We start from the raw sequence: 144,179 nt of genomic DNA, 5'->3' as shown, positions 1-144,179 counted from the left end.
ACAGTGCTTCTCCTGCCACACTTCAGGCCTCCTGGCCTGTGTGGGCACTTCGCAAGCCCTGAGCAGGGATGGTAGAAACCCAGGCTCAGAGGGCTGTACCTCCCTTTATTATCTGCACAGCAGAAGGGGTCTGCGGAAATCTGGGTCAACGTCCTTTCATCTCTAACTGGAAGGTGGGGATGTCCCCAGCCCCGACCTCAAAGGGGTTTAGGAGGATTAAATGAGTTAATACACAGAAAGCATTCTGAACAATGCTTGGCATGTAGTAAGTTTTCTTAATATGTGAGCTGTTAATATTGTAGTTGTTCATAGTATCTAACAGACAAAGTTGGAGTAGAACCCAGAATCAGCACTTCAGTGTCTATCTGAGCGTGATGTCTGGGATGGCAAAGAGCAGAAAGGGAGGAAAGTGTTGGTTTGGGGCCAGGTCAAGTCCAAAATGCAAAGCTGCTGGGTCAGAATCCCTGGCTCCCAGAGAAGACAACAGTTCTCACACCAAGGACAATGGTACTTTGAAGGTGAGCTGGGCCACTTCCCAGGCCTATACTCTGTGACAAGGACCCTGCACCCTAGTGGGTTCAAACCTTGGGCCTGATTCCTTCGTTATCAGTTTGCTCAGCTCAGGCCCAGAAAAAAAGCTATTCTCAAATATAAGTCAGATTCAGGAGGAACTGGTTCCAGCATCCATGACCCTACAGATGTGCAAACATTGTGCCCCTTCTCATCTTCTGACTCAGTTCTCAGGGCCAGCCCACTAGTCCCAGTGCCAACTGCCCTCTTGAGAATGGATGTGAGTTGAATTGTATTCTCCAAAAAGATATGTTGGAGTCCTCACCCCTAGTCCCTGTGAATGTGACCTTACTTAGAAATAGGGTCTTTGCAGATGCAATCAGTTAAAATGAAGTCATACTGGATTAAGGTGGGCCCTAATCCAGTGACTGTGTCCTTATAAGAAAAGGGAAATTGAAGCTCAGTTATGGAGGGAATGCTGTGTGATGGCAGAGGCAGAAGTTGGAGTTGATGTCTCTACAAACCAAGGAACACCGAGGATTGCCAGCAACTACCAGAAGCTAGGAAGAAGCAGGGGAGGATTTTTCTCTAGAGCACTGAGAGAAAGCATGGCCCTGCGGGTACCTTCATTTCCAAAGTCTTGCTCCAGAACTGTGAGAGAATAAATGTCTGTTGTCTTAAGCCACCAAGTTTGTGGAAATTGGTGGCAGCAGCCCTAGGAAGATAATACAATGTGGCCCCACTGCCTTTGCCTACCTCTGAGCAGGTCATGTTCCCTTTGCCCTCTGAGTACCTCTTTCTTTTTTTTTAATTTAATTTAATTTTATTATGTTATGTTAGTCCCCATACAGTACATCATTAGTTTTTGATGTAGTGTTCCATGATTCATTGTTTGTGTATAACACCCAGTGCTCCATGCAGTACATGCCCCCCTTAATACCCATCACTGGGCTAACCCATCCCCCCAACCCCCTCCCCTCTAAAGCCTTCAGTTTGTTTCTCGGCGTCCATAGTCTCTCATGGTTCGTCTCCGCCTCCGATTTCCCCCCCTTCACTTCTTCCTTCCTTCTCCTAATGTCCTCTATGCTATTCCTTATGTTCCACAAACAAGTGAAACCATATGATAATTGACTTTCTCTGCTTGACTTATTTCTCTTAGCATAATCTCCTCCAGTCCCATCCATGTTGATGTAAAAGTTGGGTATTCATCCTTTCTGATGGCTGAGTAATATTCCATTGTCTATATGGACCACATCTTCTTTATCCATTCGTCTGTTGAAGGGCATCTCGGCTCTTTCCACAGTTTGGCTATTGTGGACATTGCTGCTATGAACATTGGGGTGCATATGGCTCTTCTTTTCACTACATCTGTGTCTTTGGGGTAAATAACCACTAGTGCAATTTCTGGGTCATAGGGTAGCTCTATTTTTAATTTTTTGAGGAACCTCCACACTGTTTTCCAAAGTGGCCATACCAACTTGCATTCCCACCAACAGTGTAAGAGGGTTCCCCTTTCTCCACAACCTCTCCAACATTTATTGTTTCTTGCCTTGTCAATTTTTGCCATTCTAACTGGTGTAAGTTGGTATCTCAGTGTGGTTTTGATTTGAATTTCCCTGCTGGCTAATGATGATGAACATTTTTTCATGTGTCTGTTAGCCATTTGTATGTCTTCTTTGGAGAAGTGTCTGTTCATGTCTTCTGCCCATTTTTTGACTTGATTATTTGTTTTTTGGGTGTTGAGTTTGAGAAATTCTTTACAGATCTTAGAAATCAGCGCTTTGTCTGTCGTGTCATTTGCCAATATCTTCTCCCATTCTGTGGGTTGCCTCTTTGTTTTGTTGACTGTTTCCTTTGCTGTGCAGAAGGTTTTTATCTTGATGAAGTCTCAAAAGTTCATTTTCCCTTTTGTTTCACTTGGCTTTGGAGATGTATCTTGAAAGAAGCTGCTGTGGCTGATGTCAAAGAGATTACTGCCTGTGTTATCCTCTAGGATTTTGATGGATTCCTGTCTCACATTGAGGTCTTTCCTCCATTTTGAGTTTATCTTTGTGTATGGTGTTAGAGAATGGTCGAGTTTCATTCTTCTGTATATAGCTGTTTCTAACTTGTAGTCTTTGGAGAACAGACTGGGGAGGCATCAGTCCTTTCTTACAGAATATCATCTGGGCCCCTTAGGCAAAGTGACCCACCAGTCCCCAGGGCTCTGCATACCACAAGAAGCAGCCGACAGCAGTCCTGCAGAGAATAGAATTAAGTAGAAATATAATTTTGGATTCACCTTCTCTGGGTGGGGCCATCTGACAGCCCCTGCATGCATAACATGCCCTAAAGATCAGCATAAAGGTAACAGTTTACCTCTGCCTGGCCTGAGCACCAGGTAACTGGTTTGGGCAGCTTCATTTGGAAGAGAAAAAAATAAATAAATCTCCAGTGAGTCTCTCCAATTTATTCCCAACTTAAGGATTAAAGAACTGAGGCTCAGAAAGGTAAACCAATGTGTAACAGTAGAAAATAAATTTTAATGCATGTGTATCTGGTTCTAAACATGTCCCCTTTCTATAATCATAATAAATGTCCTGTTCAAAATATGCCAAATAGAAAGAGGTAGGGAGTAGAATCAAAAGATCAGGGTCGCTTAAATGTTCTTCACAAGTTTTATTGTTTCCATGTGCATATCCAAGGAAGGGTATGACCTGCGTGGAACAATGGCAGGGATTTTTTTTTTAAGATTTTATTTATTTATTTGAGAGAGAAAGCGAGAGAGAGCATGAGCATGGGGGAGGGGCAAAGGGAGAGGGACAAGCAGACTCCCCACTGGGCAGGGAGCCTGAAGTGGGACTCCATCCCAGGACCCTGAGATCATTACCTGAGCAGAAGGCAGCCACTGAGCTGACTGAGCCCCCCAGGTATCCCTGGAACAATGGCAGGGATTAACCAAAGCTGACACTCAGAAAACACCAGAGCAAGGAAGAGACAGATCTGAGGGATCTGAGGAAGGAAAGGAGAGGAAGAAAAAAGAATAGTTTTAAAGGAAAGAAGGGAAAAGGAATCGGATAGAACAAAATCTCTCACAAACTCAGAGGCTCCGACTGTGAGTTAAGGCCCCAGTTGAGAACAGTTGGAAAAAGCCAGTCCAAACTGGAAAACCCCCAGCAATGTATGGGACTGAGCCAAACCCCAATGCCATGCCTTACATTTCTGGCTGTCTGACACACATTGATTTAATAACAGACTTCCGGAAGGGGTGGGGAACTGGGGAACCAACCCTTCATTAGCTGTGCACATAGATGTTGTGGTTTCTCAGAGGCAATAATTAACAAGCCTTCCTCTTCTGAGTTCTGAGCCCACTGACAATAGATACCAGTGTTATTTAGGAAATAAAATATCAACTTCATCATGGATAAAACTGGATTGGAGAATTACAGCTTGGATCTCCTGCCAAGAGGAGGTTTTGGATGTTTTCCAAGTCTAGACCACCACCCTATCTTGGGTGGAGTTTGCAAAGCAGTAGGCCTGCAGGGGAACATTTAGCTGCAACAGAAAAAGGCACCCCTTCGGTGAGAGCAGCCTCCTGGGTGCATGGCCTGGCACACACAGTGAGGGCTGCAATCTCAGCCCCCACTGGTTCTCATGGCCAGGTGCTTTTATTAGTACACTAACCACTCAATTCCTTGCTGTTCTGCCAAGTAAGCACTCACTCCTCAGTCTGCACACTGGAGAAACTCAGCCTGGCTCCAACCTCCCGATCCTAACAGAGCACCAGGGAAACCATGGACCTCTAAACCTGCCCCCAGAAAAGACCCTGGGTCCAGGTGTCCTGACAATCTTGGAGATGAAGCAAACAAAGGAAACATTATGCTACTTAAGCAGGCCAAGCAGCCTGAGAAAGTGAAGACAAGCAGGCCACACCGGTCTATAATGGGCCATCACAGTCAAGGGACATCAACTCATGCAGAAGTTTAAGAAGTTTTGACTGAGACGCACAATAAGAGATATGCTTTAGTTGGTGGGAATGCAAACTGGTGCAACCACTGTGGAAAACAGTATGGGGGTTCCTCAAAAAATTAAAAACAGAACTACTGTATGATCCAGTAATTCTACTACTGGCTAGTTATCCAAATATGAAAACACTAATTCAAAGAGATATATGCACCCCCCCGCTTTTTTTAAAGAAAGGCAGACTGCCACCTGCAGCACCTTATTTGGATATGTGTGGAGTCTTAGAAGCTTGACTACCCTAAGTTGTTTTACAGATGGACCTTGAGAGCTTGTTTGGAGGTTCTAGCAGGGGAGCGCAGCTACTCCTATACCCTTGCCTGAAGAATAATCCTCCTTCCTGGGGAGGGTCATCTTCTTCAACTGACTAAGTGTGCAGCTTTGGGAGGGATGCACAAGGAGCAGTGAAGGGAGAGGGGACACTAGTGACGATGGGGTGACAGATGTTGCAGCCAGATCCCCCTCACATCCTATGCACCCCTATGTTTATTGCAGCATTATTTACAATAGCCAAATTATGGAAGCAGCCCAAGCATCCAACAACTGATGAATGGATAAAGAAGATGTGGTGTACATATATAACAGAATATTACTCAGCCATAAAAAAGAATGAAATCTTGCCATTTGCAACAATATGGAGAGAACTAGAAAGTATAATGCTAAGAGAGTAAGTCAGAGAGAGACCAATATCATATGATTTCACTCATGTGGAATTTAAGAAACAAAACAAATGAGCAAAGGAAAATAAAAACAACAACAAAATAGAGATACAGAGAAAGAAACAGACTCTTCACTATAGAGAACAGACTGATGGTCACCAGATGGGAGGTGGGTGGGGGGATGGGGATATAGGTGCTGGGGATTAAGGAGGGCACTTGTTGTCATGAACACTGGCTGATGTATGGAATTGCTGAATCACTAAATTGTCCACCTGAAACTAATATTACACTGTATGTTAACTAACTGGAGTTATAATACAATAAATTAATAAATAAATGCAGAGAGATATGTTTTATATTGTGATCCATCACACGTGCACACACATCCCAAACTGAACTAAATCTTTCAGTAACCATATTTACAACATTCTCCATATTTATGTGATGTAAATCTCAGCCTTCATTGATTTCAACCTTTAATCAGTCACAACTCCAGTTTGAAAAGTTCTGGCCTAGTGGAAGTCAAACTCCTACCCCATCAATCAAATAAATGATTCTTCCTTCCTTACGGAGGATTCCGTGACAGGGGTGGAGGGAAAAGCATGCACCACCTTCCTGATACTTCATACTTCATCACCTTCCTGCACATTCTAGGGGCCCCAGAAACATGGGGAGGAAAAGACAATCGGAGCCTGCCCTGAGTGGTAGATGACAATCTCAGAAATACCAAAATGGTTCAAGTGCTTCTTTTAATTAAAGAAACATGTTTTGTTTTGTTTTGTTTTGTTTTGTTTTTAACTGTGACTGGAATCAAAAGTATTTTTGTTTGTTTGTTTTTTCTACAAATATGCCTCCTGGATGGTTTCACAGTGTGACCAAATCAATGCATTATCTGGTGATTCAACTGGAACAAACCAAAACAACAAAAACATCCTTCAAGCTGAACGAATATTTTGTTCCCTTCAAGCCTCAATGGATCCTGAGACTTAAGGCTTCTGAAGTGTTGATCCCAGAAGCAGGAGGGCCCTGGACTTCAAGCCATTCTGTGCCCCTAACTTGTAGCCTGTATCCCCGTTGTTCTCAGTTACTCTCAGTTCCCATATGATCCCCAAACACTTCATGCCTCCAAGCCTCTGCTCACACAGCTCCTTCTGCTTAGACTGCCCTTCCTTCTACCCCTTGCCTCCCTACTCATCTCTCAACTTCATGGTCACTTCACTCATTAATTCACTCACTTTTTCAACAAACTTTAGTTGAAGATTCACCATATGCTAGGACCCATCCTGGTTTCTTGGGGAATCTAAGGTAAACAACAGCTGGTATTACTGGACACAATGCATGGCATTATTCAAGTGCACTAGGCACTTATAAAATAACGTGGTGAGGGTGATCATCTGAGCAAGCATACAGGGTATCATTAGAGCACAGAGCAGGGTCCCGTAACTCAATATAATTGGCCACGTAAAGCTCCCTGGAGGAGCTAATGCTTGACCCACCTGAAGACGTGGAGAGAGAGGGGATTCTAGGGGTCAGCAATAATGGAATTAAATATCATTATTCCCAATTTACAGATGAAGAAACAAAGGCACAGAATGGTTAAATCCATTTCCCAAGGTGCAAAGTTATCAACTAACAGAGCTGATATTTGATCTTACTGCACACTGACTCCAAGGTAGGCCTCTGAATCAATAACTTGAATCATCTTTCATTTGCCATAGGAATTCAGACAAGAAGGCAGCACCATGGACAAATAGGAGAAAGAAACTCAGTGGGATAGGCATGGCTCTTAGATCCACGGTGAAGCCAAGTACTAAAGCCCAGAGAGGATAACAGAGGGGGTGGGGCTTGGGACAGGGGATAGGGACAAAGCCGCACGCACAGCACCTGTAACAGAGCACTAAGTCCTTGGACAATATATTTATACTTTGTAAGCCTCCGTTTCTGTGTCTGTACGATGGAGCTAGCATTGTGTCAACCTGAGGGGCTGTGATGAAGATTATATTAAGTGTATAAAGCACCAAGCATAGTTCCTGGGACACAGCATGTGCTGATTCACATTACTTCTGCTTTCCCTTTGCAGCCCTTAGGTTTTCCCTCCCGTGCTGAGAATACTTGCCTAGGTCCATCCACTTCCTATGCCACAGAGCGAGCAGAAGCCTGAAACCCAACCCCATCCTGGTACAGGTGAGTCGCTGGCACAACCTTGCCAGGGAGTGGCTGGGAGCAGAGTCCCAGGGCACTGAGCAGAGCTTGTTAGAGTGGAAACGGGGAGAACAGGGTCTGTCTTCAAGAGCTATCCAAGGAAGCATGGAACCACCCACCCCCTGCAGGAAGGAACTGCTAATTGAGTTATTAATAATACTTAGCATTCTCCCCATGCTATTCCAAGCTAATTAATTCTGCTCCAAATCCTGGAAAACAAATGACTGGGTGTGTTAGAGACAAGCTTCTGTGTCTGAGATAGAAGGGTGGAGAAGCTTTGTCCTCTGTAATGACTGGGGGAAGGGAAAAACTGTTGCACCACTTCCTAGGGTCAAGTCATTCAAAATTCACAGAGGGCTTTCAGTCCTCTTGGGGACTTACCCTCCACCCCAAAGACATTCTTCAAACAGGAATAACCACCCAAGGGTACAAAGATACAAGGCTCGCCCTGCCCTAGGACACTGCCCAGAAGTGGCAGGTGTTGTTAAGCTGGTACCATGGTCTGGAGGTAAAAGTTTATCCTTCTACTTCCCCAGAACCCAGGGTAGAGCTCATGAACCAGAAGACAGGATGTGTAGTTAGCTGCCTAACTCTGCTGCCCTTTAACTCAGTGGGGACTCACTTTACAGACCAGAATCTGGGGGTACCAAGAGTATGACCCGGTTCCCTCCCCTCACAGAAGTGCACAGTCAAGCATGAGACACAGAAGTAGCAGGTAAGCAGAGAGAAAGCTACACTAATAAAAGAATGACTCCGATAAAGGGAGCACCAAGAACCTGGAGCAGTCTGAGAGGAGCAGAGTGGGGTCCTGGAGGAGAGCATGTTTGAGCTGTTTGGGAGGTTGATTAAGAGACAACAAAACAAAGAAATGGAGAGGTTGGTCAAGTGAGGACTAGCTGTGCCAGTACTTAGCGTCAACAGGAAGCAAAGCACATTTGGGAATGTGAACATAGTCCCATGCGCTGTGGGGGTGGGGGGACTGAAATTGACTTTGTCATCACAGAGCGAAGAGAGGCTAGTGGGAAAACACACAGATGTAGAGGCATGCAGAATACATGAGGAGGGGCTCCGGTGAAGAAGAAGGGATTGAAGGAAGTTGACACTACCTTTGCCTTTCGGGGAAGGATCAAATCGGCGACAGATGAACAGGGGAGGGTCCTGCCTTGAGGCCAGAGGAAGCATTTCTCAGGCATGAACTTCTGCCAGAAGCTCCTACCCCCACCAGATTCTGATTCAGTAGGTCTGGTTGGGGCCCAAGAACCTACACTTCTAGCAAACACCCTAGTTTACACAGATGTGGTTCATCCACAGGTCTTCCTTGGGAGGTGTGGTAGAGAGGTCTTGGTGCCCAGGCCGGCTTCATGGGTACTCTGACTCTGGTCTGTGCTATTTGCAAGGAATCCCAGAAGGGGCAGCATCCCCTGTGAGATGGGTATGGTGCTGCAGGGGAAACTTCCATACCTTCTTCCAGTGTTCCCCCTTTTCAAATCCAGAAAAGCTCCTGAAAGATAACTTTCTAGATTCCATCCCTTGTAGCAAGGTCCTTAAGAGAAGGGATGCATCTTATTTGAAGGTACATCCCAGCTGAGATTTCACGTGCTTGTTTAATAAACGGAACTGATCAGGGTGCCTGGGTGGCTCAGTCGTTAAGTGTCTGCCTTCAGTTCAGGTCATGATCCCAGGGTCCTGGGGTTGAGCCCCACATCGGGCTCCCTGCTCGGCAGGAAGCCTGCTTCTCCCTCTCCCACTCCCCCTGCTTGTGTTCCTGCTCTCGCTATCTCTCTCTGTCAAATAAATAAATAAAATCTTTAAAAAAAATAAAAATAAATGGAACTGATCTTCATTCCTTTTCTGAGAAGTGTCCAAATGTTAGCAGCCATCATGGTTATTTGAATGGATATGACCTGCATAGGTGACTCCCTATCCTAATTTCTCTCTTAAAAATGGGAATGTGGTCTCTAGTTATTCTATTTTTTTTAAATTTTTTTAAAGATTTTTATTTATTTACTTGACAGAGAGAGAGACAGCGAGAGAGGGAACACAAGCAGGAGGAGTGGGAGAGGGAGAAGCAGGCTTCCCACTGAGCAAGGAGCCCAATGTGGGGCTCGATCCCAGGACCCTGGGATCATGACCTGAGCCAAAGGCAGACGCTCAACGACTGAGCCACTCAGGCGCTCCTCTAGTTATTCTTGTACCACAGTTGGCACAGGGACCAATGATTTCATGTGCTTGTGGGGTTACATTGCCTGTGCAGTCACTGGAAAGTGCAACGGACATAAGAAAACTCAGATGTGTGAGTTTGCTAGTTACTAGCTATAGAACTCTGGGAAAGTGAACTATTATCTCCATGTTGCAATTCCTTCTTTAATAATGGGAAGGAATTAAATAACATATTCATTGGTTCATTCACTCAATAAATAATAATCAAGCACATACACAAAGACGACTATGCATTATCCTAGCTGCAGGGAGTCAATGGTCAATAGGACACACTCCACCCTCACCCCCACCCCCACCCCGTCTTGATGACATGATGCTGGATAAGATCACCCCCTCTCCATACAATCACCCATACCCAAAGCATCTTGGAATTGTCCTCCTTCTATATCTTCCTACGAATCACTCTGTCTAGATAATTCTATTCCCTAAATAACCCTATAATCAATTCCCCCTTTTTCCATCCCCATTATTGTACAGATATTCCAACCATCGCGTAAGTGGTCCCTGCCTTTCATAAGATCCAGTAAGGCTCTTCCTTTTCCATGGCCCCCACCCATGCTTTCTCAAATGTAAATCTTGATTCTGTTACTACTCTGTTTATTTGCCCTCCTTGACTCCCTGAAGTCACTGGGTAATAGTGATAATCGTTCTAAAGGGCCTTGCACACTGTAACTCAGTAACTCCCAGCAACCATGCAAAGTAGTTTCCAGCCTGTCCCCATTTGTGCCAGTTATTTGTCTGTTCGGTGTCAGCTCCATTCCTGTCCTCTCGGGTTCTCCTTGATATTGCAGGGGGTGTGGAAGCCTGCAAATGACAGTTCCCAGGCTCCCTGGTCAGCTGCCCTCTGGCTGGGCTCTGCCAGTGGGAGGCACTGGGGAGAGACTGGAAAGCTAGAGGAAGGGAGAAGCTTGTCTGTGCCTTGTTTTCTTTGCTCCCCACTCGTGCTTGCCCACAGTGGTAGTGGTCCTGGTGGGCGAGCAGCTTTTGGTCTGCACAGCTGCGGGGCCTGCCCGATGGCGGTGGCCGCAATGGCCCGCCTAGCAGATGCAGAGCACACAGGCTGGGCTCCCCCTGCAAAGTCCGGTAAGCACCTCCTCACCCCTTCGCATTCTTTCCTCCCATTTATTCGTCCATCTCTTCCCAAAGACTCTAACTAATGACCTGCATTGACTCCCTCCCTCACTGCTGGACATACCTGCAGTGCGTTCTGTTTTCTTGACTGCATATTGATGGATACACCACTTAACGCATGAGAAACTGAGGCACAGAGGGGTCGAGTAACTTGTCTCAAGTTCAACAGCTAGGGGATACCAGAAAGCACAGATAAAGCGGAAAAAAACAAAAAAACAAAAAAAACAAAACAGATACTACATGAAGTCAAAGTTCCTTAAACATGTCATTCAAAGCGCTTCATAACTGTTTTCCTGTCTGCACCCACGCCTCACAGTCTAGTTGGAGGGTGACACCTGGTAGGGGATTGTGTTCTGATCTTGTTTTTGTTGCTGAATAAATGAATGAATGAATGCCAAATGTACCAGACTTGTGTAAAACCCCAGCAGGATCTGTGACTATAGCAGATGTCTCATGGATCAGTGAAGAAGCACATAAACAAATGAGTGAACTCTAAGCACACGAGTCGACCTAAGAAGCCATCCGCTACCTCTGTATCCCTTCCAGTCTCAGTATCAAAGTGTGCCACATCCAAGACACTGAACACTCGCATTCCTTACACAGAGCCAGAGTACAATAAATACACATTTGTTAAATGAACGGATGAATCGGGCGGAGCAAGATGGCGGAGCAGTAGGAGACCTGGATTTCGTCTCCTCTCAGGAATTCAGCTGGATAGGGCTCAAACCATTCTGAACACCTACAAACCCAACAGGAGATCGAAGAAAGGAATAGCAACAACTCTCTCATCAGAAAAGCGACCACTTTCTGGAAGGTAGGACGTGCGGAGAAGTGAATCCGAGGCGATATTCGGGAGGATAGACGGCGGGGGAGGGGCCTCCGTCGGCCGCTTCTGGCAAGTGATAGAACCACGGAGCACAGAATCGGAACTTTTAAAAGTCTGCTCCGCTGAGGGACGTCACTCTGGTGGCTAAGCGGGGGGTGGAACCCTCCGGGACAGTGTGGTCTCAGGACCCTCGGGGTCACAGAAAGACCAGGGGTGCCTGAGGGTGGCAGAGCTCCCAGGTAACGGAGCAGGGAAGCCGGCTGCAGAGGCGGAGCCCAGGCGCGGGCTCTCAGCTCGGGGTGGCCATAAACCGTGATCCGCGGCCCAGTCGGGCCCCTGCTCCTCCAGCAGGGACCCCACAAGCGGCAGATCCGGGGAGACTCACCTTCCTCCCCTGGGAGGAGCCTCGCGGGAGCGCACTGCGGGGATCTGCTGGGTTTGGAGACTCCACCCGGGGTCGGGTGGCAAAGATAGAAACGCGCGGTCACAAGCCGGGTGAGCACGGAGTGCGGCCGGAGACCGGGGAGACGGGAGTGACTGACGGCTTTTCTCTGGGGGCTCACTGAGGAGCGGGCCCCCAAGTTCTCGGCTCCTCCAGGGCAGAGATTGGGAGGCCGCCATTTTCACTCTCCGCCTCCAAAGCTGTACGGAAAGCTCGCAGGGAACAAAAGCCCCGGAGAGCAAACCCGAGCAGATGACTTAGCCGGGAGGGGGCAAGGGCGGGGCACTTCCGCCTCCGGCAGAGACATTTGGAAACCACGGCAACAGGCCCCTCCCCGGAAGATCAGTGAGAACAGCCGGCCAAGACCAAGTTCACCAATCAATGAGAACGGCAGAACTCCAGCGCCAGGGGACTACTGCACATAGAATTCATGGCTTTTTTACCATGATTCTTTAGTCTTTCAAAGTTAATTTTTTTAACTGTCTTTTTTTCTTTTTTTTTTAATTTTTCTTTTTCCCTTTTTCAACCAACATCTTATCAATCCCTTTTTTTAAAAAAACATTTTTATTTTTCATTTTTAGAGTCATATTCTATCCCTTCATAGTAGTTACCCGTATTTTTGGCATATATATATAAGTTTTTCTCTCTTTAAAATTTTGAGATAGTTTCTTCTAACAGATTAAAATATACCCTAAATCTCTAGTATATGGTTTTATCTACTCCCCTGCCTGATCACATTCTCTCCCTTTTTTTTTCTTTTTTCTTTTTTTAAATCCTCTTCTTTCTTTTTTCAAACAACTTATCAATTCCTTTTATAAAATTTTTTGTAATTTCCATCTTTACAGTCATATTCCATCCCTTCATCATATCAACCCTTATTTTTGTACATATATGTTTTTCTTTCTTTAAAATTTTGGGAGGCACTATCTTCTAAAAGACCAAAATACACCCCAAATCTAGTGTGTGGCACTGATCTATATACCAGCCTGATCATATTTGATCACATTCTGGTTTTTTTTGTTGTTGTTGTTTTGTTTTGTTTGTTTTTGTTTGTTTTTATCTTTATCTTTTTCTTTTTCTTTTTTTTCTTTTTCTTTTTTCTCTCTTTCCATTTCTTTTTCCACTGCTTCAGGTCTTTTCTGATTTGTTTAGAGTATATTTTCTGGGGACGTTGTTACTCTGCTAGCATTTTGTTCTCTCATTAATCTATTATTCTCTGCACAAAATGACAAGATGGAAAAAATCACCTCAACAAAAAGAACAAGAGGTAGTACCGACTGCCAGGGACCTACTCAATACGGACATTAGTACGATGTCAGATCTAGAGTTCAGAATCATCACTTTAAAGATACTAGCTGGGCTTGAAAAAATATGGAAGTTATTAGAGAAACCCTTTCTGGAGAAGTAAAAGAACTAAAATCTAACCAGGTAGAAATCAAAAAGGTTATTAATGAGGTGCAATCAAGAATGGGGACGATAACTGCTAGGATAAATAAGACAGAAGAGAGAATCAATAATATAGAAGACCAAATGATGGAAAATAAAGAAGCTGAGAAAAAGAGAGATAAACAACTACTGGATCACAAGGGCAGAATTCGAGAGATAAGCAATACCATAAGACGAAACAACATTAGAATAATTGGGATCCCAGAAGAAGAAGAAAGAGAGAGAGGGGCAGAAGGTATAATGGAGTAAATTATAGCAGAGAACTTCCCTAATTTGGGGAAGGAAACAGGCATCAAAATCCAGGAGGCACAGAGAACCCCTCTCAAAATCAATAAAAATAGGTCAACACCCCAACATCTAATACTAAAACTTACGAGTCTCATAGACAAAGAGAAAATCCTGAAAGCAGCTCGGGAGAAGAGATATTAACCTACAATGGTAGAAACATTAGATTGGCAACAGACCTATCCACAGAGACCTGACAGGCCAGAAAGAACTGGCAGGAAATATTCAGAGCACTAAATGAGAAAAATATGCAGCCAAGAATCCTATATCCAGCTAGGCTGTCATTGAAAATTGAAGGAGAGATTAAAAGCTTCCAGGACAAACAAAAACTAAAGGAATTTGCAAACACAAAACCAGCCCTACAGGAAATCTTGAAAGGGGTCCTCTAAGCAAAGAGAGAGCCTAAAAGCAACATAGACCAGAAAGGAACACAGACAATATATGGTAACAGTCACCTTACAGGCAATACAATGGCACTAAATTCCTATCTTTCAATAGTTACCCTGAATGTAAATGGGCTAAATGCCCCAATCAAAAGACACAGGCTATCAGACTGGATTAAAAAACAAGACCCATCGATATACTGTCTGCAAGAGACTCATTTTAGACCAAAGACACCCCCAGATTGAAAGTGAGGGGGTGGGGCACCTGGGTGGCTCAGTTGGTTAAGCGACTGCCTTCGGCTCAGGTCATGATCCTGGAGTCCCTGGATCGAGTCCCACATCGGGCTCCCTGCTCAGCGGGGAGTCTGCTTCTCCCTCTGACCCTCTCCCCTCTCATGTGCTCTCTCTCTCTCATTCTCTCTCTCTCAAATAAATAAATAAAATCTTAAAAAAAAAAAAAGAAAGTGAGGGGGTGGATAACCATTTACCATGCTAATGGACACCAAAAGAAAGCTGGGGTGGCAATCCTTATATCAGACAAATTAGATTTTAAACCAAAGACTGTAATAAGAGATGAGGAAGGACAATATATCCTACTTAAAGGGTCTATCCAACAAGAAGATCTGACAATTGTAAATATCTATGCCCCTAACATGGGAGCAGCCAATTATATAAGCCAATTAATAACAAAAGCAAAGAAACACATCGACAACAATACAATAATAGTGGGGGACTTTAACACCCCCCTCACTGAAATGGACAGATCGTCTAAGCAAAATATCAACAAGGAAATAAAGACTTTAAATGACACACTGGACCAAATGGACTTCACAGACATATTCAGAACATTCCATCCCAAAGCAACAGAATACACATTCTTCTCAAGTGCCCATGGAACATTCTCCAGAATAGATCACATCCTAGGTCATAAATCAGGTCTCAACCGGTACCAAAAGATTGGGATCATTCCCTGCCTATTTTCAGACCACAATGCTTTGAAACTAGAACTCAATCACAAGAGGAAAGTCGGAAAGAACTCAAATACATGGAGGCTAAAGAGCATCCTACTAAAGAATGAATGGGTCAACCAGGAAATTAAAGAAGAATTTAAAAAATACATGGAAACCAATGAAAATGAAAACACAACTACTCAAAATCTTTGGGATGCAGCAAAGGCAGTCCTAAGAGGAAAGTATATAGCAATACAAGCCTTTCTCAAGAAACAAGAAAGGTCTCAAGTACACAACCTAACCCTCCACCTAAAGGAGCTGGAGAAAGAACAGCAAATAAAGCCTAAACGCAGTAGGAGAAGAGAAATAATAAAGATCAGAGCAGAAATCAATGAAATAGAAACCAAAAGAACATTAGAACAGATCAACAAAACTAGGAGCTGGTTCGTTGAAAGAATTAACAAGATTTAAAAACCCCTGGCCAGACTTATCAAAAAGAAAAGAGAAAGGACCCAAATAAATAAAATCATGAATGAGAGAGGAGAGATCACAACCAACACCAAAGAAATACAAACAATTATAAGAACATATTATGAGCAACTCTATGCCAGCAAATTAGATAACCTGGAAGAAATGGATACATTCCTAGAGATGTATAAACTACCAAAACTGAACCAGGAAGAAATAGAAAACCTGAACAGACCTATAACCACTAAGGAAATTGAAGCAGTCATCAAAAATCTCCCAAAAAACAAAAGCCCAGGGCCAGATGGCTTCCCAGGGGAATTCTACCAAACATTTCAAGAAGAATTAATACCTATTCTTCTGAAACTGTTCCAAAAAATAGAAATGGAAGGAAAACTTCCAAACTCATTTTATGAGGCCAACATTACCTTGATCCCAAAACCAGACAAAGACCCCATCAAAAAGGAGAATTACAGACCAATATCCTTGATGAACATGGATGCAAAAATTCTCACCAAAATACTAGCCAATAGGATCCAACAGTACATTAAAAGGATTATTCACCATGACCAAGTGGGATTTATCCCTGGGCTGCAAGGTTGGTTCAACATCCGCAAATCAATCAATGTGATACAACACATTAACAAAAGAAAGAACAAGAGTCATATGATCCTCTCAATAGATGCAGAAAAAGCTTTTGACAAAGTACAGCATCCTTTCTTGATCAAAAGTCTTCAGAGTATAGGCATAGAGGGTACATACCTCAATATCTTAAAAGCCATCTATGAAAAACCTACAGCGAATATCATTCTCAATGGGGAAAAACTGAGAGCTTTCCCCCTAAGGTCAGGAACAGGGCAGGGATGTCCACTATCACCACTGATATTCAACATAGTATTGGAAGTCCTAGCCACAGCAAGCAGACAACAAAAAGAAATCAAAGGCATCCAAATGGGCAAAGAAGAAGTCAAACTCTCACTCTTTGCAGATGATATGATACTTTATGTGGAAAACCCCAAAGACTCCACCCCAAAACTGCTAGAACTCATACAGGAATTCAGTAAAGTGGCAGGATATAAAATCAATGCACAGAAATCAGTGGCATTCCTATACACCAACAAGACAGAAGAAAGAGAAATTAAGGAGTCGATCCCATTTACAATTGCACCCAAAACCATAAGATACCTAGGAATAAATCTAACCAAAGAGACAAAGAATCTGTACTCAGAAAACTATAAAATACTCATGAAAGAAATTGAGGAAGACACAAAGAAATGGAAAAACGTTCCATGCTCATGGATTGGAAGAACAAATATTGTGAAGATGCCAATGCTACCTAGAGCAATTTACACATTCAATGCAATCCCCATCAAAATACCATCCACTTTTTTCAAAGAAATGGAACAAATCATCCTAAAATTTGTATGGAACCAGAAAAGACCCCGCATAGCCAGAGGAATGTTGAAAATGAAAAGCAAAGCTGGCAGCATCACAATTCTGGACTTCCAGCTCTATTACAAAGCTGTCATCATCAAGACAGTATGGTACTGGCACAAAAACAGACACATCGATCAATGGAACAGAATAGAGAGCCCAGAAATGGACCCTCAACTCTATGGCCAACTCATCTTTGACAAAGCAGGAAAGAATGTCCAATGGAAAAAAGACAGTCTCTTCAACAAATGGTGCTGGGAAAATTGGACAGCCACATGCAGAAGAATGAAACTGGACCATTTCCTTACACCACACACAAAAATAGACTCCAAATGGTTGAAAGACCTCAATGTGAGACAGGAGTCCATCAAAATCCTAAAGGAGAACACAGGCAGCAACCTCTTTGACCTCAGCCGAAGCAACTTCTTCCTAGAAATATCGCCAAAGGCAAGGGAAGCAAGGGCAAAAATGAACTATTGGGACTTCATCAAGATAAAAAGCTTTTGCAAAGCAAAGGAAACAGTCAACAAAACCAAAAGACAACTGACAGAATGGGAGAAGATATTTGCAAATGACATATCAGATAAAGGGCTAGTATCCAAAATCTATAAAGAACTCATCAAACTCAACACCCAAAGAACAAAGAATGCAATCAAGAAATGGGCAGAAGACATGAACAGACATTTTTCCAAAGAAGACATCCAAATGGCCAACAGACACATGAAAAAGTGCTCAATATTGCTCGGCATCAGGGAAATCCAAATCAAAGCCTCAATGAGATACCACCTCACACCAGTCAGAATGGCTAAAATTAACAAGTCAGGAAATGACAGGTGTTGGCGGGGATGCAGAGAAAGGGGAACCCTCCTCCACTGTTGGTGGGAATGCAAGCTGGTGCAGCCACTCTGGAAAACAGTATGGAGGTTCCTCAAAAAGTTGAAAATAGAGCGACCATATGATCCAGCAATTGCACTACTGGGTATTTACCCCAATGATACAAAAATAGGAATCTGAAAAGTACATGCACCCCGATGTTTATAGCAGCAATGTCCACAATAGCCAAACTGTGGAAAGAGCCAAGATGTCCATCGACAGATGAATGGATAAAGAAGATGTTGTATATATATACAATGGAATATTATGCAGCCATCAAAAGGAATGAGATCTTGCCATTTGCAATGACGTGGATGGAACTGGAGGGTATTATGTTGAGTTAAATAAGTCAAACAGAGAAAGACATGTATCATATGATCTCACTGATATGAGGAATTCTTAATCGCAGGAAACAAACTGAGGGTTGCTGGAGTGGGGGTGGGTGGGAGGGATGGGGTGACTGGGTGATAGACACTGGGGAGGGTATGTGCTCTGGTAAGCGCTGTGAATTGTGCAAGACTGTTGAATCTCAGATCTGTACCTCTGAAACAAATAATGCAATGTATGTTAAGAAAAAAAAAAGAAGAAGAAGAAGAATGTAATGGGAGGGGAAGAATGAAGCAGGGGAAATTGGAGGGGTAGACGAAGCATGAGAGACGATGGACTCTGAAAAACAAACTGAGGGTTCTAGAGGGGAGGGGGGTGGGAGGATGGGTTAGCGTGGTGGTGGGTATTGAGGAGGGCACATTCTGCATGGAGCACTGGGTGTTATGCACAAACAATGAATCATGGAACACTACATCTAAAACTAATGATGTAATGTATGGGGTTTAACATAAGAATTAAAAAAAAAAAAAGAAAAGAAATATTGAATCAGATACCAGAAGAAATGGTTAAAAAAAAAAAAATGAATGGATGAATCAAGCAAGCAACAATGTGATCAATCAAAGCCATGGCTCAGTGCTGTTTAGAATTCTAGTTTATCAAAATATAAAATTTTCCAGGAGCATGGCACAAAAAGAAGCATTACATTTTCCTAAAAACAATGTAGCAGCCCACAAATAATTAGATGTTAATGTTTCTAACTTGAAAAAAATAGAAGAAGCCACAGTTAATCTGAGGGGACATCCTGTATGAAAAAGGAAAAACAGTGAGTCATGGATTCTAACTTCCTATTTATAATCTGGGTCCACAAATGATCTGTTGCTAAAGGAGAAGAAAGCCATTAATCTCCCAACACAGGGAACAATTTTATATTTTGAATAAAAACAAAATAAACAGCATTAAGGAGGGAAATAAATCAGATATGCAGTAATTAGTTCGAAAGAGCCGGATTTTCCTGCCTAACACTCTCTTTGGAACTTAAGCCTCATCCATCAAAGCGAAAGTGTATCCGATGACACTGAGATTTTCCATTCCCTTTTCAGACAAAATTAGTCAGTTGATCTGAATAGTAAATTGACAGGACCCAGCAGGGGGCAGGAGGGGGGAGTGATGGGGCCATTGCAGAGGTGGGATCCGATACTTAATAACATTTGGTGAAGCCCAGACTCCTGTGCTTTTAACCTCCTACCCTTTTTTATTCATTAAGTTATTAGTTTTCTATCTGTGAAATCTTAAAAGACCGAGGATTTTTAAAAATAGAATCTAAAAGGCACCTTATTCATTTTCTAACCCAGTGTCCTTATTTTACAGATGTAGAAAGCTCAGCCCAGTGACAGTAACTGACTTGCTTAAGTTTGCACAACAAAATCAGCTGAAACTCCAGAACCCACATCCTCCCAGCCCTTTCTCACAAAGCTCAATAAAGACAAAAGCTCCAAAAATCATAAAGGGGCTCCTGACTTCAGGTGAGATCTTTGATTTTTTGCACCACTTTCTGGATGGGAGCCCCCTTTCTGCTAAATTATGGAGAGGGTCTACTTCCCTTTCAGATTCTGCTTTCTGTAAGCTCCCTCAGCCATTTTTCTGTCCAATCAAAAACCTTTCTCCTCTATCTCCTCTATCATTTGTCGATACCTTATTCTGGATTCTAATTATTATATCCCCTCTCCCTATTATTTTTGAATGTCCTCCTAGAAGAAATTTTTCAGCAGCAGTTTGGTAAGTAATTCATTTGAGGCACAAGCATAATAAGTCTGTCCAGATATATTTACAAATCCTTGCATAGGAGTTTTTAAAATATTGTGAATAGAGTTCTGTGTATAGCATGTCCTTTTCCTCTCCCACAATCCCAGCTATTTGGTTTGGGTCTATATATCTAAATATTAATGATCATATCAGTGGAAAGAGCAGTGAGATGTAGAAAGATTAAGGATCTCATCAAAGCATTGATTGCTAATAATAATAATACTGGATAATATTAACTATATACATAATTTCTAATAATATTAATTATCAGAATAATTCAAAAGTTGGCTATAAGCTATATGCTTATCAATAATGAATAATTAAATTATCGCTCATTCATATAACAAAAATCTATTTAACCACTGAAAATGATTCAGAGAAGAACATGTATTAACATAGAAAGGTATTTGCAGTGCCTGGGTGGCTTAGCTGGTTGGGCGTCTGCCTTCAGTTCAGGTCATGATCCCAGGGTCCTGGGATCGAGCCCTACATCGGGCTCCCTGCTCATCAGGGAGCCTGCTTTTTCCCTCTCCCACTCCCCCTGCTTGTGCTCTCTTTCTGTCAAATAAATAAATAAGTAAAATCTTTAAAAAAAATAGGTGTTCAAAGTGGATTGTTAATGTGGGGAATGTGAAGATTTATCAAATGACACTTATATGATCCTATTTTTTACCAAAAACAAATGAGCAGATTTTTAATGAAAAAAGTATGTAATGATGTTTCCAACTTTTTGTTTGTTTGTTTAAAGATTTCATTTATTTATTTGACAGAGAGAGACACAGCGAGAGAGGGAACAGAAGCCAGGGGAGTGGGAGAGGGAGAAACAGGCCTCCCGCGGAGCAGGGAGCCTGATGTGGGGCTGGATCCCAGGACTCTGGGATCGTGACCTGAGCTGAAGTCAGACGCTTAACGACTGAGACACCCAGGCGCCCCTGTTTCCAACTTTTGTATTGCATTTTATAACAGCACATAGATTCCTTTTGTTATTTTAAAATACAAAGTAAAACGACTCGGGCCATTGCCCTGCACAATTTGAGAAACAAGGTAAGAAATGATGCCTAAGTGTTCTCACTCAGGGAATATGTAAATACTGGGGCAAAGAGGAGGGTTCTGGGTGGTCCCATCCTCCTTCCCAGGACCACGCTTTATTTTGCGTATTGGTTTTGTTTGTTTTCATATATGACGTTCTCTTTGAACAAAACCTCCCAAGGGCAGATACGTGTGTTCTGCTCAGTTTCCTTTAGTAATGATCGGATTAAGTCCTTATCTATGGGTATTTTCTTGGTGTGGACAAAAGTAGGAACATAAACAGTCACTGAAAGGCTTTGATGTATCAGGTGTTGTCCTAGGACTTTTCACAGAAGCTATCCTGTTTGTCTTCACAGCTCTGAGAAGCAAGTATGATTTCCTCTAATTTTGAAATGCAGGAGTAGAAGCTCAGATTTCAGTGACCTGGTGAGCAGGTCACCAGCAGACCATGGTGATACCGAGAAAGGAACCCAGAGCCAGGAGAAACAAGTCCTGACTTCTGGCCAACTCACAGCATGTGGTATACCAATGTGGCTGGTGTTGGGGGTTGAACTGTGTCCCCTCCCCAAATTCATATGTTGAAATCCTAACCTCTCTCAGTACCTCAGAATGTAACTTGATATGGAGATAGGGTGTTTACAGAGGTAATCAGGATAAAACAAGGTCATTCTGGTGGGCTTAATCCAATATGACTGTGGTCCTTATTCTAAGAAGGGGAAATTTGAACACAGACATGACCAGAGGGAAGACCATGTGACCAGGTGAAGATACAGGGAGAATGCCATGTGAACATGAAGGATGACCAAGCCAAGGAGAGAGGTCTGGAACAGAGCCTTCCCTCACAGCCCTCAGAAGGAACCAACCCTGCCAAGACCTTGACTTTGGACTTCAGCCTCCAGAAGATGAGGTAATAAATTTCTGTTGTTTAAGCCACTCGGTCTGTGATACTTTGTTACAGTAGCCCTAGTAAACCAATACAGCCGTGACCCTGTGAACACAAGAAATGTCAGTTTTGATGGGAGAAGGGGTACCCCTAAGAACACAGGGAAGTTTGAGGCTACTATATAGCTTTGAGGAATGGAATAGAGACGCAGAAGGCTTTGAGAAATGGAATAGGGAAGAGGGGGAAAATGCCCGGTAGGAAAGAGGCCCCACAAAGTCCTGCTGCCTTTCTACCCATGTGGCTTATGCCAGCCGTATTACCAGGAATAAATCCACAAGGTAAATTATTCAGAATCGTGTTTATTGGGGCCAGAAATGCATTGTTTAATTTTTTTGCAGCAGATGTACCTTTTTAATTTGGTTTTATTTTAGGCTAAAATTACAATATTAAATTTTAATATTCGAACATTAGCATGACTTTGCATTCCCTGCATATCTACCGTCTCTGTCCTCCAGCATACACAGAATAGCAATAGGCAAGGGCCGGATGCAGCAATCTGGAAAGAGGACCAGGCCATGGCTGCTGGTCCAGTCCCTGCACCGGAGTAGTTGTGTGGCCTTGAACACATGGCTTCATGCCTCTGAGGCTCAGTTACCTCTGCTGTCAATGGTGGAGATGACCTGGGTGTTCTTAAGGTTCCTTCTGCTCAAAGTGTCAGCAGGTATGCATTTCTCTAGGGACTACGGAGAGCCAAATAAAGATCAACAACAGAGGGCAGTGCAGGAGTGGAATGTTAATCCCTACCTTTGCCATTGCCAGAGCAGGGCAGGGTCTCGGGGAGCCATGGAAGGTTGAGCATCTCCAAGTGTTGGTAGGTGTGTTCACTGAGCAGGGTCTCTATAGATGTTTTGGAACCCAAACAAAAGTTCTTAGTGCCTGTTCCTTATCCTCTTTAGTAAATGATAAAACACAAAAGTTACATGTATGCTAAAAATAAAAGATTTTCTGACTGCAAAATCTTGGATGATTTATGCAAGCTTCCGTGATTGTACAGGCGCGTGTATGTGTGTGTGTGTGTGTGTGCGTGCACATGCGTGCAGCTACCTCACTTAGGAGGTGCTTCAGTTTTCTTGGTATCCCGAGCAGGTTCTTCGTCTTTTTAGGGCGGTAATTAAGCTTTGAAAAGCAGGTGCTTCAGTAACCTTTCCTATTCTCCATGTGAGGGGCTGCTTCTTAATTTCTACTATTGGTGAGAGTATGACTTGGCATCACTTTACTTAGTACTTGGATCTTCTCTACAGTCCCACAGGCTGGGAATCTCTCTGCTGTGACTGATATCCTCACCCTAGAGAAATTCTTTGCCAAAACTTGGAATGAAATTGGGTAGAGAAATTGGTCTCTTCTGGCCCCCTTCTTGATCAGCCCCATCAGTCAAATCCAGTAGACTGCAAAAATGCTGGAAGTTCTTCACTGAAGAGTTAGGTAATGCCAGAAAATTATTATGACATAGTAAGAGCAAATAACGACTTCTCTGCTCACTTAGAAGTTTCCTAGAAAATGCTTCTATTCTTAGGCCTTAGAGGAGGGATGCTCTGCCATATAACATAACCTAATCAAGGGACTGACCTCCTTTGCCATATTCTGTAGTTCAAAGCTAGCCACCGGTCCTGCCCACACTGCAGAGGAGGAGATTATACAAGGGGCACCTCATCGGGAGCTAGCTCAGGGTGTGTGTATACCACACTATGATGCTTAGCATAATTTTGAACCCCTTCCCGGCCCTGTTCTTCTGCTTCCTCCCTCCAAAGGTGGATGCCTAAACTGGTGGAGTAGAGAAGAGATCATGAGCACTGCCTGGCTTTTCTCCTCTGAGTTCAATAAATATTTTATACGACATCACTGAGCCGGGAATTTATTAAGTACAGTGAATAACTACATGAACCATAAAAATGATCACCACATACATTTCCTGTGTTCCATGAACCTTACTAAATATTTCAGTTATTTTGTTAAATCCAGGTTTTGATTACGAATCCCGTTTTGTAGAACTGAAAGTAAGGATTCAGAACTTGAGCAAGATCTGTCTGACTCGAGAGCATCCATTCTTGGTACATAATAATAGACCAGAAAGAGTCATGGAATGCTTAATAGGTTTCAGGCAATGTTCTGTGGGCTCTACATATGTGAATTAACTCACTTAATCTCATTCATGAGGTAGGTGCCGCCATTAACTCCATTTTACATATGAAGAAACTGAGGGTCAGAGAAGTTAGTTAACTTGCTTTAGATCATGTGGCTGGCAGGTGGCAGAACTGAGATTAACCAGAAAGGATGGTCCCAGAAGTTGTGGTCTTAATCTCTGTGCTTTCCTGGCTGCCACTGCCTTGAAGGAGAAAGAGTGGATCTTAGTATATCTACCCTCCCAAGGGCTAGCCAAATAGGTAACTCATAGTGTCCCTGCTTCTCTACAGAAAGAGCACATAAAAAAATAAAAAGATGAAAAAAATGAATGAAAGTAAAAGATTCTTCATCAAGAATTATCTTTCATTTTAGAAGCCACATACTTCATTTGAATTTGCTGGTCAAAAATAGACTTAGAGTCTTCTGAAATATTTTTATGAGAGCAATGTTTTATTTTTTTTAAGATTTTATTTATTTGTGTATTTGTCAGAGAGAGAGGAAGAGCACAAGCAGAGGGAGGGGCAGGCAGAGGGAGAAGCAGGCTCCCCGCTGAGCAAGGAGCCCGATGTGGGACTCGATCCCAGGACCCTGGAATCTTGACCTGAGCCAAAGGCAGACACTTCACTGACTGAACCACCCAGGAGCCCTGAGAGCAATGTTTTAGACATTTAGGCCAAACAGAGAAGTACAATGACTAGAATTCTAAGCTATGAGTTCAAATATGGAGCTAAACTGAGTGAATATTTGATGATATTAAGTAATTATTGTTGTATTCATTTCCTAGCACTGCTGTAGCAAATTACTACAAACTTAGGGGCTTACCACATCACAGAGGTATCATCTTAGAGTTCTGGAATCTGAAATGGGTCTCATTGGGCTAATGAAAGATATCGGCAGGGCTTTGTTCTTTCTAGAGGCTCTAGGGGAGAAACTGCTTCCCTACCTTTTCCAGCTTCTATAGGTCACCCCTGTTCCTTGGCTCGTGGCCCCCTGCCTCCATGCCCAAGGCCATGGCACTAGCTGTGTCCTTCCTGTGTAGCTGTCTCTATGGTTGCCCCTCCCTGCTCCCCTCTTCCCTTTAAGAACTTTAAGGACTCTTGTGGTTTCACTGGGTCCACCTGGATAATCCAGGATAATCGCCCTGTTTTAAGGTCAGCCACTTAGCAACCATAAATCCATATGCAACCTTAATTCTCCTCTGCCATGTCACCTATTTACAGGTCCGGGAATCAGAACATGGACATCTCTGGGGAGCTATTATTCTGCCTGCCACAACTCTTGGTTTTCTCTGGGTTTGTTTTTCTGCAGGGGGCAGTGATCATTGTATTGTGGTTATTATTTTTTTAACCCTTATCTTTCAGGGATCAGGTGCCTAACTGACGGATGAAAGGATAAGATGTTTGACATCTCCTTCAAAATAATAGCAGAGAAAAAGAAGAGGGAGATCGAGATAAAGTTGGCCATAAGCTGAGAATTGTTGACTGTGCAATTCTGCCTACATGCGAATACATTTAATATTTTTGCATAATAGTGACTGAAAATAGAGACTAGGGGACCAAGAGACCATAGCATAAACTGAGTCATTCTGTGTGCCAACTGCTAGGCAAAACGTCTCATTTGACTCTCACAACAGTCCTGTGAAGAAAACATTCACAGCCGCCTGACACCTAAAAACCTGCTACTCTGATAGATTAGATGACTCACCCTAATATCCACGTTCTGAATCCAGGTTTTCTTTGATTTCAAAGCCTGTGTACTGAATCATTTTTTTAAGTTAAATCCTCAAATACAGGTTAAGTGGCCACTTAAGGCACTGGTAAGGTGACAATATTTTAGGAGATGTGATGCTTGGTCTCAAGGAGATCAAGGCCTAGAAAATATCTGCTGAATTGTAATTCTGGTCCTGGCTCTGACCACTTACAAATGATGAGAGGCGAATTATCTCAGTTCTGCAGACCTCCATCAGGCCTCCATGATGAGATCATGGAATCCATTTTGCAAATTGTAGAGGAGAGTAAGGAAGATCAAATTTAAGTTAAAGCTATTATGAACAGGGGCACCTGGGTGGCTCAGTTGGTTAAGTGACTCTTGGTTTCTGCTCGGGTCACAGGGTCCTGGGATTGAGCCTTGTCTTGGGCTCCACACCCAGCACAGAGTCTACTAGAGATTCTTTCCTCCCCTCCTCCTCTGCCCCTCCTTCTGCTCTCTCTCTCAAATAAATAAATAAAATCTTAAAAAAAAAAAAAAGCCATTATGAGCAGTTAAGGGCTGTATAAGTAAGGACAAAATGCAACAACAATGGTGATGATACTGTAGTTGAAGATGAAAAGGCCCATGGCCCACACACAAAGAAGGAGAGTTTTCATGTACTGTCAAGTTCTCCCAAGCCTTATGGTTTTTTCTTCACGAAAGCGACAAATTCACACATATGAGTGAGGCTGACCCTAAGAACACCCAGGACAGTAACATTTCAGAGTGACTGCAGAAAAGCTCAGTCATTGCACTGAAGTCTCCTCCTACTTCAGGGACTGTACTCAGCATGCAGGGACAGCCATGTATGGGAAACAGAGATTACTTTTGCCGTGGTGACTGGGAAAGCATAACATTGTATATTAATGAGGAGACAAGAACAGATGGTGTCAGATGCACATTAACCTTCAAGGTGATGTCCTTCAGGATCCAGTCCCAGCTGGAATCTGCAGGTTTATCACCCATATCCCAGTCATATATACCTTTCATTCCAGCCTGACCTAAAATGAAGTTTCTGGGAAGGTCATGCCAATTTATTGCCTTATTCACAATTCTCATGTGAGCGCACCCTTCCTCCACCCTTTGCTTGGTTCTTACTCATTCTTTAAGATTCAAGTCAGGTCCTTCCTTAGGAAGACTTTGAATCCAATATCCCTGCTTTGACTTCCATGAAATTCTATGACTTCCCAACTATATTGTATTATCCATTTTAGCACTAGACCAAGAGGTACTGAAGGCAGCTGTTGACTTGCCTTGTCCTATCTCTAGTTTCTAGAGAAAGACAGAGAACATAGTGTTTTGTGATTATATGTTGAATGAAAGACAGTATGTCACAGAAAATAAATATTATTTAAAGTACCCCTCCTTTTAAGGGGGTGTTTCTTTGTAATTGAAGGTTTCTTTGCTGAGCACTGCATTTCTTGTGAGTGTGCTAACAAAGAAACAGCAGCCTGAAATCTATGTTGTTCATCATAGTCAAGAAAAGAGAGACTTGGAGAAGAACAAATATTGTTAAAATGTCCATACTACCCAAAGCAATCTACAGATTTAATGCAATTCCTATCAAAATACCAAGAGCATTTTTCACAGAACTAAGACAAACAATCCTAAAAATTGTATTGAGCCGCAAAAGACCTCAAAGAGCCAAAGCAATCTTGAAAAAGAAAAGCAAAACTGGAGGTATCACAATTCCAGATCTCAAGTTATATTACAATGAGGTAGTAATTAAAATAGTATGGTAGTGGCATAAAAAGAGACACATAGATCAATGAAGTAGAATAGAAAACCCAGAAGTAAAACCACAAGTATATGGTCAATTAATCTTTGACAAAGGAGGGATGCATATACAACAGGAAAAAGACAGTCTCTTCAACAAATGGTGTTAGAAAAACTGAACAGCCACATGCAAAAGAATGCAGCTGAACCACCTTTTTCCCACCATATACAAAAATAAACTCAAAATGGATTAAAGACCTAAATATGAGACCTGAAACCATAAAAATCCTTAAAGTGAGCACAGGCAGTGATCTCTCTGACATCAGCCATAGCAACATTTTTCTAGATGTTTCCTAAGGCAAGGGAAATAAAAGCAAAAATAGACTATTGGGACTAATTACATTGGACTAAAAAGTTTCTCCATAGTGAAGGAAACAGTCAACAAAGTTAAAAGGTAACCCTACTGAATGGGAGAAGATATTTGCAAATGATATATCCGATAAAGGGTTAGTATCCAAAATATATAAAGAACTGATACAACTCAATACCCAAAAAACCCCCAAATAATCCAATTATAGCATAGGCAGAAGATATGAACAGACAGTTGTCCAAAGAACATATACAGATGACCAACATACACACAAAAAGATGCTCAAAGTCACTCTTCATCGGGGAAACACAAATCAGAACTACAATGAGTTATCACCTCACACCTGTCAAAATGGTTAAAATAAAAAACACAAGAAACAAGTGTTGGTGAGGATGTGGAGAAAAAGGAACCCTCTTGCACTGTTGGTAGGAATGCAAATTGGTGCAGCCACTGTGGAAAACAGAATGGAGGTTCCTCAAAAAAATTAAAAATAGAACTACCCTACAATCCAGAAATCACACTACTGGGTTTACTCCAAAAAATATGAAAACACTAATTCAAAGGGATACATTCACCCCTATGTTTATAGCAGCATTATTTACAATAGCCAAAGTATGGGATCAGCCCATGTGTCTATCAATAGAGGAATGAATAAAGAAGATGTGGTATTTATATACAATGGAATATTATTCAGCCATAAAAAAGAATTAAATCTTTCCATTTGGAACAATATGGCTAGAGCTAGAGAGTGTAATGCTGAGCAAAATAAGTCAGTCAGAGAAAGACAAATACCATATGATCTCACTCATATGTGGAATTTAAGAAACAACACAAACAAACAAAAACAAAAAAGAAAGAGAGAGACAAACCAAGAACGAGACTCTTAACTATAGAGAACAAACTGATAGTTACCAGACAGGAGGTGGGTGAGGGAATGAGGGAAATGGGAAATGGGGATTAAGGAGTACATTTACCATGGTGAAAAAATAAAATAAAATGATTTAAAAAAAGGAAGAAGGAAAGAAGGGAAGGGTTCTTCCATATGGTCCCTAGAGGATCTCAGGCCATCCGTACACATCCACTGAACACAGTTTCATTGAGCACCTGCTCTGTGCCAGGCAGTAAAGATGCAACAGAGAGCAAAAGTGCTGTGGTCCCTGCTCTCAGAGAGGTTACAGTTATCTCATAAAGTGTCACCAAAGCAAAGCAATAGTGTTGTCCCTTCCATTTTTGTCCCCCTAACCTCCAAGAGATTGGATTTTGCCCTTTGTGGCTTTTTTTTTCCTTTGTAACTTTAATATTGTTGTGATATTCATTTCCTAATAAAATCGACCAATGGGGGGAAAAAAGAGAGAAAGAGAGACTTGGAGGAGCACAAGATCAGAAACAGTGGAAAAGCAGTCCGCTCTGGCTATATTAGTTTCTAGAAGGCCAATATCTCAAAATACCATTGACTCAATACAATGCAAGTTTATTTCTTACTCACACAAAGTTTAATTTTCATGGACATAAAGTTTCTCACTCATGGAAGCTCCCAAGAGATGATCATGATGGCTAGGGGTAGAGGTATAGATTAGAGTTAGAATTAATTCAGCCCCACACATAGGTTGATGGGGGTTCAATACCATCAACAGTCCCTGGACTTCAACAATGAACCAGCAGTGAGGGGGAAAGAGAGAGGATTGTCCGTGGGCAATTTTTATGGCCAGGTCATCAGGAAGTGGTATGCACGACTTCTACCCATAAGCCAATGGAAAAATCAGTCCCATGGTGACACCTTATTGCAAAGGACCCTGGGAAACGTACTCTAACTATGGGTCCAAGTACAAGAGAAAATCACCTTTGAAGAACACAGGGCAGTCTCTACTGCAAGGGCTGAGAGATGGAGAGTATCAAGAATGAGAAGAGTCCTGGCAAGACAGAAGGTAGAGAAAAGGCAGATGGGGTGTGGGGGGAGAAGGAAAAGGGAAGAAGAAAGAAGAGAAGAGAATGAGAGCCTGGACCACTCAGGAAATGAGAAAGTAGCTTCCATAATCCACATGTGGATTGTGCACTTGCTTTATCTTGCTAACTCCACCTGACCCCTCGATAAGGTGGTGTCATTTTCCCTATTACAGATAAGGAAGCTGCAATTACCAGAGCCATGTGGCTGGTTACCGGCAGAGTTAGGAATAAGAATCCAGACTGCAAATAATATAGACAGCAATAATGAAAGGTGATATTTGGTTAGCACATCCTCTATGTTAAGAATGTTAAGAACTTCACCTGAGTTATTGAATTTTAATCCCAAGGTGAACATATGAGAGAGGTACTAAATACCATTCCCATTTTGCAGATGAAGAAACTGGAGTAGAACCGACAAATCATTTATCCAAGTTTTCTCAGCTCTTATGCAAGAAGGCTGGTATTTGCACCCAGGTGCTCTGACTATGAGTTTGCCAGATTAGCTTCATCTTTCCCTGCTGACCAGCCCAAATCCAGCTCTGTCAATTACACCCATTGCTTCCTGACAGCACATTCGCCATGTACAAACCCCTTTGAATATTTATCTAGTCAGAACCCCCAGAGGAGAGAATATATTTTGGAGCCTTCTGTCTGAGAAGATTGCTTTATGATCCCTCCATCTGGATGATCAACCATCCCAGTTTGCCTGGAACTGTCCCAGTAATGGCTCTGAAAGTCTCCCGTGCCTGGAAACTCCTCAGTCATGGACAAACTAGGAATGTCTGTCACCCTATTTTCAACTCTGAAATCTGTGTATTTATAAAATTTATGCAAGATCCTCTGTCCTACCCTAAAAAGAAAAGGGTCAACTGGGTACACCCTCAGAATCTCAACTCTTCTCTTGATTGGAGCCAAGTCAACCACACTGTACTCTCTTTTTAACTCATCTCCTCTAGCTGGTTAAGGAAAACATGTGAAAAATGAGACACCATTGGCAGGAGTGAGGAGCCATAATACTCTCAGGGGATTGTTCAGTTTTATCATCTGCAAAGACTGTAATGGGGAGGCCATTCTTCATGTTTAGTAAGTCACCAAAGCAGTACATTTGAGACAAGGCACCATTAGAAATCAGCAAGTCTCTCTCTGGCCTGTGCCAAGAAAATTCCTACAAACCAAGAGAATTCCTGCAAACCAAGAGAATTTCTGAAGCCATGGACAGAAGCTGAGATGACAAGCACTCAGGGGGAGCTTGCACTTCTTTAGGGGCTGCTCATGTGGCAACACTGTTTGGGGTATAACCCTGAATTAGTGACTCAAACGTGGCACAGAAGTAAGTGAGCTTTGGCAACAGCTTCATCTGAACAGACAGCATATTAACAGGGCATCCAGAGAATAAAAGTTTGCCTGGGTGGGATTTGAGATTTGAGTAAAAATCAGCCATTACCAATTCCTTCACATTACTGCAATTTCATTTTTTTTATGTAAATTAAATTAGCCAACATATGGTACATTATTAGTTTCAGATGTAGTGTTCAATAAATGATCAGTTGCATATAACACCCAGTGCTCATGACATCATGTGCCCTCCTTAATGCCCATCACCCAGTTACCCTATCCCCCCACCCACCACCCCTCCAGCAACCCTCAGTTTGTTTCCTAGAGTTGAGAGTCTCTCATGGTTTGTCTCCCTCTCTGATGACTTCCCATTCAGTTTTCCCTCCCTTCCCCTATGATCCTCTGCACTGTTTCTTATATTCCACATATGAATGAAACCAAATGACAATTGTCTTTCTCTGATTGATTTATTTCGCTCAGCATAATACCCTCCAGTTCCATCCACATCAATGTAAATGGTAAGTATTCATCCTTTTTGATGGCTGAGTAATAGTCCATTGTATATACCACATATTCTTTTTTTTTTTTTTTTTAAGATTTTATTTATTTATTTGACAGAGAGAGACACAGCGGGAGAGGGAACACAAGCGGGGGGAGTGGGAGAGGGAGAAGCAGGCTTCCCGCGGAGCAGAGAGCCCGATATGGGACTCGATCCCAGGACCCTGGGACCATGACCTGAGCCGAAGGCAGTTGCTTAACAACTGAGCCACCCAGGCGCCCTATACCACATATTCTTTATCCATTCTTCTGTCAATGGACATCTCAGCTCCTTCCACAGTTTGGCTATTGTGGACATTGCTGCTATGAACTTTGGGGTGCAGGTGCCCCTTCGGATCACTACATTTGTATCTTTGGAGTAAATACCTAGTAGTACAATTGTTGGGTCATAGGGTAGCTCTATTTTTAACATCTTGAGGAACCTCCATACCATTTTTCAGAGTGGCTGTACCAGTTTGCATTCCCATCAACAGTGTAAGAGGGTTCCCCTTTCTCTACATCCCCGCCAACATCTGTTCTTTCTGGACTTGTTAATTTTAGCCATTCTGACTGGCATGAGGTGGTATCTCATTGTTTCATTTTAAGGCATCATTTCTTTAGCTTGTCACCCTTAACAAAGGGTGTCATCCTCTGTGTCTTGGTCTGCCTGGGCTGCTATAACAACATATGACAGACCAGGTAGCTTAAACAACAAACATTGATTTTTTACAGTTCTGGAGGCTGTGAAGTCCAAGATCAAGGTGCTGGTGGATTTGGTTCTTGGTGAGAGCTCTCTTCCTAGCTTGCAGATGACTCTTCTTTCAGTGTCCTCACATGTTGGAGGGTGAGTGAGCTCTGGCTCTCCTCCTCTTGTTAGAAGGATGCTAATCTCACCACAGGGGCCTCATCCTCATGACTTCATCTAAACCTAATTACTTCCCAAAGGCACCACCACCAAATACCATCATATTGAGGAGTAAGTCTTTAACATATGAATTTGGAGGGACACAAATACTTAGTCCATAACACCCTGTGTCAGGAGCTCCCCCACCTACAGGTTTGCCCCAGGCTCTGCAACTGATCATGGTTTTACACAAGGAAAATACACACACACACAATTTTGTTTTAACAAACTTTTAATTTTGGAATAATTTTAAATTTTTAGAACAATTGTAAAGATTGTACCCATATGCCCCTCACGTAGTGTCCACCATCATTAACATATGACATTATCATGATATATTATTAAAGCTAAGAAACCAACACTGGTCCATCATTTTTAATGAAACTCCAGCCTTTATTTGTATTTCACCAACTTTTCCATGAGTACCCTTTTTTTCTGTTCCAAGACCCAATCCGGGACTGTGCTTCGTTGCCATGTCGTTTTAGTCTCCACTGGTCTGTGACAGTATCACAGTCTTTCGTTGTTTCTGATGACCTTGACAGCTTTGAGGAAAGTGGATCAGATATTTTGTAGAATGTCCCTCAATTTGGGTTTACATGATGAAAAACAGTTTTTATTCCATAATGCATCAGCCAGGATTTTGATTCTGCTCTGGCCATATGACCTATAATATAAATCGGGCCCTGCCTCATTTTGGTGACGCAGCATCTATTTTACATGCAGAATTTGTGAACTGGGTATTATCCCTCTGTCCTCGGTCCCTCCAGCACTAAAGGATGTCTGATCCCGAGGAAAGAGCATAGGCATTAGAGCCATAAAAATTTGGATTCAAATTGACTTTGCATTTACAAACTTTAATCTTGGGCAAAGCACTTAACTTCTGTGAACCCCAGTTTATTCTTTAAAAAAAAAAAGAGAATGGGGCACCCGGGTAGCACAGTCAGTTGAGAGTCAGACTTGGTTTCGGCTCAGGTCATGATCTCAGGTTCTTGAGATCGAGCCCCACGATGAGCTCCATGCAGAATCTGCTTGAGCTTCTCTCTCCCTCTGCCCCTCACCCCCATGCTCTCTCTCTAATAAATAAATAAATCTTTCTAAAAATGAGAATAAAATGCTGAGTTCATGGTATTATTGTCAAGAATAAATGAGCTACCATGTAGCACTTGGAATATTACATAGAACATGTGGGTATTTAATTAACATCCATTTCCTCCCCCCTATATTTGTTCTTTTCAACCACCCAGAGCCTGCCTCTGAATATCATCTGTTGTCAAATGTTTGTAATAAGACTATATGGGAGGTGGACTCATCACAAGAAAAAAAAAAATGCATAACTGTGTATGGGGACAGATGGCAACTAGACTTACTATGGTGACTATTTCACATATACAAATATCAAATCATCATGTATGCCTGAAACTAATATAATATGTCAGTTATACCTCAATAAAAAAGAAAATGGAGGCTGGGGTAACTCCCCAGCTCACAATCCCCCCAGGAGTGTCATCATCTGTGTGATTCATTCTTTCCTTATAGTCATGGATCTGAGGTACTAGTGGTCATAGAAAGGACATGTGACCCAAGTCAGCCAATGGGAGGGCTCCCCTTAGAGAGAAGGACTTCTTCCAAAGAGCCTAGTAGTATTGGGTATGGGGTTGCTTCCACTCACCCATAGCAAAATGCGGACACCTAGAATAATCGATCTTGGAGAGAGGATTTGTTGCAAGAAGGTAGACTGGATGCTTGTGGGATGTGGAGATGCAGGGACTAGCCCCAAGCTGTACAGTCCCGGAGCATAGTGGAGTTCTCAGGTTATCTTCAAATATATTCTGCTGGCATTAGTTGCTAAGAGACTAGTGCCTAGCACTAGCCTGGAGAAGGAGGATGGGGCTCATCAAAGCAGCCCAGAATACATCAAAGCAAGTATGTGTGCATTTTACTGGGGCCATGGAAGGCAGACAGATTCACTTATCTGCTCAAGCAGACTGGGGTACCATGAGGTGCAGACACTGAGAGAAGTCACAAGAGGTTAGTCTAGTGCATTGCCAAGCCAGTGTCCCTGATGAAAGATGCCATGTGGATGAGCCAACATTTGGATCCTACCATTTGTAGGGCCTTCAACAGCTTAGATAATACCATGAAAAGCATCCACCACCAGGTCTCTCACCCTTCTCACTACCCTAACCTTGGAAAAACCATCAGCTATTAGGTGAGTTAGGTGAGAAGTGGAGTAAGGATTGCTGAAGAACAGATCAAAGGCCCTTGCCTTTACTGGTATCTGAGTATCTGGACATGCCTCAGCTGGGCAGAGGGAAAGAAGCTCTAAACTGGATATGAGATTAAATTTTGATTTAAATTGGACTGGACATTTTAATACTTGCAAGTGACTAAGAAGTTATAGACTGTCCCTGATATGCCATCAGGGGAAGGAAGAGGCAAATGAGTTTGAAGGTAATAGGGAAAAAAGTAAAGCCATTTCCTGATTGTATCGACAAGGTCCAACCTATTTCCAACAAAGCTATTGTGTTTATTTTGCAGAGTATTGGCAAAAAAATAACTGAAATAACCCAGCATACTACATCCTTGTGAATAGCAGTAGTATTATTAAAGATTTCAATGTATATGTTATGCGTGCAAGGTAATAACACACAAAGGAGTCATATTCCTATAGAGTTAACGCAGAAGAGTGTTTGCCCCCAGTGAGCTTTGGTTCGGGGGTCTGTTTTCAGGGGACCCTAGACTCCTGAGTGGCCAGGTTGGTAACCAGAAGGCTAAAAGCAAAATACAAAAGGTCCACATGGCCTTTCACCGTGACCACTAAACTGACATCTGGTCCAAATCCAACCACCAACTGGCTCCCTTGCAGAGCAGACCCACAGAATAGTCTTCAGATTCTTAGAGCAGCACAGAAAATACTTGGACTCTGGTTTCCAAACCCACTTTCCACAAATCCCACCTTCCCTGTTAGTTTCTTTTCTCTGGAAACAGTCTGCCCTGCTTTTTGATCATGGTTGCCCTTGCAGAACAATCACATTCTTTCCATTAGGACTAGAATACCTTGGTTTCTATGTTCTTTTAGGCTTCTTTTGTCCCCCCTTTAGTGAGTCACCAACTGTATCATTTAACTATTACATCCTTTAAAGATGGGCTCTGCACTGGGCCTGGAGCCTGCTTGAGATTCTCTCTCTCCCTCTCCCTCTGGCCCTCCCACCTCCTCTCTCTCTCCCTAAAAAAGAAGCAGAAGCAGAAGATTATTCACTCCCAGGTTTGCACATTCAGCAAATGTTAAGTGGGGGTGTGCTTGTGAGAGTGCATTTGTGTGAATATCCAAAAGCTATTGAAGCTTCTGTGTAATCATCATGTCCCTTCCTAGCTGTATCTGTGTGGCAGGGGATGAAGGGGGAGTATCCTTCTTTAACCACTTCATGGTTAGTATTGTGGAGACTACACAGATTCAGAAAGCCAGCTGGTATCAGAGTCTTTGAGACTACACAGCTTCACCTACCAGTACTCCTTCACTGTGCTCACTGCTTCTGTATGCAGGTCTTTCAATGACCTCTGGGTAAGGAGTGAGACTCTTATAAGCCAAGAAGAAAGGGAGGTTTTTTTTCCCTCCTCTGATTTTTGCCTAAAATATACTGTGTAAAGTTTACGGAATGTTTCAGCTAACCCTCCAGGTTAGTGGTTCTTAATGTTTTGGAGGACATGCATAGCCATGGGACTCTCCTGAAAGATTTGGAAATATTTCTCAGAAAAAGAAGGCCACAGAAGACATAGAGACAAAATTTGCAGAATTATCAGAAGGGTCATGAACACTCTCTAACTATAGACCTTTGCAGATCGGTGAACTCCGGGCTCCGACTCCTGTCCTCCTGGAAGTAAAGGAGTACCTCTTTGTCAGGTACCCTCTGAGGATCAGTAAGAACCAGAGGATCAATGAATCCAAGTGGTTTTTCTTCCAAGCAGTGCAGGAGGAGAGGAGACAAGGTCAGTTGGATGAATGCTACTGAAGGGTGCTGTATGGGAGGTCCCCGACCGAGTCCTCCTCCTGCACTTTCTTGCAGAAAGCAATGCTTACGAATGCTGCACATTTCAGGTAAATTTGCTTGAAATCCAATTTGGATTCATGACTGTGATTCGTGTTATATGGATCACCATAATGCTCATGGACCAAGTACCTTTCTCAGCTGATGAATTTTATGAAAACCTTTTTTTTTAATGTTTAGCTAACTCCTTGATGGGAAGCTGCTATATGCCTTGTATTTCATTTCATGGCCCCTGATTCCAGCATCCTCTCTCCTTCTCTACCACCCAGGTTGCAGAGGAGACTGGTGAGCACATGTTAGAAATACAGTGATCATAAGTTAGGGAGAGTCCCTGCTGGTGGCCTCCTTGTCAGGCCACAGGTGGTTGTCCATGAAGGAGCTGATACAGAGGACCAGGGGAGTCAGTCCTCCATTTTCTCTGTTAAATGCCATCTTAACCAGATTTTACCACTAAACATATAGCCTTTGGTGGAATGAGGGGAGGGAGGTATGGAAATGAGAGCAAAGGTATGGAACTCTCATGGTGAGAATCATGAAGGCAAAAAGAGTCTAACTTTTATAGACTGAGAAAAGTGGACTGGAAAAAGAAAAGGAAAAAAAAAAGATAAAGAAGAAAAATAAAACCACAACTAACATAGAGATGAACCACTTAAGCACCCATCTCATGGCCCAGTGTCACCCTGGCTTAGGAAGGCTCAGCAAGCCCCTGTTGCAAGAGCTTTTACCTCAGGGAGGGTGAGGAGGGGTGGCTTTTTTTTTTCATTTATTTTTATTCTTATGTTAATCCCCATACATTACATCATCAGTTTTAGATGTAGTGTTCCATGATTCATTGTTTGTGCATAACACCCAGTGCTCCTTGCAGAACATGCCCTCTTTAATACCCATCACCAGGCCAACCCATCCTCCCACCCCCCTCCCCTCTAGAACCCTCAGTTTGTTTTTCAGAGTCCATCATCTCTCATGGTTCGTCTCCCGCTCCAATTTCCCCCCCTTCATTCTTCCCCTCCTGCTACCTTCTTCTTCTTCTTTTTTTTTTTCTTAACATATATTGCATTATTTGTTTCAGAGGTACAGATCCGAGATTCAACAGTCTTGCACAATTCACAGCACTTACCAGAGCACATACCCTCCCCAGTGTCTATCACCCAGTCACCCCATCCCTCCCACCCCACCCCCCACTCCAGCAACCCTCAGTTTGTTTCCTGCGATTAAGAATTCCTCATATCAGTGAGGTCATATGATACATGTCTTTCTCTGTTTGACTTATTTCACTCAACATAATACCAGGAGGGGTGGCTTTTAAACTTCCCTTCATAACAGCTATAAGTGGGATGAGGAACCTGTAATACTTGTTGATTTAGTAACAGAGGTCACCTTGCTATCTGCACAGCTTTCTCTTCGGCTTTTTTCTCAAGTGGGAAGCTTAAGACCTATTTGTGGTTTAGATGGAACTGTCTAGAAACAAATTTGTTCGAATAATGAAGGTAGCAAAACGATAGAGGAACCCCAAGGGAAGCTGCTCCCTCATCATCATGGTGATCTTGCTAGATGCAAGAGTGGTGTTGAGGGTATGTGTGCACGTGTGTGTGTGTGTGTGTGTGTGTGTGTACAACTTCCCAGCAACCCTGCAAATGTAGGAATTTTGAGTTGTCTTTTCATACAGGAGCACACTAAGGCTCCCAAAGACTAGATGGTCTCCCCAAGGACTCTCACTTCACTCAAAAATCAACAGCACCCGAATTATGTTGCTGATGTTATTGGCTCCCAAACCCCTCAGGGTTCCATTATTTACTCTGTTTCCAGTTACTCACTTAGCAAATGGATTTGCAGATATTGGCAATGATGTTCTGGGTGCCGTGCTGGGTTGTAGTAGGTTGTAGGGATACCAAAATGAGGAGCCACCACCCTCAGGAAGCCCACAGTCTACGCAACTATTGTCTACTGAAATATTGGGGAATTTGCCTTAACCACTAAAACACCGGGCTGCTCTGGTTGAACTAAAGCAACATCACTCTCATCTTTCGCCCATTTCTTAAGGAGCTGTGCCAACCTCACTTACAACCTTTGCATTCCTTATCTCTTTTCCTCTGGGGCTGACCTCCAGGCTACAGGTGAAAGTCTGCATCTGCTCTCTGTGTCCCTTTCTGCCCGTTCCCTGGCTCTGTCTGCCCACCACATGCCCTGCTCCCCCGAAGGCCCTTCCCTTGGCCTGGTCCTGCCTGTTAGGGCCTGGACTCGATCAGTTTCTTAATGCTGTGACCAGTCCATTTTGGGAAAGGAAGGGAAGGCAAGGAAACCGGTCAGAAAGACTCCTCCTCCTCAGGGGGCTGAGGGAGAGCAGTCTGACTCTGAGGGAGTACCCCAGGAGAGGGTAGAATAAACTTATAGAGTGTAGGTGTGATAAGCAAGGACTTTGGAGTCTTATAAACTTTTTCTCACCAGTCTTTCTAGCTATGTGACTTGGAGGAAATAATTTATCATTCTCTGCCTTGGTTTGTGGGGAGTTAATAAACTCCTTACAGGGTGACTCAAAGTAGTGACCGAATTATCAGAGCAAAATAATTGTCATTATATAGCATTTGGCAATTAATTCGAGGAGTCTTAGATTGCCGTATGAACACTCAATGAGATGTGGTCCCCGTGGCCTTTGTGCTGGATGTGTTCCATTGACCCTCCCAGATCCACTCTCCATCCTTCTCTGTGCCCCAGGAGGCTGACCTGGATGAATCCATCAATGAGCCCCCTTGCCATTTGGTTTCTCATAGGCTTTGGCCAATTATAAAGGGTGGGGGGGCAGTGAGGTAGGGTGTTTATTCTCAGAGTCACACCTGGAACGGGCGACTTCCTTCCTCCTTGCGTCTTGCTTAAGTCAGGCAGCTTTCTCCATACTGGCCAGGCCCTCTCTGTTTCTGTTACATAACCACTGTCCCTCTTTCCCTTGGACCTGGGGGCTGATAAAGGAACCTTGTTCTTATCAGCCCTGGTACTGCTTCTTCCCTCAGGGTTTCCTTATACCCACATATGACCTCAGTATTCTCTTGATTAAACTCTCCTTGAATGTGACTAACCTGAAGCGATGTCTTCTCCCCGGACCCTGAGCGAAACCACCTCCTTCACATTGCCTGAGATGCTGCTTGCTCCAAAAGAGGGCCAGGGTCCAGTTTTGAAGTTCTTGTCTTCTGGCTTGAGTCTCTGTGGGTGGGTTGAGTGAGAAAGAAGTACTAGTTCAAATGAATTACCCTGGGGAGGACAGGTCATGGAGGAATAAAGGGGAAAGTTGCAAGGAGATTTGAGCCCCAGAGAGGAGCAAACCCTAAGGAAAGATCTGGTAATTGGAATTAGGAACCACCTATCTCAATTCTCTTACCTCCTGAAATCACCCTACGACAGCTTCCTCCCTGTCCAGCACCCCCAGCACCTCCCTCCCCAGGACTCCTGAGAGCAGATCTAGAACCACACTGGCTCTGCGGCAGGGAGGGGCTAAGAATGACTGATGAAGAGCAGAATAGATGTTCAACTTCAATAGTAGCCGAGAAAAGGAAATTAAACAACATTAATGGTTTTAAACAAACAAAGAATGCTTTCTAAACCAGGGCACATTCTTAGATTCACAATTTTAATGCAAAGACTTCTGGTTTCAGCTCAGAGATGTAGAGAACTGGAAAGAACATGGCTCTCACCATTACAACAACAACCAAAACCGCTGGACAAACTACAAGTTAACAGCTTTTTCTTACACCTGTCAGAGAACGCAGGCCACAGGGCTATCCTGGAATCTGGGAGAAGCAGGCACCTGCAAAGGAGGCACAGGATTCAAGCATTTGCTCATTTACTGACCTGGGGCAGATGCCAGGTAAGAAGATTCAGTTAAAATCGTGTGTGATTATATGTGTTATGTGAAAAATACATAGAGATATATACATAGATGTATATAAATTCACTCACACAAACATATGGTGGGTATGCAGTAATTTGAGTTAAGGGTAGTGTAAATTATGCCATACTTAGTTCATTTCATAGTGGGGGGTTAATCATTCTCTTTTAGTCCATTGTTACCTTTACTTTTCTTTTACATTTTATTTTTAAATATTTCAAACTTACATAAAATTACAGAGAGTAAGACATACATCCACAGAGCTTTCGCTCCCCAGATGTAACCAATGCTGATATATGCCCCCTCCTATGCTGGCCGCCCCTCCTCTGTTGAAATGAGGCTGACCCAGCTCCTTGGGCCCAGCAGACTTGCAGGAGCCCAGGACAATGTCCACCCCATCCTACCGCCCCTGCCCACCTCACCACACCTGCACAACTGAACCTCATATTGTCCCCCAGTTTAGCAATCCATCTCCTTCCTCTCCAAATGGGACTCAGTGTGGTGAGAAACATCAAAGTTCATTTTTGTTTCACTTGGAGCTGGTGAGTTTTTGTTTTTGTGTGTAAGAAAAAGGATCTGCTCTCAGCCTCAGCTTTGAAACAGAAATTGGTCTGTCCCCAGACTAAAATAGCATGCTTCCTGTCAAAGACCTTAAGGATAAAACCTCTGGTTTTTTGAAGTCCTGATATATACTAACTCATTTAATGTATTGTTCCATTTATCTTTCCAGCAACACTGAGAGGTATGTGGGTTGAGCCCTGCATTCCAGACAGGAAGCAGAACTGGAGAGGTCCAGGTTTACTCAGCCTTGTGTATCTGTCAGGCACCAAAACTGCACTTTCTTTTTAACGATGAAGGTACAGATCGCCTTTCATTTTACAACATCTAGATTGGTTACTCAAAGTCCTTTTCTGTATCCGCGGCTTCCTTCCCGAAAACTGAGGTTGGAAGGTAAATGACCTCCACATTAGTGAGGACAAGTGGGACTATCCAGTATTTCTTTATAGCAAGGCCTCTAATTCCTGGATATGATATTATTTTGAACTTAGAGTAAGGGTACAGCAGAACTTCACGGTCAGTTACATCGAAGCAGCCCCTGAGACAGTGATTTGGGTAAAGGTGGGTTCAATGACTGGGGAGGGCCTTTGAGAGAAGGCATGCAGGAAGCAGGATGGGAGGAGAGGAGGCTAAGCAAGGATGTGGTCTTGGCAGGATCTAGCTTCAGTGTGATCGCATAGGGAGCTCTGGAGCATGAAATACACCTGTTAGTCATTGCCACTTTGAGGCAGTGGGGTTGGCCTTTGTGGAAAGGTAAGAATTATCCTCACAGCAGCTGGGGAATTTGTGTGGGGACCAAGTAAAGGGAATCTGGAAAGGGAACCAACATGCCAGCTCCATTGTCCTCAAACATTTGAAAGATTGATGGATGAGGGCCACGGGTATCCATTTGCATTACAATAGAAAGAGGCAGAATAATTAAAAGGTTTGAATTGGAACTAAAGAAAACCTGCTACCTCTTAGATGATTGGACACACTGGATAAGGAGATTAAGTTTAGGGAGGTGGGAAAGCTGGTCTTTAATGGTTAATTTCCTCTACCATTTGCAAAACCATTCAATTGAAGTGAGAATGAGTTTGGTCCATGGCTGACTACCTTCAGAACCTTCTGCTATTCTTTCTGATGATGTCTTCATGGAAGGCCCATTGCCAGCCTTGAGATTGCTGATTTCAAGGCACTTCTAAGACAAAAATAAAAATTCCATTACTTTCTGCAAGAGATGACTGTCTGCTCCTTTTGAGCTGGGCCAGAGGGAGCATTCAGAATACATTGCTGGAAGTAAATGGAATTTTTCAGCTATTTAAATTGCAATTCACCCCTGAAAACTCCATTTTATCAAAACTCCTGGTTAATACTATTTTTCATGCTCAGGTATTCTCCCCAAATACACATGCAGGAGATGCAGGAGCCCTGGGGAGACTGTTGCAGAGACAAAGTTCCTTAAAGAGGCCTCAGGTACTAACATCTTCACAGCCAGGTAACAAACAAAACCCAGAAAGGACTGACCTTTAACTTGGCAGACAGGTGTGTGGTAGGACAGAAGGCACTCTACTGGAATCAGAGGATTTAATTTGCCTCTCATTACCTGTGTGCTCATGAGAAAATCATATAATCTCTCTGAGCCTTTTAGTTCATATCTCTGAAATGAGTTTTGGAACACCTTCCTCACCTATCTCAAAGAGCTATTGTGACAACTACATTAGGTTAATTTTTATGAAAGTGCTATACAAAAACCTATAATTAAGCCTATGGTAGGCAAAATTCTAAGACAGCCCCCAAGAATCCTACCCCCTGGTATATATACATTATATAATCTCTGCTCCCTAAGTGTAAGTATGTCCTGTGGATGTGATAGGGTAGTCACTCCCATGATTAGACTATGCAGCTTCAGTCTCTATCTTAACAGACTGTAGAGAGACTTTTCCTGCTGGCTTTGAAGAAAGTAAGTTTCCAGGTCATGGTTAGGACCTAGGGATGGCCTTGAGAAGATGAAGATGGATTGCCTGCCAGCATAAAAACAGGGATTTCAGTCCTACAACCAAAATTTAAATTCTACCAACAACCTAAATGAGGGTGAAAGAAGAGTCTGGCTCCAAAAGAGAACTCAGTCCAAGCCTTGTAAGACCCTGAACAGAAAATCCAGTTACTCTGTGCCAGGCCTTCTGACCTACAAAAACTATGACATAATAAATGGGTGTGGGTTTAACCTCTAAGTCTGTTACATAACTATAGAAAATGGATATACAATTGGTTGTTCTGAAATGGTTGATTGAGGACCTCTAAAACCCATTTCTCTATAAAAGCAATGAGAACACTAGTGAAAACTGTCAAAATTAACTGTCTCATAACTCTGAAAAATCACCAGTGGCTTGCAGCAATCCAAGCAGCATTTATTCAAGAAAAATGGCTGAATTCCGGCAAGGACAGTGAGCCTTGTGGCATTTTTAACTGGACTTATGCCCATCACCCTCTCCCTAGCTCTTCAGTATCACTGAAAGCCAACAGCCTCACAGCTACAGTAGCTGTGAAAAACAGCAGCTTAGCAGCTACCAAAGAAAGCAAAAGGGGTTTGGAACTTCCAGGAAGTCCCATTCCTAGAAATTGTCAGCATGTGATCTGTCTGGCAGTTCATGAAAAAAAACTCACTTTTAAGGATGTCTTTATTTCATCTAATCAGAGCTTGTTCTTTGTGAGAAGCCCCACCCACAGAGTATTTGTCAAATACAATCGGTGGCAATTGTTTAATATCACAGCTGCCCAGAGGTGTATTAACAGTTGGAGCTAACAAGTGGCAAACCAAAAATATTAAAAAGAAAAGCTGGGTAATGAGATATCCATAGGCATCTTTGAAAAGCTCCAGCATATTCCTGGGAATCTAGAAGCCCATGTGCATTTTCAGGACTATACGTATGCCCCAGAAAGCCCTGAGAATGTCCTACCCTCTCACCTCTGATTATGCTGAGTCTCTTCATGAGCAAGGAGTTAAGTACAAGTTGGAGTTGTAAACTGTCTGACAGAGCACTGAAACATAACTCTACACACACACACACACACACACACACACACACACGGAACCCTTAAAAAGGCTGGAAGATTATTAGTTCAAATAGCTTTATGGAAATCTCTTGTTCAGCCATTAGCTAACCACTAAGCTAAATAAATAGAACTTCAGTAGCCACACATGACAAAGAATACAGATTTTATAGAAATAGCCCAAGAAAGTAACTAAACTAGCAAATAGCAGCAATAATAAAAAAGCCTGGAGAAGAGAGAGAATCTTATTTTCAGAGTTGACACATCATACTATTTAAAATGTCCACTTTTAAGTAACAATAGCAAAAAAATACAAGACATGCTATGAGATAGGAAAGTGTGGCTCATACAAAGAAAAAAAAAAGTTTACAGAAACTGTCCCTGAGAAAGCCCAGACACTAGATTTGCTGGGTAAAGACTTAAATCACTTATCATAAATATATTCAATTCTACTTGGTCATGATGTATTATCCTATTTATAAATGCTTGGATTTGATTTGCTTATATTTTGTTAAGGATTTTTGCATTTATGTTCATAAGGTGTATTAGTCTAAAGGTTTTTGCTACTTGTGAGTCATTCCAAAATAAAAGAAACCCACATTTTTTCTTCTGAGTATCTACTCTGTCCCCAAGCTCTACTAACCAAGAAGCAATAGAGCATACACTTGCTTAATCACTATGTGACCTTGGACAAGTTGTGTGAACTCTCTGAGCCTCGATGTCCTCATCTATAAAATAAGAATGATATTAATACCTGCTTCCTTGGGTTGCTGTGGAGATTGAATGACAAAATATGCATTGTTATAGGTGGACTTGTTCTCTCCAAAAAAGATATGCTGGAGTCCTAACGCTCAGTATCTCAGGATGGGACTTTATTTGAAAATAGAATCATTGTAGATGTAATTAGTTAAGATGAGTTCCAACTAGAGTAAGGTGGGCCCTTCCTCTAATATGACCGGTGTCCTTATGAGAAGATAACTAAGTGGCAACAGAGACACAGGGGGAAAATGCCACGTCATGAAAGAAGTAGAGATTGGAGTTATACCACCACAAGCCAAGGAATGCCTGGGGCTACCAGAAGCTAGGAAGAGGCAAGGAAGAACAACCATGGGAGACTTTTAAGAGAGTTTAGCCCTGTGAAGATCTTGACTTTGGACCTACTAGCCTTCAAAACTGTGGAAGAAGAGATTTCTATTGTTTTATTTTTATTTTTATTTATTTCTTTGTATTTTTTTATTTTATTATGTTAGTCACCATACATTACATCATTAGTTTTTGATGTAGTGTTCCATGATTCATTGTTTGTGTATAACACCCAGTGCTCCATGCAATACATGCCCTCCTTAATACCCATCACCAGGCTAACCCATTCCCCCACCCCCCTCCCCTATTTTTTTAAGCCACCTAATATGTGGTATTTTGTTATGGCAGCTCTAGGAAACTAATGTACATATGAAGCTCTTAGAACAACACCTGGCATATGATAACTCCATAATTCATGTTATAATTAGTCTAGATGTTTTTCTTTCTTTGTGTTAATTTTAAAACAATTTGATAAGTTAAGTAATTAGTCTGCTTGGGCTATCATATCAAAATACCACAGACTGGGTGGTTTCAGCAACAGAAATTTATTTCTCACTGTTCTGGAAGGTAGAAGTCCAAGATCAGGGTGCCAGTATGGTCAGGTTCTGTTGAGGACCCTCCTCTTGGCTTCCAGACATCCACCTTCTTGCTGTGTGCTCACATGGTGGAAAGAGGAAGCAAGCTCTCTGGTGTCTCTTCTTTTATTTATTTATTTTTTAATTTTTATTTATTTGAGAGAGAGCAAACTAGAGAGAGTGAAAGAGCATGAGCTGGGGGGAGGGAAAGAAGGAGAAGCAGACCACCCCCCACAACCCTGGGCTCCAACCCAGGACCCTGAGATCATGACCTGAGCTGAAGGCAGGCACTGGACTGACTGAGCCACCCAGGTGTCCCTCTGGTGTCTCTTCTTATAAGGACACTAATCCCATCATGAGGGCTTTGCCCTCATGACCTCACCTAAACCTAATTACCTCTTGAAGGCCCACCCTCCAGATACCATTACATTGGGGGTTAGTTAGGTCTTCCACATATGAATTTTGGGGAACATAATTCAGTCCATAGCTGTAGGTATTATTACCTCTGCTTTATGGGTATGAAAATGGAGTCTCAGTGAAATTATAACACAAGAAAAATATAAAAGGATAATGGTATTAAAAGGAGAAGATTCTAGTCGACATGTAACTTCATCATGGGCATTTTCACACACAGCCATGTATGTTTCATAACAACAGTGGTGTTATAGGTCTTGGACTCAGAGAGCCTGAGTTCAATTCCACCTTCTGCCACTCATGAACTCTGGGACCTTGGGAAAGTTACTTAACTGCTCGGAGTCTCAATATCCTTACCTGCAGAAGGGACAATTCCTAATGTCATGGAGTATGTCTGAGCACTAAATGACAAATACATATAAAGAGTGTCCCAGAGTACCTGGCACAAAGCAGACATCAAATAAAAGTTCAAACTTCAAAGATAAATATACAGAGATGGTTGATGTAGCTGTGATTGTTAGAACGGATGTGAACAACTTCAACATCCAACAATAAGTTACATAAACGACGATTCATTCCCATAAAGAGATACTGTTCAGGCATAAAACAGCATAAGAGAGATTTATGTTGACTTACTGGGTTCTTTTCCTGTCCCTATCTGTTGTGTGATTTAGGCAAGTGATTTAACCCCTCTGGGCCTCAGTTTCCCCATCTAAACTATGAAAATAAAAGCAGTACCTAGTTCACAGAGGGTTACACGGCATACAGTCCAGACGAGATACTGAAAATCTTCTCAGGCACATAGCAAGCACATGATAAATATTAGCCATTATCACGTTATGATTCCATTTATATGGAAGGAAGGAAGGCTACTTGGTTAATATCTGGAAAAAGGTAAGAATCTGCTATTAAGGGCGCCTGGGTGGCTCAGTTGGTTAAGCGACTGCCTTTGGCTCAGGTCATGATCCTGGAGTCATAGGATCGAGTCCCGCATCGAGTCCCGCATCGGCTCCCTGCTCGGCAGGGAGTCTGCTTCTCCCTCTGACCCTCCTCCCTCTCATGCTCTCTGTCTCTCATTCTCTCTCTCTCAAATAAATAAATAAAATCTTTAAAAAAAAAAAAAGAATCTGCTATTAACTGTTATTTCTAGGGAGTAGGAGGGAGAAGGGCTTCACCTTTCCCTTTACCCTTTGGGTACCATTGGAAACAAACCAACTCCAAATTACTAGCTCTCCTCTTCCCTCTTCCTCACATAATGAAGAGTAGACCAAATGGTAGCTGAGCACTTTCTTCTCCTGGCAGCCAGGGCTGTTCCTCAGCCAGGACATATGAGTACAACAGCTCAAAGACTACCATTCTGGTGGGTATATAGCCTCCTTGCCCCCTCTGATCCAATAAGGAAGCATTAATTCCTTGCCTGCTGGGGGCCTCTGAGAGCCTCTGGAATGCTGTTTGACCATGACTCTGGTTTCTTTAGGTCCTTGTAGTCCAAGTTAGTAAATACCTTGACTCACTCTTTGTGCTAGGGACTGAGCTCAGGGCTGTGCACCCATTGTATCTGACTCTAAATAAGTCTTCAAGGTACTTATTCTCATTTCCCCAAAGATGAAACACAGATTACTTATATATAACTGGCCTGCCAGCACACAGCTCCTCAGAAAGTCTCTCTGGCTTCCATGGCCATGCTCCTTTCATTGTGTCTTTGCTTTCATTGGCTCACTTTCCCTCTCTAAAAATATTCCTATGTTCTGAGTCAACAAGTTATTTTCAAAAAGTCAGTTTTACCAGCTTTATAATTCTGGCTTGTCCCAACTGGTTCAGCAGTTTCAAGAGAATTATCAACTCTGTGAATAATTAACAAGCTGAGTTTGAGCTGTGGCCTAAAACTGACCACTGAACTTGATTATTTGCCATGAACAGAAAGACAAGGAAAACGTCCATAGATCGGCACTTTTGCTGTGCCTGGAGAGGTAGGGAAGCCAGAAGGGTCATTTTCACTCTGTTGCCCCTCTAGGAGATGAAGTCCCCTGTGCTTGGGGACTGGGACTCCACTCCTCGGGGACTGGGCAAGGTTTTGGAAATTAAATAGTCTCAGGTTTAAGTTATAATCAGTTGTGTGACATTGGACAAAGTTACTCCCTCCATACCTCAACTTCCTTCGTCATTTGTAAATGGGGGTTATAGTATTTACAGGCACTTAAGCTAATATTCTGCAGAGATATTAACATTTTTCAGCAGTCATCAACCCATTGACGTGCTGCACACAGAGCAGCAGCTGAGCGCTGGAGGCCCCAGCTCTGCAGGCATGTACCTGTTAGTCTGTGGGGATATAATGGGGCCTCCAGGGCAGTGGCCAGGTGACCAGGAAGGTGGGTGAGGGGTGGGTTTCGGGGAAGCAGCTATTTACTGACTGCTATGGAAATGTTTTAAGATTTTAATATCTGCTAAGGATTGTTCGAGTGGCTACAGGATGAATAGGGGTCCTTTGCAAGGCGAGTTTGCATTTCTAGGGGAATTTACTCTGTGCTTCGTACTCTGGCTAAACTTTTTTCTCTCACATGATTCCACATAATCTTCACAAAGACTCTGGAAGGTGCTACCTCAGGCCCATGCTTTCAATGAGGAAAATGCCTCTCTGAAGTTTACAATGGCGAGTAAGTGGTAGACTAGTGATCTGAATTCATGCTGACCCACAGCAGAGCCAGCCTCATGCCTGCAATGGGAGAGAGTAGGAAATCCTGGGCAATAGTGCAAAACTGAAGTTGAGAACATGGGGAGAATGATGAGTAAGAGAGCTGGGCTGGAGGACACTTCAAATGAGAAATAACAAATCTGCTAGACACGCAGAGTCCGTGGGCAAGAATGACATTAAAAACACATATCCCACCTGCACTTTGCAAATGGAATAGAATGTTGACAGAACATGAATCTGCATCAAGGGTAGACAGAGTTTCTTCTGCACTGTGCTTATTCAAGTAACTGAAATTTTGCCCAAATAATAAGTTCAAGTTAAAAAAAAAAATCACAGCCCTTGCACATGGGGCTTCATCTTCTCTCAGCTCTTGGTTATCTCTCAGTTGGTTTGTCCAGTTACTTGCCTTCATCGACTCAGTTTTCAGAGTACCAGGGGCCACTGAAGAAGATATAGGTGGGAATGTTCCACCTCGTCAACTTTCAGCAGCACTGAGGAAACCTGAAGAGAAGCTTCTGTGATTGTGTGACTTGAAGATGCTTGCAAATGAGAGCGAGTGTAACCACTGGAAGCACCCGCCATGTAGCAGGAAGAGCATTGGCCTGGGAGTCAGATAACTGCGGGTTGAATCTTGTTTGGTGCATTTCACAGCTCAGCCATCTTGGACGAATCACGACTTCATCTTAAAATGAGAATCACAGTAGCAACTTCCCAGCTTCTGCTGGAGATGAAATGAAATACCATTTGTAGGGTTCCAACCACAGAGTTTGGAATACAGTATGTGCTCAGTAAACATTTTATTTCCTTTTCTCAGAGGCTCAATTTCTACACCTATTCAAGGAGAATGGTAATAATATCTTAAGAAGAGGGCGCAGAGATTTAATCCAATACCTGTGAAATACACTTTGACAATGAGTAATGTTACCAACACGTTAAATTAGTGTTGTAGTTGTTGGAAGGAGTTGATGAACTCTTGTCCCTAATTACATCTCACAGTTGAATGTCTCATTCTATCTTTATTGCTTTCAAGTGTCTTCTGGTTCTTGATTCTGATTCTTCCAACAAGACTACTGAAGCATTATATATGCCTCCGAATACAATTCACATCTCCCCCTCATGCCTAGCCCGGGGCTGTGGAAGCTGCAAACACGTTGTGAACACGGGCATTTCCAAAGGAAAGGCTAAGGAGGTCACGGGCATTAAAATGAAAGGTTTGTGCAAAGTTAACTGTTAAGTGGTAAAACTATGAGGCTCTGGATATTTTCTTCCCTTACCAGTAAATCATCAATTTTAGGATTTTGACTGGTCAGAAAACATTAAAGTGCTGACAACTTTGGGGGGGCCATGATTCTGCATCACCTTGCTACATGGAATCCCAGTGCAGTTAGGAATTGTTTGGTAAAATTTAGCTTCGGATATCAACGTATATTCACATATATACACACACGTACATATATGTAGGCATTTAGTTTTGATACACAGTTCATTTCTTATTGTAGGTCAGTAGTCAGAGTGTCTGGAAATGCTGCTCTAAGCACCACTGGAAGCCACTAAAGGGTGTAAACCAGCATGTCACACTCTGATTAACATTTGTAAAAGAAGGATAATTTTGGATATCTTTCTACCGTTTGCTCAAGTTCACAGATTGGACTCTAGAATTCCCCAGACTGACCCAGTAACCAAGTGCTTTGGAGAGAATTAGAATGCTTGGAATAGAATAAAACTATAAACCACCGATTTGAGTTCTTGGAGATACCAACGAGACTAGCTCAGGTGGTAAAAAATAAAACTCCCATAGAAACTCAACCAACAATGTACTATTTTTCACCTGTAAGTAAACAAATATTTTCAAACAGCTTTACCATAATTGGCACAATCTTTTATACAGGGTCACACAGTCGTTCCTATCAAAATCTAAATTTTGCTGGGGTGCCTGGGTGGCTCAGTCTGTTAAGCGTCTGACTCTTGATTTTGGCTCAGGTCATGATCTCAGGGTTGTGAGACTGAGCTCCGCATGGGGCTCTGCACTGGGCGTGGACCCTGCTTAAGAGTCTCTCTCTCCCTCTCCCTCTGCCCTCTTTACCCCGCCCTCTCAAAAAAAATTAAAAATAAAAAAAAAACCCTCTAAATTTTGCATAATCTTTAATCCAGAAATTTCACTTGAATGATTATATTTCCTTCAGAAATACTCTCATACATGCCAAGAACAGGTATAACAAAAATGTGGTATCATTTATAATTAGGAAAAAATGGATATAGTTGAAATGGGCATCAATGGAAAAAAATGCATAAATATGCAGAAGCTTTTTACTACGAAATACTAAAGAGCTGTTTAAAAAGAATGTTCTAGACACTTTCTGTAATAATATGAAGAAGGTTTGGATTTATTAATGAGTAAAAAAAAGGAGTGTCACAGTAATATGGGTGGCATGATCTAATTTAAAAACACTGGGAAAAATACATGCAGCTGAGCATGTCTGAATGTTCATAGAAAAAAATCTAGAAGGAACACACAGCACACCTAATATTGATAACCCTTGGTTACAGGTGGAACAAGGTGAAAGAAGGCAATGGAAAATGTCCTTTCTTTTACTTTATACACATTGGTATTTGAACTTCTTTTAAGCACATATTATTTTTTAACTGTAAGAAAAAAGTAATAAAATTATATTAATAAAAAACATTCATAGGCTGAAAGGGCAGGCAGAGAGAGGCACTAACCAGGAGGTAATAAAACAGTTACAGCTTTAAGATGATAGGATGATATTGGGGCGCCTGGGTGGCTCAGTCGTTAGGCGTCTGCCTTCGGCTCGGGTCATGGTCCCGGGGTCCTGGGATCGAGCCCCGCATCGGGCTCCCTGCTTGGCGGGAAGCCTGCTTCTCCCTCTCCCACTCCCCCTGCTTGTGTTCCCTCTCTCCCTGTCTCTCTTTGGCAAATAAATAAATAAAATCTTAAAAAAAAAAAAAGATGATAGGATGATATCAATGCCTGAGCTTTATCTCCTAGGTTGTCAGGCTGGGGAGAAACTAAAGATTCAGATGAAATGATGCACTTGGCTTGTGTGTGTGTGTGTGTGTGTGATTGTGTGTGTATGCACATATATTTATGATTTTTCTCCAAACACCTGGAGCCAGAGAGTTTTAACCATTACAAAACCAAATGTTGCATCATCTCTGACCATCTTAAGTCTCTTTGGCTTAACCTGCTCCACTCTGCAATTCACCTGTGAGATTTTGGTGAGTCATGAACACAGGGCAAAAGTGGAAAAGAGAAAATGGCTAGTGATAGCAACCGATCCCTGAGCATAAAACTTCCTGCCAGGACTACTTCTGAGTGATTTGTGTATATCACCAACTCCAAAACCTCGCATGGTGGGTGACACATCATTCCCACTTTACAAATGAATACACTACGGCCTCCCGAGCCAGGCGAGGGCATCTGGCCAACTGGCACATGAAGGGAGGTGTGGGGCTGACAATCCAGGCCTCACTCCCATGCCAGGCAGTGCTTTCCACAGTGCCTCTTGGGTTCCTTCAAACACAGAGAAAGCAGCCTCAGTCCCAACTCTATTGCAGCTGCTTGGCTATGCCTGAAGTCAGCTGGATGATGGTGCTAAAGAGAACAGAACACTTTTAATGCAGTGAAATTATCCTTTCGGAGTTTTTGATAATGTGCCCTAGTTGGCTGAGATCTGTATCAGCACTACGAAGAAGAAAAAAAGGAATTACTAAGCAATTTATAGTAGTTGTTCTCAAGGCCCCCCTCCCCCCGCCAGCCACATCCAGAGACAGATGTGTGTTTTGCTTCCAAAATAAAGGGTTGATGAGTTGGAAGCAGGATTATGTTAGAGTCTTCCTCTGATCAGACCTCCTCCTATCTGCTTAACTTTGCCTGGGAAGGCTATTCTGGACCCTTCCCCATCCCCACCGTGGGGGGTTAGCTGCCAACACGTCCACACGTCCAGCCCTCACGGTGCTACAAAGTTCTCCATCAGCACAACTTCATCACAGGTCTTGCACTTACTGTGTGCCTGTCTGTCTTGCTCAGCAGAATGTGGGTGGGCCCTGGAGCACAGGGGCCACACGGTATTCCTCTTTCTAGCCCCAGGGGGTAGCCCTGAAGGGCATCAATACAAACTTAAAGAATGAATGAATTGCAATTCTAGCCAGACACATCATTCGGAATGGCAAAGAAAACAGAAGAGCCCTGTGCAGAGAAGTGCCTTTTAAGTTTTGATAAGAGCAGCTGAAAGTAGTCCAATTCCTCGCTTGGGAGTGAAAGAAATGAAGGAGATGTGTCTTGTGTACAACTCTTCTGTGACATTATAATGGTGGATACATTTTTCAGAAGGATAGAAGGCACAACACAAAGAGTGAAACCTAATGTAGCTATGGTTGACAATGATGTGTCAGGGTTGGTTCATCCAGTGTAACGACGTGCCACCGTGACAATGCACGCTGACCCTGGGGGAGGCTGTGGGGTTGGGAGAGGGGGTATGTGGGAACTCTGCTTTCCACTCGATTTTGCTGTGAACCTAAAACTGCTCTAAAAAATAAAGTCTATTACTCTTTTTTTTAAAGTACTAAAATAGATGTCAGCACAAAGAACTGCCACCGTTTGATGCTTTATGGCTTTATGAACAACCTTGCTCTTGCTGAAATATATAAAAAGAAATAGACCCCATTAGAATAAGGTAGGATAAATCATGCATATCCATTGAGATACAAGAGAATTCTCTCCATGGGCTTTGATGTATTGGCCAACAGTATAGTCAGGTGGCAAAGACAAATGAACCCTAGTATGCAAAAAAAAAAAAAAAAAAAAGAAAAAAGAAAAAGAAAGAAAGAATATCAGTGTTCAAAAAGCAAAATTAAACAATTAAAAACAGAACAATAACAAAAAACAACGAAATACTTTTTCCAGAGAAAATACCATTTCCAAAGGAGATACAGATTAATTTACTCTTATCATCACCTTTTTCCTCATCCATGGCCCAGATTTGGTTTCTAATATTAAAGATTATGACAAAATTTGCCGGTTCAAAAAAAATTTTTTGTGTAAAATCCTTACTTTTCATAATAAAAGCACTCCCTGAAAGTCAGTCATCTTACTATTACTTTTTTGCGTTTACATGTTAATTTTTCTACATATTAATTGTTTACATGAATGAGGTTTAGGGCTACGGGCAAGGAAGAAGTACTAATTAGTATTAATTGGTTATACTTAAGTATAGCAACTAGCAACTTCTAGAACCATCTCAAAGGATAAAGTTGCGCTTGGAATCTTGTCAGGGACTCCCGCTAGAGTCGGGTACTCCACACACAGAAATGTAGACCCAGGCTCCTAGTTGGTAAAGGGACTTGCTCAAGGTCATATATCATATTTGTAGTCACGCCATGTGCAGCGGGGCCAATATGGCGCTCACGGCACACCTAAGTGCTCCACGATGCACTTGGTTTACATTATCTCATGGAAGCCAACGAACAGCCCTATGGATTAGACAGTCCTAATAGCCCCAATTTTTATGTAAGTCAAGGAGGCTTAAAGAAGTTACTAACTTGCCCAACGTCACACAGCAAGTCAGGGGCTGGAGCGAGATCTGAAGTAGGACCCTGTGACCTGAACTCAGCCTGAAAGGGGAAAGGGAGTCACAAAAGCACAGACAGAAGAGGGTCAGTTGGAGTACGGATGATCACAATGCTCAGCCACGGAAGGGTGGAGGTAATTAGGAAATGGTCAACATTCACCCAGGGCTTGTTATTGTTACTCAGAGAGTTGCTTCCCCTCTTTCTGCCTCTTCTTGCCTTTAGGGTCACTGCCTTTGGAGTTGTTGCAACAAGAGTGAAAATCTACCCGCCTCTCAGATAATGCTGCATGACAAAAGCTGGAGCAGAATAAGGTTGTCTGTATTCTCCCTGGGTACGGAGAAGGGAAGGGCAGCCAAAGGGTAGGAGGGGCCAGATGATCTTTCAGTGGAGGGATCCTAGCCTGGGGCTTTGGAGACCAGCATTCCTAGTCCAGGCCAGAAGCTGTGGCTTATTAGCTATGTGACCAGGGACAAATGGTTTCATTTCTCTAAACCTATGTCCTCAACTATAAAATGAAGCTATCAGCAGCTGTCCAGAAAGGCCACTGTGATAATTAACACTGGATGGGGGGGGGCGGGGGCGGGCAAGGTGACCTTATCAGTGTTAATATTATCTAGCACTTCTAATCCCCCCTCGGCTCTCCAGCACCTAGTACCTTAAAAGTTCTTAGGCAATATTTGTTGAATAAAATATTATAAACAAGTTAAACGGTTCATCTACTAAAGATCAAAGCCCAAGAGACATTTCAAACCCACTAGCAGTGGCTAAACGACTGAAGTTTTAACTAGAGTTACCTCTTTATCTTACCAGTTTTTTGTAGTTAAGAAATACTCCATTAACTAAAGGGAAGACCTCTCTGTCCCAGACAGAAACTTCATTTTGAATAAGGTTTTTGAATACCTATAATATCCTAGATTTTCTCTAGTCAATCATAATAGCTATTGATCTGGGCTTTACGTACATTGTTTCATTTTGTGCTCACAACCATTTGAAGTAGATATTATTTTAGTCTGATTATAATATCATATACATACTATTTTTCAAGTACAACTGAAATTCAGAGAGTTGAGTGAATTTGACCTATGTCCATAAGTCACATCGTACAGAAGATAAAATAAAACTTCCAAGCAAGTATTTAACTTTTCCCAAGGTTACCAGCTTAAGAGTACGGAGCCCAGAGTAGAGAAGCTCAGGGAGTCCGACTGTCAAGACTTACCCACTCCTCAGTTCTTTGTGCCTGGCTCAGACCCTGTACTTAGTGGTTAGTTGGTTTAGCCTAACCACTGAGAATCCTCAGTTACGAGGTTAAAATGAATGCACTATCAAGGTCATCAAACCTTGGAAGTACATTGTTGTGCAAGTTTCCCCCCCAAAATGCAGCAAAGCTCATCTTTTGAGTCACTGATGGCCACCCCTGACAAGGCACCGAGGTCTGTATTCTAGCAGTGGCCTGTATTGGCCAAGTGAACGAAATAACGTCTTCTGTAATCATGACTCCAAGACCACGGCATGAAGGCCGTCACTTGGGCTGTTTTCCCTCTGCTTCCATCCAGCCTGATCTGTGCCACTTGCCTCAATCGTATCAGGCAAAGGCCTGAATTCACACTCTACTTCATAACCTGGCTGGCAATGGAGTTCTGGGAGAGGGAAGGACAGGGTCACTCACTTGCTCCCCCTGTTCTATCCATCCTAAAACCACTGCTGCCTCACCCTCTTCAAACCATAGAGATGACAGCACCTTGAGATGAAGTGACACTGAAGACAGAAACTAAAACTGAAGACAGAAAAGATCTAGTTTACCTTTGTATGTTAGGCACTGAGAATTTAGGAGCCTCCCAGTTAAGTACTTCGTGAATATTAGTTATATTAGTTAACATCCTTTTTGCCACCATCTGTACCTTCAGAATTTTGGTCTGAATTCTCTAATGGGAGTACTCCAATTAAACCTACACCCATCTGCTTTATTTGAAGACCTACCAACCATCAGCACTTTACAGGGCCACCTTTATTATAATCTGTCCTATACATAGGAGTAAAATTGATTTCCCCCGAGAAACAAACTCTGGGGCAGGGAGATTGCTGGTAATCTCTATGTTCCAGTACCTAGGCTGGAGTCCAGCATCCTCTGGCCCTTTCATTAATACCTACTAGTATCTTGTTGTGATTGCAAATGCACACCAATCGTTCTTGCATCTACTCTGCAGATAAAATGGCTGTATTTGTTCAATAAGCAGTTCCCCCAGTTAATTCAGTAAAAGGAAATAAAAGCCTTTCTGCACGTATTCCGGGTCTGTTCATTTTGGAAGTCTTTTTAAATGCTTCCAAACATGTCATTTTCCTACATTAAGCAAGCTCGGTCCACATAGCAGAAATTGGAAGAGCAGCCTACACCAAGATCAACCAAGAATAAAGGCACATTCTGTAGAAGGCTCCCCTCCCTTCACTTTCGTGTGCAAGGAGAACCATAAATTAAGGACTCCCACTCTAGGGATAAATGGCCTCCCTGCTGCTGAGCTCCCTATCACCTTCGGCATTCCCGGTTCTTCGTGTCCCTAAGAGCCCGTTGACAACGCCCGGGCTTTTGAACCTCACGCACGGGACTGGCGCAGTGGCTTCAGGTGCTAGCCAAAGGAGTGCTGGGGGCCTCCCACACACCAGTGCCAGATGCCACACCTGCTCTTCTACTGACTGCTGGCATCTGCATCCCTTATGATGCCAACAGTACCAAGTGGTCACATTTGTCCGTTTCCTATAATTCAATTACCCAGAGAGTGCACTCCCTTTGTCTGAAACTGCAATCACCCAAGATGCAACTGATTTTAATACCAAAACGCCCCAGTGTAGATTCCAATATGGGAGTGTGGTGATCAGCAATGTTTGCATTGATTCTGAAAATCAATGTGCACTGAAAATTTATGTTTATGAGACATTTTTCAGGAACACTGAGCGCCTAGGAGCAATGGGTGATTAATTCTCGCAGAGCAAATGCAGGGAGGGCTTTGTCACTAAATGAATTCATCAAAATGTTTACTGAGCAATGTAAAGATGAGACATACCAATATTCTCAGAAAAACTGCAGCTTGATTTTTTAAACCACATACAGCAGAAAGAGGTATACAAGTGGAAAAAATATAAATTCAATTAACACTAATAGATGGTTTAGTGGACACCCTTACAGCGTTTTCCAAAAGGACTTGATTTTATTTTAATAAGACAGTGGAGAGGAAGTGGTTCAAAAGATGTCATCAATCTTTTATTTAACTAAACACTGCCCTTCATTTTGAAGGAAATGATACAATTTCAAATCGGAACCTCCTTCTCAAGAAGTAGTATGAGAACATAACATTGATTTAACATACATTCTTCAACAAAAATACAGTTTACACAATTCACTAGGAAATAAAATATACACAGAATTTACTGTGTTAGTTAATGTAATTCTCCAGGGGTCACAAGAATTATAGCTAACAAAACATAGTGAAAATTTGAATAAACCAGTCAAGTCTGTAGTTACCATGATTTAAAAAAAAAATTTTTTTTTCACAAAAATGTAACTTTCCAAACAAAACCATTTGTTGACCATGATCGTAGATTTTATTCTAATGTATTTTTTAAAAAAATGGTTAGACAATCACATGATATCAAGAGTCTTTGACACAGTGGATTCCATTTTGTTAAGAAAAAAAATAGAAAACAAGTAGTCATTAATTTTCCTTCACTCTCCATAGCGTATGTCGTATAAAATTAAAGTTTTGCTTCCAAAAATATGTTTCCATGTGGTTGTCGTGTTGTCTAGTGGTGCTCCTAGGGCCAGAAGCACGGAAGACACGAGAAGTTGAACCACTGAAGTGTAATTTTTCATAAAAACTAAAAATTTCCTTAAAGGTCTGGTGTCAAGTCTTCTGCTATAGGCATTTTAGTGCTATAAAGTCATTTTAAATTACATGTGGAATAAAAGCTACAAAAACCACGAGTTCTTTTGATACAAAAAGTTGTGTAGCTGATGTTGTGGGCTCCTCTGACATACATAAGCAGTCTCAATAAAATATTTGCTCAAATAAGAAAATAGAATTTGTCTTCATTGCTTTTAGTATGTGATCCAGTCCGGGGTCCTGCTTATCCCTGCCACAGCTTCTGAAGAACGTTAGAATCAGTATTTCTTTCAAAGAACATACATAATTCACAGTACAAAACAGTTCTACAGTCTTATGCCCAAGGAGAAACAAAAATCATTAAATATATATATATTTTTAAAGTGCCAGATGTAGCCATAGCCTGGACATTGCGCACTCACTTATCTGCAACACTGCCGCCTTGAGGAAAGGCCTGCGTGGACAATGCCCCTTTCTTGGAGACTCCATTGGTTGGTTGGTGCTTCAGAGCCTCAGAGAGCCCTAAGAAAACTTCCAATGGAATCATTCTTCGTATTATGCACTTCACACCTCTGGTAGCCAGTAAAAATGCTCGCATGACATGGGAAAACAGTCTCTGGAGTGGATGGATTTCCTCTTCTAGTTCATTTTCAAAAAACCTCTTGTCTAGAGGCAGACTACTACTAGAGATGTGGATTTTCTTTTCTTTTCTTTTTTTTTTTTTAAAGATTTTATTTATTTATTTGAGAGAGAGAGACTGAGAGAGAGAGAGCATGAGAGGGGGGAGGGTCGGGAGGGTCAGAGGGAGAAGCAGGCTCCCTGCCGAGCAGGGAGCCCGATGTGGGACTCGATCCAGGGACTCCAGGATCATGACCTGAGCCAAAGGCAGTCGCTTAACCAACTGAGCCACCCAGGCGCCCAGATGTGGATTTTCTAAGAGTTCTTCCTTCAGGTGGAGACTTCCCACAGAAAGCAGTTCCTTTGTAACAACAGTCACTGGTGTACCTCCCTCTGTGGGACCAATGACATTCACTTTCTGAGGGCAAAGGAGGCCCACAGAGATAGGCGAGTGGAAAAGCTAGCTGGTTAGCCAGCCCAGAGCTGCTAGACAGTGCTGTTCTGTTCTGTTCTCCCCTCTTGCTGTCTGCACACTGGTCTTTCAACTACCGTGTTAAGCATAAAAACAAAAAAAACCCCGTATCTGTTAGATGTGTGAGGCTCTCCTAAGTATCTTTTACCTTGCTTGGCTTTTCCATGAACAAGAGAATATAAACACAAAGCTGAGAGATTATTACACATGAAAACTAGATCTACATTTCCCACAGGTGACGGACATCTCTCCAAAGTCCCAGACTATGGCTGAGTGTGGTTCCTCTGTAGCAAAGGGATTGAACCTGCTTGGTGATGCTTGTGAGAACAGGGAACACAGCAAGTGCCCCTAAAATTAAATTCATATTGAGGTGCTACGACAGTCTAGGCTTTGAAAAATTATGGCATCAACTTCCAAGTTTGAAAAAAGTATACAAGGAAATCCTTCAAGTCTTGTTGCATGAGTTAGAAACCCCCAGGGAGAAAACCCAAGGATTGGGTTTTATACAACGCTCAAATAGGATTCCATTCCAACTCTAAGAATTTGTTCAGAAAAGGACTTGTTCGGTGTCATCTAAAATGACACCCAAGAGAAAGGAAAACTTCATGCGACTTTGGGACGGCATTAGCAGTACCAATCTGCAGCAAAACAGCACTGTGAAATCGAGGGCACACATCATCCAAGTGCTCACATGAATACAGGAGATGGGCTGTAAAAATTTCTAGAAGCCCCACAGTACAGCAAACAGGATCAGCAGCAGAACCCAAGAGTACAGGCCAGCCTGCTGCCAACACATCTCACAACCACCAACCTGTGCCCTAGGACTGTCACCAGATTCAGTGCTGACTACACCAGGTGGCATTTAGTTTGTGATGGCTGTCACCCCTCTTAATTGCGAAACCGCACTGAAAGGGGGGAGGGAGAGTTCTCCAAGGAACAAAGAGAAGGCTGCGATATAACAAGACTTTGCCTCTTGATTAAATTGCATCAGGTGTGGCTAGCAAAACACCTTATCACCGAATAGACCTCAAGCCTAAGATTTTATCACCGGCAGAACAGAAGTGAGTGAGGGGGATGGGGCAGTGAGGAGGCAAAAAAAACCAAAAACAAAAACACCAAAGCCTTACAGTTTACAAAAGGTTACCTTCACTGTCCACGAAGGGGGTTAGGTGATGAGTGGGAAATTAACTAATTTCTGCGAGGGCAACCCCATTTGACTGCTTCTGTAGTGGACACTTTATGGGGTGGCACCGGCGAACCCCCTATGGGACCTGCAGATGAACACAGCCAGGCAGTTTTAATTAGATCAGAGACACAGAGGGCTTCCTTCCTTTGGTAAGAACACGGCTCCAAGTGCCTACAAAAGCAGGCTAGAAACAAAGACGGCAAGAGAGAATCATAATTGAATCCCTCTCCTAGCTGGCCTGTGACAATGATTTACTCGGAACCTGGGACGTGGTGGCTGGAGCAGGGGACTCTCCTGGAAGTCAGCTCCAGAAGATGAATTACTTGGCGGTGGGGGTGGGCAGGGGGCGGTAGCAAAGTCTTTGTTGTGCAGCCCAAGTTTACCCAACTATTTATTACACTTCCCGGGGGAGCTGCTTGGTTGTGGTCTGCTGTTCCCAGACCTGGGCCTGGTCTCTCCAGCCTTAAACCGCAGGAATCCCCCGAAGTAAATCACCCGGCTTCCCATATCCCACACTCCCACACGCCCCCCTCAGGGGTGGGGGTAGCAAATCTGCAGCTCTCCGTGCTGGCTGGGCGCCCCCACAAACCCTCTCAGACCTCAGTACAGGGCACCCCCCAGCCCAGGGGAGGAGGGGAAGCAGGAAGGACGCAATAGCAGGCACTGGTACTCCGAACTTTCCTCCACCCCCGAGTGCGTAAGAAGGGTCGATTTTGGACCCGGGTCCAGCAAGGATTGAGTATCAAGCAAGTCCACCATTTGGCCCACCTCGGAAAGGAAGACTGATCCAACGGGAGGGCAGGAAGTGCCCCCCGGCCACAGTGCTCCTACCTGCTCCCCCTTCCTCCTCCGTCCAAGATAACACGCTCAAGCCACAGCTGGCTGCGCTATTTCGCCAACGCTCCTTTTTCCCAAATGGCCCTGGAGCGCAGATGGGGCCCGGAAGGTGCTGGAGGAGGGAGGGAGTGAGAGGAGGGAGGGGGCGGCGGCGGCCGCTGCGGAAGCCTCCCTCTCCAGACTCCGCACTCGGGGGGCCCCTCAGTGCACCACCGCCTGGCGGGCCTCGTCCTCCCGGGCCGGCGCAGGGGCGCGCCCGGGAGGCGGCGTAGTCCGCGCCGAGTCGCTGTCGCCCTCGTCCGGCCCGGCGGGATGCAGGTGCGTGGCGAGCTCCTGCAGCACCGCCGCGCGCCCGATCTGGTCGTTGCGCCGCTTCTCCATGATCAGGTCCTCCAGGCTCTGGAACTCGAGCGTGTGGCTGCGCTGCGCCGAGAGCTGGATCTGCAGCCGGTAGGGCTGTTTGCCGATGCGCAGCTCGCCGCCAATCTTGAACTCGCGCTTGCCGTAGCGGCACCAGGCGGCGAAGCTCTCCGAGTTGCGCCAGCTCAGCTCGCGCTCCTTGGCGCCCACGTGTGCCAGCGCGTTGCGCACCACCGCGCCCGGGCTCAGCGGCTTGTAGCGGTACAGGTCGTTCACCACGCGGCCGCGCCGGCCCTGGCTCGCGTCCGTCAGGAAGCTGTTGCTCACCTCCAGCCGGTGCAAGTGCACCACCTGGAAGTTGCCCACGTATACAGCCCAGTGCGGGTACTGCGCCTGCGACACAAACTCCACCAGGTCGCCAGGCCTGCACTTGTTGAGCAGGTTCTCGGGCGTGTAGGTGCTCAGCGCCGCGGAGCCCGGCGCGAAGCTCTTCTGGTAGATGCACTCGTCGCGGTAGAACACCGAACACTCCACCTCGTGCAGCCTCGGGTCGTAGGGCTGCGGCGGCGGCAGCGGCGGCCCGTCCCCGCCGTCGGGCAAGCCGTCGCCGCCGCCACCATCCGGCCCCTGGGGCGGCGGCTGCGGCTCCACGTCCTCGTCGTCGTTGGAGAAGATGTAGGAGACCCCGATGCGGGGCCCGTCGTCCCGGTCCACGCCGGTCGGGTCGGCCGTGGGAACTTCCTTGTAACTTAGGTGGGTCAGTTTCTCCACCTGGTTACCCATCACGCTGCGGATACACGTTCACACAGCCGAGAGGGGAGAAAGCGAAACCACCACTAGGGTCATTGGCACGGGTCCCCGGACAGGGGCGGAGACCACCTGTTGGGAGCGGAAAGCAAGAAAGCCATGTAGGAACCCCTCCAAGAAAAGGACGATTTCTTAAGAGGAGGAAGAAGGCCTGGGGGCCGAGCACCTGGAGCCATTTTACGGGGAAGCTCCGATCTCCACCTCCAGGGTCACGGTCGCAGGAGGCCGGGCAACTCGAGCTCTACCCCGCCCCCAGCACTTCACCTCGCCCGGGCAAACGCCCATTGCATCAGCAGCTCTAACCGCTTCCGCCGGCGCCCTACCTGCCAAGCCCAGGCAGGAGGTAAAGAAGAGAAACTTTACTCCAACCCCCCTTTTCTTAACCCTCCCTTTACCCCAGGGCCCTAACTTAGCCCCTGAGACGGCTCCCAAGCCTCCAACCTCGGGGAAACCGGCGAGGATCCCGCAGCCCGGCCCGCGCAGGTGAGCCACCCTACGTGGCTCACCTGCGGCGCTTTCTCCCCACGTCTCGCCCGCCCCTCCCCCGCGCGCTCACCCGCCCTTACGTTCGGGTTACCTGCGAAAACTTACCCGCAGAGAGGTGGAGGCCTTGGGGAATTGGCCCCTCTGCCCCAGCCGCACCTTGAGACTTCTAAGGTGAGTTTGCAGGTGTGGGATCCGCAATCGCTCCTCTCCAGGCGCCGGTGGCAGCGAGGCTGGGCAGGGGGGAGCGACGCATGTCTTGCCCCCGCGGCTACGTAGCGCCCCAAGACTTGAAGGTGGGGAGCGATGCCTGTTTACACCGCACCCCTCCCTCCTGCTGGGGCTGCGGCTCCCCCTCAACCTGCTCTCGGGGGAGGTGGGGCGCGAGAAGGCGGAGAAGGAAGCAGCCTCGGTGCCCGGCGGCGGCAGCTCCCGCTCGGACCCGGCGAGCAACAAGCGCCGGAGCGGGAGGGACGGGATTGTAGATCCGGCTCCGGGCTCCCCCGGGCGGGAGCGCAGCCCCTAGCATTTAAAGAGACAGACGCTTGCTCCCGGAGCCCAGGTCTTTCCCACACGGCGCAGAGCCTCCGGGATCCCCGCCCCCGCCCCGCCCACCCGGGCCACGGGGCTCCGCCCAAGCCACGCCACCGCGTCGGAGCGGGTTTAAATCCAGCTGGTAAGTGATCAACCCGAGGGCTGGTGACACTGAACGCTGGTGTCTCTGTGGGCCACTGGGAATCCCGCTTGCCTTCTTAGAGCAAGGGCCTGATGTGGGGGTCTTCGCTGCTTGCTCACTTCGTATTTTTCCGAGCTGACGGCTTTAAAGAGAAATTGGAAGGCAAACGCCACCTGCCAGTGTAGAGATGAGAGAGGGAATAAGAGCTTTGGTGTTGGCGTTTCCCCTTCGCCTCTTCTTGCCCAGAGACCTGGAGAGAAAGGAATAGTCCTTAGGTAGTAAACAGACGTTTGCTTCTTCCTTTTCTTTCCTAGAATGTATTTCTTGCCAAAGGTCACAGAAAAGAATTTTTTTACTTGGACAGCTCGAGAAGCTTCTCAGTTTATTTCTAGAATGAATGCTGTGAAACTTCACGGTTGGGAAAGAAGTTCACAGAAAGGAAACAGTATAAAAGAGAACGAAGACTTAGTTCTGGCTTGCTTCCAAGCCCTGTGCTCTATTTTATTGCATGTCCCTGGAAGTTAGCACAAGGTAGATTTCGTAACCTCCGTTATTTCGAGAGTTACCAGGTCATGCGGTAGTTAGAGAAAGCATTTGCTCTCGTTGTTTTCCTTGGGGATAGGGGATGTAGGAATTGTCTAATTGTCCTTAAATGAAGAACAAATGAGCAGAGGCCCCTGGTGGATGTATTTCCTTCTTGCTGACTTACAGAAAGAAGTGACAGGAGAGGAGTACTATTGCCTATTAACCTCCACCACAAGAAGACACTTGCTCCCCCCATGTTGATTTTGCTTTTTGTTTTTTGTATTTGCGTGTGTGTTTTGTTTTTCCTTTTGTTTTGTTCCCTACCTAAGATGCAGGTTACCAAAGTGTTCTTTGTCTTTTAAAAAAATAATAGATTGGAGTGGGGGTGGAGTGCTGTTGATCGACAAGCTTAGGCATTCACTGGAACACCAGACTGATTCGTAGTGGAATCAAGAATGCAACTTAAGACCTCTTCTACCCTGTTTTCCATCACTGTTTCTTTCACCTAAATTTTTCCAGGTAACACCATTATTTATTCAGTATGCATACCAACCAGTGGAAACAGGAATATACTAACACTACTGGGATCCTTTTTAGTTTGAGAGAGAGAGAGAAAAAAAAAAAAATCAATCTACTTAGGTACTTTTGAGCCCGAACAATCAATATTGGCAGGGCTGTGATGGAAGTTAGTCCTTCAGCAAGTCCAACATCACAGTCTAAGTTAGGCCAGAAAGAGACTTCTGTGTGCCTGCTGTGCAGATTAAATTAAAATATTTTCCACACAGCCTCAGGCATGTGCTCTGAGGTGTTGCTGTTATGTGAACACTTTGTGTCATCACCATGTGAGCTCATGGAGGTACCCATTTTACAGGGATGAGTTAGGCTTACAGAGGCAATGGCAAGTCATCCCATGTCTGTTAGCCTGAGAAACCTCTGCCAGGGTCAGCAGCGGTAGGCCGCTTTGCCCCAGCTGGTACTGGGTAGGTTGGCTGGGGATGGGAGAATGCATAGAAGGACACAGAGGTAGGACAGTTTGCTTCCAGCACTCTGGGACAAAGATCTAATGAGTAGGAAACAACACCTAGTTGTCTAGGTGCCTGTCCCCTTGTCTTGAGGAGCTGTGTTCAGGTACATGGTGATCGTGGCTCAACAACATTTCTTGAGTTGAGCAAATAGAAAGTCTTAGAGGAAACAGGTTCTGAGTCATTTTTATATCCCAATGCTTGGTAGTTAGTAAGTGCTCAATAAGTGCTTGATGGAGGCTTTAGCAGAATTCTTGGCCATATTGATAGCCTGCCTCCTGTGTAGCTTCTTCCACTGATTGCTGATTAGGGCCCAACCTCCATCCCATCACCCGGGGCTCTTGGTCAGAGGTTATATAAGTGCTCTCAAACATTCTTTGCTCATCTCAAATAATTGTTTAATGAATTTAAAGTTAAATTAGCTGTCAACAATCTGGAGACTTGAGAAATCTCATGTTTAGATTTCCAACTTTATTTGAAAAAGCTAGCAATGTGAGCCCATCAGGCCCACATTCCATGACGGCAACAAAAAGCTAGAACTAAGCGATCGTTGCCTTGGAGATGAGATGTACTCTCCAGCTGGCCCCCATCCCATCCTGCCTACCTCAACTACCCTAGTTCCTTGGCTGGCCTGGGGAACCTCTGTGTTGGCCATCTCTGCCATTCAAGTTCTTTTTTTTTTTTTTTTTAAAGATTTTATTTATTTGACAGAGACACAGAGAGAGAGGGAACACAAGCAGGGGGAGTGGGAGAGGGAGAAGCAGGCTTCCTGTGGAGCAGGGAGCCCGATGCGGGGCTCGATCCCAGGACCCTGGGATCATGACCTGAGCCGAAGGCAGACGCCCAGTGACTGAGCCACCCAGGCGCCCCTCTGCCATTCAAGTTCTATACTACACATTGTATCACTTGATTATATATAATTCAGCACTTGATCCTATACCATCTGGTATTATTATTTAATTCCTGTATTTAAAATGTCTTTTCTAGAGAGCTTGATTCAAAACCTATTTCTTGAAGACGTACTAGGTACCTACTTGTCTCATACACCACACATTCATTCTACAAATTCAACAGGCAGCATGCTAGGTTTTATAGGTATTCATGTCCCCATGGGGCTCAGGGTAGTGGAAGAGACAGAGAATAAGTAGACTTCTTAGGACAGTATGACATGTCCCGAAGGAAGGGGAAGTAGAGGGTGCCTAGGGAAAGTTTCAAGGCATGTGGACACAAGTGAATTCCAAAATGTCTACCATCAGGAGTGTTGGACTCCTGAGGGTGACACAACTCTAGATCAATAATGACAACTACCAGTGAGCTCTTGATTCTATTATTCTGTTAAGTTTAGAGAGGCCAGGTGACTTTTCTCAGCTGACAAGTGGGACGATCTCACAGGTCCTTTGACTTGATCGACTTATTTGCCACTTGCCTCCTCCTATCAACATATAAATGCTGTAAGAGAAAGGACTTTGTCTACTGTGTTCTTGGCTTTAACTCTGGAGCCCAGTAAGAGCAGCAAAACTCAAGTATTTGCCAAATCTTAAAGACTGTGTTTGTCTCTACTTAAAAGGTGGGAAGCTTTGAGGTTTGAAGGTCCTCAAGCTGGCTGCCCTTGGAAAATGGACTGGAAGGGATGGGAGAGGAAGCAGGTCCGGTAGAAGGCCAGGCTGTGGGAAGGAAGGCATTCCGCACAAATGGAGCCTGGCGGACAGAGGAAGAAGCCCATGAAGGCCCCATCCCCAAGGGCAGCCACTCACTGGAGACGTGTTCACTGGATTGGAATTCTCAGCCACACTGTCGCTTCATCCCCCCAGCCCGGCTGTGACCCAAGTGTCACATCCCACACACCTCCTTGGAGGAGACACTCAATAAAAACAAGCTGTGTTGAATGCCAGTGAGTCACTCTCACAGTCTTCCTGTCCAGAGCAGTGGGGAATAATCGAGAACTGACATTTCTACCTGACAAGGCACTGGCCCTGACTCTGCAGGTGTAGTCGTTCGAGTGGCTCACTCCAAGAATGTACAAAACCAGAGCACGAGGGCAGAATTATCTGATTAGGCAATCTGGAACTCTGCCTGTTCCCCGGGGTTGGGCCCCAGGCTCCCGGTGGCAGCAGATAGCTGAGTGAATTTGCTGGAAAACAGGTTCCTCCACACCTCCCTATACTGGGAAACTCCCAGACTTACCTGCGCCTGTTCCCCGCTGCTGGGGGTTTTGTTGAAACCGTAGGAGGTGAGCCATAGCAGAATGGGAGCAGGTGATGTGGGCTGGTGTCCTGATTGCCAGGTGCATGACCTTGGAGCCTCTCTTCTCCATCTGGCCCGCTTCCCCAGTCTCTAAAGCGGGGCTGATGATACTCCTTATCTCACTTGCGAATCCTCCAGTGAGACAGCTTACATGGAAGCATCCTACAAACCCTAAAGCCTGTGGAGATGCCAGGCATTATTCACACAGCGGGTGTAAGAGCCAGATGATGATTTTAATATGGGGAGGAAAAGGCAGAGCCGTTTGTTGTGGGCATGGTCTTAGACATTTCCATACCGATCCTGTTTTTACATTCCCCAGATAAGCACCCAAAGGCCTAGGGATAGGAATCTTGCTGACTGTAAGTGGGAGAAGCTGGATTCAAATCCAAATCTGGCTGGTTCCAAGCCTACTTTTCCCACTGCATCAAGCAGCCTCAGGGACACCAGCATATATGTTCCTGCAGCCTTGGCCAGTCCGAGGACCAGGGGGCTGGTGTGTCTGCTGGACATAGAGTGACCAACTTGTCCTGGTTTGCCCGGGACTATCCTGATTTTAGCATGTCCTAGGCCAACTGGGACAGTTGGCTGCCCTATGTGGGTGCTTCCCCATCCTGGTCATTGCTCTCCCTGGAGTGTTGCCAGGGATGGAGCAGGGATAGGAGATGGGGAGCAAGGTGAGTCAGGTGTTTTAGCCCAGACTACCTGTCACAAAGGGCCCCCGTCTCCAGGTGAGGTTACATACATAGCAGCAACTGCATAAGCAGGGCCATCCGGTAAAAAAGACAACAAATAACCTGCTTTGGGCATGTATTCTTTTTTCTGTCTCTTTTTTTAATTGGATGCTTCACAGGAGGTGAGGCCTGGGCCTCTCTCCCCTCTGAGAGCTGGTGGCCTGTAGCTGCCCTCCCCACCCTCTCAGCCTGGCTGTCTTGGGCTTTAAAACCTGCATAAAGAGTTTTGCGCTTTAACTGAATTATTCCTTGACCTTCAGATTAAGGAAGGAGTCATAGAGGCTGCTGAGGGGCATCCCTTTCCTCGGCTTCTGTATTTGACTTGCTTCTTCCCTCAGATAACCAGAGCAGGCTGTCTCAAGCAGGCTGGGCCAGAGCTAGGCTGCCCTGTGGGTAGGCACGGAGAGGAGACGCCCTGAGAAAGGGTCTGGGGCTCTAACGCCCACACAAAACCATTTAGCTCTCCATCCATTCGTCCTGTGGCTAACCTGCGAGGAGGCTTTTAATCCTTTTCTAGAAGAGGGCTCACCAGTGCGAAAACACTGAAGCCTGTCCCTTCCAGATCCTTGCAGTTTCGGGAGGCCCCTGACAACATACTGTTGATGTTGAACCGGAGAGTTTGATTTGTGCTCGGGAGTCTGAGCTTGTAGCTGGGCTCCTGCAGGAGCCTCATGAAAGATGCATTTCATCAAGCGGTTCCAGGGGAGAGACTGGCTTAAATTACAGCTCTATAAATCCAAATATTGGCATATCTGCAAATCCAAATGTAGAGATTTCAAAAAAAGTCTAAATTCTAAGAATCTTATTTTGCACTTCTTGTGCAAAAAAGGGGAGGATGAGATATTTAGGGAGGAGACAGGGCTGTCAATAATGAGAAAAGCTTCAGCACAGCAAACCCAACCTCCTTTTCTTTCCTTGGGCATTCTTCATGCTTCCAGGGAAAGAGAGCTGACATGAGGGAGAAAGACCGCATTTGTTCAGCATGGCTTTCTGCAGGACAGATTAGGGAGACCGCCCACCCAGGATTTGGGGTGTAAGTCTCAACAAATGTGGTTGGTCAGTTTCTGTTTTCCCCAAGCCAAGGGAACCCCATGGGGCACTTACCCCACTGTAGTCCATTCATAACCCAGCAGCCCCTAGCAATCCCATGAGACTATAGGCCAAGCCAGGTCACTGCTTTGCTCAAAGCCCTCCTGAGGCTCTCCCTCTCTGTTGGGGAAGGGCCCAAATCCCTAAAATGGCCCCCAAAGCCCTGGCCTGTCTTCCACATTACCTCTCTCACACTCCCTCATTCACATCTCCAGACACACTGGCCCCTTGCTGTTCCTTCCCCAGTGGTGGCCATGCTTCTCTCTCACAGCCTTAACATTTGCTTTTCCCTCTGCCTGGAACAGTTTACTCCCAAATAACTTCATGGTGTGCTAAGTCTTGACTCAGATGATAGCTTCCTGGTGAGCCTTCTCTGGCAACGCTATTTAAAATTCCAAATGTCCTCCCACATATACTCCTTATTCTTCTTTCCTGCTCAATTTCTCTATCACTTACTCAACTCACTTATCACCTTTTAGGGTTCTATTTTAATTTCTATATTATTTTGTTTATTACCTTTCGTAATTGAGTACAAGCTCTGTGAAGCCAGGGATTCTTGTTTTGTTCATGGAGGTATCCTTAGCTCCTAGAACAGTGTTGGACACTTGTTAGGATTATTCTTAATTTAGAGATGAGAAAATTACTTTAAAAATTTACTAAAGGCCTGTGGTGTGCCAGGCTCTACCCTAGACAGTTGAATTTCAGAGGGGTTAAGAAGTGGGCTAAGAAGAATTTAACACAGCTAAATTCATCAAGAAATTATAGCTCTGCCCTGTTCAACATGGTAGCCTCTAGTTGTGTGTAGTTATGTGTGGCTATTGAGTACCTGAAATGTAGCTGGTCTGAAATGAAATGTATTGTTAATGTAAAATGTACATCGATTTTACAATATGGTACGAAAAAGTAAAATATCTTACTAATTTTTTCCAAGTGATTGCATGTTGAAATTGTAATATCTTAGATCTCTTGGGTTAAAAGATAATTTTACAGAGCCAGGACACCTACCATTAACATCACCGAGCATGTTCTACTACCTACCAACAAAGCATACCTCCTGAGAGGCATTTGGGGAACCGTAGAAGACATGCTTATAAACAGTACAAATTGACCTAATAATTATATTTATTTTCGTCAGTCAGCAAGAGAGGTGGGGGCCTGGCTTTATGCTTCAGACTCTGTGGGCTAAGTCCCTCCACTTTCCATGGGTTGGCAGAGTTGGGTTTCTGAGCCTTTGAGCTTAAGGATTGTACCTCAGATGATGAAGAATTCATGAAAGTGGTAATAAACAAATAAGTTAGTAGCAGCTAACATCTGTGAAGTGCTTATTATAAATAATGCCATTCTAAGAGGTTTATGTATATTCACTCATCTAAGCCTCACCTATGAGCTAGGCATTATTATCAATATCCTCAAGCATCTTACCCGTGACAACACAGCTAGTGATTTGCGGAGTCAAGAATCAGACCCAAGACAGTGCCACAGAGTAGGGGTAACCTCCAGCCACCCAGCTGGCCCAGATAGTAGCCAATATGGCTGAGTTCCTTTGTCTTCATACTCCACATTCCTTCCATCTTTGCCTTCATTCATGAATCTGACTCCTCACCACACTTCTGGCCTCATGTCCTCCCAGTTGCCCACTCTATATGGCTCAGCCACATCAGTCCTTGGTTTCCTGTCCACACCAAGCTTGTGATTACCTCAGACCTTGACATGCCCATTCCCTGGGCCTGGAATGTTCTGGAATTCCACTCTTCACAAAGCTAAATCCTTTGTATTATTTATGCCTCCAATTAAGTCAAGTCCTTAGAGGGGGTTTTGCTAACGAGCTTGTTACCCACCTCACCCTTCTTCAGCCCATTTATTTCCTACGAAACACTTATTACAATAGTGATTGTATTTGCTTCTGTCATCATTGCCCATGTCTCAAGGAGGCCAGACTGATGTGTCACTGTTGTACCCCCATTGTCCAGTGTAGTGTCCTACTACACACAGTAGATGCTTGACAATTATGTGCTAAGTAAACAAACCCTTCTTTGGATTAGCCTGATATTCTCATTTTGTGTGGCTCAGGAGTAGCATTTCTTTAAAAAGTGATTTTGAGTTTCAAGTATGTGTTCAGTTCGCAAAACTAAGGTGTGAAGTGGAACCAGGAAGAAGCTGATGGAGTAAAGTGGGTCAAGGGGGGGAATAAAAAAAAAAAAAAAGGAAGTCAGTAGGTCCTATTAAGGAGAACAGATATCAAGAAAGGATTTTGCTAAAGGTCATGGCATTGGGGGTTGATTGCCAGTTGAGTGGATGAGTTATCTGACAACACTGCAGGAGCAAAGGATGGGATGGGGTTCTTCCTCTACATAGGGAGGACTTACCTGTGGGCTAGCCCTGCCCTGGACTCTGTGGCTGGGGCTGAATGTGCACCACTGTGCATGGCAGTCAGCTGCTGTGTCTGCCAGTCCCGTTCCAGGAATCCTTACTGAAGGCCTACTTTATGCCATCCATCGTTCTCACTTGCTATGCAAAGGGACCAAAATCTGATCCTTGCCCTCTGGATGCTCAGGGCTCCATCACACCAACTAGCATCTACTGAACAGCTTAAGAGATGTTCAGTAAGCATTTTTTAAGTAATAGATTAATGAATGCATAGAATTAAGCCTTTGCCTTAAGAGTCCTAAAAGCAGTTGGGGATGCCAGACAAGGGATATTTAGAGACTGAGCCAAAAGGATAAGTATATAAGCTATGTTTACTGAGCTTTTACAAATTGGAGAAGCTATAATCACTGTGTACATAGCTCTTGTAGGGGAGGAAGCAAATAATTTTGCTCTGTCTCAGGTTCATTGGCTGGGGTCCTCAAATTAGACTAGCAGATGACAGATTAACAAGAGAAAAACAAATAAAATGCTTTTTACTTGCTTATTAATGTGTGCATAACACACATATATAGGAGCCCTCTGTGATGAGTAGATCAAAAGGGTGGTTGCAACTTGGGCTTTTTTATATTTTAGCAAAGTACAGTAATTTTGTAGAGAAGTGACATGACAAAGGGCTTTGAACTTCTATGGAAAGCAAATTATGGCAAGACAAATATATGGAGAAACTAATGGTAAACTAATGGAAATTTTCTCGGTGTCATCTTATCTCCAACGGTACAGGAAGTGGAGAAGGGGGACACCTTAACAAGGGGAATTTATGTCTGCCTTCAGGCAGAGACGGGGAGGGCAGAAAGCTTTTCTTATATCTGCTCTTCAGTTGCCTTCAACTCAAATTAATCCTTGTGCCAAAGCGACACCTTTTGGGGTAGCATATTATGCTACTCTTCACTGTGAACCAGAGAAAGATGAGGTCTTGTCTCTGAGACAGCAGAATTCATTCTGTGCCAGGTACCGTGCTAACTCTTTGTAATCATTACCTGGTTCACCCTTCTCATGACCTCACAGGGCAGGTTCCATTTATGATTCTAATCCCCATTTTAGAGCTGGGGAAAGTGAACTACCTAAAGTGTCAAATCAGCCAACCAACAGGATATGGACCCAGATGGCTCTGAATGCAAGCCCCACTGGACAGGGGACCCTGGTGCTCCAGCCACTATTTGTCCCACTGATGTGACCAACAACAACAGGAAGGAGCTTCTTGCTAAGGCAAAATGCAGCCGTTAACTGTTCCTTTCTCTTCTTCCTCCTCCTCTAAGTGGGGTGTGCTTCCACCAGAGCATCTGGCTCAAGGGTTTCAGACCGGTGTCTTAGACTTTAGCACACCCATATAGATTTCAGTAACAGACTGATAGAAGATGGCCTCATTGGGGAAAGGGACCTGAACTTTCTGTATCCGGACAGCCCAGGGAGAGGGGGAAAAAGAAACAACCTGGGGACCCTAATTTGACAAATGAATGTATTACTATGGGAGGGTCTGAGACATTAAAGCTTTGGGGACATGACAACTATGATAAATAAATTGGATTTCAGTGTGCTGTACCGAACGAATCACTACATCCCTGCAGGCACTTAAACACAACACCAAACTGGAGCATGAAGAAGTCTGCCATTTTGGCAAGGTCAGAAAGATTCCCATTCCCACCTGGCAAATTTCCCTCACCTAGTGATTTACAAATTCCTGCCCCAAATTGTCAGGGACTTGATCAACATTTACCAATACTGCACTCAGCCCCTTTCCTTCCCTTGTCCACAAACCCCAGGGGCTCTTGCCTCCTGGGGGTCATTATGTAAATGAGTTATAGGCAGACCCTAACAACCATTAACTAGGAACACTCCACCTTGACCATCTCTAGTTAGCTGGATTTCTGCTTAACTGAAGGTTAAATAAAACCTGCCTTGTTTTATTCCTTGTTATTGAAAATCTTTCTAAACTGTGTTAGTGCACTTACCTGCCTAAGTTTCTGGAGCAGAATGAAAATAATTACATTTTTGCTCGATGACCAGACATCTTGCAGTGTCTTGGGGCACTGTTCTTGCTAGTGGTTAGGATTAAAATTTCGCTTTTGTTGCAGACTTTTGTGAGAAATTGGGTGCTAACTGTTCTAAGTTGAAAAGAAATTAATTCAATTTTGTTGCGAGAAGCATACCATCTTGCCTTCCCAGTGCCTAGTAGAGTGTCAGGAGCGTTTTCTCAAAAATGCTGATGGAGTCAATGATTGCCTGATATGAATTTATTTCTTGCAGGTTTTTTTCACCTAATAATGATTTTATCTGCTCTATATTGATTGCTAGTGATTTTTCCAGGGGTTGTGCTAAGCCCTGTGTATGCTTTACAGCATTTCATCCCTTGTTGCCACGCAGTGGGTGGGCTTTATTGTACCGATGAAGAAAAGGAGCCTCGGGGAGACTGAGTGATTTGGCAGAGGTTCCCAAACCAGGAAGGGGCAGAACAGAATTCACATTACTTGAGGGGTTTTATGGATGGCAGTTTTCTTCTGCATGTGGGGCTTGATATACCGGAACTGCCTCAAAACCACAAGAAAATGGAACCTCTAGGAAGTGAAGTTGAGGTGGGACAGACATACATACACCCCATGGTCCTCGACTCTTCATCTATGAGGGAATCAGTACAGCATAGTAGTGTTGAGCAGTGATTTTCAAATTATCTGTAGGGAAGGACCAGGCTGTTTGTTTTGTTTCCTGGTTTTGTTTGCAATTTCTAGCTTTTTGTGTACAATACCTTTGTAAAATAACATTGATATAATTTACTAGATGAACACAGTAAAAATAATAAAACGATGTACAAGCCTTAACTTTTGCTACTAGATTTAGCAGATATAAAATAACTGTCATATAGTTATAAAATTTCTAGCAGCTCACTCCCAATTTTTGTTCTTCTTTCTCTGTGGACAGGTAACAAAGAGTAGGTGGACGAACAGAGGTGCTCCCATTCCACTGTATAGTGCTGGGTCCTGGGTCCAACTGGCCCTCCTCCAAGTGTGGTCTATGACCTGGCAGCATGGGCCTCTCCTGGGAGCTGAGCTTGTGGGAAAGGCAGGATCTGAGGCCCCTACTTCGACCTGCTGAATCAGAATCTACATCTGAACAAGGTCACCCGATGATTCTTGTGTGTGTTGGTGTATAGGAAGCATTGTCTTAGAACATAGGCTCTGAAGTCTGACTGCCTGTTTTAATTAAGCTCTTACCTCTTACTTCTGTGTGACCCTGAGCATCTCACTTAACCTTTCTGTGCTTCAGGTCCCTAGCTGTAACAGCGCCCCCCTCTACTGTGAGCTACCATGGACTACCGTGAGCACTGCGGGTTCCTCACCGCACTCAGGACCATCTGTTCATACTGACCGTCTGGAACAAAGTGAGTCTGCAAGGGTCCCCTCCAGGCTGGTAAGTTCTGGCCTCCCAGGATGTTGAGGGCAGATCTCACTGTGGCTTGGTGGATCTTTCTGGCCCATGGAGCCATGGCAGTTCAGCCGGGAGAGAGTCTGCTGTGGGTGGTGGGGTTTCTGGGGCAGTCGTGACCCTAGCTGCTCTCTTTCTTTCCTTCTGTTATCTCTACAGAAGAAAACCAGCGTGTCCACTGGTGAGACTAACGGTTCCGTGAGCCGCGGCCAGGAAAAGGCAGCAAACAAAGTGAACAGTCAGCCAAGGAGCATTTGCTGGAGATTTACGTGGAAACCTGCTCACAGATGCAGAGCTGCTGGATTTATAACAAGGGTGGGATAATTTGTTCTTGTGTGCTAAGATAAGGGTAAACAAATTTCATGCTGTGATGTAAACTCCTATCTGCAGAAGTCAGGAAAGAGTCCTTGCCCTGCTGCCTAATCGCGTGCTTGACAAATTATCCTCAGAGGCTTATTTCTCCGGCGACTTCATCTAGAGGTCACGCTGGGGCCTGAGTGTGAATGGTGGAAGGACATGCCTGGTTGCAGAGGAGGGAGACTCTTGTGTTCCTGTGCGTCCAGAAGCCCAGAAATGAAAGTGGCCACAGTGCTGGCTATAGTATTTGGAAAATCCCCCAGGGATGCTGGGGTGCTGCTGAGTAGCTCTGTGGGATCCGTGGGCACGGTTGAGGAAATATGGCTGGAAATGTGCATTCCCATTTCACCCCATGCTTGGCCTTGGTCCAGCAGAGACACACACCCTGGCCCTGCCCTTTGTACTGTCAACAGCAGGTAGATAAGTGTCCTGTGTTCCCAGCGAGCCTCATCACACATGGAAGGAAGCCTCCCCTGGGCTGTAGGAACTAGCTGGCTGTCTCTGCCACCCCTTCTGCTTCTCAAGGACCAAGGCACTCTCTTGATCATCTTTGTATCCCCGATGCAGGAGCTACTCTATATAGTTGAATAATGTTTACAGAAATAAGAAAGCAAGCTGGAGCTCAGAGGGTGAACCTCTAAGAAGTGTTGGGGCGCTACTTAAAATTTGGCAAATGATTATTCTGTTGTATATGTTATTTGGTGTTTTGCATATATTTGTTTTATAATCCTAATTATTCTCTATGTAATTATTATTACCCTACCTTACAGATCTTCCAACGGAGGCTCCAGAACCAAGAAAACACAGGTCTCCTCTTGTGAAGCCAGGATTAGAACTTACTACTGTTAGGCACCCAACCCCTCTTTGCCCAAGCTGATCCCAGAGTCCTGATTCCAGGGTATATCACTATCCATGTTCCTTTAGGAATTTCCCTGGGCCTAGGCCTCGGTCTCATTTTTCCCATCTGTAAAAAAGGGGGAGAGCCAGATTAAGATCCCATCAGCTGCTTGTCAGCAGGTGTCAGGAATGCAGGAGGGGGACGTGTGCCGTCAGGCAGACTGGGCTTTAAGGCTTGGGCAATGTCAAGTGTGACTCCCCAGTAAGCTGGATGTTGCTACACAGTCTTGGGTGTGAGAAAAGTGAACAGGGAGCCAGTCGGTAGCGCAGGACCTCCTAGCGGCCATTCATCCCAGGGGCTAGAAGTCCAACCTAGGACTGATGAGTGAGCAGGCTGGTGTAATAGAGAACAGTGATCCCAAAAGATGGGCGTGGTCCTGTTTGTGTGTGTGCAGAGTAAGGCACACATATGTGCACACTTACGCACACATGGATACAGACATCAAGAGAGTGTCTCTGCGTAGCCAGAGACACAGAGACGTAGGATAAAATTCTTCTATATTGCAGATGATATCATCCAAACTCTCCGGCTTCCCAATATAGGACTCTGAAGATCATGAAGGTCTCTTATTAATCTCCCTCTGCCCATGATTTCCATATTCTTGGTGCAGACAGTGTGTATAGTGTATTACATTCTGTGGAAAACAAAGAAGGTAATATATGTGTGTGTACATGTGCATATGTACAACATATATATGTCACTATGTATATATTGTTTTTTTCCATGATTTTTCCATATATAGGCTATTTCTGAAAGTTTATCCAAAAAGCTAGTAAGCGTAGTTGTCTCTGGGTAGGGATCTAAGTGCCAGAGGTACAAAAGAGATATTAGCTTTGCATAATATCCTTTTTTATAATATTTGAATCTGTTGATCATGGATATAGATTCCTTATTCAAAACAGTAAACCAAAACAAACAAACAAACAAAAAACTATGGTTAAGCACTTATCTTACACTCAGCTGTTTCTGAATTGGTTCCTCAGAGCAGCTGATTTGTTTCTGAATGCCATTAACTCTCTGAGTATTTATGATACTGTTAAAGGTCCTTTAGGGTTCATTGGAAAGAAGTAGATTGAAGGAAGGCCCCTGGAGGTGAGGAGGATGGAAATGCCCTAGGGGGTGGCGGTTCCTCCAGCCTCAGCCAGGAAAGGCCAGACCACTGGGGCCTGACGAGTGCCAGTCATTCTAGCAAATCAGTTAAGAAATAAGGTGGACTCTCCATCTTAACACCTGGCTGAAGGGGGTGTATTTAGAAGTATTGGGAGATTTGAACTGGACTTAGGGAACTTATTTTTTATTTTTGAAAGTAATTCGGCTGCAAATGACAGACATTTGCTGCTGGACTGAGCTGTGGACACAGACCTGAGATGCAGACTTTAAAAAGAGAGTCAGCTGACTTTATTTAATACCTGCCTTGGGCCGGATTGTGGGTAGGCATTTTGCGGTCTCATTTCATCTTAAACAATCCTAAAAAGTATGAGTCCATTTTACCTGTGAACGAAATGAAGACCACGGGACCCTAGGGGTTAATCAGATGTGGCCCCAGATGTCACAGCTAATATGGCAGAATCACAATATGACACGAAATTCTCTTTGATTCAAACCCTAGGGTTTGCCCAATACTGTCTAAAGAAAAGGAGTGGGAGCTTCTTGTCGTACTGTATTGGCAGATACTTATCATAAGGTAGTGGCTCTGAAACTGACTACATCAGAATCACCGGAAGGGGTTGTTCAAGCACTTACTGCTAGCCCCGCCCCCAGAGCTTTGGCTTCAGTAGGTTTGGGGTGGGGCCTGGGAATTTGCATCTCTAACAAGTTCTCAGGTAATGCCGATGCTTTTGGTTTGGTGACTTCCCCTTTGAGAACCACTGTCCTCAAGAGACTAGAGTAGGGTTCATAGAGCTTAACTGGTGATTTTAGGATCAAATGTGATGCGAACAGGGCAATTTCATGCTGTTTATATTTCTTGTAATTATTTTCTTTGGGTTTTAATGAAATACTTTTCAAAAATATCTACCTATCTTACCTATTTTAAGGTGAAAGAGGAAAATGCCTTTGGGTTTACACATGAGCCAGAGAGAAAGGGGGACCAGCGCATCTTGCATCTTACGGTACGGCATGCAGAGGGGGCCACAGGACTCCCCAGGGGAAGACCAAATCACTGATCAGGACTCTTTGGATCACTAGTGACAGAAATCTAACTCATTTCTCTCAAGATCAAATGTAGCTATGTGAAACAGCAGCTCACTTTAAACAGGTGTCTTAAAACCAATTTTTTGTTTTTCTTGTTTTTCTCTAACAAAATCAGGTCTGGCATCTCTGTGATTCTTTTTTCTTTTCTTTTTTTTAAAACCCATGGTCACAAAAGAGCTGCTGTGGCTCCAGTGATCACATCTGTATTCTAGTAAGGAAGGTGGAAAGTGGAAGAGATGTGGTCTGCCTCCTCAATTGTTATATCCCTTTTAAAGCCTTCAGCTGCGTCACATAACCACATCTAGCCGCAAGGGACACGGACAGAGCATTTAGAGGATGGTACATTCCCCCCTACACAAAATCAGTATTTTTCAGTCAAGGGAAGAAGAGCTATTGGGTATTAGGAATGCACTGAACAGTCTTGCACAGCAGATTGGGCAAAATCTGGAAGACAGTGGCTTCAGGAGAAAGGCAAAAATGAGTGGTTTTAAGAAAGTTAGAGGGGTTAGCTTTTGCTGAATAGCAAGCCACTCCAAAACTCAGTGTCTTTTAAAGTTTAAGTTTAAATAAACACATATTTGCTTATGAATCCGTGGATTGGCAACTCACGTGGGAGACTCACCTGTGCTCCATGTGGTGTCCACTGGGTTTAGCGTTGCATCTGTGACCTTAGATGGCTGGCTGGGACAGCTGGGATCTTTGAGACATGTGGGTTCTTCTTTCTACATGGTTTCTTGTCCTACTGTCCCCGTCTTTACATGATAGCAAGAAGGTCCCAGGGACCCACAAGTTATTTATTGTGGAGCAACAAACCACTCTAAAACTTGGTGAAATAAACAACCACCCTTCCATTTGCTCATAACTCTGTGCACCATCATTTTGGGCTGGGCTCAACTTGATGGTTCTTCTGCTCATCTCTGGTATCCCTCATGGGGCATAACTGGGGCCAGATGATCCATGATGGTCTTCCTTTTATGTCCAGCAAATGGTGCTGGCTATCGGCTGGGCCACCTCTCTCCAGCAAGCTAGCCTGGGCTTCTTCACATGCTGACTAAGTTCTAAAAGCAGCAAGGGAGAGGGTAGGTCCCAATGCATAAGTATGTTTCAAGCCTCTATCACATCACATCTGCTGATGTCCCACCAGCCTAAGCAAGTCATATGGCCAAGACCTGAATCAATGTGGGAGGGGACTGTGCAGGTTGTGGATACAAGGAGACATGATTTAAGTCTATCACATGTACCTTAAACCAAGGACTTGAATGTCCACAGGGTTGTCCCTGTCATATCTTTGCTTTTCTCTGCAAGTCCTCTTCATTCCTTTAGACAAAAGCCTTCCCTGGAGCCACACCTGCCCTCAGTTCCAGAAATCACTTTTTTTCACAGTTTCCCAGCAAAGAGAAAAGGGTCTTTCTCCCTTCAGTTCTATTCTGAATGCTGCTGGGAAGAACTCTGATTGGTCTGCTTTTGGTGAGATGCCCATCTTGCAGCTAAGTAATTAGGATACGATTACTGGCAGTTCTCACTAGAAGTGCATATTTGGATAGGGGTTGCAGAAGGAGCAATGTTGGAGACACTATTCTAAAAATAAAGTGGTGTCTCTTCTGGAATAATGGAGATATACTGGCCAGAAAAGACAAATGTATGGGCACAGACATCATTAGGGAACTTTTTTTTTCTTTTTTTAAATTTTATTTATTTGAGAGAGAGCGTGAGTGAGCATAAACGGGGGAGGAGCAGAGGGAGAAGGAGGAGCAGACTCCTGTCTAAGCAGGAGCCCGATGTGGGAGATGGAGGGCTCGATCCCGGGACTTCAGGATCATGACCTGAGCCGAAGGCAGACATTGAACCATCTGAGCCACCCAGGTGCCCCATTAAGGACCATTTGAACAGAAAACCTCACAGACTCTTGTGGATATTTTTTGTTTGTTTTGTTAGTTGGTTGGGAGGGTTGGTTCTCTTAAGAATTTAAGCTAAGCTTAAATTCAGGGTCTGTAAAGATGTAATCTAAGCTTAAATTCAGTTTCTATTGTTTTCCAAAAACTCTACACCAATCTACACATTTTCCCTATTTTATTCAAAAAAATGCAGACTAATGTCCACTGCTGGCCCCAGTGGGAAGGTTTCTAACTGGGTGTTTTTTGTGGCAAATATACAATAGCAATTACATTGTTTTGTCACTCACCTACCCCTGAGATTGTGTTGGGATGACAGCACAGAAAAGCCAAAGAAGAAAGACCTCAGTCCTTAATTGGCACATTGGTCCCATCAATGAGGATCTTTTTTTTTTTTTTCCTCCAATCCCATTAGGTATTCAAGAGTATGCTAATGACGTTTCACCTTATGACCTGTGAATATATGGGAATGAAAATTGCTGGGATCGCCTCTGCGATGCATGGCCTCTGATGGGGGCATTCCAGGTGAGTGTCATGGAGGGTCCCCAGCATGAGTGGAGGATAAGGGCCCACTCTTGCCTTTTTAATTGGAGTGAGGGAAAGTAAAGAAAAGCAGCCACGGAAAGTGCACGGGGTGTAGGAATGCTGGTCTTTGGGGAATGCGATCCAGTTTCCACAAATAGCAGAGATTCCTGAAAGGCTTTGAGGCTGGCTTTGCTGGGTAGCCAGGGAGATGCTGTGCTTCTTGCCTCCCTGCTCCTGGAGAAGGTGAGTTTGCTCCCCCCTGCCCAGAGGCCTCGGCTGGTGCAGCCAGGGCTTATTTCAGAAACTCTCCCAGATACAGCTGCTACTCTGAAGCACTCCGTTCATTGGTGGAACTGGCTCCTAATGGTTTCGGTGCCCTGAGGCATTTCACAGACTCCCCTTCCTCCCAGCAAACATTTGCCGGTAATTGTGGTGTCACCACTCTTAGTTAACAGGTTCTGGTTTGCCTCAAGGGGTTGTTGAGTTCTCTGTTGGATTCTTTGTTAGCAATTGTGGTGTGTTTGTAAGTAGGACTGCTGAGGAGTCTCGGCTGTGACTTTGGAGTATGAAAACAGTCTGGCTTCGCATACACCCCATTCAGAATCCATGTTCCCTCCTGTCTGTACTCCTCCACGGTCTCCCATTCCCACGGGTCCTGGATAGACATTTGTGGGAGATGCCTGGGCCCAAACTGGGATTTCTCAGCCAATGCAATGGAAAAGCCAAAGTGAGAAGAGTAACGTTTCAATCAGGTAAATTGTGCTAAGGTCCACGAGAAGCCACAAGGAGACCACCTGCCTTTCTAAAATAGCAATGGGCTACAGAGCAAGGAGTCAGGTCAGACTCTTTAGGGCACACTTGGGGTGCTGGGGGTGGGGATGGGAGCTGGGGGGTAGGCAAAGCAAGGGAAGGTTTCATGTAATTGCTTAGCCATAGTCATATCTCAGGGACCCACAAGGAGGGAAGTGAGACCTGAGATGAGTTTGTAGGTAGAAAGTGGGAAGGACTGCACTCCTACTTCAGCTAGAACCCATCTATTATATTTTATACATTGAATGACCAACTAGGATCCAGATTTTAAAAAATTAGTAGACTTTTTAGAGCACTTTTAGATTTACAGGGACATTGAGCAGAAATTACAGAGTGTTCCCAAATATCCCTTTTCCTTTCCAACCCATCCCTCACCCCATTTTCTCTTTTATTAACATCTTCCATTAGTGTGGTACATTTGTTACAAGTGATGAACTAATACTGATATATTATTATTAAAGTCCATAGTTTATTGTTACAAGTGATGAACCAATACTGATATATTATTATTAAAGTCCATAGTTTAAATTAGGGTTCACTCCTTGTACGTTCTATGAGTTTTGACAAACCCATAATGCCATGTATGCACATTATACTGTCAGAATAGTTTCACTGTCCTAAAAATGCTCTGTGCTCCATCTATTCAGCCCTCCCTGGACTCCTGGATTCCACTAAGCTTTTTACTGTCCCTATAGTTTTCCCTATGTCAGTCATATCTTTGTAATCGTACAACATGTAGGCTTTTCAGATTGGCTTCTTTTACTTAGCAATATGCACTTAAGTTTCCTCCATGTCTTTTCATGGCTTGAGAGCTCATTTCTTGTTATCACTGAATAATATTCCACTGTTTGGATATACTACAGTCTGTTGGATGTAGATTTTAAAAGAGGTCTTCTACAAAAAGCATGTTTAAAAATCACTGGTTTAGAAACAAATAAACACTGGGTTAGAGTTTATGGCTTTCTTTTATGAGGTAACCAAGATGTTGGATAGGCCACCTGCAGGGACAGCACCCAGGTAAACAGATGTGAGGACAGGTCAGAGTGACTGGTTTATAGGAAAACCTCAATTCCTACACACATATAAAAGACAATATTTAAAATGGCTGGTATTAAGAGAAAGAACACTGGACCAGGAATGAGAAGATGTGGTCCAATATGAGTCGAGCATAGAGTGACAATTTGTTTATTCACTCATTCATTCAGCACTGATTTACTGAACACCTAATTGGAAGATTCACGCTTGGTCCTGGGAATAGAATAATGAACAAAACAGATGGAACTGATGAGACTTTCAGGAGAGTCAGGCACTCGCCAAAAAGATCACACCAACGAATATACCGTTACATACAGAATGAAGTTTCGAAGGAAAACAACACGACTGCTATTGGAGAGCCAGGGGTAGTTCCCTATAGGAAGGGGCACTTGACCTGAGATCTTAGGAATAACTGGCAGTTGACTTGGATAAGGAAGAGGCTGTTACTCTTGTGACCAGCCCCACTAGCACCCTGCTTATCAGACCCTTCTCTTCCATTGTCCTCTCTATAAGGCAACTCCATGATGGAAATGCAGCCTTCTGTGGAATGACTGGGGCATACAGTGGGTATAACCCTCTGACACCAATCCAAAGAGCTGTCTAAGTACCTCCACACAATGCAAGGGTGCCAAAGACAATTAAGCTTTATTTCTTGCTTGCTGTGTCCTCCATCTCTTTTTTTTTCCAACAAAATATATTTTGAGCAGTCATGATATTCCAAACATGGGAGGTATAAAATTAAATAAAAGATGGTGTCTCCCTTTGTGGATGAGGCTGATGAGTCAACATGTAATTGCATAACACACTCCAACAGCAGCCCTTGCAGGGTGTTCTGAGGGCATCCACATGTGTTTTTCTTGTAGTATGTATTGAGTGCCCGCTGTATGTGTTGGGCCAGGGATGGAGAGATGAAGGAGGTATAGGATCTGCCTATAAGGACCTCACTTTCCAGTGCAGGAGATGATCTGTCAACGTAATTCAGTACAGTGAATCCCAAGATAGGCACAAGAGGTAACAGAACTGCTTGGAAGAAGGTACTGTTGAGAATCCTCGCTTAAAATCTTTTTTGCTTTAGGCAGAGGAAGTAGACTTCTTCCTAATTTATGGTAAAATGATTTATGGAAATGTATATACGTAACTATTTTAGCTAAAAAATTCTTTTCACTTAATCTGAGGCCTGAGATGACAAATTCCTCACTCTGCAGAGGGAGGCTCAGTGTTGCAGTATTAAATAAAGATTATGCAGCTTCCTGAGGTGGAAGACCGAAACCAGCATGCTGAGGTCAGTCCTGCTCAGATGCAAGTGACGTCTTTAGTTCTGGCTATGAATTCTCCTAGGGCCTAGTGAATGAATTCAATGTTGGGGGGTCAGATGTAGCCCTGATTTTCCTTTTGGAATAAAGCATCAACCACAGCCTGTTCTAATCTGTTGGACCCAGTGGGAGCCTCTCTTGGTTCAACCAGGGCCATTAGAGAAAGGCTGATGGGGGTCTGGAATATGATTCCCAGCCAGGATTTAAATGTGTCTGGTGGCCCCTTCCAGCCTCTCTGTACTGGCAGGTGTCTTCTGCCCCAGTATCATAGAGTCCAGGATGCAGGGGCAGCAAGCCCAGTGAGGATGTCTGTTTTTTGTCCACTATCTTTTGGGTAAGCTCTCTGCCTGATAAAGAGGCTGACGGGGGCAAACCATCTGCACCGTGTCATTCTGCCCACCACACATTCCCATGAGGAGGTACATGAGGCTGTGTCCCTAGGATGCCCAGTTTGCCTGCGTTGTCCAGAACCATTTATTGCTGTTCCAGTGCAGCAGTTGAGAATGTGGGCTCTGGACTTCGCCAGGTCTGGTTTTGAAATCCAGTTCTGCCACTGAATAGCTGTGAGGCCTTGGACAAGTGGCTTTACTTAGTTCTGAGGCCTGTCTGTAAAATGGGTATAATCACAGTACCTATATCAGGATCCTGACGGGAAATAGAGGCTGCACTCGGGTTAGGGTCATTCAAGCAGGTTTTATTTACAAAAAAGGGAAGCTCTCAGTGTGTGGAAGTGGTTTAGGAAGCCACACAAGGTAGTGAGGTAACTCAGGTTCATAGGAAAGAGGGAAGAGACAAGTGACAGGAACTCGAAGGGGGAAGAGGTGCTTAGCAAAGGCCTCTGTGAGAAAAGCCAAGACCTTAGTCTACCAGAAGTGGCCTCACAGGGAACGAACCTGACCTTCCTTTCCTTTCTTTCTCTGAAACCCTGCTCCCTTGAGGCTGCCTGTTGGCCGAACCCAAGGAGAAGCTAGGGGGCAAGAGAGCAGATGTCATAAGCTGCACAGACAAGCCTCCCAGGGCAGAGAGAGCAAAGTGGAAGCGGGGAGGGATGGTGGTGGAGGGCAAATGGAAGATACCCAGCACAAACTGCACAGCGTGGTGGAGCTGATTACAGAGCACAATGACCTAAGGCTTGTTGACCTTGAGGGCACAGTTCCTGGCACTGAGTATTTAAGGAATGTTAACCGTGACACTTCGTATTTCTGTTTTCTAGATCAAATGTGAAAGAGTTGGCAATGTTTCAGAGTTAAGCGCATGAAGCAGGGCCTAACTGGAGTAACAGGGATTTTACATGTGGTCCTCACCCATGCTCAAGTAACGATGAGTTTGTGGTCCTCACCCATGCTCAAGTAACAGTGAGTTTGTGCTCCCTTTGGTAGAAAAAGAAAACTGAGTGTGGTTTCTCCTGTCCAGAGGAATGTTCAAATTACTTCTTTGAACCCAGCCCACCTCCTACAACTCTTATCATCTTTTCTTTGCCATTTCGGGTTGCATGTGAATGTGCTATTATAAAGAAAATGTGATTTAAGCTACTGATCACTAAAGTAATGGTTCTCAAAAGAATAAGGGTTATTTGGGTTATTTGGAGGGGCAGGAAAAGGGGACTCCACCTAGCCATGAGGCAGTATGTGCGGGATGTAGAGGGTACAAAGATGACATGAGATCTCATCACCAGAGAGGCTGACTCGTAGGGATAGGTCCATTCCCAATCTTGGTATTAATGGATCTTCCACATGGTCCTTCTGCCTTAACTTTTGATGTGAGCATGAACCAGTCATGGTGCCTAGATTTCTGTAAATTTTGTGTCTTACCTCAGGAGTATTCCGCAGATTAACAAACATTGAGAAAATAGGTGAGTCCTTTTGCATGGGGAAGGGAGCCTGTCTTCCTATTGCCTATCATTAATCAAGGTGGGATTGGTTCCCCAGTTCCCCCCTCCTACTAATGGTGTGAACTTGGGCGAGCCGTGTCACCTTTCTGAGCCTCAGTTTCCCCATTTGTTAAGGTAGGGTAGGAATACTTTTCTTGTGAGGTTATTTGGAGTAAATGAAAGGAAGTCACGCATGCAAAGAACCTGTAGGCACTCAATGCATGGCTCTCTCTCTCTCGAAATCCATTTTATATTATATTATATTGAATTTTTAATTTTTTAATTTTTAATTTTCTATTTCATTTTAAACAGCCATAAATACTCCAATAATAGGGAGCCAGAGATAGTTCACAAAGATTCTCTAACACCAACAGAAAATAGAAATATTTCCCAATTCTCCTACATTCAAGTGCCGTGGATTGACACAAATTCTCAGATCCCCACCTCCTTCCACTTGCTCCTGATCCTTCATCTGGAAGGCTGCCCTTCTCACACCCCACACCATCAGCTCTTCTCTCTAGTTTCCCTGTGTCTACCCTTCCCCAGAACTGTGTTCACACCGCATTCAAGACCTCACACACCAGGATGCTCTGTTCTGCCCACAGGCTCCCTGCTAGGCTGTGTCCTCGAGGCGGGTAGCACCTGAGGTGTAATCCCAGCGAACACACATCAGGCTCCTCAGTTCCAGACATGCTCTCTCACTGAATCCTCACATCCGCCCTCCAGGGCATTGTTACCAACGCTTTATGGATGAAGAAACTGAGGCACCAAAAATTTCAGCATTTTTACCAAAGGGCTCAAAGGTCCAAGTAGCAGAGCCAGAATCCGAACCTGGTCTGACTTGGGGGTCTCCGTTCTTCTCTGCACTAGCTGTGTTGGCTCTGGATAGAATCCCTGCCTCATCATAGGTGTCCCAGAAGTGCTTGTTGAATTAACTGGAACAAACACCCAAAGCTATTAGAAAGTTTTAACTTCATGGGCTATATACCCTTATGTGAAGGAAATGCTGATGTAATGAATTTGCGCCCGTGAGGCATTGGAGAAAGCTAGGTTTAACACTTAATTTTTTTTTTAAAAGATTTTATTTATTTATTTATTTGAGAGAGAGAGAGCACGAGGGTGGGGAGGAGCAGAGGGAAAGGGACAAGCAGATTCCGTGCTGAGCGCAGAGCCGGACGCAGGGCTCAAACCCAGGACCCTGAGCTCCTGACCTGAGCCGAAATCGAGTCAAGAGTCAGTTGCTTAACAGACTGAGCTACCCAGGTGCCCCAAGTTTAACACTTTAAAGTCATTCTGCCATTATGTATAACAGAATTTGTGTAGGATCCTTTTTCCATTCAGATACTTACCGAGCATGATATGAACACAAAAGCACACAAAGTACGCATTCCACACACTACCATTTCCTAGGCAGGGACGAGCTGGGATAGCTTGGGGAGTAAGATTGCAACACCTCTCTCTGTGTCCTTGCAAGGAAATTCCAACAGCTCTCATTTAGAAGTTTCCCTTTGGTGGCAAGTGGCTCACCACGCAGCACAGAGGAGTGAGATAAGTGTTATCATGGCCATTGGACTTGACTGTAGTTCAACCCCAAGGTCACTGGGAGGCCAGAGCAGAACAAGGGAAGGAATGTTGGCCTCTGAGCCCGCTGAACCTCAGGGCACAGTCACTCCCCCTGTTGGCTTTCCCATGGAGCACTGTGTCAGCCTGTACCAGCCCTTCACGGGGCTGCCATGCTTCTCCCCACAGGAAGGGAACCAACCCCACACCCGCATTCTGGAAAGCTCAGGCACCACCCTGCATGGCCCTCACTCCTCTTTGCGCATGCAGCCTGTCTCCAGTTCACACAAAAGACTCTTTCAGAAACTGGTTACCTGGATTTGAACTTTTCAACGAGGCTTTTTTTTTTTCTTTAAGCTCTGCAGCTCAAATACCAGATCCTGCTGTTGCTAAGATTAAGGATTTTCTCCCTCAGCTCAGTTTCCATTGACTAGGAAAGACCAGGAGATGGATTACTGTTCTCTTGCCAAAAGCAGAGAGGGTGCTTGAGCTTCTGGGGCTAACACTGGGATCCGACATTATTCAGGCCTGTGCTAATAGTCCTTAGTTACTCCTCAAGCTCTCACAAAAGTCACACACATTTGTGTTGGTAACTAAGGCCTACGGAAACCAATCAGCCCTAAGTGCACACAGGAGAACCATGGAGTCGGAGTAAAAGGTAATTTAACATGAATATTTATATACTGTACATACTGCGTGCCATGATTCACGCAGCTTATTTTCAGTTTATGTGTTTGCTTCCCATTTGCCGTCTTTATTTATTACAAAGTTAAAGCCGTTAGCGAAATAACACATCAGAGTGGGTTTTCTCCCCCGCCCTGCCCCATCTTTAAAAAATTTTCCTGCTTTCTTTTTTTTTTAAAGATTTTATTTATTTATTCATTTGAGAGAGAGAATGAGAGAGAGAGAGCAGGAGAGGGGGGGAGGGTCAGAGGGAGAAGCAGACTCCCTGCCGAGCAGGGAGCCCGATGCGGGACTCGATCCCGGGACTCCAGGATCATGACCTGAGCCGAAAGCAGTCGCTTAACCGATTGAGCCACCCAGGTGCCCATAAAATTTTCCTGCTTTCTAATGTATTTCTGGGAAAGTCTGCCAGTATAGCAACGAGACTGGTCACTGCTGCCAAACCCCAGAGATTCACGGAGTGCTGTACTGAGTGGAGTGTTTGCCAGGCCCGTACCACTGAGTGCTGCGCTGGCCACCACATGAGCCCTGTGGCTGCTGAGCTGGGGAGCTCCCATCCATCACCATTAGTGACAAGAATCCCCCGCTGCTCTGACTCTCAAGGTGGGGATGCAGGTGCCAAGACTGCTAGAGTGTTCGCTGGGTGCATGGGATCTGGAGCTAGAGAAGCTTGGGTTTAGGGCTCAGCACTTCCCCTTACTAGCTCTGGGATGCCTAGCAAATGACTTTCTACATCCTTTCGATGAACATTCTCAGTCTCCATTTCATCTTCTACAAGATGAGCCTAATACACTCAGCTTGACACATGACAAGCTCGAAATATACATGTGCTCCTAACAGTAACCTGGAGGTGACGAGGAAAAACACAGCCTAGGGAGGTTTAAGTCCCTTCCCTAATGTACACACCTACTGCATTTTGGACCTAGTTGTCTGATCCGTTTGCTTCATTCCAAAGCTTCCAATCTGTTCGTAATGAAACCCACCTCAATATCTCTTGCTGTTTTCTACCAGAAATATGTATTTGAGATCTGGCAAATTTGAGCTTTTGGGGGCCTTGACCTGGATACAAATGGTAAGAATAGGTTTAAAAAAAAAAAAAAAAGGCGCAGGTTGTCCTCGTACCAGTGCCAGATGAAACGTGCTTTTTAGAAATGTCATCCTAATATTTTGATTTGCGCCTGAGTTCCGTTTCTATGGGAGCTGCAATTCCCAGCACTCCTAAACTTCGCTGCTGCTGCCATGGTCTTGATGACTGGTATACAGAGAGATGCATCTCTCAATCCCAGGGGAAGAGCTTGTTCAGCTCTGGATGTCATTTTCCAAGAGAAGCAGAGACATGTTGGGCATGCCCCGAGGAGGGCCAGCAGGATGGTGAGGGCTGTAAGAACATGCTAGGAGCAACGCTTGCTCCATCTCAGAGGAAGAGGCCTGATGTGTGGCAAAGAGATTAATCTTTGCCTTTGAGGCTTCAGACGGAAGGTCTCACACAACAGGTGCAAGGCACGAGGAAATAGTTTTGGGTTCAATTGGAAAGAGAGAGTTTTGAGCCTGCAGTTAAACAATAGAAGGAGCTCTGCTGAAAGGGAGGCATTTTCATCTCTATGGTGTGCCTGATGGACTGAGGAGCAATTTTTAACCATGTTGTTCCAAGGGTTTGTACATAGACGAGAAGAGAACCAAGGTGCCCTCCAACTCATAGATTCCATCCTCATGATGCTGGGTGCTTACAGATGTGCAAAAGGCTTTCCTACACCTGTTTTCTTTCACTCATTCACGTGCAGTTAGTCAGTAGACCAGTGAATGGCTTTCGTGCTCCCACTATCTGGCCCTAGGTATCAAGTACGTAACAGTTAACAAATGCTGTCAAGTACCTTATAGTCTTGCGGGAGAAATGGACAAGAAGACAGACATTTGTAACAGAACCTGGTAAGGGCTGGAAGAAGAAGCATAGAGAACACCAAAAAAGAATATCTACCCCTGTCTGGGGAGGAGAGAAGGCTTCCTGGAGGAAGGGACATCTAGGATGGGACCCAGTTAGACTCAGCCAGGGGAATAATGGAGGAGCATAGTAGGCAAGGCATTAGCCTGAACCAGAGCCTGGAAATGTAAAAGAAGAAGGCAGGATGGGGAGCTGTAAGCAGTTCTGTTGGGCTGGAACAGAGTCTGTGAAGATGAAAACAGGGACACAAAGAGATGAGACTAGAAAAGGAAGTTGTGGGAGATGGTGAAAATGGACACATCCTCTTTTCTTCTTAGCAACAGGGGACATCTATTTTCCCATTTCATCCCTTGAATCTGAATCACCTATGGGACTTGCTTCAGCCAATGAGAAATTAGTAAATATAAGAGGAAGAACAAAAAGAGGCTTGAAAAATGCTTGCACAGGAAAGTTTCTTGCTGCTCTTGGAGACTGACACTGACAATTTTTTAAGTCCATGATAACCTGCTGGAAGGTGAGAGACACTTGCCCCCAGTGTCTTCTTGGTCATCCCTGGCCTGGAGTCAACTATCTTCAGAAGCAGAGCTACCTAGCTGACCTGCTGTTAACCACAGATGCATGAGTGAGCCCAGCAAAGCTCATCAGAAGAACTGCCCAGCTGAGCCCAGCCCAAATTGCTGACTCAGAAAATCATGAGCTAAGTAAATGGCTATTATTTTATTCAACTAAATTTTGAGTGTTTTTTTTTTTTTTCTTCTTCAGTAAAAGCTAATTGATATGGCAGTCTTAGAGATTTATAAATCATGTTAAGGAATTTGGACTTGAATCTGAGAGCGCCACGGAGACTTCAAAGGGTTGAAGCTATGGAAATGTTAGTATCAGATTTGTGTTTCGGAAAAATCACTGTTGGATCCAGCCAATGAGATCATGTGTGGTTAAGTATCTGCAAATTGTAAAGCAGTATACAAATACAGTTGATGAGTAAAAATAGTACATACCAATGGCCTAGAGACACATGACACACAATATCAAGGCAAGCCCTTCAAATCAAACTCCCTGAAAATATCCAGCAATGGCACATCTGGCTATAAACAAATTACCTCCCAAGTACCTTGCTGCTGATAACCAGCTCTGAGCCTAGAAGGAGAGCTGGCCAAAGCAAGGTGGCCTGGGGGAGGGGCAGAGTATGCCAAGAACATGGAAGATTCACTTTTCTCAAAGATGACTTAGATCAACAGTTGTTCAGGCTAATTTGGTCCCTGTAACAATTACCTAGGTCCTGGGGCCTCAAGCAAGCCTTTTAGAAGATTATCATAAGGGCATGATCAAAGAATTACACAAGGATGAGTTTGCTTTTCGCAACATTATTTATACTGTGAAAAAGTTAACACAAATGTCCAACAAGAGGGAAATAATGGTGTAAATTATACAACTATATAATAGTGGTTGAAAACTATGTAAATATTAAAATACTTTTAAAGATTGTGGCACAGAAAATGTTCACAATATAAAACATATGCATATTAAGTAGGTAACAGTTTCCTACTAGCAGCTTTCTGCCCTTTTACTTTTAATAATAAACTACTGATTTTTAGCTGAAAACATGGCCCAGCTAGAAATCTCATTTCTCAGCCTTCCTGGCTTCTGAATGTGACCAGATAGCTGAGTTGTGGACAATGGAATGTGACCAGGAGGGATGTGTGCCACTTCCAGATTGTTCCCTAAGTATTTATGGATGGGTGTTCCCGTTCCCTGTGCTTTTCTGTAAGGTTGAGTTGCAGATGTCATGATGGGAGCTCAGAGATATATGTTGGACCCAGCACCTGTCTAGGGAGTAGGTGTCTCCTGTGTTGATGAAAGTCCTGCCCGGTGTGAATGCTTCACCAAAGCTCAGGTGACCCATGAGCTGCTGCATGTTTGAGGGACACTCATTTGAAGGTCAATGATCAGGTGCTCAGGTGGGCAACTTGAGAAAGTCACACACTCAGCAGCAGAGTCCCACAGAGCCAAATATTCTCGTTCTAAGTCTGGCACCTTATCTCTTAGATTAACTGTGATATTGTGGGGACTGCAAGTGACGTGAAGAGACAAAGGAAGGACTGTCATAGGAGTGCAGGTGGGTATATATAAAGTGTGAATGAACTTGGGCTATTCATTTTGGGTCATTTCTCCTTTGATCTCTTTTTGTTGACTCTCGGTTCTGCTCCCTTTCTGTCATGGGTTGAAGGCTTCCCCCCACCAAATTCTTATATTGAAATCCTAATGCACAATGCCTCAAAATGAGACCTTACATGCAGAAGAATCTTTGCAGATGTAATCAAGTTAAGATGAGGTCACTAGGGAAGTAAGTCAATCAGAGAAACAAAATTATCATATGGTTTCACTCATATGTGGAACATAAGGAATAGTGCAGAGGATAATAGGGGTGGGGGGGGAACTGAATGGGAAGAAATCAGAGAGGGAGACAAACCATATGAGACTCTTGACTCCGGGGAAACAAACTGAGGTTGTGGAAAGGGAGGTGGGTGGGGGGATGGGGTAACTGGGTGATGGGCATTAAAGAGGGCACGTGATATAATGAGCACTGGGTGATATACTCAACTAATGAATCATTGAACATTATATCAGAAACTAATGATGTACTACACCTTGGCTAATTGAATTTAAATTAAACAAAGATGAGGTCACTAGGGTGGTCTCAAATCTAACACGACTGGTGTCCTTATAAGATGACACATGGACACACACAGGGAAGCTGGCCATGTGACAGTGAAGGTTGAAGTGTTAATAACTGCAAGCCAAGAGTGCCTGCAAACCACAAGAAGCTAGGGAGAGTCAAGGAAGGATCCCCGACACAAGCCTTCAGAGACAGCATGGCCCTGGTGACACCTTGATTTTGGACTCTGAAGCTCCAGAACTATGAGATAATGAATTTTTCTTTTAAGCCACCCTGCTCATGCTACTCAGCAAGGCAGCCCTAGGAAACGAATACACTCTTTCTGGGCCACCTAATTCCCTGCAGAAATGGCCAAAGCAGGCAGAGCAGTCCAGGCAGCTGGGCACCCATAGGGTTCTGACCCCTTCCTTACCCAGGGCCCTGGGAGTGACTGGCTGGCCAGGCTGGGGCCTTGACTTAGAGGATTTCCCTCAGCATTAAAGCCAGAATGGATCAGGCATGAACAATTGCAAGATTTATTACTTAACCCTGATTCCTACCAGGGTTTTGGGGGGAAAGAAACAGATGAGTGGTCTATGGAAGACCTTCCAAGCCCAAGCTCTTGTCATAGTCTCTGTGTTCCCATTCTTTTTCTGGGACAAAACTACTCCCATTTGTACTCATCTCCTGAGAAGATGGAGCAAACTGGACAAATGGGAACACCCTCACCAATAATATCACAAGTTACTTCATTTGCATGCACTTTTCTCATTTAAATATCATTACCATAAGGCGGAGGTCCTATTGCCAGGGTGACGAGTAACAGAAAATGAGCAGGGTAGGTTTGCCAGAGACTCTCCACTTTGACCCATTCCTGCTGTGTTCTCAGCTACCCTCCCAACTGCCATTAAAGGAATACAAATCATTCCATAGTTCTGCCTTTTTCTCATCTTGTTTCACTTTTCCCTTTGCTTAAGATTCTACTCCTTACCCTACTGGATTTGCGAATTTAGCTCTTTCATTTCTTCCAGCTGAACTTGATGACCCTTCTATTTGATGCCGTCTCCTCCGATCAACCCCCCACTTTACTGTTTCCCTTTCTGTGTTTCTGGTGCCTGGCATTCGATCATATGACCTGTCCGGAGTGTGAATTCCAGCTTGTAAATTAGCTCCCTGACCCTGCGATAAATTCTTGAATAATTCCAGGCAGCAGGTTGCCGATCTGTAGTAAGAGATGTACTTTAAGAGAATTAAATAAGGTAACATATATGAAGGCCAATGCATCTAGCCTTTGTATTAGTTATCTAATGCTGTGTAACTTAGGAGCTTCGAGCAGCAAGACTCATTTATTATCCCTCACCCCGCCTGGGGGTTTGAGGTTTCTCATGAGGGTGTAATTAGGTGTTAGCTGAACCTGCGGTCATTTAAAGACTTGGCTGTAGCTGGAGAACCCAGGTGGAGGGTAGTCTTTTCATGTGATCCACTCACAGTGGTGCTGGCTGTTGATGGGAAGCCTCAAGTGACTCTCCAGAGGGCTCTGGAAACCCCTCGTGGCATGATGGCTGTCTTCCCCCCAGAACAAAGCGAGGGAGAGGGAGAGAGGCACAGGGGTGCATGTTTTTTATGACCTAACATCTGAAGTCACGTACCATCACCTACACCACATCTGTTTGTTGAAAACGAGTCATGAAGTTCTGCTCACATTCAAGACAGAGAGATTTAAACTCCATTATTGGAATGGAAGAGTGTCCAGGCCACGGGCAGAGTCAGGTGTGTCCACCGGGCCTGCAGAAGCTCCCCCTGGTCCCTGGGTGTCTTCAGTGAGTCTACGGCCATACCACCCTGAAGGCGCCCGATCTCGTCTGATCTCGGAAGCTAAGCGGGGTCGGGCCTGGTTAGTACTTGGATGGGAGTGGGACAGTCCGGACGCAGCCCTGGTCTGGGCAGCTGAGGGTGGCCCAGGCGGGCTCCGCGGGATCCTCTGCTGGGCCGGGCGCGGTCTGTCTCTGGCCCATCAGCCTTCAGAGCATGCTGCTGCTGGAGAAAACTCTTCACCGGCCCCGTGTTGGGCCTCTCAGCCCCCACCGGCTCCCGGGCCAAGCAACACAGCACCACGGCAGGCTAAGCGCCTCTTTTAAGGCAACGGACAACGTGTGTGGATTGTGTGCTGGTCTGAAACCTTGGGAGATCCCCAGGTAAAATCGCCCGGCACAGGGAAGGCAGGGCGAAGAAAGAGGCAGGCCACTCCAGATAGGTCGATTGGCAGGTTTAATAGGTAAGGGAGCTGACCCAGGAGGCTTGTTGTGGGCCCCGCAAGACCAGTAGACCTCTGCACGGGCCAGCCAGAATCTTAGCAGTTATAATGGGGTTAGGCCTCGGACCAGCCGGCACCTCCCACCCTCGGGCTGCACCCTTGAGCCGCTCCTACTGTGTTAGTGCTGGGCTGAATGTACCTTCCCAGGCCGGCGGAGGGGGTGGGGAGCCTCCTTTTGCTCCAGGGCCAACCGGAAGTCCTGTCCTCCCCGTGACCACCTCCTCCGACAGCGTGCTCGGGAAGCAGGCGGCCGGCAGAATCGGCTTCATCTCCACAGGGCTTTCGCCCTGACCTCCGGACTCTGGCTCCAGGCTGCTCCCTTGTGGACACAGCCAACCCCTGGCACCAAGTGCAGTCTTTTGGCAGAATCTGCACTCAGGCCCTCCAGGATCTGCCAGACCATGCAGCTGGATAAACGACTCCCCCGCCACCCCAGCCCTGCCCCCACGCTGGGAGAACCTTCCTGCCCAGAAGGATCAGCTGGCTTTTCCCAAGCATGGATCTGAACTTGGGGACAGAAAGCACCTGGAAACAGTCCCTGCAGAAGGCGTGTTCCGCCGGGATCACCACAACGGGTAGGTCTTGCTTGTACTTGACACATTCTGCTCCTAGCCAAGTCTCAGGGGAGCAGCCCCCTGGCTGCCGCCTCCCTGCAGTCCTCAGCCCCAATCCTACACACACATTCTATATGTATCTGTGTTTGTGGCAAAAAGGAAAAAAAAAAAGTTATTTCTAGAATTTACCGCATCTTGCTCTGGTACCCCCTTACCTGCGGAGGGGGTGGTATGAAGGACTGAATGCTTGTCTCCCCAAAATTGATGTGTTCATATCTGAACCCTCAGTGTGTGGGTCTGAGGAGATGGGGCCTTTGGGAGGAGATGAGGTCAAGAGGCTGGAACCATCCGGAATGGATTAGTGCCCTTATGAAAGAGACCCTAGAGAGCCCTCTCGCCCCGTCTGACATGTGAGGTCCCAACCAGACGATGCTGTGAACCAGTAAGTGGTCCTCACCAGACACTGAATCTGTCGGAGCCTCCATCTTGGACCCCCCAGCCTCCAGAACCCTGAGAAATCCGTTGCTGTTGTTTATGGGCCCCCGGTCTGTGGGTTCTGTTACTGTAGCAGCCCCCGCAGAGGAAGACAAGTGGCCTAGAGTAGCCGAATTAACCTTTGGTGACTGAAAAGATCAATCTCTCTCTTTTTGAAATAGTTTCTTCAGCCTCCTTAAGGTAAATAAGCCACTGATTAAAAGCTCAAACTCCCGCAGGCCTGATGTTTTCCTCTTGGGACACCCCTCCTTTCCTCTCTCCTTGAGGACCCCACACCCACTCACTGTCCCTGGCCCTGTTTTCTGCACACAGCTCTCTTCCCGGCCCCCACCCCCCACGTTAGTCTTGCTTTGGCCCCGTCTTGCTTCTTTGACTTTTGAATCAAAGTCCTCCGTCTTCGTCAAGGTTAACTCAAAATACAACTTTTTGCTGAAAATATTGCGATGTGTTGTATTTAGATTTCCAGGCTAGTTGCCAAAGGCTCATTCCTCCAATAATGTATGTAATATCTGACAATGGGCGTTTTTAGAAAAGTAATAATGTTACCAAATGAATAAATAAAACACAAGAATATATTCTTTCATTTATTAATTCTATGTCTTAAATTATCATAGAGGAAAATTGACTGTTTTGGGGTACGTAGTTTTTCGAACTTGAACACACGTATGATTTATGGAGCCACCTCCATGGTCAGGTTACCAAACGGTTATGGTGCCCCCCAAACTACCTCGTGATGGCAGCCCCCACCCCTACTCCTGGCAAACCACCCATCACTCCATTACTAGCATTTTGTCACTTCAAGAATATTGTGTAAATGGAATCTTTTGAGATCAGTCTTTTCTATGATCCTGTTGGGGTTCATCCACATTGTTGAATCTATCAATGGTTTGTTCCTTTTTAATGTTGTGTAGTAGTCCATTCTGTGAGCATGCAACAGTCTGCGCATCCGCCTGACCACTGAAGGGCATTCGGGCTGTATCCAGTTTTTGGCAACTGGAAATAGGGCTGCTGTAAAAACGTTCAGGTGTAGGGTTTTTGCAGGAATACGAGTTTTCATTTTTCAAGGAGAAATGCCTAGGAGTGGAATTGCTGTTGACTCATAGGACACACGTTATGTTTGTAAGAAACCGTTAAACTGTTTTCCAGAGTAGCTGTCCCATTTTAACTTTCCCACCAGCAATATACAAGACTTTCAGTTGCTCTGCATCCTCACTAGCACTTAGTATTACTGGTATCTTTTTTTTTTTTTTTCAGCTATTCTAATAGACTTGTAGTGGCATCTTATGCTTTTTGTTTGCATTTCTCTAATGGCTCATTATGTTGAACATCTTTTTTAGATGCATATCTGCCATACCAGTATCCTCTATTCTTTTGCCCATTTCTAAAATCGGGTTTTTGTTTTCTTTCTGTTGAGTTGAGAGTTCCATCTATATCTACATATACATGTCCCTTGTCAATATCTAATTAGTTTCTTCTAGTCTGTTGCTTGTCTCTTCAATCACTTAACAATGTCTTTTGCGGAGCAGAAGTTTCTAATTTTAATGAAGTTCAGTTTATAATTTTTTTTTTTTTTTTTAATGAGTCACGCTTTGGGTGTCATTTGTGAGAGCTCCGGTTCTTCCGTCTAATTTGGTTTCTGAAATCTGTCATTCCAAGTGTTCCCCCATAGGTAAGGAATCTATTTCTCTCTGGCTGCTTTAAATACTTTTTTTTTTCTTTGTTAGTTTCTCAAAGTTTGATTAGGACGTGCCTGGATTTTTGAGGGCTTATCCTGTATGTGTTTTGCTTCGTTTTCTTAAATCTGTAGGTTTAAGTCTCTTGCCAGACTGAGGAAATTTTCAGCCATTATTTCCTCAAATATTTTTTCAGCACCGTCCTCTTTCTCCTATCTTTTTGGGACTCCAGCGACCTGATTTTTACAGCCCCCCAGGTCCCTGTGACTATGTTGTGTTCAATCCCCTTTCTCTTTGTTGTTCGGATGGATGACTTCTACTGATGTATCCTTAGGTTCACTGACGATTTTCTCTGTCATGTCAGAACCCATCTAGTAAGCTTATTGATAGAGCTTTTGGTTACTGTGCTTTTTGTTTCTAAAATTTCCATTTGATTCTTCTGATATTTTATTTCTTTGCTGAGATTGTCTACTTTTTTTTTTTTTCAGATGTTTCAAGAATGTTTGCTATTGCTCGTGGCATTTTAAAGATAGCGGCTTTAAAGTCTCTGTCCGAAAGTTATGTTATCTGTGTGTATGAGTCTACCAGGGCTGCCATAACAATGACCACAGACTGGGGGCTTAGACGGCAGCTCACGGTTCTGGAGGCTGGAAGCCCAAGACCAAGGCGGCAGCAGGTTTGGTGTCTTCCAGTGCGTCTCTCCCTGGCTTGCACGTGGCTGCATTCTCACTGTGTCTTCTGTGCACGTGCATCCCTGGGGTCTCTGTGTGTCTGAGTTCCCTCTCCTTATAAGGACACCAGTCAGATTGGATTAGAGCCCCCCAAATGGCCTCATTTTAACTCAGTCGCATTTCAAAAGACCCATCTCCAAATCAGTCACATGCTGAGGTACAAGGGCTGAAGGCTTCAAGTGGATGTGAATTTGGGGGGAACACAATTCAGCGCATAACACTGTGTCATCTTGTGGTTGTTGTCTGTCGATTGTCTTTTCCTAAGTGGATAGGGGAGTTTCTGTTGTATCAGGCAACTGGCCTGGTTAGATTCAGGCTACAGGTTCCAACCTTTCTTCTGTGGGCTACCGTTCCAATGTCAGTTCAGGTTTTAAAGCCTTTGCAGGTCCAGTTAGATCTGTCCCCTGTGTGTGGCATGCAGGGATCAGGCTGAGATGTGGGCAGTGGCTTGCGTGTTCAGTTCTGGAATTCTTTGATATGCTGATTACGATCATGTCCATGCATGCACAGCTTGGGGGAATGCCTGGGAGTTTATAAGTAACTTCATGGGGTCACTTTCTTGATCTCCTTCCATTTTGCAATCTACTGGTATTTGTTCCCTGGGTGTCCCCTTTTGCACCTTTAGCTAGAAAGCTGGGGCTTTAGTTAATCTTCCCCTGCCTCACATTTCACATGGACTACGTCCATGTCTGGGGCCAACTTCTGGGAGGACAGAGAGAGACAAAGAGAGTAAAAATTAATTGCTTTATCCCACCTTCTTGGAATTGCAGCTCCACAGAGAGGAAGGGCCCTCCAACACCCTCCCCAGTCAGTGGGCTCCCGTGGGGGACCTCTGCCATCTCTACCAGGGCATTTCTTAGGGACCGGGGTATGAAACAGAAGGAAAAAAAATGAGGAGGGAAGTTTATATATTTTCTTTGCACTTCTTGAGGCCAAATTAAGGGCTTCTTCTGGAGCTCTCTGTGCTGATACTCATTTGCTGGTTCCAGGCTACATTGTACTCAGGTGGGGGGACACCTGAGGGCAGAAAAAAATGAAAAAATCACCACTGATTGGTGGTAGTTCAAAGTCTGATCTTGTTTCCCAATTGTCTTGCTACTATTCACTTCTCAGAGCCTCTGAGTACGTTTATTGTATATTCCGTCCCTGTTTTGTAGCTGTGTTCAGTGAAAGAGACAGAGTGGATTGTGCTTACTGCTTCTTCCCAGGGACTGGAGACCCTGAAACAGCAATGTTAAAACTGAATAAGAAAAAGGTGGAAACATGTCTTTTGAAGGCTAATGCTTAAGGCCAACAGATGCAACGAGGGGAAGATGAGGATATGGGTAGAAGTTTAAGGGAAAAACAGGAATCCTGAAGGAGATGTCTAAGAATCTGCAAAGGTTTGAAATTGAGAATTCCTGTTTAATTTTAGATAAAAATGGATAGTTTCCATTTTCTTGAATGCTGACATATAACTAATACCATCTTTACGCTTATATGCAATGATGAATTTTCAGCTCACAAGAATAAAGGAGCAGGAAGAACATACGTGGGGAATATAAGTGAAACAAGAGAGAGATGTAGTTTAAAATGATGTGTTTGTCTTAATTTGTTTGAGTTTGATGGTAAAGACAATGAAGGACAGAAGAAAGGAAAGCTGTTGGGAGTCTCCTTAATGGGAAGAATAGAGGTCTGAGAAAAAGCATGCCTCATGCTATTCTTTGGTGACCACATGGCGGCGCTATTGGCAGGACATAGCTTTAGTGGGGTCCTCTCCAAATGGGGTTGGATACATTCTAGGGATGTGCAAGAATATCCCTAAAGAAAATACTAGAACTTCAATTTCTGTTTAGATTTTATCTTAATAAAATAGAAATACACCAAGCTTTACTGATATTTAATATGTGGACTGATAACTGGCTCCATCACCAAATAGGTAAGTTAGATGATTCGGTGTCACACGGTCTGCAAGGGCACTGCAAGGATGGGGACTCTATAATTTAGAAGCTGGTGGTGGCCAACTCTTTCATTCATTTGCTATGAATGTATGGTGACAGATTGCAGTTCACACATTCTTGATGACGTGTATTTGTACACTATATTACTGATTTTTTTTTTAAGATTTTATTTATTTATTTGACAGAGAGAGACACAGCGAGAGAGGGAACACAAGCAGGGGGAGTGGGGGAGGGAGAAGCAGGCTTCCCGCGGAGCAAGGAGCCTGATGCGGGGCTGGATCCCAGGACGCGGGGATCATGACCTGAGCCGAAGGCAGACGCTTAAGGACTGAGCCACCCAGGTGCCCCTGTATTACTGATTTTAATATACTAGCCCTCTTAAAACATGTAAGTGACTTAAAATACTTCCTGCAAAGAAACTGCAGGTCAAAATTCTACTAACAAGGGCTCCTGGCTGGCTCAGTCTGTAGAGCATGTGACTCTTAACCTTGGGGTTGTGAGTTCAAGTCCCACGCTGGGTGTAGAGCCCACTTAAAAAACAAAAATGATACTAATAATTCAAGCCAAAATAACGACAACAACAAAAATGGAAGAACAGCAAACCTTGTTCTTCTGTTTTGGACTCTTTTCCAGACATATCATGGGATTAAAAATAATGGCTATTGGTGATAGATAGATAATCTGACAGTGATTTTAGGACAAAATATACCCACTTAATCGATGCCTTTGAGGTAAAGATAATGTTTTTGATAATAAATGAGAAAATAACAGCTTTTTAAAAATTTTTTTTATTTGTCTGAGAGAGAGAGAGCACAAGCAGGGGGAGCAGCAGAGGGAGAAGCAGGCTCCCCGCGGAGCAGGGAGCCCGATGCGGGGCTCGATCCCAGGACCCCGGGATCATGACCTGAGCCGAAGGCAGACACTTAACTGACTGAGCCACCCAGGCATTCCTGAAAATAACAGCTTTTTGAAAGAAATTCATGATTTGGAGAAAGAATTTTGAAAATATGTTTAAAAATATTTCCATCATTATGCGATTTTTGTTCCTGAGATGAAGATGGATGTATTTTAACCTATAAAACTCAGATTTTGATATTAATAAGGCTTTAAAGCTGAATTTTCTTGTCTGTTCAAAAATCTTCCAAATGAAGACTTTCAGTAGGTTTTAAGACCATTTGTAAAAAACCATAAATATTAAATGCTTTCCACTAATTAAAAAAAAGACTGATATTATATAAAATGAAAATTTATCAGTCAAATATCAACATTAAACTTAGAATTATTTGTGAATGGGACCAAAAGTAGGGACCAGGACTTAAAATAATTTGAGCTAATATGGTTACTTGTATATGAATATGCTTTTTCCATAAGGACCTTCTTTGTGAAGTATATTTTTTCAATTAGGCAGTCAGTAAGATCAAGAAACGAAATAGATTTTGAACCAGTCCATGAAATCACTGTACCACAAAATGTTGTGTCCAGACTTTTCAAAAGCAACAGAGCATATTAAATTGTATTTCTCTTGCTAAAATTAATATTAGTAATATTTTTAGGTAAGTTTATGAAATAGAATTTGTTTCATATTTTTCATTGTCTTTAAATTTATTTTTTGTGTGTATTTATAATAGACACAATCATAATAATTATATGTGGCATTTTATACATTTTACTGTATACCAGGTGCTGTTTTAAATGTTTTACATGTATTAATTATTTTAACTCTCACAACACCCAGTATATATCCCAGTGTCCCCATTTAAAGGATCAGGAAGCTGAAGCACAGATAAGAAACTAGCATAAGACCAATTACTTAAAAAGAGATACAATCAAGATTAATTAGTGCAGTAATGCATATATTTAATTTATACGTCAATTACTACATCTCCAAACCAATAAAAAGACCAACAGAAGTATGGATTAAAGTTCAGAGACTATTTGTCTAAAACTAATAGGCATGGTGGTAGCATTAGAATGTGCTCACAGGGAACTCAACCCAACATTCAGTGTAGTTTATTAGCATTTATAAAGAACCTGTATGATCCTGTTTAATTCCCACAATAACTTTTGAAGTAGTCATGTTAGTCTCAAGAACACAAGCATAATAAAAAATAACATTTAATGGAGTCTCACAGACTTGGATATAAGGTCTCCCATTACCACTCACCACATCTTAGAGGTTTTCCTAACTTTTTTGAATTTAATTTTAATCATTTTTCAAAGTGGGCAAAATAATATATGTCCCATAGGGTGGCTGTCAGATTAAACAGCATGTCATAGTGTAATGCAGGGTAGTGGTGAAGAACATAGATTCAGGATCAGGACACTCCAGGTTTGAATCCTTGCTCTCCCGCTTAGTAGAAGCAACTTTCTTTGTGAAGTTACAAATCTTCTCTCGGCCTTAGTTTCCTCATCTGAAAAATGGGGCTAATAATACCACCTACCTCACAGAGTTCTTATGTGGATTGATTTATGTAATGATATTTAGGATTTGGTACCCCACAAGTACTCAATAAATGATGGCAGTTATAATAAATATAAAGTGCTTAACGCACAGTAGGTGCTCAACAAATAACTGTTTGTAATCATTATACCCATTGAGAGCTTTATTCAAAATTATGCAGTTAGGACGTATCCAGTCTCCCCCTTCTGGATTCTATGCTATAAACAGCTGGAGTTGACATGTATGGATACTTCTCCTCTGAGGGATATAGGCAGAATGTGTTCCTGGGGAGAAAACAGCCTGAGCTCATCAGGAAAGACAGCACTGGGATCTAAGTAGGCTTTGGAGAGACAGGAGACTTGGAAGAGGGAATTTGAGGGAGAAGGAATGATGCAAAAGCCAAGAAACCAGAAGAGAGAGACATGTTCCAGGGAGAGTAAATTTTTTTAAATTTTTGTTTGGATTGGAGCAGAGCTACATTTTAGAAAGATTAACCTGGGGGTGTTTTTTTGGGTAGAACTAGAATAGGAAAATACCTGAGAGGTGAGGAGACAAAAGATATGAACACTGTGCTCATCCAGACATGAGTAGTAAAGACCGGAACTAGGCAACCACTGAGGGAACGGAGAAGAGGCAGGGAAGGATACTCTCCAGAAGCCAAGTCAGCAGGGTCTGGATACTGATTAAATGATAGATGAGCAAATGGAAGTCAGTAGATAGAATGACACTGATATTCTCATTTCAGTTGGTTGGGCATCAATAATGACACTGAGAAATAGGAAAGTAATATTTAGAGGGGCAATGATAGCTTTGACTTTTTACTTTGAATTTGAATTAATGGAGAAACACGTTAAATAAAAATGTCCTGGGGCATTTGGAAAACTCAGATTGCAAAGATAGAGTGAGAAGTCATTGCATAGAGGACATAATTGAAGGAGATCCCCATTATCCAAAGAAGATTTATATTGGAAAAAGATCATTTAAATAAATCCACATGGGACAAGACCGATATTTAACAATAACTAGTGAAAAACTGATTAAATTGGGACCTCAAAAGAAACAGATAATTACAAACAATTACTTTTATCTTATATTTAAAACAATTTATATTATAATTCCAACTGGTTACTAATTCTTAGAATGAACAAATAATTAATTGCTTGTTGGTTATTGTTGTTGTTGCCATACAGCCAATAAACTTGTGCACTAGTCAGTTATGAGAATCTTCACTCCATTTTACTTTAAAAAATATAAATGCATGTTTATTCCTTAATCTTTTTTTTTAAATAAATCATTGGCATATTGATTAGAGTTTTGACTGGTCTCTCATGCATAGATCTCACACATAGTAAAGAAGCCAATCTTGCTTCTTCAACATGGACTGAAAATTTAGACTCTTTTGGCAATCGATCTGAATGCAATATCCTTTTAGATTTTTATGACAGTTTCCTCTAAACTTTTTAAATAGTTTTTTTTTAATTCTGGTAAAATACACATAACATAAAATTTGCCATCTTACCCATTTTTTTTTTAAAGATTTTATTTATTTATTTGAGACAGAGAGAATGAGAGACAGAGAGCATGAGAGGGAGGAGGGTCAGAGGGAGAAGCAGACTCCCTGCCGAGCAGGGAGCCCGATGCGGGACTCGATCCCGGGACTCCAGGATCATGACCTGAGCCGAAGGCAGTCGCTTAACCAACTGAGCCACCCAGGCGCCCCCATCTTACCCATTTTTAAGTGTACAGTTCAGTAGTGTTAACTATATTCACACTGTTGTGCATCTTGCAAGATTGAAACTATATACCCATTAAGCAACAACTTCCCATGTCCCTCTCCCCCTAGCTCCTGGAAACTTCTTTTTATACCCAGATGTGGAATTGGTAGAATATACGGAAATTCTATTTTCAGTTTTGCGAGGAACTGCCGTACTCTTCCACAGTGGCTATACCATTTTCCATTCCCACCGTCAGTGCACGAGGGTTCCCGTTTCTCCACATCTTCTCCAACACCTCTTTTCTTTTTCCTTGTTTTCTTTTTATAGTAGCTGTTTCAATTGGTGTGAAGTGATATCTCATTGTGGTTTTGATTTGCATTTCCCAGTGAGCAGCTTTTCATGTGTTTATTGGCCATCTGTATACCTTGGAGAAATGCTTCTTTCATCTATATTTGGAGAAATGTCTATTCAAGTTTTTTGCCCATTTTTGAGTTAGGTTGTTTGGTTTTTGTTGTTGTTGAATCTCTGGAGTTTGCTATATTATCTGGATATTAACACCTGATCAGATATGTGATTTGCAAATGTTTTCTCCCATTTCATAGTTTGTCTTTTCACTCTGTTAGTTGTGTCCTTTGATGCACAGAATTTCAATTTCTTTGTGTCCCAATTTATCTATGTTTACCTGTTTTGACTATGCTTTTGATATCATATCTGATGGGGTTCAGAGCATGCTACCCCAAAGTATGGCATCTTGGCAAACTCAATATTTTTAAACTGAAGGAGTTTGAGAAAATTTGTGATCAAAAACCCTGTGTGAGAAGTACCCTCTCAATACCTGGAGGAAAGGAGCATTCTTATCTCTGAAGGTAAAGGAATGCCAAAAAGTCACACCAACAGGCTTTGCTAAATTTCCCCCAGTTTACTACACTTAGCTTATACTCTTTGCCCCATCATATTTCTCCACAACTGTCCACTCTTCCTCAAACCCAGCATAATAATACTCAGATTTAACCATTTCTTTGAGTCTCGATTTCCTTTTGAAGGTGCCCATGTCACCCAAGACTTACATTAAATAAATTGGTGTGCTTTCTCTTGTTAAATCTGTCTTTATCGGTTTAATTTTCAAGCTCAGCCAGGGATCCCAAGAGGATCGAGGACGTTTTTTTTTTTTCTGTTATACATGTCCAAGAAATTACTGAGAAATCCAGTGTCATGAAGCTTTCCCCCTGTGTTTTCTTCTGGGAGCTTTACAATTTTAGGTCTTACATTTAGGTCCTTGATCCATTTTGAGTTTATTTTTGTATGTGATATAAGATAAGGGTACAACTTCATTCTTCTGCATATAAATATCCAGTTTTCCCAAACATTTGTTGAAAGACTGTCCTTTCCCCATTGAATAGTCTTGACATGGGGTGCCTGGGGGCTCTGTTGAGCATCCGACTCTTAGTTTCAGCTCAAGTCATGATCTCAGGGTCATGGAATCAAGCTCCGCATGGGGCTCTGTGCTCAGCCAGGAGTCTGCTTGAGATTCTCTTCCTCTCCCTCTGCCCCTTCCCCAGTGTGTCCGCGCACACTCTTTCTCTCTCTCTAAAATAAATAAATCTTTAAAAAAATAGTCCTGACATCCTTATCAAAAATCACTTGACTATATATGTGAGGGTTTATTTTTAGGCTATTATATTCCGTTGGTCCGTGTGTCTTTGTACTAGTAACACACTGTTTTGATTACAGCAGCTTTGTAATAAGCTTGAAATTATGACCTTCGATTTTGTTCTTTTCCAAGATTGTTTTAGCTGTTCAAGTACTCTGTTTTATGCTTAGAGCATCATTATAAAGAGGACAGATATTGCAAAAATATTTGAGATTTTATCATTTTTTTTCCCAAGAAACTCTTTTAATTTTTTGACACTCAAATCATTTTCTGTGAAGACTTTGAAGCCCCTGTTCTGTCATCATCCTAATAAATTGATCTTCTTCATTTGTTCACCGAAGTAACTCTTCTGGGTTCTCATATACACGTGCCTTGGGAAGTGTTTCAGCTATACTCCAACCTCATGAAGTCCTGCGTCTTTTACAAGATGTGCAATTTTACTGTGAGATAGAATTGCTTTTGTAGTTAGTGGTTCTAGTGGATGTTTACATGTGATAATCAGTGAATGACTGCCTTACTTGTCTTTTTTTTTTTTTTTTTTAAGATTTTATTTATTTATTTGGGACAGAGAGAATGAGAGACAGCATGAGAGGGAGGAGGGTCAGAGGGAGAAGCAGACTCCCTGCCGAGCAGGGAGCCTGATGCGGGACTCGATCCCGGGACTCCAGGACCATGACCTGAGCCGAAGGCAGTCGCTTAACTGACTGAGCCACCCAAGCACCCTAAAAAAAGATTTTATTTATTTATCTGAGAGAGAGAGACAAGAGAGAGATCGAGTGCACAGGGGGGAGGGGTAGAGGAAGAGGGAGAAGCAGACTCCCCACTGAGCAGGGAGCCCGATGCAGGACTCGATCCCAGGACCCTGGGATCACGACCTGAGCTGAAGGCAGATGCTTAACCGACTGAGCCACCCAGGCGCCCCTGGTTTTACCAGGTTTTTTTTTTTTTTTAAGATTTTATTTATTTATTTGCGAGAGAGAGAATGAGAGACAGAGAGCGTGAGAGGGAGGAGGGTCAGAGGGAGAAGCAGACTCCCTGCCGAGCAGGGAGCCCGATGCGGGACTCGATCCCGGGACTCCAGGATCATGACCTGAGCCGAAGGCAGTCGCTTAACCAACTGAGCCACCCAGGCGCCCTCTTTTGAATTTTTTTAACCATATATGTGCACAGTTCTTTTTTTAAGTTTAAAAAGAAAACTCTGGGGCGCCTGGGTGGCTCAGTTGGTTGAGCGTCTGCCTTCCGCTCAGGTCATGATCTCAGGGTCCTGGGATTGAGCCCCACATGGGGCTCCTTGCTCAGCAGGGAGCCTGCTTCTCCCTCTGCCTGCCGCTCCCCCTGCTCATGCTTACTCTCTCCCTCTCTCTCTTTCTGTGTCAAATAAATAAATAAAATCTTTTTAAAAATCTGGTTTTATTTTTTTAATAGAATTCTTTTTTTTTAAAAGATTTTATTTATTTATCTGAGAGAGAGAGAATGAGAGTACATGAGACGGGGGAGGGTCAGAGGGAGAAGCAGACTCCCTGCCGAGCAGGGAGCCCGATGCGGGACTCGATCCCGGGACTCCAGGATCATGACCTGAGCCGAAGGCAGTCGCTTAACCGACTGAGCCACCCAGGCGCCCGCCTTACTTGTCTTGATGGACTCGGAGACATTTGTTTTAAACAAGGAAGGGTGTTTGAGTAGAGACGGATTTTTATAAATTGTCGATTGTCTGGTAAATATTTTTACAGAATTTAACTTTGTGAGTTTGGGGTCCTGATGATAAATATTCAAGTAAAGATCGTGTGTTATTGTTGAAGACACAGGAATGGATGTCTTCTTCAGAGTAAAGCACTTTGAGCAGCAAAGAAAATCAAAGCAGTCATGATGACACTAACTTTGAGACAGTGGAGCAGAGAAACAGTTGCCCGAGCAGGAGCTGTGAGGAACTTATGAGAATAATTTAGCTAATAAAAAAAAAATAAAGAGGAGAGAAGAGAATTTCGGATTAGTAATCTCGGGAAGACTGATTATTGAGGAGAAAGGCATATGGGGTGTCGCTTGCGCCTGTAAGAAAGAGAGAAGATATTGAACATGTTCAAGATTCCAGGCACAGTTCTAGGCATCAGAAGCAGAGGATGAAGATGTAGTAGGATTCCCCTAAGCCTCCTCTCTCAAATGTCGCTGCTTTTAACCCAGCACTGACATATGGGATGAGAAGGGCTGTAGCTCCCAGGGGCTCTGAGCTTGACCAGTCATTGACCCCTCAGCGTCCTCTGGTGCGCTGTTTCATCATGTAAGGACATGTCCAACCTCAGAAGGGAAGACACCATGGCTAGATTCTGGACATGATCTGGATTCCAAGTGAAGAGAACTGAGTACAGGAGTCACTTGTGACGTACAATTCACAGTTCTTCTCATTTGCCTATGTGTTTAGTCCTGTGTTTCTCTCCACAGGGTATTGAAACCAATCTTGGGATACTGGGGGAGAGAAACGATAAATTTAAAATTATAAAACAATAATAGAAAACAAGAGTGAAAGAAAAAGGCAATACAAAAATACTAGCCATAACCTAGAAGCCCTGTCACGTTTGGTCCTGGCAATAAGAAAATACAGTCAGGAATATTATTCTCTTTATTTGTGGACTGTTTTTTTTTTTTTTTTTTTTTTTTTGGCTGACTTGAGGTCCTTGAAATTTTAGAAACTGAAGGAAAAAGTAAAAACAATTTAAAAATATTTTGTAATCTCATTACAAAGAGATTTACAACTGTTAATATATTGGTATGTTTCTTCCCGGTTTTTCTCTCTTTCTGTGTATATAGATTATATCATGAGCATTCTCCCATGTCATTAACTACCTCATGCAAACATGATTTGTAATGGTCTTAAAATACTACCTCATATGGACATCCATAATGATCCCAAACCCATTATTACTGGATATTTTGATTACTTCTAAAAAATAAAAAAGGAGAAAGAGGATGGTAAATGCAAAAGGACCTTTGGTTTCAATTTCTTTTAAAATACGGGGGGAGGCGGGTAAAAGATGCATCTCCCATTGGGCCCCCATTATGTGTACTTTCTTATTTTCATGCACAGACTCATGCAGAGGCACCATTAGAGATCATATAGAGCTTTCCATTTTGATTGTGTTCTTGAATACCAGTCCACCTCCTTTCTCTCTGTCCTATGAACTACTCCTCCCGGGCTTTTGTCACAGCTGGCTTTCAGCCACCTTGATGTTGGTTAATAACTGCTGAAAGTACTTTCCCCCGGAACGATTTGCAATTTAATGAGGGATTCTAGAAACCTAATAGAATCATGTACAACAAAAAATATAAATATATAATGGTGGCATTTGAAGCATATTTACAAAGTCATACTGTTTTATTCATTCATCTTCATTCATTTCTTTTTGAGTGGTTATTGAGCTATGTGCTAGGCATAGTGTTGGATGGAGGGCACAGAAATAAACAAGTCTTCAAGGAGTTTACTACCTAAGTGGTTCTCAACCAGGAGGCAATAGGATTTCTCTATCCATTTTCAAAATGTTGGGGGCAGTTTTGGTTATCCCATTGACTTGAAGGACATTACTGGTATTTAGTGGGCAGGGTTTCTAAATGCTCTGGAGAGGTTTGCACAAAGAATTGTCTGGCCCCATCCAGTGGTGTCTCCACTGATTAACCAATGCTACAACGTAAATCATACTAGTACTAACAATGTACTATAGACCCGTGCTGTGTTAAGCACTTTAACTGCATTGTTTAGTTTAAGCTTACCTTGATACTTTGTAGTAAATATTATATCCATTTTCCTGAATGGCTTAAAGACCATAAAGAACTCTCTCAAGATCACATTCCTAGTAAATGGCAGAACCAGATTTTATACAGTGTCCTAGATCTGACTCCAGAACCCACCATCTTAATAACTATACAATTCAGCTTTTTAAGCTAAAGATAAATAGAACCCAGAGATCATGTTTGAGCAAGCCGAGAACACAAACTATGATTTATTCATCCTTCTTTTTTATACCTGGGACAATGATGGCAATAGCACTTGTCCTTTAGATGTTATTTTATTTAATCTAATCCTTCTATGTTTTACAGATAAAGAAAACTAAAGTTCAGGGAGTTTAAGTTCTTCTAGTATGGGGCAGAGCTGAGGCTAGAATCCAGGGAAGATGGTACAGCCACTATGGAAAACAGTATGGAGGTTACTAAAAAAAAACAAAAACAAAAAACTAAAAATAGAAGTACCATATGATCTAGCAATTCTATTTCTGGGTAAAAGTCCAAAGGAAATTAAATCACTGTCTTCAAGGGCTATCTGCACCCCCATGTTCATTGCAGCATATTCACAATAGCCAAGAATGGGTGACTGTGTTAGAAATGTCTGTTTCTGAGTCCCACCCCTAGAGATTCTGATGCACAATGTCTGATGAAGAGCCACCATGTATATACATGATGGAGTATTATTTGGCCATGAGAAAGAAGGAAATCCCGCTATTGGCAACAATGTGGATGACACTTAAGGGTGTTATGCTAAGTGAAATGAGTCAGATAGAGAAAGACAAATACTGTATGATCTCACTTATATATGGAATCCCCCTTATATATGGAAAGAAGCCAAACTCATAGAAACAGGAATGGTGGTTGCCAGGGGCTGGAGGGAGGGGGAAAAGGGGAGATGTTTGTCAAAGGGCACAAACTTATAAGATGAATAAGTTCAGGGATCTAATGTACAGCATGGTGACTATAGTTAACAATACTGTATTATATACTTTAAAGTTGCTGAGAGAGTTGACCTTAAATGTTTTCACCACACACGCACACACACACACACACACACAAGTCAATTATGTAAGATGATAGAGGAGTTAACTAATGTTACTGAGGGAATCATTTCACAATATATAAATGTATGAAATCAATATGTTGTAGACCTTAAACTTATACAATATCATATATATATGTGTATATATATAGATATATAGAGATAGATACAGATATATAGCTATATGTAAATATAGACGTGTATCTATATATATCTCAATTATATCTCAATAAAGCTGGAAAAAATAGAGTATACCCACTTAGAAAAAAAATCCAGAGAAGGGAGATGACAATTTGCTAGCAGCGAGCTACTCTATCAGCCTATCTCTTAACTTACCTACTTACCTTGTCTCTCAGTCCCTGGCATCTATTTACATCAGGGCAAACTTTTTCTGTAAAGGTCCAGGTAGTAAATATTTTAGGGTTTGCAGGCCATATGGTCTCTGTCATAACTGCTCTCTCCGCCATTTAGCAAGAAAGTTGGCATAGATACTTTGTAAGCAAATGGGCGTGGCTGTGTTCCAATAAAACTTTATGTACAAAAACAAGTGTTGGGCCAGATTTAGCTCATGGGCCATAGTTTGCTGACCCTCGGTCTATCTCCAGTGGTGGACTTTGTCCTTTTAGATCAATCTGTACTTGAATCATTACTGATAACTTGGAATAAGACAGGTAAACATTTGGAACCAGAATACCTCAAACTGGTTATTCACCGGACTACTTGGGAGCTGTTTAGCAGTGTCGGTTCCTGAGTCCCACCCATAGAGATTCTAATGCAGAATGTCTAGGGAAGAGCCTCAACCTCAGTATTTCTGGCTCTGAGGCATGCACCAAAGTTTGAAAAACATGAGTTTATGCTTTTAGTAGATAACTTTGCAAAGAAATAATGTTAAGTAAATCTCTGTGTAATCTCTGTCTCACCCACAGTCCTAGCTCCATGCCAAAAACTCTAGTTTACTGAACAGAATATCCGTTTCATCTCAAAACCTCATATCATTCCACCCTTTCCCCATTTATTCAGAGGCAGACACATTTAAGTAAAAATAATCACCATCAGAATACTAATGGGCCATAAGCTAATGTAAGGATATTTATTCAGCTGAATGCAATTACCAGGAAAACCTTGTTTTCTAAATGGTGTGACTGTAATCCAATTTAGGTCTTTTAACCCCTGGTGATTTTTGTTTCATTTTGCTTTGTGATAGGTGGAAACCAGGCATCGTTGCTGGGGGCTCACAAAGCTAGAATAAAAAGGAAATAGCACCACCACCACTACAGGCAATTTTCAATTGCAGTGAGTCACTAAATCTCCATAACCACGGGTGGCTCTACATGATTCTGTTGCTAATTGAATTTTTCCCCCCCGAGTAGAGTGAGGGCTTATTTTGCATCAACATGATTCTATTTTGTGATGATTGTTGATAAAGTCAGCTAAATTAATGGTATTTCAGCTTCTGTATCCATAGGTATCACTGCTTTAAGGAGTATGAGTGCCTATGTAGGTTTTTCCAAGAAAATACAGAGTACAGAAGAGATGGTCCCAAACTCACTGCATTGGTGTGGATGAGATGGTTGGGATGGTCTCTCCACAGTAGTGATATTATGCCCTTCTCAGTGCATTCATATCAGAAGGTACATGATATCAATACCTTTTTATTACTGGTGAGGTAATTGGGTTTTTTTAAGATTTTTATTTTATTTTTTTTAAAGATTTTATTTAATTAATTTATTTATTTACTTATTTATTTATTTGAGAGAGAGAGAGAGCATGTGTGAGCTGGGGTTGGTGAGGGGCAGAGAGAGACTGAAAGAATCCCAAGCAGATTCCACACTGAGTGCCGAGCCTAACACAGGGCTCGATCTCACAAGCCTGAGATCATGACCTGAGCTGAAACCAGGAGTCAGACGCTCAACTGACTGAGCCACCCAGGTGCCCCTCTGGTGAGGTAATCTTTGACCACTTGGTTTAGGTGGTGTTTGTCAGGTTTTCCCACCATAGAGATTTAAATTTTCCCTTTAATTAATAAGCATCTCATAGGGAGATACTCTGATGCTATGAAAAGTAGTGAGTTGAATTGGTTTTGAGGAAATAGAGAAATGGACACATATAGCTGTGCATATGAATGGTATATATTAGAGAAAATGATAGTTAAAAGCCATTTTGCCATTAACTAATCCAAAAGTCCCTCATTTGAGACAAAGAAAACAGCTCACCTCTAAGAGAATTCAGTCTTAAAATTGGGATGAGCATGATCCCAGCCCATTTTCTCACCTCAGGTTGATTTACTCATTCCTGATCACCCTGAGAATTTATCATCTATCCATAGTTTGTTGGCTTTTGATTATATTTATATGATAGAGACAGAATTCATTCAAGTTTCCCCCTTATTCCACTGGTCAGCCAACTTTTCTCTTCTTCCCACTCTGTAATTGAAGTTCTGTTTTCACTGTCTTAGCTCATGGATACAGAATCTTGCTGAGTATATTTGCTGCAGTCTATGGGTCAGCTGGTAGACAGGTTCCAGTTAGAGACCGCTCCTTCCCCACACTGGTGGGACAGCCGTGGGCCTCTCCCTCAGGTTTAATTTCTTCCCTCAGGTGCCAGGCTGTACTGGGTTCCCCAGGCCAGGCTAGCTGTACCCAGAACCACAACCCTGTTTTCTGTACTGCCTTAACAGGAGCTCGTCGGTGCCTCTTTAACATGAAGTGTCGGAGTTATTTTCATCTTGTTAGTCTTAGGTTATTTCGGGTAGTCAGCGGAACACTGATCCATGTGTCTTACACCAGTGGTTCTCAATTTTTTTTTTTTTTTTCCCGGTGCCTTGTCCTAGACTGCATTTGAGAAGTTGTCAGAGCCTGGAGGAATAAGAAAGGGGGTCAGAACTCTCTGGAGACCATCAACAGGGCCCCCTCTCTCCCTCTCAGCCAAGCAGACTCACGCATTAGCAGGAGTGAGATCATTAGGACTGCTTTTGAGAAAGCCTACTTCTACCCCTCGTCCAACATAGAAATACGGTTTTATATTGAAGACCAAGGATTTAGACATCATCAAAGGGTGTATGTTAGGATTGCAAAGATAAGTGCTTTGGAAATGGTGTTATCTGAGGAGGGTGATGTTAACTACATGGACAGAAGACTTGTGGCCACATAGCTTTTATCTTCTAATATCTGTCTTGTGAAACTGGTAGCAAACATGTCCTGGGCACTTGTAAAAAGTGAAATTAGGTCTCGTGAGTGGATGAAACAATGAGGAAGATTTTGGCTCAGACCGAGAGGAAGAGGATGTGCCTACCATGCTTGGCTATGGGGGGTAGCCACTGTGTCCCTGCATCTTTGTACTTTAAAGGTTATTATTCATATTTCTCATAGAAGGAATCCATGGCTCAGAGAGTATCTGCCCCAGCTTGTTCTGCTTTGTAGGGGCCAAGGCAGATTCAAGTCCAGGCCTGTGTGGTCTTTCCCCTAGGTCTTTCTGCCTCCTGGGCCCGTGAACCCGAGCTGTCCACTCATGCCCTGGGTCATTCTGTGTCCCAGTGACCCTCCCATCACTGGAGGCGTTGGGGCAGACTGTGTAACTCCAGAAACTCCTATCTTTGGGGTGCAAGGTTGCACCGGATGACTTTTAAGACTTGCAGATTTCAGAGCCCGAATCCAATTCAAACCAAGGAATAAATGTACCGGTCACAGTTTAAGAGCTCCATGGTGTCCTCCCTGTCCTGTATCAATCAACCGATCTGTTCTTCCCGGTGCTGCCTAATAACCTTCTTGAAGACACATCTCCGCTCTTAGCCCCTGCTCTTCCAAAATCAGAAGCAGCCCCCATTTGCCTATAGAATCAATCAATCATTCTAAAGCACATTTCCATTTTCAAAGCCTGTCTTCCGTTTATTTTCAGCTCACTTAGTCCCCTTTGCAGCGTCTGCCCTCCTGGGACACCTTTCTCCTTACATTCTGATGCTCTACCTTCCGTAACCAGGCTGTTCGCTCCTGCTGAAGTGTGCATCTCCCTGACAGCTCTCCTCGAATCTCTTGCCTCCTTGAAGGGTCACCTCTAATGTCAACGCTTCTGTGAATCTTCTCGGTGCCGGGCAGAGATGCAGTCTGCCGTCAAACTAGGGAAGGAACAGCTTGCATCTACCTGAGAGGATGCATCTACCTGAGAGGATGCACCCCATTCTGTGTGCTTGCCGGATCGTGTGTGCCCTCGTCCTGTCTCCTCATGAGATCAGTGGCTTCTTGAGGGCAGGGCCTGGATCAGAGTTATTCCTATTTGTTTCTCCCTTTATCCCCTCCAGTACCAGGTAATCCGTGTTCCCTGGGATCTGTGGAGCTGGTGACAGGATCGAGTCACCAAGCTAACTCCCAGAGCAACCTACTTAACACGTTGTAGTGTCTGCAGAATTTGAGGTTACGGACTGGAGAGGAAGAGAAGGAGGAGGAATATATCTTACCTGTTAATTCTTGCCTGGTATTTTTAGTCGTCTCATGAAAGATAAAAAGAAGAAAAAAACGTAAAAGCTCTGTCGACAGTAAAAAGCAGACATCTATTATCTTCAACAAGTGCGTGCTCGCTTTTCTCAGAACGAACTGAATTCATCTTTTAAATATTTTTTTCACATCCCTATAATTATTTCCTTTTAAAAAAATTGCCATTTTGAAAAGAAAATTCAGTTTCAGAGAGGTTAATTAACTTGCCCCAGTAAATGGCGGAGATGTCGACACTCCAAAGATTTTGCTTCTCTTCATGGTCCATTCTGCCTCCCAGAGCCGCAGACAGTGGGAAAATGAGTTGTTTGGGGGATAGTCTGTGGTTCTAAGAGGTTCTCGAGCTGAGGTCATCTTGCTTGGAGGTTGAAAAACACAAAAATCAATGCAACTACTACTTGAAGTTAGCAGACTTAACTTTTAACTTCTATATTTGTTTCAGATCACTCTTTCAAGTGTGGTGGGGGGAGAGAGAGGGAGAGAGAGCGAAAACAAGCGGGAGTGTGAGCAGTGTGTGTGCTAAGGAGCCCCTCCCGCATCCTTAATTCTTCACTCTTTAACCATTAATCCATCTTTAGAAAAATGAGTGCTAAAAAGCAACGTCTCATCAGTCTGTGGGAAACTAAAGAAAAAAACAGTTACAGATATGTATGTATGCAGCATTTGCCTTATTTATATATACTGAGCTATGCAGGGCTTTTTTTTTTTTCTCTTTTAAAAGTAAAACTAGCAGGAAATCATGCTATAATCTAATATTGTCTTTAGTGTGAGCCTTTGGCCTAAGAAGCCACATGTATGCCCTGCAGAGGCCTGCGTGATCTCTGGGGTATTTATGAAGGAGGAAGGGACCCCGGGCTGGGAGCCAGGCCCTGAGTCTGACCCTGCTACCACTCCGATGCATGAGCTCAGGCAAGAAATTTCACTGCTTCAGTTCCCAGTTTGCTTTTCATTTATCAAAGGATGACGTTGGATTAGAACAGGGTTTCTAACCTCCATGGTACGGATACTTTGGCTCAGGTAATTCTTCGTTAAGGAGGCTGTCCTGAGCACTGTGCGGTGTTTGGCAGCATCCTTGGATGCCTGCAGCACCCTCCCCCCGCTCCTCGCCCCTCTGAACTGTGACAACCGAAAATGTCTCCAAGACATTGGCAAATGTCCCCATGTCTCCTGGGGGGAGGGGGCAAAAAGCAACCTCGGTTGAGAACCACTGGCTAGAAGCATGTTTTACATTCACCAAATATTTATTGAGAACACCTGATTGGGGAGGCTCTGTGCACAGAGGTGGATGGAGTAAACAGCCTCCTGTCTTCGTGGAGCTTCAGTCTAGTGGGGAACAGGAGTCTTCAAGCTGATGGGAAACATGAGGACAGGTGCTATGGGGATCCTCTGGACCTGCTATTCTGGGAACATACCAGCCCTGGATGGACCCCATCACTTCTTTTTTTTTTTTTTTAAAGATTTTATTTATTTATTTGAGACAGAGAGAATGAGAGAGACAGAGAGCTCATGAGAGGGGGAGGGTCAGAGGGAGAAGCAGGCTCCCTGCCGAGCAGGGAGCCCGATGCAGGACTCGATCCCGGGACTCCAGGATCATGACCTGAGCCGAAGGCAGTCGCTTAACCAACTGAGCCACCCAGGCGCCCCTGGACCCCATCACTTCTTAATAAATGACCAGTTTTGGCCTGTGGCCCTCAGAAAAGTGGGGAAAATGCACACTCCCATTTGGGGATAGAGAGCCCTTGTAACATAGGTTCACAATGAATGGGGAAATGAAGAGTGAGTATAAGATGAGTGCCAGAGCAGAATGAAATGATTACGCTTAATTCTCATCTGTCTCTGGGGTGATGCTTTGGGCATGTTTCCCCCTCTCAACCACCCTACCCACAGGAAAAATGCTGCAGGGGTGATGAGCCAGACCTGGTGCTGGGTATCACTTTTCTTAGATCTAAATTTTCATACTCCTCCAGGGTGTTTGTATTGTGGTGGAATTATAGTACATTCTATCTGTATACGGTTTCTTTGAGAGAGAAATAAAAGCACTTTCAGAAGGTGGTTCTTCCTTAAAAAGAATGCATTAATAGGATATTAAGTTGATAGGTACTAGTAGCATAAAGATGAAGAGTCCAGGCTAAGGGGGTAGAGTATTTGGGTTCATAATTCTGACCCAGACACTTAGCTGTGCAATTTCACGCAAGTTACTTGACCTCTCTGTGCTTTGTTTTTATTTTTCACTAGTAAAATGGAAACACAAATCATATTTATACCTCACAAGGTTGTTGTGAGTATTAAAAGACTTTGAACAGAACTTGACATATGGAAATCACTCACTAAATGTTTGAAAGAAATTCTGATGACTCTGGGAGTCACCGGGACACTTGGATAAGGTCCTAACTTATTTAAGATTATGAGCAGATTTTCGCAAAGCACCGTTTAGTGGACCAAGTTATGTTCTCCTGAGCCCACATCCTTCTAACATAAGCACAGTCCTAGTATGAGCTTCCGTTACCTATAAAATGGGGAAAATCAACCATTATTTATCCAAAGTCAGGCATTTGAGCCAGAAGATTTCTGGAAAATCCATCCTAACTCTCAGACTTCTGGTTCTGAATTACTCTGGATTCTCACAAATTCTCTAACTTCCTTGGCACTATAAAATAGGAATAATTGATCACCCACTATAGCACTCAAATATTAGGAAAGGACTTAAGAAAGGTACTTTAGCTTATTGAGAAGAGTGGTTTGTAAGTCAGGATAACAATATACCTTGATTGATTGGTTAAACACTCTTGGACTCAATCTCTCCTTTTGTCCTGTTCCCTCCATTTCCCTTCCTCCTCTAATTCCTCAAGCCCTAGTCAATATCCTTCAGGAAGCAGACTCTTTTCGGATGCTTCTTCTCTGCCAGAAGCAGCCCATTCCCTTGGCAGAGCATACCTGCCCACAGCGTCTACGTGGTGGGAGTTCCAAGAGGAGCAGAACAGTGGTCTTTGAAACTCGCCCATCACCCTTTTTCCTTAACTAGTCCAGACAGCCCATCTCTGTTGATTGTATGGCTTAAACATGTCAGGCTAACTATCTGCAGCTTTCTGAGCTGCTTTATGCATCTTTTGGCTACTTAATCCTCTTAGAGCCCAGCCAAGGGAGCTCAGAATTCCCATGGCTGATGTGAGCAATGAATATTCGTCAACTGACTGATTCTGAAAGAAAATTTTCCCAGAGGGCAGGAAACCAACATCCTTGTGCAACCACACCCAGACCAGTTCCTCTGTATTACTGAGTGAACATTCGCTGGGCACTTTGTGTGTCTGGCTGTGTGCTGGGTGCTGTCATCATAACACTGCAGTCCCTTGGCGGGGGGTTACTTATTAGAGAAGCAAGGCCTTACTCCCATCCACTCGACAAAATTGCAGCCCCGTCTCCTGGTTCCGGAATTGTTGTACAGGAGGAGGTTTAGATCATGGAACCCGGATGCAGTGGGACTTGGGGTTCCAATAAGGAAAGAACGTGGAATTAGTGGAGTAGAATCTTTCACCTTTAGCAGATGCCTCTGAGCCACTGTCTTAGCTTCTAGGGATTATTAGCCTCTGAGAGAAACTCAGAGGATGGAGAGTAACTGACGTCTAGATGCATCAGATTCACACGTGGGCCCTGAGAAAATTTTTGAAGTTTGTGCAGGAGACCATAATAAAAAGCATACTCTTGACTGAGCTGCTGACCCCTGGCTGGGATGGATATCCTCTTGCACCTGGCTCGCAGCTTTCAGATGGACATCTAAGGACAGCTGAAGAAGTAAGGTAGCTGAGTCAGGCACCTCAAGAAAGATATTGCAGACTTCTCACCTGGCTGATACACAGAACGTTAGCAATGGAAGGTTGATTCAAGATAGTGGTTCTCAAAACTGGAACTGGAATCATCTGGAATCTTGTAAGACCAGAGAAATCCAGGTCATAGAATTATTGACAGAATTAGGACAATCTCAGTATATAGGGATTGGCAGTCTTTATGTTTTTAAACATCTAGTCTAAACCCCATGTAAAGGGAGTACCAGTCAGGCTTCTTGTGGTGGATGCTGTCATTCTGTTCATTATTTTAAATATAGTTATCATTTCTGGAATATTCTTTACAGAAATCTCGATTTCAACATTTTAATTTATGTAAATTTATGATTCCTGGAACCAGGTCAAAATACTTTTAAGACTGTGCCTTTTTGGAAAATTAAATGTCTGTTCCTAATCCTAGGATGAATGTTTAGTCAAGGTGACCACTATTCCTGTGAGGAAAGTGTGTGTGTGTATAAGTATGCTCACACAGTGTTTCCAGCAGTCGTTTCCAAAGTGTTGATGGTATGAGCCATGGCAATCTCAGATGTCACTTGATAGGGCCCAATATGGGGGGTCCAGTGTGGTCCTATTTAGATTACGTGGAGATAGAACACCATACAAGGTGAGAGGCTTTGTTCAATGTTGAAGGCTATTATTGTGCTAAAAAGGACACTATTTGCTGCCGTGACATTCGTGGGACTATTATTAAAGGTATTAATTCATTCCCTCAATATTCCGTAGTTAGTGAGCACCTGCTGCATGCCAGGTACTGTGCTAACTGCATTCTAGGGGTGCAGGGATGACAAGGCCTGATATGGGACCAGCTGAGGCTTTACCTTTAGTTGGGGAAACGCATTCAGGTTGAGCAGTTGTTGCTGTAATGCCATGTGGCTAGGTGTTTGTGTTCATTGTCCAGCCCCAGCATTTGCAAAATGTCCATTAAATGTGAAGGGCGCCCTGGGAGTAGAGTGGACCTTGCTCCTGCAAGTCCTATATCTCTTCCAAGTTTCCTCCTCCCCATGGACACTTTAATCCAGTCTCCATTGCTCCGATAAAGTGGGCCTGGGAGCTTCTGAACAGCCACATAGACGCTGTTTTTGTGGTTATGTGAATCAGAGTGACTACTTCATCAAAAGTAATTTTCTAAAGCCTAACGCAATACTATCTCTGAATTGATACACTCTTCCTTTAAAACTGGTATGTTTTTCTATTTCTTCTATAAAACACAAAAATTATCTGGAAGGCCTTTTAAAAATTATTCAGTTTGTAACTATTCATTACATTTCTGTGCACAAGGAATATACTAAGTGTTTTACATATAAGTGATTTTAATTTTATAATAATTCTGTGAGGTCTTCACTGACCCCAGTTTACAAATGGGGAAACAGGCATAAATCATAGCTGAACTAATTCGCCTAGAAAACACATAGAAAATAGTGGAATCAGGATTCAAATTCAAGTTTGTCTAATTCCAAAGCTCTCAATTAAAAAAAACTCTCTACCCTGTCTCTTTTGATTATGTATTTATTATCTCTCTATGTATCTAACTATGGCATTGGAAGTTGTCATTCATTAACTGGATTTCAGGACCATTTAGAGATTATCTGATTTTGAATCTATAATATAAATTCTCTCTGTAAAGATTTTGATTTGTTTTTAGACACATAAAAGCATCCACTGAGCATGTGCTTGACTTTGTGACAAACACTGGAGACTAAAATTGAGAATACAGATGGAATAAAACAGATAATTGTAAAATCAAATTGAATAATCGCAATTCTGCAGGTGCTATAAAAGGTAAGCCCTGAGTTCTGTAAATCCTAGGAGACCCTGAAGAACAATACAAGCTATTAAATCCTATATTAATCCTTTACAGAGATCACACTGGATCGAACATAGATAAAAATCCCATATAAAGGGAAATCAAAATGTGACAGCAACCACCTCCCATCTCCTTCTTGAGCACATGCTCCATGTAGAGCGAACGAGTCTCGTGAACTTGAAAATGAAGCATGGGTTTTAGAGAGAGAGATAAATGAGTTTGTCTCTATGGGCAAAGGCCACTATTGTTTCCCGGGATCAATGTCATCGATTTTGCACCATGGCACATAAGAGCAGTAGCTTTGAGATGCGGATGTTGACTAGCAGCAAAAGGCCAACGATAAAGCTGTGGTAATGAGAGAAAATGACTTGACGTTTCTCTGTCTACCAGTAGGAAGACTTAGATGTATCTCTGTTCCTCCAGCCTCAGAGTATAGAGCAATTGGACATGCAGTGCCTTAAGCAGTGAGCCTCGCAGAAGTGACAGAGGTACACTTGGAGCATCAGGATCGGTGGCTGGCATTAGAGAGGAGAAACAGGGTGAGGGTAAGGGCCAGAAAAGTGTGCCCCCAACTTGCCTGATCATAAATACTGCTTGGGCTCGTATCAGTTCATTGTCCCTGATTTTATTACACAACAGCCGCATGTCCATGGAATTGATTTAGCTCCCATGTCTTCTGTCACTTGGTTGGGGGTTGGCTGATCTAGACTGAGCTTGGCTGATAGGGTCACTGGTCTCCTATCTCAGCTGAGCTGGCTCATCAATCTGTTCTGGGATAGGTCCAGCCATCCCACATGTCCCTCACCCTTCTCCTGGGCCAGTGGTACAGTTGGGGCAAGTCTCCCTCATGCAAGAATAACTCCAAGCACACAGATGCTTCCAAACTTTAATCATACAATGCCCGCTGATGTTCCCTGGTGACCAGCACCGACCCCGGGGAAGGGGGGAGAGCTGGAACCATTAGGCAGTCCACCTGGGTCTTCTATTAAGTATGTTAAATGTGACATTCTGAATCAGGATCTCTATGGGAGCTGCCTCTGGCTCTTATCATAGACCTCATTTAGATCCAAAATAAAAACCTTTGAAGTATTATTTTGATATAATCAAATATGTATAAATGTGTATATGTATACCCATCCAGTCATCTTGGAAAAGTCAGGCTAACTAAAATTTCTTTCCAAAGGAGCTCTGAATCTTTCCTTAGTATTTTCATTTTTTCTTTTTGCTAACCACTTTATTAAAATATAATTCACCCAAACCATACAATTCACATATTTAAAGTGTACAATTCAATGGCTTTTAGTATAATCACAGAGTAGTATAACCATCACCATAAGTAATCCTAGAACATTTCATCAACTCACAAAGAAATCCATACCTGTTTAGCTATGACTCCCCAAACCCTCTTTTTCGGGTTTTGAGGGAAGGTTTTTGATAATTTCAAAAGGCATTTCTGTTCGTGTACTCCCAACAGAGTTTTGGAAATAACTGCATTATAACACTTAATCACATAGCAAGGCTATTATTTGTTTCTTTTTCTGTCTGTCCTATGAATCTGTAACTTCCTTAAGGACAAAATGATGTACCTTATTGAACTTTATATTTTCAGCCTAGTACTTGATATATCTTGGGGTTCAAATAAGAAAAGGAAGAAAGGAAGGCTGGAAGGAAGGAAGGAAGGAAGGAAAGAAGGGAAGGAAGGAAGGAAAGAAGGGAAGGAAGGAAGGGAGGAAGGAAGGGAGGAAGGAAGGAAGGAAGGAAGGAAGGAAGGAAGGAAGGAAGGAAGGAAGGAAGGAAATTAACAGAACTTTTGTGTTAGTCTGTAGAATATGCTCCAGAGAAAATATCCCTGTGACCTATTTTGACAAGAATAGTATCTTTTTCAAGGAAGAGAAACATCTTGAAGTTTGAATAGAAATTTTTTTGAGCTAGCCTCATCCCGGAAATTCTGAAATATGTTCTTCAGAACCCTCACAAGATTACGTGATCATTTATTGTTTGTATTAGTTAAGATATGGATTTGTTTACTACCACAGAGTCATAAGAAAACAAGTCAGAAATTTATTTTTCTCTCTCGTAGCAATAGCTCAGTAGATGGTTCACAACTGATGTAGTAGGCCTTGCTCCACAAGACTAAGAAACCCCTCTGGGGCTTCCTCATTTTCCAGGGTACCACCTTCAATGGTGCTGTCTTGGAGGGCTCTCCAGTATTTCTATGTTCCAGCCAGTTGAGGAGGGCCATAGAACTTTAAGAGCAAAACCTAGCGGTTACATCACTTCTGGGTGCACCTGCTGGTAGAATGAATCATGTGGCCATACCTCGCTGTGCAGGGAGCCATGGATATGCTCTTCATTCTGCTTGGATTTGTATCCAGACATAAGCTGTTTCCTTCTGTAAAGGAAGAGGGAGAGACTGGTTGTTAGGAAATAGCTGTGTGTCCTGTGCTGCATTTAAAAAAAAAATATTGGTAGGCATTATAATACTGACTTCTTCATTTTCCTTTAAGTTATGTATCTTAACAAATTTCAAGGCCTGAAAAATTACTGTGAGTTTTAAATGTGTTTTACTCTCTTCTCCGTGTTTCGATATGTTTTATGGCATTAAAAGAAAACAGCCCCTTTACAGCATTGTCTTCTACTTTTGTAAATGAAAATGTATTTCAGCCAAATTATAAAATACGTGGCTTTCGGTGAGCTAGCCTAGAACACTTAAAACCACTTATGATATCGTTTCTTTGGGAAAATGGCTTTGAATTCCTAAACGGATGTGACAAAGAAATGCACTTTTGGAATGAAACACATTTGAAAGTTGGGTGCTGCTAAATGCGAGTAGTTTTACACATAGGAAGTAACAGATGCAGTGTATTGGAGTACTTTCTCAGTAGTCCCTTATGCAACACTCCGGCAGCTTCAGGGCGTGGCCAGGACTAGCCATGTCTGGATCCAGCTTCTTCCGTTCTGCGTAAGTTTGTCAGGCACACAGGTCTTGGTTTCTCTTTTTCACTTCAAACGTTTTGCTTGTCAGTTGTTGTTTAGTTGCAGGTTGTTTAGTTGCAAAGTCGTAGCTAGCGTACAAATAAAAGGCTAGATAAGGTTATCTTAAGATGCTTGAGTTATAAGCTAGATCAACACTTCAGAGACAATTTAATTTTAATAAATGCCATGGTGGCCTTCTTATTCTAGAACATTGCTACAAATAGAATTTTAATTTTTTGAAATAATGCGTGGTGTCTATGTATCCTCACATTAAAATGGCTCCTATGGGATGGTGTGAGTTCAAAGTTCTGCATTTCTTGTTAAAGGAGTTTATTATAATGATCTTAACTGTCCTTTCCCGAAATTCCCCTCACCCCCCACCTCACCCCATGCCCTAAGCAGATGCTTAGCCTGAGAATGGGATAATCTAGTACTGATGATAGAATTTAACTCCCAGTTCAGTCTCAACCAGAAAGTTCTCTTCATGCATTCAACAAATATTTTATTACATGCCTATTAAGACGGTACTTGAATCATGTTCTGGGCACTGGGAAGCAGATGTTGGGCAAGAGTCACAAATCACACTCCCAATGAAGCTGACTCTCTACCGGGGAAGACAGACAGTAAATAGGTAGTTACAGTGTATGAGGGGGATTTTGTTTGGGGGAATACAGTGTGCTATGGGAACAGATTTCAGGGATAGATGTCTTAGACTAAGGGTCCCAGAAAGCCTCCCCAGGGGAGAAAGAGTTGGAGTAAAACATACTCTATAGGCAGGGAGAAGGTAACAGCATATCTTACTCAGAGATTACACCACTGGGAAGTGGGGTGTGGGAGGAAGAGGGGAGGTTTATCTTAGAACCCATAACTTACCTGCGGGAAAACAGCTACCACAGGATTTGACACGCTAATGTCTAAAAACATTGAATCAATGAATGTGGGAATTTCAGGCAATATTGCTGATGACAAGAAAAAAGTTTTCTGCCCATCCCAAGGGAGTAATGACCTTACATATTACTTTTTTCCAGATAAGACTAATGCTTCCTAGGTTTGCTTAGAAACAGTTAAGCTGGTCAGAAGGTCAGGAATTTATTATAAGTTAAAAAAAGAAAAAAAAGCTCTGGTGAAGAGATTGGAATGTAGTAACTATGAGACCATAGAATCAGTGTCAGAACCAGCAGGAGCTGTAGAAGTGGTGGTGCTGTGTCTTCCATCTTAAATGTGGGAAATCAAGTCCCTGAGTGTGTGTGTGTGTGTGTGTGCAATGAATTTATAAAATTCAGAGAGGAGAGCCCCCAAAAGATCTGCAAACCAAAGGGAGCTTTCTCAACTTAGAAATAAAACAAAAATGGCGAGTTAGAATTTTGGCCAGAGAGAAGTATATCGAAAGATGAACTGGATAGTGATTCTAGGTTAAACAACAAGGATGAATAAAGGGAAGAGATTCCTCCCTCTCTTAAAAGGCAGTCAAGGAATCAGAACACTGGAGTAAACCACGTTGAAACAATATAGAGACCATTGCAATTTTATTTATTCATTCACAGAGTCATTAACCGACTCACTCCTTCAAAGATATTTCTTGAGCAATTAATATGTGGTTAGTGTTGGGGATGCAGTGGTTGGTTACCCTTTATTGGACAGGGTGGGGTTTGAACTCACATAGAACATTTAGCCCAGTGGAAGGTGACAGGCAATTAAAATACAGTGTTAAAATCTAGAATGTGAGAGAAAGGGATAAAGGGTACTTGGCACGATATGATGGTGTGTATAAAGGGTTTCCAGTGAAGGCTTTTTGGAGGAATCACATATAATCAAATATCTGAAAGATAAATAGAACATCATCATGTGAAAGAGGGCAGAATACAGTGAGAGCTCAAGGTTCGAGGAACAGCTTCTATAAAAGGCCTGGAAGTCAGAGCATAATAAGTTGGAGACCAGTAAGGCACATAGGCAGTGCTAGGCACAGTGTTAGGTCTCAGTTCTAGGACAAATAAGAAGCAATTGGTGTTGCTCTGTAACAGGCTTACCCCCCACCTCCCCACACAAGGATTTTAGAGTAAACTATTCAACAGCTCTTCTAAAATCATTAGTGCTGATTTTCAAATATTCTGCACTTTGCTTTCTAGGATCAGGAGTGAAATGCCTGGTTCACTGTGGTTAGGTGGGAGCTATAGGATTATTTCCTGCCAGCGAGTTGTGAGTGGAAGGCATGCGTGTCACTTCTAGGTCAGAGTATTTACTTGCCAGTATAGGATCCTCCAGAGCTTTCTTTGGCTGCAGCAACCTAGGAGTATTCCATACAGTCCCTGTTCCATCATTTTGGGGCTCACAGTGAGGTTAATATGGAACAGAGGCCCCAACTGGCATGCAGTTGGCATATGGTACAAATGATAAAGAAATGTTTTTGATTTAAAATAATTTTCTTGCTCTTCACTGAGATGTAGGGTTTGCTTGTTACAGTAGCATAACCTAGCCCACGGTGACAGATACAAAATAGAAAACACAATTTTATTTTTTTTATTTTATTAATTTGATTTTATTATGTTAATGTTTGTCACCATACATTACATCATTAGTTTTTGATGTAGTGTTCTATGATTCATTGTTTGCCTATAACACCCAGTGCTCCATGCAATACATGCTCTTCTTAATACCCATCACCAGGCTAACCCGTCCCCCACTCCCCTCCCCTCTAAAACCCTTAGTTTGTTTCTCAGAGTCCATAGTCTCTCATGGTTCGTCTCCCCCTCTGATCCCCACATCCCCTTCATTTTTTCCTTCCTACTATCTTTTTTGTTTTTTTTAACATATAATGTATTATTTGTTTCAGAGGTACAGGTCTGTGATTCAACAGTCTTGCACAATTCACAGCGCTCATCATAGCATATACCCTCCCCAATGTCTATCACCCAGCCACCCCATCCCTCCCACCCCCCACCACTCCAGCAACCCTCACTTTATTTCCTGAGATTAAGAGTCTTTTATGTAGTTTGTCTCCCTCTCTGGAGGAAACACAATTTTAAGTTGAATTAAATTAATCATCATTTAAAATTTGTCCCTCTATTAGGTGCTATGAATATAAAGGCTAGAAAGACAGGTGCTCTGCCCACCAAGAGCTTAATCAGGGGGAGACAGACTCCTGATCAAATCAAATGGATGCCAGGAGGTCAGGGAACAAGAGAAGCACAGAGTCTGGTGGGAGCACAAAGGAAGGCGATGCATTTCAGCCAAGGGGAGTGTAGAAGGAGAAAGAGGCCCAAACTGATTCTGGAAAGATGCCTACGAGAAAGCCAGTTGAAACGATGGGAGAGAATATTCCAGGCAAAGAAAAGAGTAGGTGGAGCAATATAAGGAGATTAATCCCTACCTTAAGCAGGTGGCAGGGATTCTCCTTGTGAGGAGGACTGTGAAGCCTGACTCTTCCTAGGCCAAGACATTTTAAAACATAAAGCACATGCAAAATATAAATTTTAGAGCTCATTGTCACTATAGATTGCATGTTTGTGTCCCCCCCAAATTCATGTGTTGAAACCTAAGGCCCAGTGTGATGGCATTTGGAGATGGGGGGGAGCCCTCGAGTATGGGGTTAGTGCCTTCCTACGATGGACCCCAGAGAGGCCCCACACCCCTTAGGGTTACTGTGTGGGGTTATAATGAGAGGGTGGCTGTCTTTGGCCCAGGAAGTGGGCTCTCACCAGGTCCTGAATGTGCTGGCACCTTGAGCTTGGACTGTCCAGCCTACAGAACTGTGAGAAATAAACCTCTATTGCTTATAAGCCACCCAGCCTGTGGACTTCGATTTTGGCAGCCTGCATAGACTAAGACAATAGTCCTCACGGATTTCCTGTAAATCAAAAGAAGGGTAGAAATAAGTCAGAAACAACCAACAATCAACCACAGGTCTCACTGGTAGAAGGATCAATCTCTTATTTCTTGGGAATCCTGCCGAGTGAGGACCAAGGGGGGTTATAGGCTTCTGCTTGAGCTTCATATTTAGACCTGAAACATCTAAAGGCCTCTTCCAGTCTCTGGAAAGGGAAGCAGGAGACAGTGCCACATCCCCATGGCCCTCCTGGGCCCACTTCTAGAGACCAGAAACCTCTTCAGGCCACAGGGTGGCCGGGTGTGCTTCCAATGGCTTTTAACAAGAAGAGAACCCTGATAGAAAAAAGAGTTTCAGCTTACCCCATGGCTGTCCAGTTGGAGGGTCTGTGGTTATTTGGGTGTGGGGCAGAGTGTGCATTTTCCTGAAACCCACTCCTCTTCACCTCTTTACCAACTGGGAGCCATGCAACCAAATGCTCATTTTTCTTAATTAAATATATGACAGTTTTTAAAAATGACTTCTCTTTCCATTCTAATTAGATGTTAGTGATGCTGCTTTCTCTAATTACCACATATCTTCCTTCTGAAGACTATATTTATATATATATATAAAGCTATATGTGTATTTATATGCACACATGCATATATGTGTGAACATATGCATGTGCATATATATATATACACACACACATATATATACACACACATATATATAAAATTGAAATTTTAATAACCTGCCTCTTGGGAGAATGCATCGTTGATAAAAATACCCCTGCCTTGGGTTGGTGGTGGTTTTCTGAGATTTCAATTTCAATAGCTTCTTCCATATTAGGCTGCTTTCATCTCTGAGGAAATAATTATATCCAGGTTTGGCTTTGTTCAATGGGGCATGTCTACACCAGAATGGGTCTCTTCCTGAACAGAAAAAGAAAATTGAAAGGAAAAAATATATATATAAAGGCCTGACACGCCAAACCCCAAATTATCTAAATCCATTTTCAATAAAAAGCTTGGTGGCTTGGTGAAGACATGATGACTTTTGAAGGCAAAATCCGTTGAAAAATCCCATTTCCCATGCTGTAAGTTTAGGAGAATAAATTGCACTCAGGGAGGAGGGGGAAGCGCCTCTCGACACGTAATAAAGCAGGTGGCCTCATTTGAATTTTCCCATTAGGACTCCTGGAGCGATCTCGGAAATACGTTGGCCTTGCACATTGTAACTCAGCCTTGGCTCTCTGACTCCAGGACTCACACAGTTTTTCATGCAGCAGAATTAGAGTCTGGATTACTTGAAATGTCCAGCAGGAAGTTATTTGTTACCATGTTGGGTTTCCTATTTGCCATAGAATATTAAATAGGTTTCTCATTTTCCACAGAATATGAATAATCTGACTTGCCGATGGGCAAGTGCCTTCCCTCCCAACCACTCTTTTCTTTTGTTCCTTTCTTTCTGTGTTCACACCATGGGATCAGTGGGGATGCTTCCATCACGCATGCAGAGAGGGGCTTTCTAGATGCAGCATCTGGTACTGATGGGCTTACAATGGAAGTCAACCATAACCAGCCCAAATGGAGGCATGGCCAGGAGAGGTGGGATGAAGTGGGTCATGGAGAGTCTGCTACATCCTTTTGTTCATTCCACAAATGAATATTGAAGGAACTGAAACAATATAACAAACACAGTCCCTGTCCTCATGTGGCATATGATCAGAAGAGACCTGACAAAGTAATGAGGCAAACATAAATTCATTCTAATTTTGAAAAGTGTCCTGAAAGAGAAGAAGGCAGATCAGAGAAACTCAAGAATATACATGTCCCACACAGACTAATAAGTTGGTATGTTTTCAGACAGATTAAAAAATACTTGCTTACCTTTTATTTAATAGAGGCAAGAGAAAATGGATTAAAACGAAAAGTCACTCCATTTTACTAAAGAAATAGCAAACACGCTCTTTGAAGGGTATGCACAAGGGTGAGGATGCGTGTTGATGTGGGCAGGCATAGTGTTACGGACATGCCTTCTTGCGGGGGGGTGGTCTCAGCAGCCTGTGCAGAGTGACAGATCCACTAGGTCAGAGGAATATATCCACCTTCCGGCTACCTGCCTCTCAGTTGGTGACGCAGTCCTCACATGTGGGTTCTGGGTCTGTTGATTTCTCCCTGTGCTAGAGCAAGGAAGTCTGTAGAGTGCGTCTAGCATCCCACATAACCTAATGGCCTTCCTCTTTTAGTTCTTGCTGCACACATTGGGACTGCATGGCCATGTGGCCCCATAGGATGTTGCCAGGGACTCCTAACAATTACTGAGTGAGCTATTTGGGGTTGGTCAGAGATCATCCTAAAGCAGGGATGGGAGAGAAGAGGCAAGCATTAAAGAAATGCATTCTGTTACTCGCTCTGTCACCCTCTCCATTACTCCTGGGCTGGCAGAGTTGTCAGTTCTCAGCTAACAGATGTCATGGGCATTTGTGGAAGGATCGTGGGGAGCTTGGACTCATGCAAAGCCTAAACCTCCTTCTTTTGCTCTGGTCACCCCTGGTCTCTAGCAACACAATCACTTCTACCCTCGATGCCTTCTGCTGCACCAACCTGACCTCAACCTGTATCCAGACAGCTCAGTACTCTGGAGGCAAGTCGACTGCAGGAGGTGTGTGGCTAAGGGCCAAACCATACAAGTGACTGTGGTGGCCCTCTGTGGGCGCATTTAGTGCTGCGTGTCATTCTCATTCCTTTGAATTGCAGTCTGTGGATAAGTATTACTCACTCACCTGATCAAGGAGCTCCTTGAAGGTAGAGTCTATATTTCACTCACTTGTGTCCCCTGACGCATAATAGGTGTTCCATAAATGGTTGAGGAATAAATAAACTTCCTCCAGCTGGCTCTTGCTGGGCCTCACCAGATACTGGCAGCTGGTAGGAAGTCTTTTTATTAAAAAAAAAACTACTGCTAGTAGTATTGCCTGTCGTTTGGCTGGGCTGGGGTAGGTGGGTGGTACGGAGGCCACAGCCACGGAGTGTGCGTCCCACATGCAGCCAGACTTCTGAGACACTTATTTGAATTGATCAAAATTATATACCAGGGTAGTTCTTCCCGTGAATTCACTTCACTGACGAAAGCAGAACTGATATTCTGAACGTTGCTGGCCAAATGTCTGTATGTTTCTGCAGTTCTTGTTCTCATTTATGTTTTCTTTTGCAATTTCCCGAGGCAGACAGCATCTTGGGAGGCATGCTAAAGGATCCAAAATATGGATATTAAAATAAATAATTAGCTCTCATTTCACCATGTGGATTATTGGGATTCTGAATCTCAGCTGACTGCCGATAATAGGCATCTCTTAAAAATATATGCATCACAGACGGGCTGGGCCCAGCAAGAAATATTTGCTTCAATTTACACTCAAGGGTGTGATTTACGTTTCTGGAATCAAGACCAATTTACATGTTGCCAGTTCTGTTAGTGTATTGCAGAAACCTGAGTTCACTGCTTCAGCAGTTCTGGGTTTTAATGACGTCCTAGGCCCAAGGTCAACAAACTATGGCCCACAAGTCACATCCAGCCCACCATCTGTTTTCATAAATAAGGTTGTGTTGGACACAGCCACACCCGTTCACTTAGATATTATCTCTGACGGCTTTCATGCTACGACCATAGGACTGGAGAGATGTGACAGAAGATGTATGGCCCGCAGGGCTGAAAATATTTACTGTCTGGCCCTTTACAGGGATATATGCTGCCTGCTATCCTAGCACATAGGATAAATGAGTTCTCCAGTGGCTGCCCTGTCTGGTGAACTCACCTCACTTGACATGGCAGGAACAGCGAAGCTTAAGAGATAAGTGAGGATAAGCAGGTAAATGGCAGAGGCAGCAGCTCTGAGGCTGGAAAACCCTCCATCAGGGAGGAATCTGAGGCATCTGAGGAACCAAGAGGAGGCCACCGTGATCAGAGGTGAGAGAAAATCAGAGAGTTATTCATGGTCAGGCTGAAAAAGCCCTCCAAAGCCGTATCGCGCAAAGCCTTGTAAAGCCACGATCAAGTTTCTGGATGTTTGGCCATTTCAGATTTTCAGTATGCAGGGAACGCATTAAAAATTTAAAACCAAACCAAACAAAGCAACATAGGGGTGCTGTCTTTGCAACCGGGGGGTCTTATCTTGTTATCTCCCCGAACCTGAGCACCATCACCTCTCCCGGCTTCAACGGGACCACTGACATTTGGGAATTCACCCAGTGAGTCTGGCGCATCTCCCCTTGGTATTCCCAACATGTAGCTGCACTCTGGCCCATGGTGGGAAAGCCCAGTGCAGGAATCGGGCCTTCTCCAAGGGCTGCCAAGCGCAGATCTGGCCATCGGCCTCTGGCCTCACTGGTTGTCTCCTGCCAGAGCTTCTGGGAACCTCAGAAGTGGTGCCAAGCCTGACGGCAGTGGTCCTAAGCTAGGAGAAGGCAGACACACAAAGGCTGGGTCCTGCTGTGCCAGGTCTCATGCTCTGAGGCTGGCAGGATCTTCTGACTGAACACAAAAGAAGTCTTTCTTCCTGTGTCCATTTTCTAGGAATTCGGTCTGAACAGGGGCTACAAGGCAGGAAATAGTTGATGGCGAAGGTTTACAATGTGGGTTTTGGAGTTAGGGGATTTGAATTGCCATGTTCAAACTTACAAGCTGTGTGACATTGAGCTGGTAGCTGACTTTCTCTGAGCCCGAGCCTCCTAATCTATAAAATGGGGATACTGACATTAACTTGAGAGAAGTGGGATCTTGCCAGAGATGGCACTTGCAAAATGAGTGCAGAGCTTGGCTTCAGAACCAGTGATTATTAATTAGGGATGATTTCACTGGGCTTTTGTTAGATCGTTTGCATCTCTCTCCTCCTCCTCCTCCTCCTCCAAAAGGACACATATTACAAAGACTGTTCAGTTTGACTGGGCTGGCAGGGGAGCCACATCACATGCTTGCCCTGCGCGGCCCAGGATTACATCAGAGACCTCATCCCTGCCTGTGCTCCCCCAGTGAGCCTCCCCACACCTTCAAACAAGGCCTCCGTCTGGCACAAAGACCAAGAAAAGGTTCCGGTCCCTTGAGGTTGGAGAAGAAAGCAACTGCGAAGAAGCAAGCTATTAATATTAATGTTCCAGGAAGAGGAGAAGAGAGAAAGGACACAGGTGCCCAGAAAGAATGACTCCATATGGCTTTGATGTGTTCGTTTGCACAGGACGGGCGCGGCGCGGGGAATACAGAGTAGCGAGGAGGAGGGAAATGAAGAGGTGGAGATGGCCTGGCAGCATCGGAGAAATTACGGGAGCTGTGGGGAGTAGATTTGTCTAGACGAAAAGTCAGCCAGCCACACTGCCATCTGCAACCATCAGAGAACAAGCCAGCAAGAGAAAGGGAAGCCCTCTGGCACCCCGGTTGTTCCAGCAATGGGGGTGGGGAGGCTCTTGTAAAGAGCTATTGCTGTGCTAAACCTTGGTGGGGGGGCGCACCTGGAATGACTGAGACCCCTCCCAAGGGGATCCTTTTTGTGGACCTCCAGACAAAGTTTTTTCAGCCTCTCCTTTGAGGTCCTATTGTACATTTTAATGCCTTCCATGGACATATTGTCTGATGCATAAGAGTTCAGTCTTTGCAGGCTAACCTAGATTTAATACTTTTTTAAAGATATTTTATTTATTTATTTGAGAGAGAGAGAGGAAAGGCACAAGCTGGGGGAGGGGCAAGGGGAGAAGGAGAAGCAGACTCCCTGTTGAGCGCAGAGCCCTACACAGGGTCTCGATCCCAAGACCCTGAGATCATGACCTGAGCTGAAGGCAGACACTTAGCTAACTGAGCCACCCAGGCGCCCCCAGTCTGACCTGGTTTTAAATTCTGTCTGTACCTCTGTCTGGCTAGTGTCATGTTGGGCATATTATTCCACTTCTGGGACCTTCTCTTTCCTCTTGTATAAGTAAATTTTATAAGTAAATTAAGTAGCAGTAAGCGAGGACGTCTTTTATGTGCAAGACCTCACAACGGTGGCTGGGCTCGTGAATGTTAGAGCGCGTTCCCTTTCTTTTCCGCATACCAGTGACCTCAGAGAGCAAGGTGGTGAAGGAACGACAGCAAATTGGAATACCTTGGGAGGATATGTCAGAGCAGCACAGATGTCGCAGACTCTGCTGAAGGTAACAAATGTCCTCACAATATTATAGGTAAAACCTCTCTATGTTGAGTCAACTGTGATCCTTTTGCACAAGTGAAAGTGGAGGATCCCCAGAAGTCAAGAAGATCTCTGATACATGAAGATCAAGCCCAGCATTAAATGAAAAGAACTTAGTAAAGGCAGAGAAAAGAAGAATTATGTGAGAGCTTAGATTATATCGGACTAAATGTTTTCATCATTTCCCCCATGATGAGGAACTGTGGGTGAGTAGCAGAAGCCCACCAAATGGTCTGTTGTACATCATAAAACTTTACTTAATTGTCCAGTAAACTCTATTTGCCACACTATACAGCAGCTTTAGTCCCATCCAAGTATTTCTTTTGGTCATGTTTAAAGTTTCATTTTAAGAATCCTTGATGTATTAAACCCAACATGGATGGAATCTACCTGAATATTGTTGTTAACATTCTGTTGCCCAGAGAAGAGCAAAACCTTATTAGGCAAATCCCCTCAAGAATGCTGCATTAGAGAAAGTAGTGCAAGTAATTTTGGCATGGAGAGGGCCCTTCTAAACAAGACAAAACCCCCAAAAGGTGTCAGAGAAAAGGTGTAAAAGACTAACAAAAAAATGGAATATCTCTGCTACATAAAATGGAATATCTCTGCTCAGGAAAAAAAGCATAACAAATGACAAACGAAGGACTGATTTCCTCAATAGGTAAAGAGCTATTACAAAGCAATAAGAGACCATTTGGCCAATAGGAACATGAACAGGGAAAAACATGCACAGGGTGATTGATGAAATAAAGTTGGCTTATAAGCAAATGAAAAAAATGCTCAGCATCACTTATTATTAAAGCAATGAGGGGCGCCTGGGTGGCTCAGTCGTTAAGCGTCTGCCTTCGGCTCAGGTCATGATCCCAGGGTCCTGGGATCGAGCCCCACGTCGGGCTCCCTGCTCAGCGGGAAGCCTGCTTCTCCCTCTCCCACTCCTCCTGCTTGTGCTCCCTCTCTCGCTGTGTCTCTGTCTGTCAAAAAATAAATAAAATCTTAAAAAAATAAATAAATAAAGCAATGAACATTACAACACCAATACGAAGTTTGTTCAGGTTGGATTCACAAGTATCAGTTTGATAATCATCATATGGGTGAGGTGTGAAAAAGCGTTTTTATCGGACTGGTGCAAAATTTTGGATGGTGATTTGGCAATAATTATCAAAACTTTAATAAAAATGTTTGGTCAGGGACTAATATGTTAAAGAGATTTTAAATAGTGTATCTTACCGATACACATGCACATAGGAGCAAAGATGTATGTACATAGATGGTTATTTCAGTATGTAATGTAATATCAAAGATAGCAACAACCTGATTTAGGAAGACAGTGTTAAATATACTACTATATATATATATATAACATATCTATAAAATGGAATACTACACAGCCATGACAAAGGATGACAAAGAATGCCGTGTGATGTGTGTATGGTGTATGTGAGAAAGAGAGAGAGAGAGCGAGAGAGAATCACACATACATTTGGGTCTTGGAATTAAATAATTCATGTCCTTTTTATCCATCTTCAACCGCTTTTGGAAGGGTAATGCATGTGCAAAACAGAATACAGCTCAATGAGTCGTGACAAAGTGAATATTGTATAACTACTAATCTGATCAAGAAATTGAACAACGTCCATACCATTTCTTTTTACTTACAAATTGATGAATGCTTTCTGTCATTTAGAGCCTTTGTTTCCTTACTTGTAAATTGGGGACATTGACAGCACTTCTGCCATTGTGCTCCCCCAGCTCACAACGGACTTTGTGAGGAATGCGTTGTGCTTATAAATGGCAGAGAGCTTTGCAAACGGGGAAGATAATGACCATTCAGTGTGATTGACGTGTGAGGCCTGCAAGGATATCTTGCTTGAGGTTATCCTTGTGGTCTTCACTGCCCTGGGAAGACAGGATGTTGGGAAAACAACAGCACTCTGAGTAGAATGAACTGTTGGTCATTATTCTTCCAGGAATTCTGATATAAGGCCATCCAGTTCAGCCTGCCCTGAGAATAAAGAAGCTTCCTCGTTTCTCTGAATCCGTGAATTCTGCAGAGATGGCGCCATGCAAGGTTCTGGGAGACTCTGTCACAGTTGTCCCTTTGCTGGAATGGTCTGCAAAGACTGGAGGGGGGGGTCCCCTTTCAGTAGTTTTGAGGGATGCGGAGCGACATGCCTGCCCTGCTGGGTTCTTTCTACTGCCAGTGTAGCCATGGGACCTCAGACAAGTCAACCTCACCGAGCCTGACTTCCCTCTCACCTTGAGGATACACCTAGTCCCAACCTCACAGGGTTCTGTGAGGGCCACTGCAAGACAATCCACATAAAGCGCCAGCAAAGTGCTTCACTTGGTCAGTGCTTAGAAACGTTTGCCGTGCTAATCTCTCAGAAGGCTTAACTGGATCATCATGGTGGATGAGACTGATACAGCATATGGGCCTCTATGTTTTCTAGACCTGAAGGCAGGCGGGCTAATACAGAGCGGAGACTAGAACAGTGGTTTATGACTTGTTGCAACACTCAGACAACCCTCTATTTCTTCTAGTAGGTTTTTCTTGTACTAAGTGACAGAGTCCTTGTTTACTCCATAGTGACACATGGGGCTTGAAGTGCGAAGACAGGGATCTGTCAGGCTTACATAGGGGAAATGAGAGTAAAAAATCCTTGTTTGTGTGGGGAGGGATGTGGAAGACAAAACGGAGAGAGAGAGAATGACAGAAGTTTACCTGTGTAGGACATTATTTTAGAACCAGACTAGGGTAGAATGTTCTTTAAGAGAAATATTAGATGCTAAGGCAAAACATATAGTTTGTGGTCTTACCTGGAAGCCTTTGATACCAGCCTAGGCATTTAGAATTGATCTTGTAGGTAGTGGAGGACCATTGAAGGTTCTTAGACTAGTGACAGGTCTCCAGTATGGGAGACAATACTGAATTAGCAAATTAGTTAGGAAACAGGATAGTTATTATCTACAACTAAAGCATTATTATGTTCAACTCAAGAATAATCCCCTGGCACAGAGCCTCTTGTTCTCAACATATGCCTGCTACATTTTTTTTGAATATAAAATTGCTGTAGCCCAGATGTCACGGGGTCTCATCAGGCCTCTCCAGCTTTTTAATATAAAATGACTTTGCATTTTAGTTAAACCTGCAGTAAGTGACTCTAAGTCTTTGTCTTGCACATATCCAGCCCAAGGAATGAGATGAGGTTGGACATGGTGGCATCCCTCCACCCTCCTTGCTCCTCCTGCCCCCTGCCCTTAAATCTGAAACCAGGTCCTGGGTCCTGCTGATTTTTCTGGTTCTCCTCTGACACTGCCTACCACCAAGCCCCATTTCTCCAAGCTTCCCAAAGTTCCATGGCAAGTATGGTGCAAAGCACTGATGGAGAATGGATAAAGCTGGACAAAATGCCATGAAGCCAGTACCACGCAATTCCATCAGTGGAGGGAGCCACCACTTATCACAGCCTTCTGCCTTTACAAACTATCCATGAGGTCCCCTCCATGGTGGGCACAGCCTCGTCATGGGAACTGAAGGCTAAGAGGACAGGATGGGGGAAATAAAATCCAGTTTGTCTTGAATTTTTGACATTTTGTTCATGGCATCCTAATTGCCTTTCATACTTCCTTTGTCTTTTAAGCTTTTTTCCATCATTAAAAAAATGAATTGTGTCAGTTGCCCTGTGTCATTTGTAGAGAACTGTGAAAGTTAATTAAAAACAAAACCAAAAGCCACAGATGTAATTATTACATAATGAGGTAAGGATAACATTATCTGATGCTATTCCACATATCCAAGAGTGAATTTTAATTAGAACCCCAGGTGGTTACTAAGAAATCAGGTATAAAGAAATGTTACCTTTACTGCCTATTTGCAAAATAATTATGCATCACAATTATTGCTTAGGTATAAACCAGATTCTTTGGGAATGCTCCTTAAAAGGAAGACTGTTTGTACTACAGTCTCGGTCTATGCAAAACATAAGTAAACACACATGCCTTATCAAGTCCAGTTTCTTTAATCTGATACTGCAGGCATGTAAGATTTAGGACCATTTGAAACATGTAATCATCTAGTACCAAAAGATTAGATTCATTCTTTCTAGTTTCTCTAAAGTATCCATATGAGATGTATCTGCAGTGGCAATGAAATAAATATTTTAAGGCATCTACTCCTGTCCTTACACATAATTTATAATACTATTTTATGACTATGTGTATATGTGTGTATGTGTATAAAATGCACAGTTCATTCCAGTGCAATATATCAAAATAACAGTAATATACTTGTACATACCGTGAAATGGTGCTGAGCAACTGGTAAAGCTTTCTAGTAAGTAATCCCTGAAAGACCCTTTCTAGAACCTAAGTCATGCTTTGTCTCTGTCTTGCAGATGGGGGGGGGAGGAAGAGGGCAAAGGAGTTGATAGGATAGGGGGCAAGCAGGCACATTAATACCTCTTAACACCCATTGAAGAACTACCCTACGATCCAGCAATTGCACTACTTGGTATTTACCCAAAGGATACAAAAATACAGATTTGAAGGGGTACATGCTCCCCAATGTTTATAGCAGCATTATCAACAACAGCCAAACTATGGACAAACAATAGCTAAGTGTCCCTCAACTGATGAATGGATAAAGAAGAGGTGGTATATATACACACATGCACACACAGTGGAATATTACTGAGCCATCAAAGAATGAAATCTTGCCATTTACAATGACGTGGATGGAGCTAGAGTGTATTACGCTAAGTGAAATAAATCAGTCAGAAAAAGACAATACCGTATGATCTCACTCACGTGGAATTTAAGAAAGAAAATAGGTGAATATAGGGGAGGGGGGAAAGGAAAAGAAGGAGAGAGGGAAACAAGCCATAAGGGACTCTTAATGATAGAGAACAAACTGAGGGTTGATGGAGGGAGGTGGGTGGGGGATGGGCTAGATGGGTGATGGGTATTAAAGAGGGCACTTGTTGTGATGAGCTCTGGGTATTTTAAGTGATGAATCCCTAAATTTTACACCTGAAACCAATCTTGCACTGTATGTTAACTAAGTAAAAATTAAATAAGAAATAGCGTGGAGGACATTAGGAGAAGGAAGGGAAAAATGAGGGGGGGGCGGGAATTGGAGGGAGAGATGAACCATGAAAGACTATGGACTCTGAGAAATAAACAGGGTTTTAGAGGGGAGGAGGGAGGGGGGATTGGTTAGCCCGGTGATGGGTATTAAGGAGGGCATATAGTGCATAGAGCACTGGGTATTATCTGAAAACAATGGATCATGGATCACCGCATCAAAAACTAATGATGTATGGTGACTAACATAACATAATAAAAATTTTTTTTTTAAAGATTTTTTTATTCATTTGAGACACAGAGATAGAGAGAGAGAGCATGAGCAGGGAGAGAGGCAGATGGAGAGGGAGAAGCAGGCTCCCCGCTGAGCAGGAAGCCCGATGTGGGACTCGATCCCAGGACTCCGGGATCACGACCTGAGCCGAAGGCAGATGCTTAACCATCTGAGCCACCCAGGTGCCCCATATAACATAATAAAATTAAAAAAAAAAAAGAAAAAAGAAAATTAAAATAAAAATTTTAAAAATGTAACAAACAAACAAACAAAAAGTAAAAATTAAATTAAAAAAACAAACAAACCACCCATTGCTCAATGAGGCTGGCTGGAATGCTAAGTTGAAGAGGACTCTGGAGGCACGCCCTGGCCCAGGGGTAGCTGTGCCTTAGGTTAATGGTGGATGATAATGTCTTACGTGGTCATAGAGGTGTTGTGGCAGGTGGTTGTGATGTGCATGTAATCAGGTTCCTGTTTTGTGCCTAATGAAAAAACACACTAGGTGGGAATCCAGATTTCTGTGTTCCGACCTCAACTACCTGTTCCCCCAGTGACTAAATTACTGTGTGACCTTGGGCAAGTGTTCAACTTCTCTGAACCATAGCTTTATCTTTCAAATGGGAACAAGGATACCAACTCAGTCCTCCTAGTATATATAGCTTGAGACCACGATAAGACAATCAGTTGAAAATTACCGTATAAAACTTGAGATAAAAAACATTGTTATAGGTGTTCTGGCTTCTTTTCTTCATTCAGTGTAACATTTAGACAGCCCAAGCCAAGGGACCCGAGAGAAGGGGCAGACAGCACAAATCTACTCAGCTTTGTAGTTTGCTCGTAACTCTCATTCAAAATCAAATCAACAAATAGAACAAAACTCCAAGCAAGTGTAAGGATAAATTTTTGTTTATAAAAATGTTTCTTGGGCGCCTGGGTGGCTCAGTCGTTAAGCGTCTGCCTTCGGCTCAGGTCATGATCCCAGGGTCCTGGGATGGAGCCCCGCATCGGGCTCCCTGCTCAGCGGGAAGCCTGCTTCTCCCTCTCCCACTCCCCCTGCTTGTGCTCCTGCTCTCGCTGTCTCTCTGTCAAATAAATAAATAAAATCTTTAAAAAAAAAAAAATGTTTCTTCCGCTTTCCTATATGCCTAGCTCTGTTGTAGATTGAGGTGCTTTAGTGAACAGAAAGTGCCTGTTCTTGTGCAGTTTCCGTTCTCGTGTGGAGAGACCCGCAATGCCCAGACACATACAATGGTAAATACATGAATGCATAAAAGAATCCATAGCTGCATAGATAGATAAAATTACAGTTAATAAAGGAATGAAGGGACATTCAAAGCGTCAGCTGCCGATAAAAGCCGTGAAGAACAAATACAGCAGGACTGGGGACAGAGTGAGTGCGGGTGGGGAGGTGTTTCAGACACGGGGATGGAAGGGTCTTGGGCTCGCCATGTGATCACGGAACAGAGCGAGGTGAGGGAGTGGGCCAGGTGGCTTTCTGGGGGAAACCGTTCCAGGTGAGAAACAGCAAGTGCCAAAATTGTGTGCCAGGGGTTCAAGGACCAGGAACGAAGCCAATGTAGCTTTTCCATTTTTACCAGCATTTCTGTTGGGGTTCATTTTTGAGGTATAGCCCTGCCAAATAACCACGTATTGCGGGGGCCAGGAAAAGTCACATACTGGTGATTACTGATATGGCCCCATGCTCGAAGTCCGACCTCTCTTGTGACCACCACCAGTTGACTTTCCACCTTTGCCATTATAAATGTATGTTTAAACCACGATGGTGTTACTCTTGCCCTGTAAGTAAATAGGATTTTTTTTTCTTGCAGGGAATGCATTTTTTTTTTTAATGGTCTATAGCCTGATTTATTTCAGTAGAAACAAACGGGAACATTGTTTAAAAGGTGCAATCTGTCAAGAAATTGACTGTACCCTGACTCCTGCAGGGCAGGGCAGGGCAGGGCAGGGCAGCTGCTCCTGCAGGAGTGTGAAAACTGTATCCTATTTGTCCCTCTGCTGCTTCCTTTTCCTCCCTCTGCAGTTCATCCTGGACAGTGCCTCTCACGTAGCCTCTTCTGTTCTAAGACCAGCCACTCTGTGTTGCCTTCCCACAGGGTGCTTGCTAATAGTGCTCTATACGGTTTACACACATTTGTTCAATTTGCTTAGTCCTTACAGGAGTGTATTATTAAACCGATCATGTCAGATTCAGACAATGAAATGAAGTCAGGCACATCAAATATTTATTTATTTATTTATTTAATTTTTTTTTTTTAAGATTTTATTTATTTATTTGACAGAGAGAGACAGTAAGAGAGGGAACGCAAGCAGGCAGAGGGGGAGAGGGAGAAGCAGGCTCCCCGCTGAGCAGAGAGCCCGATGCGGGGCTCGATCCCAGGACACCGGGATCATGACCTGAGCTGAAGGCAGACGCTTAACGACTGAGCCACCCAGGCGCCCCAGGCTCATCAAATATTTAGACCAGTGCCTGGTACTGATTCCCCCAAAAGGTAGCTACTCTTATCACAATAATACTTCATTTAGTCCATCTAAAAACCCTGTGAAGGAGGCATTATTATCCTCAGTTTATGGGCTCAGATAGCCTAGGTAACTTCGCAAAGTCACTCTGCCTGCTAGTTTCAGTCTAAAATAGGGTTTAAATCTCCGTCTGGGTGCCTGGGTGGCTCAGTCAGTTGGGCATGCATGTACATACACATAATTCACAAATGTGTTTTGAAGATCAAAGTATTTGCATATATATATTTGTAAAATATATAGAATTAATATTTAACACATTTATTTTGTAAAAGTACACATATATGTAATTGAGACGGTCTTATTCCAATAAAACTAAGGTATTCTTATTAATCTAAATAATTATTCATCTGAATCTGTCCTCAGGCAGTCTCTGTTACAACTGGTCAGCTCTGCAACTGCAGCATGAAAGCAGCCATGGGCAATATGTAAAATAATGTCTCTGGTTATGTGCCAAAAAAACTTTATTGGCAAAAACAGGCTGAGAGCCAGAGTTGGCCTGTGGATTGCAGTTTGCCTGTCCCTGCTTTATCCCTTTAGTATCCTCCTTGCATTTCTTTATTTTCACATGCTTCTTCCTTTTGCCTTCCCCTCTCCATTCTGCCCATCCTTCTCATGCATTTGTTCGTTTTCTGCTTGTAATATAAGGTGCAACGCAGAGTTTCTTGCTCTGGAAATTCTTCCTTGACCACCTAGGCTGGGTTAGGGGCTTCTCACTCATGCTACCCCAGTACCCAGTGCTTATCCCTGTCTTAGTACTTACACCCAGACTGATTATTTTTACATTTACATATTATTTAGTGAGGGGCTTTCAGCTGTGACAGAAACCCATCAAAGTAGCTTCCATGCAAAACACTTTTTTAAGTGGACATTAATTGGCTTCATAATTCATTTTCAAATATAAACCTGAAGCACTATTATTTTTCCAAAATCTGTTAACATTTGCTCTACAGAAGCCCCTTTCCTTATGCACACAGTGACGTATGTCCTGGTCTGCTTGGGATTGATTATTCTGCTTTACACTTTTTGTTCTTAAGCAATTATAAATAGTGTCCCCTTTGACTCTCATTAGTGCCCTGTAATCTGCAATAAATTATATAGTCACTCACTTAATGACATCCTAGTCAGATTTTGTAACACCCTGGTCAATTTCAAGGACTGAGATATAGTTCTCTTCATTCTAAAAACGCTTATCTCTTATTTTGTCCCAGCTTCCCAAGCACAGGTGAGTCTGTGGCCCCACTGGCAGGAACAAGACGGCTGATGAGATTCATTGTTCTTCTGTATGTTCATTCCTCTGCCCTATTATTGCTTCTTAGTCTTAGGAATGGGAAGGGAAGAGACAAAAAGCAGTGTTTCTTTAAATGGTTGCTCACGGTTGTGTTTTTTATGGTCCTTGTCTCTTGATTATTGCTATTATTCATTTTTTAAAAAAACTTTATTTATTTGAGAGCGAGAGAGCATGAGCAGGTGGAGGGGCAGAGGGAGAGGGACAAGCAGACTCCCCACTGAGCATGGAGCCTGATGCAGTGATTGACCCCACAACCCTGAGATCATGACTTGAGTGGAATGCAGACGCCTAACCTACTGAGCCATCCAGGCTCCCTATTGCTGTTATTCTGACCGAAAATCTCCTCTATGTCACAGGAGTCCAAACACTGGCTATTTTGTGGAGGTACACTTAGATTCTGCTTTTGGGAAGATTCCAGGAGGCCTCCACCTTGCATAGTCAGTTTCCTTGGAAGAGGACTGGTGGAGTTTCAACCTGTTCCCACTTTGGCCACTTCATAGGTAGTCAGCCCCACATGGCATACCTCAGTTTTCTAATCTGGAATGTGGGAATGATAATATCATGGGAATTGGGGG

The 144,179-nt window shown here is 43.5% G+C and overlaps 1 protein-coding gene and 2 long non-coding RNA genes across 3 annotated transcripts; 2 read left to right on the top strand and 1 right to left on the bottom strand.

Annotated features, from left to right (window-relative positions):
• Positions 1-57,701: 57,701 nt before the first annotated feature.
• Positions 57,702-63,619, bottom strand: LRATD2 (LRAT domain containing 2). Its single transcript, XM_045895888.3, has 2 exons — positions 63,214-63,619; positions 57,702-62,694 (listed from the first exon to the last, which is right to left on the bottom strand). Exon 2 carries the CDS (start codon positions 62,596-62,598, stop codon positions 61,657-61,659), a length of 942 nt encoding a protein of 313 aa, XP_045751844.2. The 5' UTR covers positions 62,599-62,694; positions 63,214-63,619; the 3' UTR covers positions 57,702-61,656.
• Positions 63,620-63,813: 194 nt separating this feature from the next.
• On the top strand, positions 63,814-67,282 carry LOC135364062 (uncharacterized). Its single transcript, XR_010410510.1, has 3 exons — positions 63,814-64,056; positions 64,680-64,825; positions 66,896-67,282. It is a non-coding gene; the product is annotated as an uncharacterized LOC135364062 (long non-coding RNA).
• Positions 67,283-74,741: 7,459 nt separating this feature from the next.
• LOC123858723 (uncharacterized) lies at positions 74,742-138,102 on the top strand. The gene is made up of 9 exons (XR_010410509.1): positions 74,742-74,929; positions 75,078-75,192; positions 75,396-75,551; positions 76,364-76,491; positions 77,034-77,143; positions 78,528-78,602; positions 80,992-81,101; positions 92,359-92,428; positions 136,390-138,102. It is a non-coding gene; the product is annotated as an uncharacterized LOC123858723 (long non-coding RNA).
• Positions 138,103-144,179: the final 6,077 nt, after the last annotated feature.

Source organism: Mirounga angustirostris, unplaced genomic scaffold, assembly GCF_029215605.1.
Source record: "Mirounga angustirostris isolate CCGP_5_RB_7025 unplaced genomic scaffold, mMirAng1.0.hap1 SCAF_4, whole genome shotgun sequence".
Lineage (NCBI taxonomy): Eukaryota > Metazoa > Chordata > Mammalia > Carnivora > Phocidae > Mirounga > Mirounga angustirostris.
Note: the sequence above shows the minus strand (reverse complement) of the source record. Positions and strands in the feature narration are given on the sequence as shown.

What these genes read in the sequence shown, in the direction of transcription:
- LRATD2 (XM_045895888.3), bottom strand. Translation starts at nt 62,598, where the DNA reads ATGGGTAACCAGGTGGAGAAACTGACCCACCTAAGTTACAAGGAAGTT.